This window comes from Phaenicophaeus curvirostris, chromosome Z, assembly GCF_032191515.1.
Source record: "Phaenicophaeus curvirostris isolate KB17595 chromosome Z, BPBGC_Pcur_1.0, whole genome shotgun sequence".
Classification (NCBI taxonomy): domain Eukaryota; kingdom Metazoa; phylum Chordata; class Aves; order Cuculiformes; family Cuculidae; genus Phaenicophaeus; species Phaenicophaeus curvirostris.
In genome coordinates this window covers 13,316,552-13,460,730 of record NC_091431.1, presented here as the reverse complement: position 1 = coordinate 13,460,730, position 144,179 = coordinate 13,316,552, and the positions used below count along the sequence as shown (strand labels likewise).

Genomic DNA, 144,179 nt, shown 5'->3' with positions numbered 1-144,179 from the left:
GGTTCCAAAGGCCCTGCCATGGGCAGGGGCTCTTCCCATTAGACCAAGCTGCTCAAGGCCCTGTCCAACCTGGCCTTGAACATTTCCAGGGAGGGGGCAACCATTGTCAGTTCTCACCACTCTCATCGTGAAAAATTTCTTCCTAATGTCTAGTCTAAATCTTCCCCATTCCAATTTATAGCCATTGCCTCTTCTACTATCTTTACACGCCCTGGTAAAAAGTCCCTGCCCAGCTTTCCTGTAGGCCCCCTTCAAGTACTGGAAGGCTGCTATAAGGTCACCCTGGAGCCTTTTCATCTCCAGCCTGAACAATACATGCTCTCTCAGCTTGTCCTCATAGCAAAGGTATTTCAGCTTCCTGATCATCTTTGTAGCCTTCCTCTGGACCCGTTACAACAGTTCCATATCCTTCTGTGTTGAGGATTTCAAAACAGGACACAATACTCCAGGTGAGGTCTCACAAGAGCAGAGCAGAGGGGCAGAATCACCTCCCTCATCCTGCTGGCCATGCCTCTTTTGATGCAGCCCAGAACACAGTTGGCCTTCTGAGCTATGAGCTCAGAAGCTCAGAGCTGTGAGTTCAGAAGCTGTGAATGCTGATTGAACATTCACAAGTCCTTCTCCACAGGACTGCTCTCAGTCATATCACTCCCCATCCTGTGTTGAAACTGCTGATTGCCCTGACCCAGGTGCAGGACCCTGCACTTGGCCTTATTGAGCTTCATGAGATTCACACAGGCCTACTTGTCCAGCCTGTCCAGGTCCTTCTGGATGACATCCTGTCCTTATATGTCCTGCTGTGTCTTTCTTGGGTGACAACTGCACCACTCAGCTTGGTGTCGTCTGTAGACTTGCTACAGATGTACTTGATCTTACTGAAAATATTAAACAGTACTGGTCCCAGTACAGACCCTTGAGGGTCACCACTTGCCACAGATCTCCACCTGGACATCAAGACATTGACTTTCTTTGAATGTGACCATACAACCAATTCCTTATTCACCAAACAGTCCACCCATCGAATCCATATCTCTCCGATTTAGAGAGAATGATGTTGTGGGGGACTATGTCAAAGTCTTTACAGAAATTCAGATGGATTACACGCATTGTTTTTCCTGCATGCACTTCCGTGGTTACCCCAGCAAAGAAAGCCATTAGGTCCGACAAGACTTGCCCTTGGTGAAGTCATGCTGTCTGTCTCCAATCACCACCTTATCCTCCATGTGCTTTAGCATAGCTTCTATGAGTATCTCTTCCTTGATCTTGCCAGGCACAGAGGTGAGGCTGACAAGTTGGTAGTTCAGAGGGTCAAGTTTTCTACCCTTTTTAAAAATGGGCGAAATGTTGCCCCTCTTCCAGTCACCAAGCACATCTCCTGATTGCCTCCCCTACAGTGGGAGGAGCTATGGTCCCCTGGTCCTCTTCTTGTTGTCCGTTGACCCAGGAGGGGTGAGCAGAGCAGTTATCAGTGAAGACTGAGGCAAAAATGTTATTGAGCAGTTATGCCTTCTCCTTGTGTGTTGATATGAGGTCATAATTTTCATTCACCAGTTAGGGTACACTTTCTTTAATTTTCTTTTTCTGACTGATGTACCTGTAGAAGCCTTTCTTGTTAGTTTTCACTTCCCTTGCCAAATTTAGCTCCAGCTGCACCTTGATCTTCCTGACCCCACCTCTACATGACTAGGCAGTGTCCCTATGCTCTTCCCAGGTTATCTAGCCCTGCTTGTACTACCTGTGTAGTTGTCTCTTGGCCTTCGGTTTGACCAGCAGGTCTCGACCCAGCCATGCAGGTTTTCTCCATTCCCTGCCCGATTTCCTACATCTGGGGATTGAACATTCTTGTGCCTCATGGAAATAATCCTTAAGTATTCACCAATATTGCTCTACTTCCTTGTCCCTGAGGACAATATCCCAGGGGGTCCTACTGACTGATTCATTGAAGAGCTGGAAGTTTGCTTTCTTGAAATTTACTGTCTTGGCTATACTCCTTGCCTGTCACATATCCCTCAGGACCTTGAACTCCACCAGTGCGTGATCACTGCAGCTCAGGCTGCCTCTGATCTTGATGCCATTGATGAGCTCAAAAATATACAAAAGGGCATGGATTTTTCTGCTTCCTGTGTTTCTCTTTGAGATGGTTCTTGATTTTGGCCAGCTTCATGAGACTTTCAGTTTTTGACATGCCAGATTTTTGCAATTAGCACAAGTACAATATAACCGTAGTCTTGTATACGTAAATGTGATTAAAAATGCTGTTCTTTTAAACATAAGTTTTTCCTACTTTTTTTTTCCTTTGTGAATTTATTTACCTCAGAAAGTTGCTAGGGAGACAAGCAATTTTACCACTTGTTTATTCCACATTTTACCATTTTCTTATGTGGTATTTTACCTCCTACACAGTCAGCAATTACACCATATCATGTTAAATCCTGCTAAACTGCTAACATTAACTGTAGGAAAAAAAACATGAACAGAGGCCTTTAGTGAAATCCTAGAAATTATAAAATATATGTGTGTGTATGCATGTATGAAAAAATAAATATATTGTGGAATATTTCTAATGAAATATTTCTATAAGGAATAATCATTTGTCTTACTGCACTTGAGTTCTGACAAAACACTAGGAAAGAAGCCTGTTCTTGCTAACAAGGAATTTTAAGTATTAATAGATTTTTCTGCTGCTACCTTCCCTGTGTTCTGAGCTCCTACACCATCAGTTTCTCTTTGGGTTGAAATGTAGTGCTGAAGGAACATAACAGAATTTTATATGTCTAGGCACAACCAGTGGATATGGACTTCAGTCTACTTTCTATTGAGAGTACTTTTTTTAGTAAGAGACATAAGATGCAATTATTTACAAGCAGTTGGAACAACTAAGAGATATTCATAATAGATATGCTCTGTTAACAAATTCCAAGACTGACAAATGATTCAATCTTTTTTTGACCAACTGCACAGGAAGGAATATCTTTCAAGTCATGTGAGCTAGAGAAGAGCATTCTTAGTTTTCAGTAGAGCCCTCACAATCCTTAGAAGGAAAAAGTGCCTCTCACAGATATATTTAACTTACTTTCCTCAGAGGAAGAGTATGGAGGAAATGATACCTAGTATTTGCAATAGCAATTTAGACTTATCAGTGCCGATTATGATCAGGAATTGCTGACACAGAGCAGGGACTATCACTCTACAAAGTTGCTTGAAGGTGTAAGTATTTTCCAGTTTGCAGCTAATCATAGCAAAACTGGATTTTAATTGCATATAGACTTGGGGATTTTTAATAAAGAAAAACATGATAGAAATGAAGTTGCTGTGTTTTAACAGCCTACTTTCCTTCTACTCCAGGAGTAGAAAAGAGATAATTTTGCATTACTGGGCATTCTTCTCAAGTTCAAGTATAGCTCTAGTAGTGCTGACCAGTATGGTTTTCAAGACTGTTGCCACAATTGCGTCAGCAAATCTGGATTGTTAAGAATCTTTACAAAATGCATCTCTTACATAGAGGTACATCTTAGAGGGGTTGTGCAGAAAATTCTGAAAGTTCAATTTTAGGGTAACATTTGAATTAATTACAATTATGCCCCTCTAAGCATAGAAGTAGCAGCTACTATTTCCCTAGGCAATAATTAATATTAAATTAATGTCTAATGAAAATTCATTTGTATTAATTGTAACACTTGGAAAACTGTGATTTGAAGTTTTTCACAGCCATAAACACGTTCCTCTGACCTTCATGAGTTTTAATCTTTGTAATATACATAATTTTAAAACTGACGCATGGGACTCTTACACATTCCTATGTTTTTCCAAAATACTCTACTTAAACCTTATCTGAACTCTGAGTATATTTCACAGTTACAAAATACCTATTTATATGACTGAGAAAAAATTTGCCCTGTTTAAATTCTCTATTAAACTTTAGTCTGACTTTACAAAAAGATTCTAGTGAAGCTGACAAAATGAAATATATTTGGCTTGTAAATAAACTTTTTATAGACTACAGCATGACATGACCAAGTTGTCTCCCCCTCACATATAACAGAATTTGAAGTATGCAATGTATATTGTCTGTTTTCAGCTGTAATGTCTCATAAGGGGCATGGTTTAGTGTTTGATAGGAATGGTTGGACTCAATGACCTGCTGAGTCTCTTCCAAACTGGTTATTCGATGATTCTATGATACTTCATCTCATTTACCTGATTTTCAAATGCAATTTTATATTCCTTTAGTACAGATGACTGCACTTCTTACAAAATAAAAACAACAACAACAACAAAAGACAAAGGAAAAATATATAAAGCACATAGAATTTCCAAATTTTTGTGGAGATGAGACATCTGGACTCTCCCTCCCACTTTCTTTCCAGCCCACGGCACAGGCACAGGAGCTAGAGCTGGAGGGCAGATGAAGAAGACCCACACACAGTGCCTGCAAAACAGCAGCTCTGACAGTGTATTCACATTTTCTAAACCATTCAGTGCTAACCTCAATGAGCTTCCACTGAAGTCAACAATAAAACTTCCACTGATTTCCGTGAGAGCAATCTGAGGCCAATCCTTAGTGCTTTCAAAAGTGTTTTTCTGAACGATGTTTCTTTTTCTGTTTTTTTTGAAGTTACCGCCCAGATATTTAACTATGTCCAGTAGAGACACTTTTTTCCTCCCCAGCTTAAAAGTCAGTACAGAAGAGTCATGTAGAAATTTGAGTTGTGTTCATAAAAAAAAAGTATTTTGTAGTGTTTCCTCAGTATGACAGCTAGGTTCTTCAGGCTTGGCCAATTGCTGTATTTTATACAAATAAAATAAGATGGGATATTTTTCCATATTTGTAATTAAACCTCACACTCAAGACAGCCACATAAGTAATCAGGAAAAAAAATGAAATACTTCAAGTGGTACTCATACAAGAATATTTTCCTTTCTTACAGGATTTCTCACAAAGACCCCCACAAACAAAACAACCCATACATAAAGTAGCTAAAAAAATACTCATTTATTTACCAGTCATGAGAATGTCTTGAAATACTGAGGCTGAGACATTGTGTGGATACCACTCCCTACTCCTGTATGGTTAGATAACTTCATCAGTAATTTACAAGTCCTGGAAAAACCTTAACAGATATGTTGAACCATCTGTACAATCCATTTAAAAACATTTGAATTCATGCAAGTATTTAAGCACTTTTGTTTAGTTTGATGTTTTTCACTTCTTCACTCTCTCAGACTATATACAAGTTCTGACCTACTTGATGTCAAACCATTTATTTTCACATCAGTACACATTTCTCTGCCCCTACCTCCTCTCTACCACATGGTTTACACTAGCAGTATCCCAATTATTCTTCTGATGCAGGTAGCTTTTTCTTATTGAGTCAGTATGTCTTTGCAATTTTGCTCCTCATAATTAAGAAGAAAATTTTATGACTTAAAGAAAAATGGAGTTTGTTGAATGTGCTATTTTCTTCCAGAGGCTGCTGAGCTGGAAACAGTCATTTCAAGATGCATTTGCACAACCAGTCACCTAGAAGATTCCAGCACCCAAAAGGCATTTTAAGGAGCAACTTTATTGAGGCATTTCGTTGCTGCATTTTAGTAGAAATACCTTGTCAGTATGTAATTTCCCTAAAGCTTTCTCCCATGCCAAAATTCTCAGCCATCCTCCTCAACTGTCAAAATCTCCAGCTTCTCATCTGAATATGTTCCAATTTAATTATTTAATTTTTTATCAATACAAACTTCTGTACCATTTTGCTCTAGTAATTGGAAGCACTACATAAAATGAACTGAGTTTAGTTAAAAAATGCATTTATAAAATGAGTTAATAGCAAAGAATATATACAAAACTAAATCACATTACAAGTGATCTAGTAACCATGCAGTAGTGAAAATAAGCAGTCCATCTTCTTACTGAAACTGACACTATGGAATCCAAATATCCCAATATCTTTAATGATCTAAGCCTCAATGTATACTTTGTGGTCTTAAGCATGAGTGTTGGAGCATTGTTAAGCTCAGGTAGCCTCAATTCCACCTCAGATTCAAAACATGAAATGGTGCCTTATAGTGACATCCATTGACACATATATCAATTTCAAGTTTTCCATGGTGTAGTTAACATATATTTGCTACATTTTCTGGTATTGTTCCAGCTCTTCCTCAACTTTTTCCTCTCTTGTTCTCTTTTTGTGCCCAAAAAGGAAAGCAAGGGTGGAGGGTAGGAGGTTGAACAGTTTCATTAAGTCATTGGCATGTCAGGGGAAAAGAAGTGGTGTCTTTTTGCTGTGAAAAATGAGAAGTTGTTCTTTGATTACTGACTGAAATCTCATAACTCCTGTGCTGTGAGGCATGAAACTCATCCTGTCAAAAGAATAGCACCTTCAGTGTGGAGTTACTAAATATTTATTTCAGTGGCAATGTTCTGTAAAGCTTTGTCTGCTTAGATTGAGTGCTGCTCCCAGACCTTTTCCTTTTTATTGATTACATTAACACTTTAAACACTCTGCCTCCATAAATAGTCACCAGAGAGTATTCATTCAACACTAAGTGAAACACTTTTGCATTGAGCAGCATTATATTTGCACATGCATAAATCAGATGAACTGTCTTTATCCAGCTGGGGTCAGAGAGCGTTCAGCTCACACAGTTGATACCAAACAGTCCCTTAAACGAACTCTGAAGGCAATACATGGTTTCTTTCTGCCTTTCCTAGAGCTATTTTAAATGCTTTCTATGATCTTTTGTTCCAGGTCTGTCAAAAAAAAAAAAAAAAAGCAAAATCAAGAATGTAGATTGAACCTCCTGGGAAAAAAAGGCTCTCAACACAGTTACTTTCCAGGAAATATGCCTACTTTAAAAGACAAGACAATTTTGCCAGAAGTAGATGAAATACTTTTAACATCATGAAATTTTATAGAGCTAAGTCATATTACAGTCTTATGAATAAGGATCACAAAGTTTAAGAAAGATGGGAAATCAGATCTCCTGAATCTGCCTTAGGACGTGAACTTCTTGTAGTCAGATTTAGCATGAGTTATGAGTAAAAACTCTGCATGAACTACATCGAGGCCTTGACCCTGGCTCTTCCATGTCTGTGACCTGTGTCCTGACCACTAGCATGTAAGAACTCAAAGTAATTTTGATCAAATACCACCAAAACTGTACCTGTCCATCAAAAACTGACTTTTGACACAAGTCAGACCTGATCTGTTTTTTTTAACAAAAGCATTGACAGGAGGTTGCCTTGACACTTGTAGAAGTAAAATAAATTCTGGAACTTTTGGAAAGCCAGTATGAGGGACTGTTGCCCTCCAGGCGGCTCAAGAATTTGATGACAGCAGTGCCACAGAAGGAAGTATGTGGTTATATAAAGAAGTATGGACACAGGTTTCAGTTGAGGGCTTTTGTTTAACTACTGCATCAGCAGTCAGTGAATGAGATATAGTTTAATGTCTTATATGAAAAATTGCTCAACATGTCGTCATGCATGATATATCAGTGTGGATGCCCTGTATTATCTTAGGGTCCACAGGACAGCACGATGCCGCAGTAGATTCAATCTTCCTGAAGAAACCAAGATGAATGTTGGAAAGTACAATATAATCTCAACACAGCATTACAACCTCTCCTTATGAGAACCATCCCCGCTTTTAGATACCAAGCAAGAGAATTGCACCTAGGGAACTCCAGGCCTGTCAGTCTGACCTCAGTGCTGGGGAAAGTCATGGAACAGGTGATCTTGAGTGCTATCATGAAGCACATGCAAGAGAACTGGGTGAGCAGTCCCAGTCAACATGGGTTCATGAAAGACAGGTCTTGCCAAATTAGTATGATCACTTTTTATGACAAAGTGACCTGCCTACTGCATGAGGGAAAGGCTGTGGATGTGGTTTTCTTGGACTTCAGTAAAGCCTTTGACACAGATTCTTACAGCATTCTGTTTGAGAAACTGTCAGCCTCTGGCCTGGAGAGGCGCACACTCTCCTGGGTGGAAAACTGGTTGGATGGCCGGGCCCAGAGAGTGGTGGGAAATGGTGTGAAATCCAGCTGGAGGCCAGTTACAAGTGGTGTCCCCAGGGCTCAGTGCTGGGTCCAGCCCTGTTCAATGCCTTTATCAATGACCTGGATGAAGGCATTTGCACCCTTAGTAAGATTGCGGACGACACTAAGCTGGGTAGAAGTGTCGATCTGCTGGAGGGTAGGGAGGATTTCCAATGGGATCAGAACATGCTGGACTACTAGGCTGAAATGAATGGTATGAGGTTTAACAAGGCCAAATGCCAAGTCCTGCACTTGGGGCACAACAACTCTATGCAGTGCTACAGACTAGGAGAAATCTGGCTGGAGAGATGCCTGGAGGAGAAAGACCTAGGGGTGTTGGTTAACAGCGACTGAACATGAGCCAGCAGTGTGCCCAGGTGGCCAAGAAGGCCAATGGCATCCTGGCTTGTATCAGAAATGGCATGGCCAGCAGGTCCAGGGAGGTTATTCTCCCTCTGTACTCGGCACTGGTGAGACCGCACCTCGAATCCTGTGTTCGGTTCTGGGCCCCTCACCACAAGAAGGATGTTGAGGCTCTGGAGTGAGTCCAGAGAAGAGCAACGAAGTTGGTGAAGGGGCTTGAGAAAAAGCCTTACATGAAGCAGCTGAGAGAGCTGGAATTGTTTAGCCTGGAGGAGACTGAGGGGAGACTTTATTGCTTTCTACAACTGCCTGAAAAGAGGTTGTGGAGAGGAGGGAGCTGGCCTCTTCTCCCTAGTAACAGGGGACAGGACAAGGGGGAATGGCCTCAAGCTCCGCTGGGGGAGGTTCAGTCTTGACATCAGGAAAAAATTTGTCATGGAAAGAGTCATTGGGCACTGGCAGAGGCTGCCCAGAGAGGTGGTTGGATCACCTTCCCTGGAAGTGTTTAAAGGACGGATGGATGAGGTGGTGAGGGGCATGGTTTAGTGATTGATAGGAATGGTTGGACCCGATGATCCTGTGGGTCTTTTCCAACCTAGTGATTCTGTGATTCTGTGATAATATTTTCCATTCTTTTTACAGATCATACATATGATTGACTGTAATATCCTTTCTTCACCTTATGAGATAGAAGATGTCATTGAATGTGATAGCCTAGTTTGTGATAGCCCATTGTCATTGGCTAACAGTGTTTACATCAAAACAAGAATTTAAGGTTGCAAGAAGAATATATATAAAAGATAAGAAGGTCAGGTGATAGTCTGAAACTCTGGAAAACAGTAAATGATATGACTTCTACAGCAGGCAGGATACATTCTGCACTCAAAAGGCTGGCCTATAAAGTGTACAGATTAGAGGCTTATAAAAACACTTATTCCTATAATGACCAACTCAACTAATTTATTTTTTTGTCTATAGGTAAAATTTTGAATGTATACTTCTTGTTCCAAAGCAGAGCAAATCAAATCTTTCTGGAGCCTTTTCAAATAAATCAGGCTTGATGATAAACATGAGTTCTGGACAATCCTTGAGAAGGTCCTCATGAATTAAATCTGTCCATATTCTCTCTGCACTTTTCTGGACACAAATATGCTGCTGCTTTCATGAAGACTAAATGTTTCTGGAAATGCTTAGGATGCTGCTGTTCAATACATATTTTCATGTCTGGTGCACATTAAGATTGCTTTTCTTGAAACTCATGGCCATTTTATAGACCATTCCTAAGGGTTTACTAGGAACATTAAATGTAAGTCAAGTCATTTCTAGTCTAACATAAGGTTATCTTCAGTTGGACCAGTACACAGGACTACCAGAGTGATGGCAGGAGGACTTGACTTTTCTTATGGGAATAACAAAGTACATCTGAAGTCCTGAAAATAAAAATGAAAAGGAATATGATTAAAAACTGAATGGTTTCAGAAAGTAGGCATAAACTGACCTGAATTTTCTAACCAGCAGAAAAGGTACCTTTTGGGTACAATTTTAAAGAGGGCATTTGGGAGCAAGTAACCTACACTGTAGTAAAATGGAGTTTGATAAATTAATGTGTGGAAGTGACAGGAGTAAAGACATTCTGCACCTTTCAATATACCCACAATATTGCTTGTAAGCTGTTTTCCATTAAATATTCATGTTTTTAAGCTTCTTCTAACTGCCTTTGGGATTATAGGACAATTCTCCCTTTTCACTGACAATTCTAGGCATTTTTCACTACCAAGATCATATTTAAACTTAGGATGCATCTTTTGGACAGCTGCTGTACTTCCTCATTTTGTAAAATTTTCCTTATTTTTGATTCCTGTTCCTTGTTTATGCAGTCAGAATCACACTGTTCAAGAATTTTGGGATCAGGAAGAAATTCTCAGTGTTCTCAATATCAGAATAAACAACTTTGAACATTTTTGTCTTGTTCTGCACTTTACTTCTTTTCTTTGTATGTCTGTTACTTTGAAATTTTTGAGGCTTTCAGACATTATATATTGCTGGTTTTATATAATACGGTGGTTTCAGGATATTAGTAGCAGAAAGGATGTTCTTTAGAAACACTGCAATTTTATTTTTTACTTTTACTAATGAATTGTTGCCTGTAGTAACGAGGAATGGTGATTTAATGCTTCACACACTACCTTCCTCTTGGGAAAAAGCCATAACTTAGTATAACATTATTGTAGCACCAACATACTGTTCACCAAATCACGTAATCACAGAATGACCTGAATTGGAAGGGACACACAAGGAACATTGAGTCCAACTCCTATCCGGGCATAGAACAACCCCAGTTCTTCTACCTGTATCAGTGGCCACTGATATCATTGGTAGGATATCACTTTCCACTGGACACAATCTAGCTGGTGGTTGTATCCGCAGGACACTCTGTTTATTACTGTTGATCAAGGTGTGTTAATTGGTTATGTTTATAAGTGGACAGTAATTCACAAGTCGTCTGTGTTTCCTTGGGTGCAATTTGTGTGGGCTAACAAGATCAATTTAGTCACAGAAATGCATTTAATTTCTTCCTTTAAATTCAATCAGATATTTCCCTCACCCAGTTTTATGTTGTTTCTGTTCTCCAACTGCTCCATCTTATTATTATTATTTGCTGATGGCAGGGAGAAGTCCTAGCCATGAACCAGGACAGTAGATTTCTCAGAACTAATCAAATGCTAAAGAAAAAGGCAATCTGCAAAGAAGAAATTCCTGTAATTTCCTGTCTAGTGTTTTATCACAAATGTCTGTTCATGTGTGAATAACAGCCAAAATTTGAGAACAAAGCTGGTATTCACTTGTTACCATTCAGCCACAAAATTTCACCACCATTAGGGGACCATTCTTCTTCACAGAATCTAAGACTTATCAAATTCACCTTCAAAAATCTCTGTGCTTTTCACTTTGTTATGCAGTGTTCTAAAAAAAAATCCTAGAACATGAAATTGCCACAGGCAGAAATGCAGAAATCCAGATCATGTCTAAGTGATAAATTCTTTGGTCATTTTCAAGTATCTCATAGATTTGGTTAAGACCTCTCTCTATGGAGAAGAAAGAGTTATCTTTGTCCCATTAACCATCCAAAGAACCCAAAGCTAGTGATGTCTAATAAGACTCTAATTAATTAATTTATTGACTGTTTATGAACCAGAAGGTTAAATAAGAATGTTGCAGGAAAAAAAAAAGCAAACTGCTGCAAAGCAATGAACAGCAATATTTCTTCATGTTCTTTTAAACTACTTCAAAGCTGTTTTCCACCTCCTTCAGTTACCCTTTCTTCCCCACCTCCAAAAGCTGTCCCTTTTTTCCATTTCTGATATTCTGTTAACCAAAAATTGTCAGCCCTTTTATTTAACAAAACCTCAGACCATGAACTACAGCGACATGTATCCCGTTTTTTGCTGATGAACTTGTAAGGTGGGTTCCTTTCATTTTCAAGATTCTTCAGTCTTCTGTTCCCACTTTGCTTCTGCTCAGCTTTTCTTTCTATTCAGCTTGTTGTCCTAAATCTTAATACCATCAGCATTTAATTATATTTTTAATGTTTTCTATGGGGAAATCCAAGAAATACATGTTTCTATTTACTCTTTATTTCCTGAGAACAATTGACATGTGCAGTGCCTTGACTTTGTCACAGTATATATCACAGTCTTGTTTTAGATTGCCTCAAAACTGTTCATTCACTACATTCCATCCACAATAATCAGAATTGAATTGAATCTATCCATCTTTGTGTTGCTAGTTAACTGGGAGAAGTAAGAAAAAAAGAGAAAGAATGCAGTACATGATCTGTTCATCTGGGTAAAATGGAGACTATATGTGCAAAATTACCCTAGTTAGGTAATTCCCAGAAATGGCTATTTCCTTAAAGTACACGCTTCTCTCAGACAGATAGATTATAGTTACAGGGAGAGGAAAATGGACTTCCCAAAGAGCTATCCACTCTCAGCAGCTGAAAAGTCGTCGGGAGGCTGGATCTGGAGCAGATTGTGGCATGTGCACAGACCCCATGAACCTTGCATAAAAGATGTAAAATCAGATATGTTTGCATTCATGGTGTACGTCTGTTTTCAGCTGGTGGCATTGCAATGGATTTTCCAGTCATCACAGACTTCCCACTGAATGCAATTTTGGTTTGAAAGAACTGCATTTTTTCATAGCCATTATTTCACAGCTCTGGGATTCCTGGTTAGCAACAAAAGCAATGAACATTTTTCTTCAAAATGTTTCAGTAAGTTTCCCTAGTTTCCTGGCTTTTCACAGATCAATCCCAGAGAAGGGCAATGATCCTACTGCCCTTTACACTAGCGTTCTCAGGTGTAACAACCTTGGCAGTTACAACTTTGTAAGAATAGAAATGTGTAAGTACAAGAAACAGCCTACAGGACGGGCAAATCTATTAATTTACTTCTATATCCATTCATATTCTAATTATTCCTAAAACCAGTGGTAATATAAACTCATAGAAATCTGAAGTCCATCTCAAGGGGCATGAGTCATTTATCCTTTTTGAGAAAACAGCCCAGTTTTTATGTGGGCACAAAATCTAGTCAAGATTATGTCACTAATTACAGAAATACTTTAGATAATTTACACATACGTTTTTTAATGGGCAAAAATAAAGAGAAATTCAATGGTATGTTAAAATCAAAAATTTGTCACCAGCATAAGTAAAATCCTGTATCCCCACTTCTTATGGTCTCTGTTGTCATAGGAGGATTGTATTCCTCTACACTACATCACCATTTTAGTCATAAATATTTCATTCTACACAAAATAATCATTTATTACAGCTATCTACATAAACGCTACCATTATATTACACGACAATGCGCAAAAGTAAAATAGATTTGGTATAGTCATCTGGTCTTTAGAAAAATCACTGCTGTGGCTAAAGCATGAAAACACAAAGCTCCAGGCAGTCCAAGAAAGGTCCAGATAAAATTAGCTGAAGAACTCTTGAAGTCTAACAAACTCACTGTAGTGACTGCAATATTAATAATAGTGCTGTTCTCAGTGGGTTACAGAGGTACAGGTAAGTGGTCAACAAATGTCCGAATGCCCTATTTCATTAGTTAATGCTAATTAGTGTGCAATTAGTAATGTGTTATTTTACACTACACAATGCTGCACGGGATGTCAGAGCTATCCTACAAAGAAGTGAGTCCCCAAAACACAGCTGTACATCCCAACAGCACCTAACAGAGGAAATACCATTGTGGACTCCATCACAGCAGCCAGTCTGTGCATAGACCACTTCAGTTATCAAGGCTACCAGTCTTCCACTGCTCTCAGGTAATATCTCAATTAATTTACAGAATGCATACGCCATTTTGAAGCTGGTGAATGTGTAGATAGGAACAGCTAATCTTGTGCATCTTACTATTTGGAAAGAAAAGATATATTAGCAGATCTAATTATTTATTTTTAAAAAGTGGTTACTGCATTCTACTTTAAAGACACACTTCTATATTTTGACTGGAAGCACAGGGCAAGTGGTAACACAGAGTTGCCACCAGAAATTAATGAATTAGAGACAGATATGCTGCAAGTGGGAGGCTTTTGTGCTCTGAAGTTCTCTAGGAAATTAAGATCCTTTCAGTAAAGCAGATGTTAGCTCTTGCTTCTTTATCAAAACCTTGCATACTATCAGGTACTTTTGCATTGAAGGCAAAAGAAAACTCCCACTTATTCCAAGTCTTAAAGATTAAACACCAAGTAATGAAAGACTCCCTATTGCCCTGGGCAAGATTAAACAAATGACCAAAAAGAAATTTGTACGGAATTTAAGCTCTAAAACTGAAACCTTGAAAACCTACCTTATCTCTAATTGCCTTGAAGAAACCTAATGTTGGACATCATTAAGATTCAGCAAACACTTACCCTTAATTAGATTGCAGACACTGAGCATCTTCTTCGGCTGCACCTGTCATTCAGGGCAATGAATCTTCCCAGGGCGTGAGATGGGAGAAAAACCTCCCAGGGAAGAGGACTTCCCTAGAGCAATTAAGACACATTTTGTTGTTAACTTCTCTTTCCAATATTTCATGGCCAATATTTGTATAAATTTCACCATTTGTTGATTTTCATTCTGAAATAATTGGGTATTTTTGTTAAAAGTTGAAAGAAACATTAGGTGAGTGAAAGGTTACATACAAAAAAGAAATTTCAATATGCCTTTTTCTATTGAATAAAGTATTTCAGCCTGACTTGATCTCGGGTTTTTTTTTACTTAGCTCACCGGATAGCTGAAAAAATCAGTTTTATTTTTCCAACGTGAAAATTTTCTCAAGGTTCTAATCCATTAGCAAAATTTGAAAAACTCATTGTCTCCTTTTAAAGTTTTTCTCAAATAACAAACAGTATGTGTTATATTCTCTGTTTTTCTTTTTCCCCTAGTTTTTCATCTATATTTTTATTATCTTTTAAATGTTTTGAATATAATTATTTCTAATATGCTAGCAAAGCTAGTTACTTACAGTCTTACAAGCTCAGATGATTCACCAATAAGTGTATAAAGAAGAGCACAATTTATATAGTATTAATGCATCATCTACTGATGAAGAGAGTAATAACACTATCCAGGCAGCCAGTGTGAAGTAATATTTTAAAAACTTGTCTGTGTATCAGCAGCTAATATACACCAGACAGATTTACATTAGCAGAAGGCTCATAAATTCAAAGAGTACTCAAATTAACTACCAAGATTGTGGAACACTGGCATTGCCCTTGGGATATGTTTGCGCTCTGTAGAAGCCTTTGTGAGTAAAGCAGTTCATTAAAGACAAATTCTGTCCTAAGTCAGAGGCTCTAACTCCGGAAAGATGATGCCAAATGGATGTGGCTTGTCAGATGAACCTGGTCCTAGTTTTAACAAGCTATGAATCCGTCTTATCTGTTCTTCAACAAACAAGCAGTGTAGAGGCAGGAAATTGAGCCGAGTACAGCTGGCTAACATTTGTGTAATTGTGTGTAATTGCTTGGTTTCTTCCAATTCACTTTCCAAATCTAGCAACTATACTGTTGACTTTGCCCTTTAGTAGCTTACAGTTTATTTTGCATCCCATCAACAACTTATTTATGTTCTGAATGACTTAATTAAAGGCCAAACACATACCTGTGGACGGTGTGTCTCTCACAGGTTCTGGTACCCTGTGTCAAGACCTCATTCTACTAAGCTACAAGGGCTTGATACAGGGTGATGACCATGAGTCTTAAATGGTAGAGAGGAAATTCCCTTTATTAAATGTTGGATTCTATGGCCTGCAGCAAGGAAGCAGTAAAGAAAGCTAAGTTTCCATATTCAAATATCAATTTGTGGCACTCATCCAGCCACCTTTTTATTCTAGAATACATTTGGTTATGGAGATACCACTCCTCTATTTAGCCCTGAAGGAATGGACTAACTTCCCAGACCAACAAAGATGAGCTGTGCTGAGCACTACCTGATGGTCTTGCTCTGAGTATTACCCACATCTGAGGAATGGCTACATTTCAGATCTGACCTGACCCCATGTAGCATTGATCAACTCCATCCAGTTTCTCTGCTCAGAAATCTGTCTGGTTTGCATTCTTTCTTAACATCTCCCCAGGAACGTCTTTGGTAACTCAGTAACTTGGGATTTCACTCTTGGGTAGAAGCAACCCAAACATTACAGCTAGCAACACTCATCACCACAGTACCGAAATCCTTTTTTTGACCAATTTTTTTTTTTAATTTAATGTGCAATAACTATGTTTCTCAGAAAAAGAGAGCGGGAGGTTGGTTGCTGCTGAGAAACAAATTTTCATGGTATTCTTGGAAAGTTAAGGGACACCAAATGTTATTGCCCTGCTAGACACTAGAAGAGTAGCAGAACATGCACACACATCCAATCTGGTTTGATCTTTTTCTCAACAATGATTTTTTTTTTGTTCCAGTTATGTATCGAACTACATAGGTGCAAAGCAAAACCTCCCCCTTTAAGTTTTACTCTGAATCTACAGCAATAGTATTTGTTCTTTGTACTTTTTCACTATATTTGCTAGCATTGAAGTAAATGCTTTCCTTCACTTCTCAGCCAGTAACTTCACTAAAATCCAGATATTGTTAACTGAGGGCAGCAGATTCCTGCTGGTTTGGAAATGGTTAGTATAACAAAGGGATGCACACTTTATGCAAAAAAAAAAACAAACCCTGATTTGGCTAACAACTGTGGAATAAAGCAAGTAGAATTAGTGCCATTTAAATTTTATATCCTTCTGGAACAACCATTTAGTGCAGAAGCTGCTTCAGACATAGGGACTATTGTTTAGTTAAAATAATAATGGGAAAACTGAGAGTAAAATTAATTCTTAGGAACAGAGTGCATATTATTGTGGCCACTGCACTGATAAATATTACTCTGATTAAAAATTTCTCAAGTAGACCTTGGCAAAATAAACTGCAATTGATTTAAAGAAAAATGTAGATATAAAAAAAACTAAAAATAAAAAAGGCTTTTCACAGACAAGTGCCCCATTTGAATGCAAAATGAATGTATTGGCACCAGGAACTCACATGAAAACACAGGGCAGCTGTGTCCTGATTTATTCAAGAGCTGTCATTCTCCATACATTTTTCTTACTTTCTTTATACATCTTTTTTTCCTGAAAGGAAGCTCTCACCCAACTTCAACCAAGCTATTTCAGAGTAACATTAAAGCTCTGACTTAGGCTGACAAACGACCTCCCTGTGGGTATCTCTTTCTCTGCACAAAACTGGCCATTGAAAAATATTGTAATCAGACACGGTGGTGATTTTATTGGAATAAGCTTATTCATTCCTGTGGGCTGTTAAGCAAGTTTCTGTATGAACCATTTATCAAAAAGTCAATGGGAGACTTTTGAATATAATTTTTCCTGAAAACATATAGAAATACCTAAGCTTCATAAAAGTATTGATGTGTATCCCTGTGTGTGTGGGTGAGTGAAATGAAACTGTGTCAAGACAATGAAAAATGATAAAGAGATGAGAAGTTCTCTCAGATGAGGTCCCACTGTGGCAAGGAAATCCCCAAAAGCTTTACATCAAGTAGTAACACTCTGTGGAGATTTCCCAAATCAATGGAATAAAATGACTTCTAGAAATGTGAAATGTCAGATATCTGGTGATAAAAAAAATGAATAATACTACAAAAGAGTTTCTAAAACTCAGATGGCATCCAGTGAAAAGAGGCATTCTAATCCTGTTCTTGCTGAATTCTCTGACTTTTGCATCTGATACAGACCACTGTCAAGAAAAGGGATGCAGACCTCTGTTCTGGTGTGTTACCCTTACTCCAATTCCAGAAATGAGTTAAAAAAAAAATATATATATATATTTACCGGGGCAGTGTCACCACATTTGTAATGTGCATAAAGCAGGAAGATCATTTTAAATAAACATGTATGGACAGCCACATGTGCTGAGAAAGAAAGGAGAACTCATCACATTCCCTTCTAATGGTACAGGGTGTATAGAGTAAGACTGCCTCATTATGAAGCTTGTGTTAACGTTTCAAAGACAGCAGTGGAGAAATACGTGTCCCAGTATTTTCACCTTGCATACTGAATTCTTTTCCATCCATAGATGATAAATGATCACAGACATTTCATTTCGTTTGACAGCTGAGAACTGTGAAACATGGTGTGTCGATAAGAGATGGAACATTTCTGAAATTAAATAGATTTAAATCTGCTTAAAACACCAGAGAACTTTAAAAGTACTCTGATGTCAGTAATATTTTTTTTAAGTTCTGGCTATAATATATGAATGAGGATGAGATAGACGATGGATGGAGAAAAGGACTATCGTGATAGCTAACTAAAATTATAAGACATAAAGATAGGTTAAAATAGCACAAAAAATAATGTTTAGAAATAAAGGTGGCAAAATCAAAAAGCATTATTTGTGGTCTAACTGTACTAAAGAACAGCAGAATAAAGCCATTTGTTTCAGAATGACACTGATAAAAACACAAGGAAACACACACGAACAATAAAAAGAAAAGAAAGTTAATGAGGCCTTCAGGAAGCATTTTTTATGCAATCTAAATGTTCCAGCCTCCATTCAAGAGCAAATTGCAAGACAAAATCTGTGTGATAATTCAAGAAAGAGATATGTAAAATGTCATGCTGACTACTAGCTAGATGTATGACATAACGTTTACAGATTACAGTATATAGAGTAGAGAGGTGGAATAAATATTCATTCTAAAACTTAATCACTTTCTAACATGGAAAAACTACAAAGTGAGTCTCCAGAGACCAAAAATGTAACCTGCAAAAGCTTTTTTTTTTTTTTTTGTGGAAGCTTAAGCGTAATAAGTGGAAATTGGAGCATTCAAATCCATCAGAGACCCCAAAAATATAGTTTTAGCTGAGTAAATTATTCTCATGTTCAAGCTGCCAGAAGCAATTTAGTCCGTTTATACAGAAACAAAATCACAAGATTAAATCAATACATTTTTTCCATGTTTGTGGAGCAAAGATAATTGATTAGAAAAGCAGCTCACATCTATACTAGTGTACCAATCAGTAGCTGGCATCATCTCTCTGTCTTTGAAATGAACACCAGCTTATAATACTCACTTACTTACCTTTTAATTACCTTGATTTTTAGCCAGAAAGTGGAAGGGTAGCTCATTAACCTTCTTTATCTTTCAAGAAGGTGTTTTTTCCTTAATGTTTATGCCTTTTTGGACTTGCAGTTATTCTCATAGACTGCAGAGGTATTTATTAACAAAGCTGGTCAGCTGCAAGTTCCCTTTCATTGCATAATGTACTCAGCAATCTGTTCTTCATGACTCAAATCCATACGCCAGTCTTATCAGTAAACAGAAATTTCATAGAATATTTTTCCTGTTTCTACATGTGAAGCATTTTTTTTTGCTTATGCTAAAACCATTCTGTAGATTGTTTTGTTGATGGCAAATGATTAAGAAAGGATCTTACGAGCAATGGTATAAAACACTGATTTAAAAGCAAGAAATTCCACTTGTAATAAGCATTTCTCTTACTTATAAGTAATGACTCGTATTTAGTACATTGTTAATGCCTTATTAAAGCAGATGCATCAACATGCCAGGCAAAAAAAAGAGAAATAGATTTCCTGAAACATGGTAGGATTTTTCAAAGTTAGCACTACAGAACTGGATAAAGACACAGAAACCTAAATTCAAGAGGAATCATCAGAAAGCAATAATTCTCTTGCTATTAAGATGTTTTGTTTACTTTTCTGTAAGAGAACTTAGAAAAAGAAGAGAACCTTAAAAACATTAAGACACCATTAAATCTTTCTTCAGCTTCAAGATAATGTTATAGGTGTGAAAAAAAATCAAGGAATTGGAATTAGAATTTACTTCATCCTTTGTCACCCCTTAAAAAGAAAAATGCATAGTCATTTACAGGGGGCTATAGAGGATTGTGACTGCATCCAGTTTTGTGATAAGCACAAGGGAACAACTCTGTGCTTCAAAGGAAGCTTTAATAGTGATAATAGATTAAAGCAGTCTTTGTCTAATCAGTTATTTAAACACAAGTAATCATCTATTTGCCCAATCCAACACCTATATTTGAGGGGCCTAATTCTTACAAAGTATGAAAGGTCACTTCCTTCTCAGATCAGTGATTTTTATGTGCTTGCAACTCATACAAATGGACTGCAAGTAAAGCTCACTAGTTTACCACTTCTACACCTTAAATAGTGTCCACACAAAGGAATATGTAAATTACATGTTCATAAAATTATAATATCATCTTTTAAGGTGGGGCAAATGCCCAGAATGCAGGAATTAAGGTATGTAGTAGAAATGTTAATTGTAAAGTTATTATGCACAAGGGCAGAATGATATTTCCTAATTCAACTGACATAAGGCCATGACAGCAGTTCTGCATCAGTCTCTCTGCCTGGCTCTTTGACATCTATCTGCACTTTTTACATTGTCCCTCTGCTGCACCTGCACATCTGCTTGCTCATCTGAGAAAGTCTGGAATTTGGGTAAGTGTTCTCTGTTGGTCTACTACCTGCAACATTCTTCCATTTTTGTCATACACTTTCCAAAGAAAATACAGAAAGGCTGGCATTTCCTACAACTGAGTCTTCAGTGGAATCTGCAAGAGTTTGAGGGGTAGTCCACCAGTGATTACGAAAACCTGAGTATAAATAGGCAACAAAAGCTGCCAGGGTAAGATTCAAAGACAAATTCCTAAATATCTGGAGGCCTTATTGCTCCTCAAATGTTATCATTAGTGATAATGTTATCATTACACAGGCATAAGCTGGTGAAACTGCAAAGACTGTCGGCAGGGTTAAGGTACGAGTCAATCTCAGAGCCTGAGCTCCTCAGAAGAATGTGCCTCATACCCTGAAGTTTAGGCTCAATATTCTATTACTGTTGAAGCTACTGTGATGAAATTTGCCATTTTGAATCATCACAGCACCATATGCAATCACATATCAATGATTAAAATACATTGCTCTTTGCAGCAGGAGAGAACCTATCACAATGCTAGCTTCCTCCCAAAATTGGGACACTAGAAATTATTATGGAAGAATCAGTAATAATGGCAACATATTCTATATCCTGGCTCAAAGCACATCAAAAGCACAGCAAATTGTCACACATGCTTTCTTGCTCCCCTGTCTTAGCTATTCCTGTCTACTAACTTCTCACAGGAAGACTGTAATATTGTTTTCACAAAGTGCTCAGCAGTCAACTCTCAAATAGTTGCTTGATGCTTTCAGGTAAAAAGTAAGCTAATACTGTATGAAACTGGACCAGGAAGTCATGCTGGCAGCACACATAGTTTAACAGCTTTCTTATGATGCTGAATTTACATGAAATGTAAATTGTAGTAAAAATGAACCATGACATAAGAAAAACCAAATGGCATATAATCTTTTGCTGATAAAAATAAGGTTTAGATTGTATAAGGTAACAGAAACGCCAAAAAAAAATCCAATGGGATATTATGTGGTAAAAGACAGCTCATTTGAGAGCTGACAAACATGAAACTCATTAACTTGCTGCACTTTGAGAACCAAGAAAGAAATTATATTCCACAATCAGCTAGAAAATGAAAGCTAATACCCAAATTAATGCTAAGGTGAACAGAGGCAAAAACTGTACAATGACATACTCCAGGAGGTAGTGAAGGAAAAGGTCTTAGAAACAACAGTAGGGGCCAATTCAGACTGGTTTTGTCATTGCATCATTAGCTGAGTATTAATACTCTTACTGTCAAAGTCTGTCTTTACTGTAGTTGTGAAGTACATGAAAACTGCAGAACCTGATGATGATGCTTTCTTTGCTTGACTGGTGAACTTTGATTTAATTAATCACATGTGATTTACACTAAATGACCTTTCTGCAGTAGTCTATAGTGAATTTCCACTCACTGCAATAACTTCTGTAACTTTATCCCTTGTCACAGAAGAAATTCACATTCTGTAGTGCCTATTTGAATCAAATAGGATTTTCAAGTTTTGCCTCCTACAAGAAGGCAGAAAAATTCAGGACAGAGTAACAATACTCCAGCACCACTTATTTATAAAGTATGTAACAGATTCTTTTGATTACTTCTAGAACCAAAGGCATTGTTCAAAGTCCTTGGCAAGAGGCTTCTTTTTCTTTGTGATTTCACAATGGTTTCCTGATTGTGTTTTAGCACTTTTTTACTGTTTTCCTGTATCCTCCTGGGAATCTCATCATTCCTTTCATAGGTGCAGAGGCACATGCCTTCATTCATGTTCTGGTTCTGCTTTCACTTCATCATTCACCAAGGAATAATCTAGTGTCTAGGTGACCTTTCTCTGAAAACTTCTCTGCTGAGTGGGAATATGAATGTGATTTCTTCTGCAGAGTGACTATGATGAGAAAATTTTCCCTCTTCCCTCTGTTGTTTTGGTTTTTTAGCTATTTCAAAAGCTATAGTGTTACAGTGATTAGACACCTATAACATGACTGGAGAGAGGAGTTCTAGAAGTTTTAACAGCTTCAAAAGCCATCTTTCTCTCCCACTAAACTGAGTAACTTTCTCTCCATGATTAAGTAATAGTAATTTCTTTTCTTTTGCTCAGAAATTCAACAATGATAATAGCTTTGACATTAAATAATTGTTATGTTGTAAGACCTTTAGAAGAGAGAAACAGAATTCAAAATTATACCAACAAAGAAATTCTCCAAAATCCAGGAAGAAATTCAGCCTAGAAGAGGACACTGAAATCACACATACCAAATAATGGTTAACTACCGTAAATCCAGTGGCAGAAGAAGTTCCAAGGGCTATAGGCAAACCACAGATTTTAAGTTATATTTTATGTCAGTACTGCACTGTTTTACAGAAGATACTAAAAGGAATTAGTCTGCTCTACATGTTTAGTAAACTCTCACCTATGATGCTCTGTTTTGTATCATGCGTTAAAGTAGAGGTGGACACATCTGAGAGTGGGAATCACTACAGTGTGGCATGGAAATTAAATAAGTTTACCTAATCTCTGTGTATTAGAATAGACTTCATGTCTTGAATTCCTTTTCAGCCTTTTTTAGACTTGAAATTACACACTGTAAATTTAGAGAAACTAAAGGCAGAGCAAAATGTTCTTGCAAACCAGTATTTTAGTCATGGCTCCATTGCTTCAGGACAGGCCCTGGCAGCTGATAAGTCTTATGGTGTTGAATTTTAACCTCTAAACCCATATGTGGTTTCAAAGGTACTAAGGCAAGAAACTGCATCCTTCTCTCTTGTGCTCCACAGCTGTAATTTGTATCAAAGGGGATGGTTCAAAACAAATGAAAAGGAGCTATGGACTGCCTCTTACTACAGTCCAGATAGCTCTAATGTCTTAATGCTTCAGGTAAGATGCCAGGTCCACCTATTTCGCCATTCACTGGGGTGGGGTAGGTACAAGTTTGGAGTGAATTGACTTTTCTTGCTTTCAGTGAGGACTATGTGACTTTTCTGACTGTTATGAAGAGGTCTTTTATAACTATGATGGCTGAAGCATGTATTTATTTGGTGCTGGGAGAATTTCTTTCGCTAGGTATATATAGCTGTAATACTAAGAAGCAGAGTTTATGACATAAAATCTTAATAAATACACAGTAAATGTAGGCTGGTATTCTGCACTAATTGAACTTTGCTGCGTATTCATTAAGGAGGCCTCTGTCATTGAAGCAGATTTGTTCAGCATTGGAGTACAGTATGAGAATGAATTCACTACTATTTAAGAGCTATACACACACTTAGTTTTTTATAATGAATATTGTACTAGTTTTTCAAAAAAGAGAAATTTCAAGCCATGGAGGGAAAAGAGATGTCACTTCAAAAATCCACAAAATAAAACTCAAGTTAAACCAGAAATGTAGATGTTGCTAATTTATTTCCTTATATCTTTCACTGCAATGAATGACTGACCATTTAAGTATCAAGAAGAACGAGTGTTATCCCAGGCCGTTATTTTCATGTTGATGCAGAAGACACCATCACTCAATCACAATGCTAAATGTCCATTAATTACTGCAAATTCACACAACACATTATTTGGTATGTGACCTCTTTGAAGTTTAAATGACTGTATTCTGATCAGCTGTAATCAACTGCCAAATCAATTCATGATATTTGGAATAGGATAACTAGGCTTCTGGAAATCAAGTTCACTGAATGATGTCATACAATCATTACTTTCTGAAGCATAATATGTCACTACATTGACATATGTCAATGACATGTCACTACCGTGACATATGGTAGAAAAGTAGCATGGCAAGTTTTAGGCAATCCAGAAGACTTGTAGAGTTCATCAAAGATAATTTCTTAGCCCAGGTAATAGACACCCCTACCCAAGGGAATGCAATACTGGACTTGATGGTCTGCAATGCAACTGAGCTTATCAGTGATGTCAAGATCAGAGGTAGCCTGAGCTGCAGTGAACACACGTTGTTGAAGTTCAAGATCCTAAGCGATATGTGACAGGCAAGGAGTATAGTCAGGACCCTAAATTTCAAGACAGCAAAGTTTTAGCTCTTCAAGGAATCAGTCAGTAGGATCCCCTGGGATATGGTCCTCAGGTACAAGGAAGTAGAATAGTGTTGGCAAATATTTAGGGAATCTTTCCATGAAGCACAAGAATGTTCAATTCCCAGATGTAGGAAATCAAGCACAGAATGGAAGAGACCAGCATGGCTGGGTCGAGACCTTCTGGTCAAACTGAAGGCCAAGAGGCAACTACACAGGCAGTACAAGCAGGGACGGGTAACCTGGGAAGTGCATAAGGTCCCTCACAGCATCATTCTCTCTAAATCAGAGAGATATGGATTCAACGGGTGGACTGTTTGGTGGATAAGGGATTGGTTGTATGGTTACATTCAAAGAAAGTCAATGTCTTAATGTCCAGGTGGAGATCTGTGCAAGTGGTGACCCTCAAGGGTCTGTACTGGGACCAGTACTGTTTAATATTTTCAGTGAGATCAAATGCATCCGCAGCAAGTTTGCAGATGACACCAAGCTGAGTGGTGCAGTTGTCACCCAAGAAGGACACAGCAGGTCATATAAGGACAGGATGTCACCCAGAAGGACCTGGACAGGCTGGACAAGTAGGCCTGTGTGAATCTCATGAAGCTCAATAAGGCTAAGTGCAGGGTCCTGCACCTGGGTCAGGGCAATCAGCAGTTTCAACACAGGATGGGGAGTGATATGACTGAGAGCAGTCCTGTGGAGAAGGACTTGTGAATGCTCATTGATGATAAGCTTGACATGAGCCAGCAGTGTGCACTCACAGCTCAGAAGGCCAACTGTGTTCTGGGCTGCATCAAAAGAGGCATGGCCAGCAGGCTGAGGGAGGTGATTCTGCCCCTCTACTCTGCTCTTGTGAGACCTCACCTGGAGTATTGTGTCCTGTTCTGGAGTCCTCAACATAGAAGGATACGGAACTGTTGTAACAGGTCCAGAGGAAGGCTACAAAGATGATCAGGAAGCTGAAAGACCTTTGCTATGAGGACAAGCTGAGAGAGCATGTATTGTTCAGGCTGGAGATGAAAAGGCTCCAGGGTGACCTTATAGCAGCCTTCCAGTACCTGAAGGGGGCCTACAGGAAAGCTGGGCAGGGACTTTTTACCAGGGCGTGTAAAGATAGTAGAAGAGGCAATGGCTATAAATTGGAATGGGGAAGATTTAGGCTAGACATTACGAAGAAATGCTTCGCGATTGTAAGGGTCAGTCAAAGGATCAATTTCTGCCTCAACATTTTCTCATCAGGCGCTAAGCCTCAGAACTTGACTGTAATCACAAACACATACAAGGAATGTTCTGTAAACAACCAAAATTGGTACAAACTAGCAAGGAATGTTTTGTACCCGTAACTACCTCCTTATCTCAAAAATGTTTTGAACCTGTCTCCAAGTCTCCCTGCTCCCTATCATTGTGAAAGATTCATGAATCAAGGAGAAAAGAAAGGAAAATGAATAACAGGACTTACCACGGACCCACACCCCAACAGCGCATGTGCTAAGAACAGTCCAACCAGAGTTCAATGTGATGATGACTACTGGCCTTCATTGGGAGACCCCAGGTCAACCACCACCACCAGAAGGCATGCATGTGCAAGGGGATGAGACCGGCAGACACTCCCCTCTTGGCATGTGTGGCCTGCTAGATGGAGATTGGCACATCTCCTCAGGCAAAGGCAGGTTGCAAGGCAGGTTGCAGGTGTATTGACTAGCATAAAACACAGCTCTGCAGCAGCCGAATTTTGACGAACTTACCCACCATGAGATCACAATGATTGAAGACAGAGCAGTGGAACGCCTTCTGGACCGGGACCCCCAGAGACACCAGACATCTGTGGACGCCTGGTGGTAGCTATAAACCCCTTTCCTTCCCTTTTCTCCTCATCTCTTTCCTTGTTTGCTCCCTCTTTCCATCACAAGCTGCTTTACAGGCACAATTAATAAAGTTCCAGTTTGGATTGAAATTTAACTCCCTTGATTTGTTGAATTATTGCTTTTTCCTTTGCACTCCAAGATCATAGCTGAAACAAACCATCACGTGTCCACTTATGAGTGGACCGTGACAACGATGAAGGTGGTGAGACACTGGGACAGGTCACACAAGGGAATTCTGGCTGCCCCCTCCCTGGAAGTGTTCAAGGCCAGGTTGGATGGGGCATTGTGCAGCCTGATAAGTGACACTTATCTCACCAAAGTACCACAAATACTGAAATCTCTTCTGTATTATCCAGCAATCTTTTCCATTGCTAATAAGAACTTTTGGTTTACTATATTTGCTTCTGTTTGCTTGCTAGATTGAGTGCCAGACAGTGAAGCTGAAAGAACAAGGGGTTTGACATGTTGCCTTGAACAAATGGCTGCAATGTTCTCTCCTCTGTCAGACTTGCCATCCCCATGACAGGGGCTGCAGAAGAGCGAGTGCACCTGCACCTCAGCTGCAGGAGAGCGAGTGCACCTGCACCTCAGCTGCTCCTCTCACCATAAATCCACCTCCATGGATGCGAGTCCTTTTAGCCAACTCTATGACGAGGTTAGTATTTTTGCAAGACTGGTAGGGCAGGACAGCTGAAAGCAATAACATCTATAACTTCTGGAGCAAGATTTTGCCTGGAAAATAAATGCTACAGGCTGCCCGTGTTCTGCCTTATGCTCCTTCCAGCCTGCAGGGTGGACCATGGGAAAAGCTTTGTGTTTAACATTCCAGAGCAGGTAAATACACCTGAGATAATCTGACAGCAGAGGCTAGTGCAGGATGGTGCAGCCTGCTACTATTCCTCACAAGCAGGATACTACTATGGCAAGGACAGTTGAGGTAAGGCATGAAGAACTACCATACATAAGAAGTGATATGTAACTTCTTCATGCAATTTAGTCTCCTGAACTATAAGTTGACTAAAATCTACCAGGTTAATTGTTTTGTATAATGATAAGCTCAGGTGGTGAGACTCTACAAATCATTCCAGAATCAATGTGTCTAAGGACGTCTCTGGGGTAGTGCTACCTTCTTTGATTGTCTAAATTTTAGTATTTTAAAAACTCATTAAATAGCTTGCTGATTTGTTCCAGGACACGAAACATGCGTACTGTTTTATTGGATCTAAGAGTGTCTGATGTCACACATTTTCTGGGCTTTGGGCATAATTTCTTTTTATTATTGTTTCTCATTCAATACAGCACAATATTTTAGCCCTAAACAAGCACATTGTCTCAACAAGCTGGCTTTCCTGAGGCTGCCTTTTAGTTTACTCAGTGGTTGAGCAGATCATTAAAAGCATGCAGGACTCTGACACTTTCTGAATTACAGGACAGGAAGTTTTAATCCTTGGCACAGCACTGCCAGCCAGCTTTAGCTTTCCCTGTAGACTAGAAATGACATTTTTGTCACATTTAGTCTTAAAATTTCAGTTCACACTCAGATTTGAACATAGGCAAAAGGATGGGAGTTTGCCGCCCTTTTCCTTATTCTGCCTCTGCTCAACATGTAATTACACTTTAACACATACAGCTTTAATACATTTCAAGATGAAATATTTTTCAACAACATGAAAAGCGTGAAAAGTCTGAAAAATGTCATGAGTTTCCAAACTTGTCAATAGACTGCACAGTACATCTGATATAAGACTTTGCCTTATGCATTTGTCATGATGCAAACGGCACTTTGTCCTCAGGGGACCTGCTTGGTATGTTCTAGCCCTTTTTGCCCAGAGATGAATTAGTGCATTTAAAGGAGAGCACAGAGGCTGCTTTCTGAGACTTAGGCTTTACTTTGTTCTTGGTTGCAACTCAACTTACAGAAAGCATCATTCACACACACAGACACTCACAGGCCTAGGTTTATGATTAATCCCACCGCAGTGTGCTCATACACGTATAACAAAAATGGTTCCTTTGTGGAACCCGATGAAGTAAAACAAGGGAACAGTATATTCAGTCAGTTTTTTGACTGCTAGGTAAAAAGTTCAAGAGCAGCCCAAACTGAAGGATGACTCAAATTTCTTATTTGGACTTTCTGAAAATTTTCTCTATAAACAGTATTCATGAGAGGGTACACATATACAGGAAAAAGTGATTACAGGAGAGGAGGAGGTAATGAAGGAGCACGTTCAAGAATTCATAATGCATTTGTACATCTTTTATTAAGAACACATTAAATGTCACTTGAATTCAGGATATAATTGTTCTTTGCCTCTCAAAAGCTTGTGGGAACATTCTTTTTAGCACCTTTATTTTGTTTTCTCTTAGCTTAAAAAATGTATTAGCACCAGTAATTGCAGAATCTGGTCCAGATATGAGGTACATTGCAGATTTATTATACTGTGACAACAAATTAGGAATAAAAGTTCAAGCAAAGAAATAAAACAAGTTTGAAATAATTAATTTCCAGGTGCCACACAGAATCCAGTGGAGTATCCGGAGCAATGCCGTTTAGCCCCTGCTAACGCTATCTACAGGAGTCTGCTTTTCTCATCCCTGGCTGGGAGCTGAGCACGGGGAATTTAAACTGCTGGTAAATGGCTTGGCCCCACCCCGTACTTCTCTCCTTTCCTTACCTCTGGATGGGAGTTGCTCTGCCTTTGATGCAAGGGGAGTGCTCCCTGGGCACCCTACACCTGCTTTCTGTCCACATGAAGTTTCAACGTATACATTGCATCTCGGTCCTTGGATGGTGTTGTAAGATGGGGGAAGGTTTGTTGCACCACTTACTTTTCGTACCGCAAACCCAGATAACCAGCTGCTCAGGGATATAAGAGTTTCAAAGACATTGCAGTGGAACTGATGATATTATTGGAGGAGGTAATAGCAAGACAACTGTGACAGCTTTACCCTGAGAAGCATGTTATTGATGAGTTCAGCATTCAAACACTGTTAAGAGTTTAGAAATGTAAGTATTTGTTCTTCACAACTGAAAATACCTACTGCCATGTGACTTCCATGTTTCACACTCCTCCTACAAATAACCGTGGGTTTATACACTGTGTTTTTAATTAGGATGCTGAAGGGATGTTGGTAACACAAGTATTTCAGTGAATATACGTAAGCCTGTTCATCTTCATCACTCATTTCTTATACTGTGAACTGTCTTTGATAAGATATTTATTTCTCTGATTAATAAGCTACTAGACTAATATCAGAGGTGTCTCTTCTTGCAAGAAAGAATAAAACAATGACAGTGACAATTCACACTTAACTTCTACCAAGATACAAAGTTATCTGAGAAAAGTCAGAAAAGAAACAGAGTAGTTGTAGAAATAAAGCAAAACAACTGCATTGGATGCTGTATGAAAAGCTCTAAGAAACATGAAACACTATTGTTCAACATTGCCAAGAAAAAATTAAATGCTTAAATAGTTCTTTTAGAGAGTCTTTAACTTCAGTGAAGATGCAGGAGATGCTAAATGAGTTTTCTGAAGTAGGAAACAAGGTGCTTTATTCACAGAAAAAGTTATTGCTATATATGACTAACAAGGAGTCTTCTGAGCCTTAATTTATGTGTTCACTAGAAATAGCAGGTTGAGTTTTATTTTGTTGCCCATGGAGCTCCTATAAATTCAGCAGAATGCCACAGAGTGACATCAGTTTATTATTACCTAAGCACAAAGTAATTCTGTCAGTTCAGTGTGTGGGTTTTGGCTCAGATTTGCTCAGATTTGCTTCTTAACAATCCTATTTAGTACCTAACTATGACAGCATCTGTTCAGGCAACAGATTGTGAGGATTGTGGCCATACCTTGCTGTTATTTTGCATAGAAAAATTCTGTTGACTTCAGAGGAAGATTTGTACATGGAAAGATTGTAGATCTCAATTGCCTTTGATCAATATCTCATAAGCAAGTGCAGCCAAACAAGTCTCTGTTATAATAAGTGTATCCTTGCTCTTGTCGTTGTTCAGTGTGTGGGTAGCCCAATGATTGTGTCAGGATGTCTATGTCTGAAAAGCTCCTATGAATGTGCCTAAAATATTCAGAACTGACTTTTCTTCTTATAATTTTTGTTCTGAGACCCTCTGAAAGGAAATCTGCATGTGGCAGATTCTGGGTTGGCAATTCTGCACCACTAGTGGTGGATCAGATCCCATGGGGCTCTGTGCCATTCCTTTCCAGGCTCAACTGAGTTGAAATGGAAAACTGGGATGTTTACCATATCTAGCTGACCTACAGTGCTGAACCAATGCTTGTATGCTATTCACAGCTACCAGGGAAAACAAAAGTGGCCTTGTGGCCATCATGGATATTCCGTTTTACGCCTACAACCAAAGCTGACACTTGGCTACTCCAGGATTAGACCGAAACAGGAAAGGGGAAAACAAAGCCATACAAGGATATTTTCACCATACCTGCTAAATGTTGGTTAACCATCTGCCTATAATAAAATCTTTATAGATATATTTAAATAATTTTTTTTTGAAAGCCTTCTGGATTTTCCAGTGGTGTTAGTAATTTCTGGAGGACCATTTTCAATAATTATTTGGATTCCTATAAACATTAATAAGGAGTACGTAAGGTTGTCTACAAAACCTACAGGCTGTTCACCTACCTTTAAAGGGTTTCCAGCAGGTACTAACATAAAATTTCAGAAGCCTGAAGGTGTTTGTAGGAGAGGTCACAGCCTTGAGGTAATGCTAAGGCTATATCTTCCAAGAAGCAGCAGGTGAATTTCAGAGGACATCAAAGGTTGTAACTAAAGTGATCAACCATCTTAAATTATCTACCCAGATTTTAACTGTTTTAACTTTAACTGTGTAAAGAGACTTTCATTTTTTTATCTGTCAGAGGTTTAGGTACTTAGACTTTTTCTCAATTAAAGATCAAATCTTGAAAGTATTATTGATCCAGCTGTTTTTTGATTTCAGCCTTTTTTTTTTCAACTAGCAGTCATTGAAAATATCATTCTACTATTATATAAATTTGACGGGGCTAATATTTATTTTTCTACCAATAAAAATGCATTAAGAAAACATAGAAGAAAAAATCACCATCTCTTCCTTTCTGTCTGCAGGAACTTGAAAGAAAACGATGAATGGTAAAATGTTAAAGTAAAGGCTCCCAAAATAAAGGATTTGGCATGACTAGGTTCTGTACTTTAAATTAGAAATAACTACTCTGAATACACAAGCAATCGGACATCTATTTAAATCCTAGTTAGAATGTGAAGCTTTGTTAACTGCAGTGGAATCACATGCAAAATGAAGACTTCCTCCAAAAACCCAGGTTTACTCAAAGAAATACTTAATGTTTTATGATAGCATTTTCCACTTGAGAGATCTGCTCATGGTGAAATCATTGTGGATAAACATATCTGTATTTAAACAGAGAAAGGATACAGTCTTCTAGTCTAAAATCTGAGCCATAGGAAAACCACAAGACTGGTTATTTATATGAATCATTAGTCAAACAGAGGTAAGAACACAAAAAGAAAAAGTTACTATTTCTATTTATAATGTTCAAGTTTGTGTGACATTTCTAAAGGCCTTTTTGTTATACACAGTTCCATGTTGTTAGACATAGAGATGAAATCTAGATCAAAGGATAGTCTATGTTGCTAATGCACATCTAATAAACACTTGGTCTCCCTTTTCCTTTCAGTCATATCCTTTTTCACCCTAGTTAGTCTGAGGTGATTCCTGTATCTTTACCATTTGAGTTATTACATGATTTCCACTGAATGATGCACCAAAATGAAGGCAAGCGGGGATGAATATTCAGCGAATCTGGATGAAATGCTGAATATCCCTCATTTCACATTAAGTCAGTAAGTCCAGCGCAACTTCCTGAAAGAAGTCTATCCAGGCTACTGAAGGACTCAAGGCACGAATACTCACGTATGTAATTGTGTACCGAGAACCTTATTTTCATGAGCCGCTAACAGTCATTTGCCTAAACAAGTGGAAAAAAAACCCTAAACCCTGAGGCACGTATTGTATAACATCATGAAAATACCCATACTTTATATGTCTATATTTTATAATAATTTTACAAGACTATTTCTTATTCAAAAAAACATTCATTTCTCAAGGCAGGTTATATAGTGTGATCATTGTAATACTTAAGCTATAGAAAAACTGGGTTAAAACTAACAGGCATGCTTCTAAACCATGTTAGCAATGAATGTGGGTTTTAAATTGAATCTTGAAGAATTATAGTATTTCTTTCTTATAATCCTGCCTGATATTTGCAGAGTATGATTTGCTCTCCGTTTACCCACTTGTGCCGTAGTTAGTTCTTTTCCTATTACAAATCCCACAGGGTTCATCCAGGAACTCCAGAAAATTTAGACAACAAATAAGCACTACAAGGAAAGTCAGAAACACTAGAAAAGTTGAGCTTACGATAACAACACTCATTAAGTGACAAGTCTGACTTCTACTACATCTTCATTCATTCCTCCACCACTGTTGGTGTCTTTCCAGATAAAAACTGCCTCATTAATGTTCTCAGCTGCAGCAAACATTTTCCTATTTAACAAAACTCCTTTGAGTTCATGCTCTGTATGTGCCTTTAGTAAAAGCAATCTTAAAATGAACCTTCTATGGCTATCCCCTTTCCTGTTTTACTGTTTTGCTACCCTCTACTGGCTTTCTTTTCTCTGTCACATTAAATGGAAGCTGTTGATTTTCACTTTGAAAGCTTTTCTTAAGGAAACTTCAGTAACAGCATTTAGGGCTAGGAAATGGCAAAGGCATGAAGTTAATCAGTTGGCACTGGCTTCTTCCATCTCCATTGGCAGGAACAGGGATTTTCATCCAGATCACCCATTTCAATGAAATTTCTTAAATTAAACAACTCCCAGGAATACACCCATTATGCGTGCTCAGCTCTCCTGTGCAGTTCATATTCATTGAGTCTGGTGCATAAAGATAGTAACTGTGCCCATATTTCTGACCTCTTGAGTAAAAATATGAAAACCCTCCATACATTTCCACATCATTTGGATGACAGCTCCATATGCCCTTGATCACCACATTCCTCTGAATAATTTTTCCCATTTATAATTTGTATGGAAGTCAGGAAAAAAATAATAACAGTGGACATGTCACGGCAAATTAAGTAATCTTGATAGCAATTGCCTTCCCATGCAAAACTGGGGAGGAGGCAGGAGCGGGGGAATACAGTTTGCAGCTGCAAGTACATCTCACTTGAAATCACAAGCAAAATCATTTCTCTACAATGTGTGACTGTTCTTAGAAAACTGTGTTTAACCCTGAGACTCTCATTATTGAGAAGAGTTGTAGATTGGAGAGAGGTCAGTGCAAAGCTGCTGATATGATTAAAGTAGACTAGAGGCATTGACTTACAGAGAAAGATGAAAAGATCTAAATAAACATGCCCTGGCTGTGGAATGCTTAAAAGGCATCAGGATAACCATTAACAAATAGCTGAAGGATATGAAAACTAAGAAGAGAAAAGAGATATCTTAACCAGCATAAAGAAAAATATCCAAAAGTAATGAGATGGAAATTAAGAAAGGAAAATCTAAATAAGTGTTTGAGCAAACTCCCAGTTGAATGCATCACACCATGGGGCACTCCCCTTGGTTTAACAGAAGTCCCATCAGCTGAGACAAATAAAGCTGGATAGATGAAACCAAAGTGGTTGTACAACAGATCTAACTGTGCGTTTACAGAGAGGTAGACCAAAATGTACAGATAGGGCTGTATCATCTTTAATATCTCTGAATCACTGCTAAGATAACCCAACTATTAATGCAATTTGCTATTAACCCAACTATTGACCCAACTATTAATGCAATTTGCAAAGAGATCTGAACAGGCTGGACCGCTGGGCAGAGTCCAATGGCATGAGGTTTAACAAGGCCAAATGCTGGGTCCTGCACTTGGGGCACAACAACCCTATGCAGTGCTACAGACTAGGAGAAGTTTGTCTAGAAAGCTGCCTGGAGGAGAGGGACCTGGGGGTGTTGGTTGACAGCCGACTGAACATGAGCCAGCAGTGTGCCCAGGTGGCCAAGAAGGCCAATGGCATCTTGGCTTGTATCAGAAACGGTGTGACCAGCAGCTCCAGAGAGGTTATTCTCCCTCTGTACTCAGCACTGGTGAGACCGCTCCTCGAATACTGTGTTCAGTTCTGGGCCCCTCACCACAAGAAGGATGTTGAGGCTCTGGAGAGAGTCCAGAGAAGAGCAACAAAGCTGGTGAAGGCGCTGGAGAGCAGGTCTTACGAGGAATGGCTGAGAGAGCTGGGGTTGTTTAGCCTGGAGAAGAGGAGGCTGAGAGGAGACCTCATTGCTCTCTACAACTACCTGAAAGGAGGTTGTAGAGAGGAGGGTGCTGACCTCTTCTCCCAAGTGACGGGGGACAGGACAAGAGGGAATGGCCTCAAGCTCCACCAGGGGAGGTTTAGGCTGGACATTAGGAAAAAAATTTTCACAGAAAGGGTCATTGGGCACTGGCAGAGGCTGCCCAGGGAGGTGGTTGAGTCACCTTCCCTGGAGGTGTTTAAGGCACGGGTGGAGGAGGTGCTAAGGGGCATGGTTTAGTGTTTGATAGGAATGGTTGGATTCGATGATCCGGTGGGTTTCTTCCAACCTAGTGATTCTATGATTCTATGATTCTAATTCCCCTGTGAATGAAAGTGCTCATGCCTTTCAGAAAAAGTCTGTGAATGGCATGTTTTCAGAAGATAAAAATCCTGCAAACAAAGCTCTTATACCCCTCCCCCAGAAATACTCATGTGTTGTACCTGTGAGTTGTTGTCTTTCAGATGTACCAGACCTACAGAGTGCAGTTGTATTCAATGACAACAAAACAGTGAAGAAAACATGACATTTGTTGAGTCTATTAGAGTTACTGCAGTGGTGATTGCCAGGAGTTTTGTGTTCATTGCAGGTGGTCATGCCACAAAGCAGGCACGCAGCTCTGATTTGTTTAGACATTTGGAAACCTCAAACATTATTAATCAGCACGCAATCTGATTGACTCATTAGGGTTACCAGGCATGGAAAAATTGATGAAGACCTTAAATCTTCCTGAGCAAAATTTTCAGGGGAAAAACTGGATGTGCCTAGAAAAATTACATGTAAGATAACTCTTCCTGTAACCATCAAGAAAATATGAGCCAGGATGACTGTGTTCCTTCTCCTTTAATTTACTCCGATTAGGAGGAGAAATGTAAGCAGCCTCTGTTTTCTGTTCATGAGGCTGTCATAATTCACACAGGATAAGCAGGAAAACAATCTTACTGCCTTTCAGTTTTTGTGGTTTCAACTGCAGTCACTAATATCTCTAGCTACAACAGTTTTTTATCCCTTCGGGAGACTTCACATGTTCAAATATGCAACCTGAAGTGATTGACAGGCTGATGGCGCAGGGATCCCGGTGTCTACTGGCAGGGTGGGCAGTCCACAGAGTACCAAAATAGACCAATGTCTGCTCATTTCAAATAGGCAAAGTCTCATCACTGCATCCACAGCAATGAGAATAAAACACTCAAACTGACATACAGGCATGAGAACCAAATGTAAACTGTCTGTACAGCAGTCTTACACGTGGAACAGCAACATAACTTTTATCCTATTCACGCTTGAATAAGTTGAACTTCCTGATGTACATATCTGATTTACCTCAATTGTGGTGTTTCTCTTGTGATTCTGAGTTGCATTCCCACTTACCCATTCTTAAATATTTGTCTGCTGGATCCTGCTGATACCATGATTCTTGCTGTGTGCTATGTGTACTGTCACAGATCTGAGTTTGTTGCTGTGATTACAGGTACAACTACACTGTGACCTTGCACTTGTTATCTGAAAAGTAATGAAAAAGCTACTTTTGCTTCAATTTTCTAAATAGTCATTCTTCCTTGTATAAGAGATCAACTGTCCTAGAGAACACACTCATCATTTCTGGTCAAACTGCAAGCATACCTGGACCACATTTTCCTAACTGGGTGACACTATCAGTTAAAAGTAAGACAGTATTACTCAGAATCTTTCCTTCTGCCTACATTTTAGTACTTAAAAATGAAGACCTTAATTTTATTTTTTAAAAAGTCCCACACTAAAAGCATAAGAAAAGAATAAGAAAGACTTTCAGGGAGAGATAAATTCTCTGATATGTAAAACTTCTTATTGACTTTCATAGTAGTAATCTTCCTCAGTTTTCATTTCTGTTGAGATTATTTATGTAGTTGTATTACATATGTATAACATCAGTTTAGGCAAATAAGCTATAAAAAACTCTCTAGTTTGTCTAGTGAAATTCTGTACATAAAATTTCAGATACATAAAATTCATAAAATTTCAGATTTTTTTTGTGCCAAGGTTTATTCTTTTCTACTCCATCTGCTTTAGTTGCAGCTAAACAAAACAAAATCCCTTCCTCCCAAATGTAGAACTGCTAGAGTAATGGTGGCAGAATTAGAAAGAAAGATGCGTAGAACCACGGAATCAAAGAATGATTTGAGTTGAAGGGACCTTTGGATTATCTAGGCTAACCCTAATTGTCATGGACAGGGACATCTCTTTCTATATCAGGTTGCTTAAAGCCCCGTCCAATCTGACCATGCTGCTTTTGATGCAGCCTTACATATGATTGGTCTTCTGGGCTGTGAGTGTATGTTAATAGCTCATGTCCTATTTTTCATCTTCAGGTATCCTCAGTCCTCTGCAGGGCTGCTCTCAAACCATTTGTAGCCCAGTCGGTATTGGTATTGAGGATTGCCCTGACTCAGGTGCAGGACCCAGCACTTGGGCTTTGCTGAACTTCACGAAGTTTGCACAGACCCAACTCATGCCTCTGAAAGTCCTTCTGCATGGCCTCCACTCCCTCAACTGTATTGAATGCACCACTTAACTTGCTGTCATCTGCAAACTTTCTGAGGAGGCACTCAGTCCCATTTTCGTTGTCATTGGTGAAGACTTTAAACAGCAATGGTCCCTGTATAGAACCTTGAGGGACACCTCTGATTACTGGTTTCCACTAGGACATTGAAACATTAACTATAAATCTTTGAATACGACCATCCAGCCAATTCCTTATCCATCTAACAGTCCATCCATCAAACCCATTTCTCCCAAATTTAGAGGTAATAATGTCAGGGGAGACCATATCAAACACCTTACAGAAATCCAGGTAGATGTACCTTGGCAGTACTAAGAAACACTAGTCCTCTCCTTACCTTTAAAACTCATCCCAATAATAAATAAGAAGAGGAATTCAGACAACTGCTAGTGACTTTACTGTTAAAGTAAATCTCATTACATTTTATCCTTACAACTTCCCAAACAGTTTTAAATGTGTCTACCTTCTCAACACTACTGAAGATATTCTATATTTTTCAGGTTTTAGAGACACAGGAAGACTAAGAGCTGATTTTTTAACAGAGGGCCTAGGAGCAATCTCTTCCCCCTCTACCCTTTCCTGTGTTCTCAGCTGCCTGTGTTCAAATTTGCTCCAATACAGCACAGCTGCGTAACTTGGGATCAGGCTACTACAGAAGGAGCTATGGTGACAGAAAGCCCTCTCGGACACCCATCTGGAGCCATCAACCTTGGCAGGAACTGCATTTAAGCTCAGATCTCTACATCTAGTGCTTTCTGGCAAGTGATGTAGAAATGCCAATGCCCAGCCTTCTGCCTCATATCCTCACCTTGCTTGTGGGCCTTGTCAACTTTATCTCAGAGTGGCCACATAGCAGTCTGTGGGATATGGTGGGCCCTTGGCAATTAATGCACAGCCTGGCCTTACTGTATTCACCTTGCTCATGATAATGTCTGCTACTAACTTAAAGGGAAGGGTTAAGGTCTTTCTCAAGATATTAATTCAATCTCTGCCCCACTGATCCCTTCAGTGGAAACAATGGGCAGATTGTAAAACTTTTCTGCTTGAAAAGCATTTGTAATTTTTGAGGCATTTGGACCCAAATCCTCAGAGATATGCTGACTCTTAAATCCTGGTATTTCCAGTTGGGTTACACCTTTAGAAAAGTCTGACCTATGTGAACTGTGCAAGCTCAGGTGTTTGGCCTATTTCAGAGTGAGAACCTGAAACTGAACCTCTCAAATTTTGATCCAAATATAGACAGCAGACCTCCCTGTCTTTGAAATGAAAGTTCTTGATTTAAGTCTTGACATGTTCAGTTTATTTTGCTTGTTAAGCATTCCAACCATCAAATTAAATTTCTGAAAAGAATTATGAGACATAAGGCGAAGCTCCCTAGTTACAGAAAACGACCCTTTGTGCTCTGCTTAGGTAGATCTCTACTTACTTTTTGATAGGCTATCTGTTTTGGAAGGAACATGCTTCAAATGCAGAATCACAGAGCCAAAGAGGAAAGGGGAAGATGGCAATCTGCCAATGAAAAAAAATATTTTAAAAATCCCTTATCTGTTATATACTGAAATCATTAACTATTTTATAGCTATAAAAAGTACACTAAATTGTCCCAGCATGCTTCTAGCAGGACTATGATTCGTTGGTGTCTGAGAGGCCAGCACAGTGTACTTTGACAGGTGTTTAAGTCAGGATTAAATACAACAACTGCACTCTCACTCAAAAGCTGATACCAGTTCTGGATGATTTGCTAAAAGAAGATCTATTTGCAGGGTTTCAGTTTGACAGATAAATAGCCCATCCAAGATTTTTCAGTGCTAGGGCATCCAAGAGATTGCCCTATTTATGGTACTGTGTGCAACCTACAGGCATTTAAATCAGCTTTGCTGGCGTTTTAACAAACTGAGTTTGTTTTTGGTATCTCAGATACTGAGATCTGTACACTTCTTCAAAGTAGAATCCAAGAAGAGGAAAAAAAAAAGGGAGGAAATGCACAGTTTTGCAGAATTCACACTGAGACAAAGTGCTGCAGAATGAAATGTTATCCCAAAGTAAATTAAAGGTAAAAAATATATAATAAGAGCTTGCCAGGACTGATGAATTGATTAAAATTTTATATCTTCAGTATAGTCTACGATTTAAACATTTGGCTCTGGTGCACCTATGTTCACAAAGGCTATTCCAATCAGAGTAGCTGATCAGCCCCCCCAGGTTATGCCCCTGACATCTGTCTCTTAAATGTGATACTGAATGAAAAGTAGAAAGCTTTGAGATGCATAAAGCATCATTCAGATGAGAAAGTACACATTCCAACATTTAGCTGAAACCCACAACTATGTAGTTGAAAGTGGACATAGAATATCTGTTGCTATAGTACAGCATTCCCATGAAATTAAGCTTTCTCTCTATTCTACCATGAACAGGCCTGATAATAAGAAAAAGATGACACTTCTAATGACAAAGGGTCATTTGCCATCATGTTGGGGTATTGATCTCTTGCTGAAAGACAAAATTATCAACTACAAAAGGTAGTCTTGCTTTGATTTTTTTTTTCTTAATTAAGAATTTCCAAGTAGAGATGAGGCTTAAGCATACTTTTCTAAGCTTTCTGTGAAGAACAACACACAGAGGGATTTTTTCATCTCTGCTTCTGCTTGGAATGATTGGTATGACCTGTAAATTAACTTAAATATCTACTTCAACAAAAAAATCAACTTCAAGTCCAGTGTATAAAATGTTAGTTATACTAGCGGAGTTAGAAAAAAGTAAGGCAGAAAAAAGACTTCTCAGTTGAGAGCTTGATTTTTTATTTTAAGGACTCATAGATTCTGTATTGTCTCATACTCCCTGTTTAGTGTCATCTGAAACTCTATGGGCAAGGATTCTGTGAGGTCCTCCAGGCCACTGATAAAGATATGTACTGATTTAGGCTTGGATATAGCTAATTTTCTTCATTGCACCTTGTATGGCTTAGTAGCTTATGTACAATCATAGAATCATGGAATGATTTAGGTTGCAAGGGACCTTAAAGATTGTTCAGTTCCAGTCCCCCTGCCATGGGCAGGGACACCTGTCTTGGATCAGACTGTTCAAGGCCCCATCCAAACTGGCCTTGAACACCTCCAGCGATGGGGCATCCACAGCTTCCCTGGGCAATCTGTTCCAGTGTCTCACCACACTCATCGGGACAAATTTCTTCCTAATGTGTAATCTAAATCTTCTCCCTTCCAATTTATAGTCATTTCCCCTCATTCTACATATGCACATACATATGTAGTTACATTTTGGATTTGTGATGAAAACAGTGATGATAACACAGGGACGTTTTCACTATTGAGTAAGCAGTGCTTACACAGCACTTTTCTCTTTCTCACATCGACCCACCAATGCCAGGGGTGTGCACAAGAAGGAGAGAGAGAGTACAGCTAGAAGGAAGAATGAGGAAGGAGGGAAGTTCAGAGTGATGGTGTTTGTCTTCCCAAGTAACCGTTACATGTGACAGAGCCCTACTTTCCTGGGGGTGGCTGAACACCTGCCTGCCAATAGGAAGCAGTGAATCAATTCTTTGTTTTGATTTGCTTGTACAAGTGGCTTTTGCTTTACCTATTAAAGTGCCTTTATCTCAGCTCACAAGTTTTCTCAATTTTACCCTCTGATTCTCTTGCTATCCCACTGTAAGAAGTGAGAGAACAGCTGGATTGGGCTGAGCTGCTTGTCAGGATTAAACCATGAGAAAGGTTAAACAAGGCAGATCCTAGAGAGACACTAGTGATACCTGACTTGTTACCAGACCAATATGACCTTATCAACCACAGTCCCCTGAGTCTCACCATCAAAACAGTGTTTTATCTATGTCATTGCCTACCTATCCAGATCATCATGGCCCAAATTGGATGTGAGAGCAGTGACAGCATCAAGAGCATTCCATCAGCCCAAGTACCAAACACCCACAGCTTTCCCTCCATCCAGGCACCAGTTGTTTCTTGCTAGAAGGTCATTGGGTAGATCAGTTGTGATTTACTCCCAGTAAAACCATGCCGACAGCTCTCAGTCACTTTCTCCTCCATATGCCCAAGTATGCATTCCACATTTTTCCCAGGAACTGAAGCAAGGCAGACCAGCACAATTTCCCAGATCATCCTTACTGCCTTTTATGGAAGACAGATGCAACATTTGTCTTTCTTCAGTCACTGGGGACCTCCCTGGATCTCCACGACTTCAGTGATCTTCCTGTATACTGATAGCAGGGTTGTTGCATACAAAGCTGACCAATTAGCCAATTCTGACAAAAATTTAAACCACACTTTTGCCGCACATCTGGAGCACACATCTCCAGCATGCTGGAATAGGAAACTTCCAGAGATCTGGAGAACTTCAGCCTTTCATTTCAGATCTTGACCGAATGATGGGCAGGTAAAATCAGAAGGTCTTGAAAAGAACTTATAAATTAGATTCCTTTGCTAATATAAAAACCAGCATTCATCAATTGTTATACAGATTTCATGAGCTCTTGTTTTTTCATGCAGAATTTCAGCATACTGACTATTTGCAATCTTTCACCTTTGTTTCTAGTTCAGGGATCCAGAGTAAGCTTTCGCTTTCATCTCCAGTGAGGCAATACTAGTACCATACCTTTTTTAGTTAATGATAATTTGGGACAGTTGATTTACTTACTATACAACTTCTATTCATTTAAGTTTAAAATACACTTTTTGCCTTTGAAATAGTACACAAGTAGTTTTTCCACTCAGATTTAGTTTCTTCCACTGTAACACTTAAACCTCCCTAATTTGCAATGTCCCTTTTGCAAACTAAAAACAATACCTTTTACTGGAAATTCAGCCTTTATATACATAAGAGCTTAGTGACTTCATTTTATATCACTTGACTGACTTTTTGAATACCAATTTTTCACTGTGGTAAACATTTTCAGACTTACAGGCGAGCAGTACTTCTAATGTCATTCTGGCATGACAAATTCAGAGTAATTGAATCTGTTGCAACTGACAGCATGATACCACATTTGCCATGATGTGTCAGCACTATCTTATCTGCCCGAGAGATCTTCCAATCTTCAGATTATAATGGTTGCTTCTTATTATTGATAGAATTATCTTCCATATGTAACCTACCATGTACAATCCAATAAACATTTATAAATACTAATTCCATCCTTCCTTTGTTAAGGTCACAAAACTGTTTATTTAAAATATATAAAGGCATAAAAAACTTGTCATGAGATGACCACTTAATGTCAATTTATTTAGTCATTTTGAAACATGAAAGAAATATTTGGCCTCTAGCATTTACCACTTATTCTGCAAACTGGCATGTTCTGGCCCCTTCCTGACCTCCTCCCTGCCTCCAAGCCTTATCTATTATCTTCAATAGGATCTCTCTGGTGTCTGACAGCACTGGCAAGAAAAGATATATTACCACTACTCTATAAGGTCTTCTAAAGAGTAAGAAGCACATTCTGATGACGCAAAGCAAAACTGAAGAGTCTTCAGTGAGCTACCTATCCTTCTTCACTTGGGAAACTGAGACCATAGAGGAATTTCAACTGCATATAGTCAGAAGTCTTCCAGAAAGAAAGTATATTAATACTATCTACATCATAAATCAACAGATTAGGAGAAACAGTAAAAAGTAACCAACCTTCCCCTTACACCCCACGAAGATAGATGCAATGAAATGAATTTGTATAAGATTAAGTGTTCCAGAAATCTAGGCAACATTTCTGGCTGTTGGTTCTTTCTGTAGCAAAGATGAAGCAAATTCAAAGTGAGGTGCTTTCAGTTCCATGAAGCACAGTTTCCACCTCTCAGGCTTGCCAATACCTACCGGGAATGCAGAGATACACAAATTTAAAGGAAAAGAACCCAAAGGTTTTCCTGGTAAAAGAAAAGTGCTTCTTCTCCACCATATGGAGGTGCTTCTGAATGACACAGAAGGGAAGAGTTTACACTTTATACTGAGAAATGAATGTTTTCCAAGGCATTAACTGTGTGTAGAAATATAAAAGCATAGTGCAGAAGGTTTGAACAATAAAATAGTCTTTGCTTAAATCACTCCCTTAATTACTCTGCCAATATGCCAGCCAATATGCTAACAACAAAACACATATTAAGATACAGATGTAAACCTAAACAAAGGAATAGCCACCAAAAAAACACTCAGTCATACATACTATAGAGGGCTTCACGCAACACATACCTAAATACTGCAATTTTCAGCCTTGTTATGGATAATCCTCACAAACATTCTAAAAGCAGCAGAAATATTTCTCATTGCACTTAAGTTTGACATCACTTTTTAACACTAGCAAGAGCCTTATTAAGCTGAATTTCCTGTAGTTTTTCTGATAAATTCACCATTAAAAACTGTGGGGAGTGGGGGATTATATTCCCTGAAAGTCTAAGCAGTGTGTATACAGTTAACAGGAAATGAGAGACAGCAAAGGGAGCTTTATCGGAGGGAGCTGACTCTCTTCCTTTCATGTGGACAGAAACATCATCAGTCAAATGTCAAGTCATTCCAACTTCCCTGCTCTGAGGAAAGCAAGACATTTACCAAGAAAAGGTCTTTCATTTTCAGCAAACATTAGGTATTTCTGTTTTCATTAATGTATTTTTCTGTTTATGTTATAAAAAAATGTTTCTTCTTAATAAAAAATGGTGGAAGATTGAGTCATGAGTGGATGCCAAATTAGAGTCCTTCAGAAACTCCATGCACTGAGATCTCCTGACCACACCAGATAACCACGAAGGAATAATTCCTGGGCAGGCAGCAGTGTAGCGATGTTGTCTTTAGACTTTCCGCAGGCTCTTTACAGTAATCTGGAGGACCACCTTTACTCCAACAGTGCCGCTTCACCGCTGCCTGCCAACACTGTGGCAGGTGAGTTTCAAAGGTCAAAATGTTGGGGAGGGAGGTGTAAAAGGGCTTCCTATATAATTCTGGTATTTGTTGTCTTTTCATTGCACTAAGCATCACTCAGTCCTCCTACAAGAGAAGGAAAGAGTCTGAGCTCCCTCCATTGCTCAATCTTTTGGTTTTTCATACTATGGCCACAACTCCTCTGTACATTCAATAGTGCAAACTTTTCCAACTGTTTCAAGCTTTCTTCATATGAAAAATCCTGTTATGTTGCAAGTAATTTGCTTTGTACTTGAATTTTTATTTAAGACAGGATGACCTTAATATATAGATTTTCTCTCACTTTTATTTATGATAGTGCTACGGGAGTTAATACACGTTCAAGCTTCAAGCACAGTTTTTATGTAATGAAAAGAGGGGTATAAATAAAAATAAAACTATCTGTCATGGCTCCTCTTAAAAACAAGCAAATGATAGTCAATACCAAGCTTGTATACCTCTATTTCCTGAAGTACTGGAATTCCTGAAGCATTAACACAGAAATAAAGATAAGGTGTCTATACATGTAACAGTAACACTGTAATCTCAGTATCATTCTATATATTTCCCCTAATACCACCTGCTATCTTCTTTGCTTTTCTGACCACCATGTCACATTGAGCAGATGTTCTAACTGAGCTTTTCCCTGTGAGGCACGGGTCTTTCTCTAGCATGACTGCAGCTAATTTATAACCCATCAAAGTACATGAAAAATTCAGATGGTTCCTCCCAGTGATAAGAAAGCTTTCAGAAGCAATGCCTTTGGAATTCATCTGAGATCAGAACTAGGACTATCTGCTATTTCAGTACCACGTTGCTAGCAGCTGTTTAGTATTTTCATATATGCCATTTGCCCTCACTAGAGAAGGAGCCTTATGCTTCACTTATCTAACCATATAGATTCATATTTTGCTTATTTAATTTCTCAAGGTCAGACATTCTCCCATAGGCCCTGTTCAATCTACTACTAAACCAATGTCACTTCAGCACCTATCCCCAGAGAGAAACTAAAACTGAGCCATTTAAAGTGCTGACAACCCTGTAACTAAATTTTAAGTCATTTTGAAGAAAGACACCAAATTATTTATTTTCTGGTAAAACACAGATAAAAGAAAGTCCGGCTATAAGGAAAAACAACTGGATATTATAGCATGAGCCATATGGTGCCACATAGGATTCTTCCATACTCATGAAAGGAAAAAGATGTATTTATGAAATGTACAATCATCTTCGTGAAACTAGACAGCAGTCTGGAAGCATTTCATTTTCAAAAAAGACTTAATTACTCTTATTTGTTTTGTATTAAAAATTTACTCTGTTCATTGAATGAATACATGGAAAAGGGACTTCCAGAAACACTTTCAGGAATGCTGATGAACATGTGCAACACCAAAGTTTGGAAGCTGGGAGATGGCAGGCACAGAAGGATGGGTAGACCCAGGAGACCTCAGCAGGCTCGTGTGGTTAATAGATTCAGTATATCTTGTGTAGTGGGGAAAAAGGTTGAGATTGGTGTTTAATGAAAGCTGAACTGGCATACAGTGTCCTGTTAGAAAATACGGCCTCCATTCACAGAGCTTTCACTTCTCACATTCACTCAGTAGTTCAGTAGCTGGTACTTTCTTCTAACCTGCAAGTTAAAACAATGCAGCTTCCTCACAAGTCTGTGAGAGATGAAGCACCACTTTGTAACTGGAGCTCTATCCTTCTTTCCATATCCATTCCACACTGTATTAATAATTAAACACCCACCAGGATAACCACTAGCACTCAGAGGTTTCACTCAAATGCTCTGTGAGTTAGACAAGCTTTCTCTCTTGCAATAATAGCCCATAGAATTGAAAAACGGAGGCAGATTCCCACCTGGCTGCATGCTGTGTGCAAGGGTGCAACTGGCTCTATCAATGTACTGTGAATGTTCTGATGCTGTAAAACTTCCTTTTCCCATGAAGTAATTCAACAGCTAGTGAGAATAGACAAGTGTGTCATGATGGTGGTGGTGACAACAATTACCTGTGAAGTGTCAAAGCTTAATTATTTATTCAGAGCAGTACAGTTTCAGTGGGAGACCTGAGAAGACTCTCCTCCCATTCTTCCCTCTCTCCTAAGCACCCTACAGACATTCACCAGAGAAATGCAGGTTCATATTCTTCAGAAAATCAGAGCATACCATTTAAGCAGTTCCTCTATCACACCAGCACTTGGGTAGAAATAGGCATCTCTGTTGACTTTAATCTGCATTCAGGTTAATTCCTTATTTTTGTAAGTAATGTTTGGACTGAGTAAAATTATTTTGGGAAAGTGGAGTTATTTTCCAGAGGAAAAACGGCACAAATTATTATTTCATTTATTGTTACTCATTTTTTGCTCAGATACCCGTCTCAGAAGACAAATTTAGCCCTGCTACTGCTCTTCCACCCTCCCCCATTAAATTAGCAAAACAGGGTTCAGATTTATTAGTTGAAAATAAAATCTGCTAACATATCTGCTATACAATTTACAATCAAAGTAATATTTTTTAACTGATACAGAGTAGCCAAATAAGATTATTTTCAAGCTTTATGTTATCTACATCAAGCAGATAACAACATGGGACAATCTGTGAATGTTGTTGCGTTCAGCTGATAAAACAATGGAGGAAAAGTAGAACCGATGTGAAAAGCATTGTGAGCAATTGCAAAGCAGAATTCCAGGAACCACAGAAAAGGTCATGGATAATGCCTGTGAAAAGCCCAAATGCATGCAAACATTAAATACCAATTTTAAACCACAATATAAAAAAAGCACTCCTTCTGTTCCATTTGGACACAAAATCTTAGTAAAGGGGCAGTGAATATGTGTGTGCTAATTCTAGTAATACTCAGCCTGAATAAATTTAATTTATTTATGGAAAACTTCAGTCCTGTATCAAACAGGACTTTATTACTTTGATGGCAAAGCAGCTCAGAGAGAAATGACTCAGGAAAGTAACCAAGAAAGATTAAGACTAGTGATCCAGAAACACCCATGTATATTTGAAGTGAGCACATGTTCTAAGGAGGATTAACTACTTAGTAAAGAGAAAAGAAAACGGTAGGAAAGTCATTATGATTGACAATGAGATTCATCAGATTGCTCACTAGTGTTTCTCAGCATGCACTTCAGGGTGAACCTAAGGTAATACGCAAGCTCGGAAAAGCCTTAAACATCATTGTCTAAAGAAGTTTGCTATTTAACACAAAGAAGGAGCTTAACTACAGTTTGGAATTTCTCACAGCCACAGTACTGGCAATGCACACTTTTTACAGGGAAATTATGCATTTTGTTCAAACTTACATCCTCCTAAACACTGCCCACCCACAGTACATACCCATCCTGTTGATAAAACATGCAATGCTGCACTATCTGCATTATCTCAGAATGCACTCTAAATACAGTTTTTCCTCCAAGTTATCATTGCCTCCACAACTTAGAGACTGTTTAGATAGCTTTTTGCAAGTTAACAGCCACTAGCCTAACTAAAGATGAATATTTAGAAGGACTAGCTCAACGAGCTTCCCAGCATACCGCAAAGTGGCTGCACCTTCAGATCTCAGCGCTCAGAAGTTCAGAAAACAGCTGTTAATTTCATTCACTGCAAATGCAGACATTCAGCATTCAGTGAGAGATATTAATTTGTTTTATGCTTCCTTTTGAATTTTTCACAATGCCTCTTTTCATAAGAATTAACTTCACTGACATCCATTAAAAGAAAGTCATGAAACTGCAACATGACAGGCATTTCTGCTTAATGCTAAGTATATCTCACCACTCACCAAAAAAAAAGACATCTTCAGGTAAAGTTTATCTGTTGAGAAAGTATCACTCCTACTAGGAAGTCTGTACTAGCTTTCAGCTGAAGCATCCAGCCTTCTTTTGTTTTTTTATTTTTAAAATCAAACAATTCCTAATTTCTTGCCTGTAGTCCATAAATTTCTCATAGCATATAGTCAAGACTGGATCATTTCAACAGGATAAATATTTTCTGATATGCACAGATACTAGACATCATACTCTTTTAACTAATGTGTGTGTGCGCTTTTTAAAAGTGCATGTAGCTATTAAGGCCAAATGTTGAAAACATTATTCAGATTGAGTTTTGTCTTATTCTATGAAGCCACTCAACTTATTTGCTTGTAAAAAGGTCTTTCAGCACTGATACAATTTTCAGAATGTGAACTTTTGTATCCATCAAGAAAGGCAGATCCCACCAAGAAATGTGAATTCCAGTTTAATCTTAGTCATCTTGTACCAATTACTCGTCTTGAAAGCCTGGCACCAAAAATGCAATATTTTTGTAAACTTAGGTTGCATAATATTTATCAGGTATTTAAATAGTGATGTTTAAAAATAACAGCAGATTCCCCATCACCTTAAAAAAGCCACCACATGAACCGGGGACACTTTATTAAAGATTTGATGGCAAAGGCAAGATCCAAATCAATACTGTAGCTCCAGAAATAAAATATAGGCTAAATGGGGGTAGCTAAATACAAAATCAGATGTCCTAGATGCCTAGTTCTGTTTTTTCATATGACCATGCTCAAGCCACTAAGCTCATTCTGACTTAATCATAGAATCATAGAATAATCATAGAATGGATTGGGTTGGAAGGGACCTTAAAGATCATCTAGTTCCAAACCCCCTGTCAAGCGCAGGGACACCTCCCACCAGATCAGGCTGCCCAAGGCCCCATCCAACATGGCCTTGAACACCTCCAGGAATGGGGCAGTCACAACTTCCCTTGGCAACCTGTTCCAGTGCGAACTCTCATAGCGAAGAAATTCCTCCTTATGTCTAGTCTTTCTGTTGCCTGATTTACATAGCCTGAAAGATCCCTGTTTGGATCATGCCATGTAACTTATCATTACCTCTATTTAGGGAATATTTCATTGGTTGTGTATTCTCAGGTTTCTACTTGGCAGCAGAAAAGGCTGACACTCACTTTACTATGAATCAGCATCAAACTATGAATAGAGATACCTTCTGGGATATTCTACACTATACCTTTCAAGAGTACACTACACAAGAATTTAAGTGGCCTCAGGAACTATTTTTAATGAACAAGTAGTTGCCTATAGACGCAGGAAACACAGAAATCTTAGATCATGCATGCTGATTTTTTTCACTGCTTGGCTTCTGATCTGCCTGTAAACTTCAATAATACTGCACCTCCCAATACCCCATAAACACCTCTTTGTTAAACAAAATAATCTTCTGGTTTCCTAAAACAGAAATAATAATAAGCAACTTCCTTGGCAACTTAAGATTTCTTGTTTTATATTAAGGTTCTTTCCTTGCAGTTCTTAATAACAAAAAGCTGTTACCAAGATCAGTAGGCATTTTGCCAAAGGATGACAGGAGAAATTCCTTTTATTTTATTGTTACGTTAAAGGAATATGATGAATCTAAAATATTCAGAAATCTACTTCTTTCAAATTGAGTTTCTGTGCAGTGGATTGCACAGATGCTTTAATCTGCAAGGCTGAAATGGCTGCTGATATGAAGAAAATAACATAATTTAAAAGACATTCACAAAATACTTAAAAATAAGATAATGTTGCCTTCATTGTTCATCCTTGTTCTAAGAGTTTACTGAGATCATGAAATGTTTCCGTTGCTGGAAAGGACAATTCTTTTCACAAATTATGTCAGTAAAACCATCCTGTTGCAAAGGCACCCACAGAAAATGTTCAGAGAACTGAAAACTGCATTTCATCTCTTTTGTTATTAACCAATGAAATCATGCGCAAAGAATTGGACTGAAAGATAATATTATCTTCATCTGAAAATCAGTATATGGCATAAGAAAGGACTAAACACGTTTCCCTTATTGACTATGGCATAGTTGAAAGAATTCTTCAGTGGTGAGGACTGAAATACTGTCAGGTTTAAAAAAAAAGACATGCACACATGTACAGGCTATAGATAGCTGTTGTTTTTAAAAGTACAAATGACATAAAAATAAAAAAAAAACCTTTTTGGGTATTTTAGGAGTGCAAAATATTTGTGAAGCTATGAAAACATCACTGTGATTATTCACTGTACCTTTCAACATAAAATAGTGTGAGACCAGCTTCTTTTTTTTTTTTTTTTAAATATAACCAGTTATTACAGTTTATCCTGGTCAGTTAAGCCAGTTATTTGCCTGCTGTTTGTGGTGGATGGTTAGTGGTTAAGCTTAAAGAGAGCAAAGGCTTTAAAGGTAGGAAACCCTTTTCAAATACCCTGAACCTCTTTATAGATCAGGGCAAGGGACTCCGTGACTGCAGTCCTGCAGGGTTATACCCTGAATTGCTACTTTCATTTAAATCTTCTACAAATGATAGACACTCTCTATTTGTTCTGTCTATTGGCCAGCAAAGCTTCATTAGATGCTTCCCCTTTACCGTTTTTCATGTCTTTATTTCTGCTCCTTTCTGCTTGCTCCTCTACTAGGAGTGATGCATCTTTTAAATCAAATATATTCTCATGTCACTAATAATGTATTTGTATTTGTTGTAAAAGTATGGGGAAAGCTGGGCTAAGCTGAAAGATTGTTACTATGTAGGGCTTGATTTTTAGTAATATGGCATAACTGACAACTATAAAACTTCAGCATTCCGAAAACATTTGGCTCGCTTTCTCATATGAATGTTTTCATAGATCATTACTCAGAATTTATGCAGGTGAAGTTAATTCCAACACTCATGAATGAGATTTTTCTCCCATTTAAATTATTTTTTTTAAATAACCATCCTAGCTTAAAAACAACAAAAATCTTTGAGTCTGGTTTCCTTAAAACTCTATTTCTAATTATGCTCAGAAGATGTATTTCCATATGAAAAGCTAAATTAAGGTTTTCTTACTATACTGATTTTCCACTTAGAGTAACTGAAGATTTTCAGTCCTCCCAAAAAAAAAGTATCAATGTCAACATATTTTTATAGCCTGATGAATATTTTCCATATTGAATCACTCAACAAATGAAAAATAAAGTCTATAACATTTTAAATTAGGTTGAGAATGCACTCCAATGTACAAATGCTGTGGTTCTAAATATTTAAAATTATTACACTTTCGGCAGCCTTGTCTTATGCGCTTATAGGTGTCACCTATTTACACCAACAGAGCTTCCACTTCAAAATGTTCCACCCAGATAGGAATCAATAGACAGTATCGTAAATGATTCACTAGATCTTGTCATGAGGTAGGCAAGGTATTTGTGGCAATTTCTCCAAGGATAAGTAAACAGGAAATGGGAATAACTACTTCAAGCTTTTCCTCTTGCATTAGTAGGTACAGCTACATGGATGAAGCCTTGCAGAGAATGCTAGTAAAAAACCCACATGTATTGAAATAATGACTAACACTAGCACTTTCGAAAAAAACTATTGAAAACCATACATACAGGTAAAAATACTGCTAACAAAAAAAAGAGAATATTCTATTAAAACAAAACAGCAGGACAGAAAACTTTCTGCAGAAAAATATTTAATAGACTCAAAAGACAAAGTGAGTACTTTCTTTGCAGAGAATCATATAATCCACAACTTTCCAACAGCACCACAAATAACTTCCACAGAGTTCTGTGCATGACTGTTGCTACTGAATTGCCTGAAAAGCTCCACAAGAACTGTTGCCTATACAAACTGCCCCAAGCAGCTCTTTAAAACAAAGAGGCAAAAGGCTGTTGGTGTTCTCTCTTTCACCAAACTGTTTCAAGAAAATGTTCCTTGATAGCTGGGACAGAAAAACACTAGTAGATTTCAAGACAATAATCAGAAAGAAAGCCTTTTAAACTACACAAATGGTAAAAACTCTCAAATAGCTTCATCTCTTACAAAAAATTTTAAGAATATTAACACCTCTTATTTCAGGCATGTCCCTTAAGAAACAATAAAGTATTACTTAAAGAAATAAGAAAGTGATGTTGGAGTTTTGCATGGTTATTGAAAGATAGTATAATTATTACTGAAAGCAGGGAGAAATAATCAAGATGATCTTTATTAAAATAAACTGATGAGATCTGGCAGAATATGAATTTAGGCCTAAGTGCCAACAATGTCATGCTGCCAGCAAATGAAATACAATAACTGAAAACTATCATGCAAAATGAGAAAAGAGGTCTCCCTGGACCTTCAGGAAATCTGTTCTTACATTTTGTTCACAATCCCTGGGAAGTGAAAACAATAAATTGCCTTGCTCAGAGACGTAAGAGGTGTACCAGTCACACACTGGCAGCATTACAGTTCATATTACCTCATCTACCTACACAAAATATTCAGCTAAATAGCAACAACAATTGGGACTAGATATTCACGCTAGAAATCCCACTTCAACAGAACTGCCGACCTGAGCACGTGTTAATAATTTCTCAGAATAAGTGGTATATCATGTCTGTCTCTTTTTTCACTCAGATGCAGAAAGTAGGGGTTTGTATGTTTTAAGTGTAACACAATAGTTCCTTATATAGCAGAGAAGCTGTAAAATGAAGTAGAGTCCTACATTCTTTAAAGAAGGACTCTTTGGGTCAGTTACTGTCAGCAACTTTTAAATGCAGACGTCTGAGCCTGTGCAGTTTTGGATGGCAAAAATATTCACCTATCCAAACCTCAGGCTGCATCTGCAAATCCAGGCAACAATAGGTGCAAATAAAAAGTGACCCAAAGCTGTGTGACACAGTTTCCGTCAGACATATTTCTAGGCCAGTTGGCCTCAGAGCGTGAGCAAACCAGCTTAAGAGCTCAGCTCTCTGTCTCTGGATAGCAGCTGGTCTCTTGCCTCGGTGTCTGCAGGCAAACACAGTGTGCAGTATTCACCACCTTTCTGACTGCCAGATGGCTATGGCCACCGGCTTCTGCATGGACTTTGTCATCTGAACACTTCTAATGCTTACATTTTTAAAGGCACCATGATTTGAAGTTAATTACAATTTCCCATGTTTCCAAATGCCTCAGAAAATACCATTTAGTGTAAGACAAACGCACTGCAACATAGGAACTCGTGCAGCACAATCCTTGCCCAGAGCTACAAAGATCAACACAAGTCAGGACTAGACTCCACTTATCCAGGCTTCCTAGCATGCTCTCTACCTGCAGAAACAGACCCCTGAAAATATGCCATTGGAAAGCTAAGCTGTCTCTTTATTCATTGGTACAACCAGCTGGTTAAAAGCTGTACTGAGATAGCTCAATGGATATTTTGGAGACTGGCCAAAATTTTCTCTTTGCCACTTTAATTCCAATAATTTGGGAAGGCATTCAAAACCAAGGAAAAAAACCCTGTTGCTAGTGGCTTGGACTGCCTAGTAGCTCTTTAATGTCTTTTTCCTGTCTGAATGACATCTTAAAAGATGACAGGACAATCAGGAATGGTGCTTCAGTTTAGCAATATTTTGTTGATACTGGTCCAACACTGCGTGAAAACTGCCTTAGTTTTCCATAGGAGAGGGCCACTTCTTGGACCTACTGCTTCTGCTTCTGAAAATACCACAGTTACCTGAAATCACAGTTACCTGAAATCACTTCTTTCATGACATCGAATACTTAAGATCAGTCATATTCATATGGATTGAAAAAATGTTATCTTGTTCCTGTGGAGGAATTCCTGTGGAATTTCTGGAATAACACATTCATCAAAAACACAGAAACCACTGACTTTCCAGCAGTCACAGTGGACTTTAATCGACTATTTCTGAGAGTCAATTGATGTTGCAGTCCCATGTACCACTTTTAACAAATGAGTGCGGTGTAAGCAAGTAATGTACAGGAACACATGACTTTTTTTCATCTTAATGGCTATCTGAAAAATCAGAATTTAAGCAAACTGAATCTTGTATCTTAAAAAGTATCTTACCCACTACTAAGCCCAGAGTTCAAAGATTAACTCTGAAATTTTCCTTGTCACTACTTAAGACATATTTGAAGGGTGGTTTTTCTTCTATGTAAGGAAAAAAACCTGCTTATTTCTAGGGTGTGCAGTGCATGAGAAGTCCCGAGACACTTGAGGTTTGCAGGAGGTATATTGTAAGCACAAAGTATTTTTCTTGCTAACTTGCATCCTTATAGGAAAAAGCTTCCTGCTTCTATTTATACACAACACTACAAAGTCTTTCTTCTTGTCTTCTTTCTTTTCCTTCTATCTGCTTTGCTTCTTGATCACACTTTATTTCCATCTCATCGATTCATCTTCAGGGCCTTCCTGGAGAAGCAAAATGTAGTTAAGAACAAAACATACAGAGCTTACAGAAGATGAGAAGAAAAAAACATTAACCGGTCTGGTGTGTTGAAGAGGCACAACTACTTGTAAGATACATTATTAACGTTAAAAGAGTTCTCAGAAAAGCCTGGAGCTGGCCCAGGTTTATAATAAGCCAAATCAAATCCTAAGGCAAAGATAACATAGATCAGAAGACAAAATCAATGCATATTCTGGAGGGAAATGTGTAAAGATGGTGTGATGAAGTGCAAAGTCAAAACTGTATTTATATGAAAATTATTCTCCCGATATTATCAGGCTAAACGAAGACCATGCAAATTCCTTTTAGAGAACCCATACATCTATCTCTAGAGAAATTGATGTTAAAGTGATATAATCTGAATTTCTTTCATTAACTTTTGTAGCTCTGTTTCCTATGCAGTAGAAATAAGAATATTGTAAAAAGGAAAAGATTACGTAGCCAAGACTATTAAACAGCTATGGCTGTCCAAACCTCACTCTCATTAGAACATGACAATTAGCCTGAAGAAAACAATCTCATATTGTAAAAAGCCTACCTCATGAAAAGTGTGACAACATCATAGTTTGAAGAACTATAAATAATCTCAAATGGAAAGCTGGCTGTTCAGATGGCATAAAATAATTTCATTTATTTTCAGTCAGCTTGGAAAAATAATGTTTTCATATATTGCCTTTTGATCATACTTCTAATTTTTATGGATGCTGTTTGAAGTTTCTTCATGCTTGCATTTCCTTTCAGTGCTTTTTCTTTCCAATAATAACTTCCATGAATATATAGGATTTGTTTTAAAATGAATATGTATCACTGTTTTTTCCCTGTAGATTTCTGTGGCCTTATACCAATGAGTCATAGCATCCACCCTGCTGAATTTTCCAAAGAGAGGAAGTACATATCCCACATTTTTCACCACATTATTAGCTTTTACCTTACGTCTTTTTCCTCAGTAGGATCAAGTGTGCTTCATTTTTCCTGTCAAGCAAACTCCTTAGCAGCTTACTCCTTTTCTGGCTTAAGAATAACATCTTGCTGTATATGAATATATTATCAAAACATTATCACTGTTAAGCTAAAACTGCACAGTTACAACACCTAGCTTTGAACTCCATGAAAACAGAGGACAACAGGTAACAAACAAAATTTTTTTTAATCATACAAAGACCACATAAAACACTCCAGTGAGAATTGTATTAGTTGCCAGAGCCCTGGAGCTTCAGCTAGCTTTTTATTATTATTGAAAGAAAGTGATTCACATTTATTAAGAGTGTCTAGCAAAAGCAGATCACTGTCACAAGAACCAGAAGGTGGATGAACAACTGTAAACAGAAGTCACTGTGAGTGGCAGTAAATAGAACTGAAGGAGAGTCTGGAAGTGGTAGTGCCTGTGGTGCCTTTGAGACTAGTACCATTTACCAGACTCATTACTGATCAGAAAGATCAGTAATGAAGGAACAATAGTGAAATTTGAAAAAAAAAAAAATAGATGCACAAAAGACTACAAATTTCCTGCAGGACAACAATCTTCCAGGAAGGTGTGCCTGTCACTGTTCGCTAACACCTGATTTTTATTGCAAATCCAGCTGTATTAGTTTATGAATGTAACCCTCTCTCCACTCTTCTCCCCCCTCCACCCCACCCTACCCCCCCCCCCAAAAAAAAAAGACAGGCACCAACTACTGTGATTTGAAAACTTCTAAGAAAAGTTTCAAGATGGCAAGACTTTTATATGCTCTAAAAGCAAGTAACTCAAGAAGTGATCAAGACAAAATCAAGCAAGCCTAAGAAGCAATAAACTTCTTAAAAGCAAACAAAACCAAAACAAAACCCTGAACCTCTCCCTCTCTTGTGCTTTTAGTTTATCAAGATGTCTATGTTTTAGCCACTGTTTTCCCAGTATGTTTCTCCTCAAATCCTGAAACATCATCAATTTTAAGTGGTACCAGTGGGAACTTCAAAATTCTTTTCAGAAGTGGTCCAATACAGCACAAATCATAATATTTGCTTTTTGCAGAAAATGTGATCTTTGCATCTATTTTGTAAAGGAAAACTCAAAATCTTTGGTACAGTGATACTGAACATTCATTTTTTGAGTTGAGGCCATAGTCTGAAGTGCTGGGAATAATAATCTGCAGGCCTATGAAGTTGCTCATCATGACAGTGCTCCTAGGTAAAAGTACACTTAATATCTTATTCATATAATCTCAGTTAGGTGTAAGTGAACAGCTTTCATTCTGCATGCCTTTATGGTCAGATACTAGGGAAAAGTATATAAATTATGCTTGGAAGAAAAGCATTGTAACATCCTTCATCACTGTTATAGGTGCAATCCTGCAGTTACTTACCCTTCCCAAAAATTATGAATGTGCACAGAGACTGATCTGCATTTGGAACTGCTCTTCAGCTGGAGTTAAATGAACATCTCTCTAAAACCCTCTGTGGTGTTTATAGAGAAACATCACTAACAAGATATGCAAATAAGGCCTCCAAACGTGGCAGAACAATAAGAAATAACCTTTTTTTAATGTTTGTCGAGTGCTAGTCAGGCGAGTACTATTGAGATAGTGCACTATAAACTCACACTGCATTCCTGCAATACCATGACTATCTCCTTAAGCAAAGCTTATCATGATGCTTATTTTGAACCTATGTCTTTGCTCAACAAGTTGAAAACAGCTTGCTAGAACTTAACACATAGAAACATTCATAGTGCTGCAAAACAGTGTTCACCTAGCCTGGCATCTTGTTGAGCAATACCTAGTAGTGGGGTCCTGAAGAATCATCACAGAACTATAGAATAGCTTGGGTTGGAAAAAACTTTAAAGATCACCTAGTGCCAACCCCCCTGCCATAAGCAAGGACACCTCCCAGTAGAACAGGCTGCTCAATGCCTCATCCATCCCGGCCTTGAACACTTCCAGGGAGGAGGCATCCACAACTTCCTAAGCCAACTTGTTCCAGTGTCTCAGCACCCTCACGGTACAGAATTTCTTCCTAATATGTAATCTAAATCTTCTCCCTTCCAATTTAAAGCCATTCCACCTCCTCTTGTCATTACATGCCCTTCTAAAAAGTCCCGCCCCAGCTTTCTCGTAGACCCCCTTCAGGTACTGGAAGGCTGCTGTAAGGTCACCCTGGAGCCTTCTCTTCACCAGGCTGAAAAACCCCAACTTTCTCAGACTATCCTCATAGGATAGGCTGTCTAGCCCCCCTGATCATCTTTGTAGCCCTCCTCTGGACCCGTGGGGAGGGGCAGAGCGGGGGGCTCCGAGGGGAGCAGAACCTGGAGACAGCGACAGGCAGAGGCTGCCAGCTGGGCAGCCCCGCTCCCCACATCCCGCTCCCCGCATCCAACCTCCCCCCACCCTGGCCCTCCTACATGTGGGCTCTCACCCCACACCCCGCATCCCACCCCCTCCGTTGCATCCTGCATCCCGCCCATCCCGTATCTCGCCCCTCACTCTGCAACCCAGCCTCGCGCATCCCGCATCCGCCTCCACATATCCCACAACTCTCCTACCCGCATCCTGTCCATCCTGCCCCCCCCACCCCCTTCATACTCTGCCATCCTCACCCTGCATTACGCCCTCCCGTATGTGGGCTCTCACCCCACACCCCGCATCCTCCCCCGCATTCCACACCCCCACACCCCACTCATCCCGCATCTCACCCCTCACTCCGCAACGCAGCCCCACGCATCCCTCATCTCGCCCCTCTACCATGCATTCATTAACTCACTCCTCATCTCTGCAACCACATCTCACCCCTTATCCCACGCCCCTGCATGCCACCCACCCGCAACCCACACCTCTGCCTCCCGCATCACGTCCTCCTACCCCGACCCCCCCATCCCATCCTCCGCACGTGGGTTCTCACCCCCCATCCCGCACCCACCATCCCTCCCACCCCTCATCCTGCATCCCCCTGAATCCCACCCTGCATCCCCCCCCTGAATCCCACCCCCTGCACTCCGCCCTCCTCATATAGCCCCCTCGGCATCCTTCATCCCGCCCCTCACCCCGCATCCCGCCCCCTCCCCCCCAGCATCTCTCCCCTCACCCCGCATCCCGCACCCCCGCATCCCGCACCCCCTCACCCCGCATCCCGCATCCCGCATCCCGCACCCCCGCATCCCGCACCCCCGCATCCCGCACCCCCGCACCCCGCTCTGCACCCGCCGCCTACGCGGGGACGCGAATCCCCTCGCGTTAAGGCGGAGCGGGGCCCCTCCGAGCGCTCCCATCAAAGCCCCCTCTGTCACTGAAACGCGAGGCCGCCTCCCCCCCGTCCGGGGGCGGGGACCGGCGGGGCGGAGCCGCACCCGCCGCCGGGAGAAACGCGTCTTTGTTCGGGAGGGAGGGCCGGTCCCTTCCCGGAGCCCCAGCACGAGGGGAGCCTGGTGCCCTGGTCCTGACTGGGACCAGACACCGCGAGGGAGCAGCCTCCGGCGTTATCCACAATGCCACACTTTACCTAGTTATTTTACACTGAAAAAATGCATTGCCACTTTTTTGTTTTATTATTTTATTTTATTTTATTTTATTTTATTTTATTTTATTTTATTTTATTTTATTTTATTTTATTTTATTTTATTTTATTTTATTTTATTTTATTTTATTTTATTCTTTTTTCCCCACCTTTCTATATTTCTAAGCAAAGTTCTGTGTATTTATTAGGGGTTTGGTTTTTGGTTTGGGTTGGTTTTTTTCACTTTTTATATCCTCAAGCCCATGTCCTGACATTTCCAAGCAAAGTTCTGTTTATCTGTAAGGGTTTGTTGTTTTTTGTTTCTTCCGCTGGGATTTGCTGTGAAGCAGATGATGAGAGATAGCAGTGGCTGCCCCCTGCTTGGTAACTGGTGAAACCAGTGTCTCCAGATGTGCTTTTGCACCAGGATGTGTTAGGCTCTGGCATTTCCTAATCAAGTAGGATTGATGAGCTGCAGCCTCTTTTGGTAGAGCAGGCTGAGAGTCTGACACCAACAGTGATAAAACTGTAGCAGGGTCCGGGCTGAAAAATTATTTGGAGAGTTGCCGTGATGCGATGTGGCTACATTCTTCTGCTTAGTATTGGAGAAAGGGGAGGGGGAAAGACGCAAAATAAGTCCACATTATCAAGTTGCCGCATTTTCTAATCTAGGAAAAGTTTGGGGATTCAGACATACGTTTCCTCCTGCTGTTGGGAGATCAGGCACCAAGAACTTAATTTTTTTTCAACTAGGAGAAGTGCAACTACACCTGCTTTTCATTCAAATAATATTATTTGTCCCCCAATTTGCCAAATTGTAGTATGTCACCAAGGCTTGGCCTTTTTCTTATTCCTTTCTTCCGTTGTTTGATTTCAGGTTTTGTTTTAGTTTTGTTTGTTTGTTTGTTTTTAATAACAGACATTTAGAGATATAACAGTGGCATCATCTTTTGTTTGCAGTTGTAGAGGCAAGGTTTAATGTGTATGCTTTTCATGCCATGGCATTTAGGGGGTTAAAGCCACATATTGCATGGATTTTAGCAGAGACCTATTGAGTTGTGTATCTCCTGATGTGAAATGCACTATAATCCAGAGATTTTTGATGCTGGAGGACCACTTTAGCCCGAGGTGGTGTTTAGAAGTCACATAAAGACTTGAGGCCAACAGTTGCCTGACTTTAGACTTCAGTGATGACAATGCCATGAGCAAGGCACATACTCTATTTGAGGTGTAATAAGAGAAGCTGGGCTTGCTTCCTGGATTAATAATTCAATTGGAAGTTGGGAATAAAACAAAAACACAACAGAATCCTGTTAGATCCAGCTGTTTCCACATTGCTACCCCTCCCCCAGCCCTCTTCGTCCATCACTTTCTCTGTGTTTGAAACCACGTTCCCACTCTGAGAGTTAATGGTAGGGTGGGTGGTAAATAAGGAGTGAGAGGCTGGGAGCAGGCAGAGGCAAGTGGCCAGGAGTATCATGTTTCTCAGGGTGTCACACACCCTGAATCCCTGAATTCAATGATCCCTACACAAGGAACACTACCAACTTATTTTTTTATTTATATATATATATATATTTAGCCCCGTGTAGTTTTTAGCTCAGAACTTGTGTGCATTGCGAGTGGCTTTTTTAGGTGTGGATCTGGGAGGGCTGAGAGATGAGGACGGGGACCTGGAGGGATAGGGCAGTGTGCTGGGACAGGGTGGGTGGGGGTGGGTGTGTTTGAGGGCGAAACCGTGTGTGTGGGTTTATTTTTTCGTCTCGTTCCTGGGGTCTGAACAGAAAGTACGTTGAGCTGTAATTAAGACATCTTGGAGGCGTACTTAACTCATGACGTGTTGCTTTTCTTTTCCTCTCGGTGAGAAAGTGGGTCTCTCTGCCCTGAATCGGGTCCTCTGCCACCCAGAGCCACAAAGAGACACACAGGCATACACCGCACACACTGACTTAAGGTGAGCACCAAAAACTTCTTCCACACTTCTCTGTCCTCTCTTTCAAACTGCTGGAGAGTTCTGAGAGCATCTCAACTCAGGAGCTCTGCGCAAGGTAAAGAAAATAATCAAACTTTTGGGAAAGGTTTTTACTCCTTTATTTTTCAAAATTAGATGGGGATCCAGTAAGCAGTGCCTGTGGCATCAACTCCAAGGCTGCATTGAAGGGATTTTCAAAAGACCTAATTTGTCAGCTGAGGTGGGGGGCGAGAGTGAAAGACGAATTGAAACTGGCTAGCTTCAATGTGTTTGACTTTAAGTGCTCTGTGTTACTAAAGGAGAGATCATGTTGCAACTGCAGATTCTGTCTGAAAGACAAAAGTTATATACTACTGTTTTGTGGCTTCCTCCTAAGGGATTATACATTTCACAGAGATTTGTCTTTCTTGAGGGATTTCGCCATCCAGCCAGATGCTTTTAGAAATTTTTAGGACATAGCAAAAGGACGACTGTAGACTGAGCAAGAATTTCAGGAGCTGGGGACAGATTTGTGTGAAGTACTTACTGACCAGTATGAAGGAAAAAGATTTTGATAAGATGTGATAAATTACATACTTATGTCATATTTGGATACTTATTTCAGAGAAAGCCTGAATAACATTTGGCACAGGTTTCTATATTTTTTCCAGCCACTAAGAGAGTTAGGATGCCCCAGTGCTTTGAATGTGTAGCTGCATGTTAGCTCATCCATGGCTATGGTAACTGTATCATCTTACTGTCTGTTTATTTGGTTTGGGGGGTCAAATACACATGGAAGATATATAATTCAAAATGGTTTTTTATAGCAAAACTACTTGTGTGGTAGATTTAGATATAAAGGGTTGGAAAGTATCTGCATGTTTGAATTAAGGAGGTTTATTGTTATTTAAATATCATTAAAAGGGGTATTAATTACTGCTAGGATCTTTTGGAGCAGAAAATGTTGCCATATGTGTTGCTGTGTGATGTCAGGTAACCGATATAACACCTTCAGGAGACAGGGAACTTAGCATTGTGTACAAGAGAATCATGTAGATTGTTAACAGAAGTGAGTTTGTATTAATGACTAGCAAGACTGTTCTAGTGCCTAAATGCCTAAATGTGGAAAGAAGCAATCTGGAGAGATTCCTACCGTCTTGTTAGGGAAAAAAAATGTTAGGAATATGTATAAGCTGGTAGTTGAAAACTACCAAAAAAAATGTAGGTGCAGCAAGGCTGTGTAACTATGGATACATACCCTCTTAATACTAGAGACAGGGTATTTTCAGCATGTGAAGAAATGTACCATAGACAGGAAAATCATTATCCAGTCCTATGGAGAAGGAACTGGGAGCCAGTAGTCTCACGGTAAGGTGTGTCACACAGATTGCCAAATCCTTGTACTGCAGAGACAGCTCATGCTTCCTTGGTTTTTCATATCTAACAAGGCAGATCTTCAACTCCTATAGAGCATAGCTAGGTGAAATTGCTTTGAGTGCATTACCTGAGACTATAACCCACAAATACTTACCTGTATTGCATGTAGTGACAAGGGGAGAGGGAAAAAGGAAGAATACAGGACAGAACAGAAAGAAAGAGAAAAAATATTAACTTGTGATAGTTTTGAACATAACAGTTCAAAAAGAAAAATGGGAAAATAATTTTGTAGAGAGCAGTATTTTTAAGCTAAACAACAAAACTAACAGTGTGATAATCAAGACACTGCTGGTCTGCACTGAAATTGTGCCAAAAGTCTTGTCTTCCTAATAAGATTCCTGAATGTCTAAGCAGATTCCAATGAGGAGGAGAAAAAACCCCTGTGTCATTATGAAGAAAAGTTCTATCTACAACAATGTCCTCTTCAGGGACATAACTGACAGCGTAATTCACAGCAAAGCATCCTTGCATTATAAACCTACCAGGTTCAGTTTCTTCTCATTTTCAGTTATCATGGTTAAAACAACTAGCAGCTGCCAAAAAAAAAACAAAAAAAAAAACCCAAAAAAGAACCCCTAAAATAGTACCAAGGCTTGGGAGGGAGAAGTTTCAGAAAAGGGGGGGGGGGGGGGGGGTGTGTGTCTGTGGCACACTGCAGAGCACCTTTGTTTTTACAGTTTGTAAATGGAAAGGAGAGCACTTTCTACTGTAGATCCCTAGCCCCTCTGATTTAATGCTCATATATGACTAAAGTAAAAGTTTTTTTCCACTATTGCTCACAGTCTGGAGCCATAAGTACTGTTACTAAAAACTTAGTAAATCACGTCACTTAGCCTCCTAGCCCCTCAGTAAAACTCTGAAAATAATATTGACCAAACTTTAAAATGTGTTTTGACATCTTCAAGTAAAGAGTGACTTTGCAATTGCTTATATTTAAATACATTCAAAGTTTTCCAATTCATTGCAAGGATTAAAGTGTGAGAACCGAAATGAACATTTTCTGCATTTCATTTGCCTTTTCATTAACCTGCACTTAGAAGCTGAAATACTTTGCATTTCTGTTTTGTTTTAAACTTGTATTTCATTACTTGAAATCGCTGAAAAATGAGAAATTTGGGGGAAAAAAATCATACTCATATGACAAGCTGTTTCTGTTGCTTGGGAGGAAGTATTAGACATTCTGTCTCCACTGTTAGTAACTGTAGCATACAGTACTGCACTTGAAAAGGTAGCTTGTAACTTGCAGGTTACAAAATGTTCTTTGGGGTAAAAAAAATCTGAATATACTTAGGATTTCAATCAATGGTGTTTAAGGAGGATTAGAGGAAACAGCTGGCTAAACAAATATTAGGTGTAGAGTGGATGCAGTGGTATAAATTAATAATGCAGTTCTTTATCTGCTCTATGAATGGGAGTTTTTGTGGCGATAAGAGGACTTAAACGTGGTCACTGTATGCCACCTAGTGGATATCGCAGAGTCTGTCAAAAGATTTTTCTTCTATCTAGAACATCTGTAACTAATCCAGGTGCAACTTAACAGTAAATGATTAGTATTATTCGGGTTTTCCATTAAAATTTATCAGCTAGATTTCTTTTCTCCACTGAATTTTAGAGGAGGTTCTTTCTGCTTTGTAAGTGCCTTGTGAAAGTCAAGACAGCTATTATTTAACATAATTTGCCACTAATCTATGTCCAAAGACTTGTAACATACAAGTAACAAATATCCACAATTAACACTTAGTCTGAATACTGAGCAGTTACTGTAAAACTGAAGAGATTTCTGTACAAATATTGTAGTAGGAGAAGCTATGTAGAGCAATAAGGATTTCATAGCTCCTTTCAAAACTTCATCACATAGGATATTCTTTTGTTAAACCCCGTTCTGTTTTGTCCCTAGATATTTTGTCAGTGATAGAAATAGCCAAAAATATGTTGACTTTATTTGTGATGGATAATGAAAGATCATAAACACTTTCCATCTTTTTTTTTTTATGCATGGCATTTATCTCTGCCTTCCTCAGACCTCACACAGACTTACCACTTAAACTACCCTTTCCCTTTATTATTGAAAGGAAAATTACCTTTTGGCCCAGTGGGTTGTTTATTCACTAGAGGAAGCCCAGGTCCTGAAAGTTCTCCTAGCTCTAAAAAATCCATGAAATGACAAGGTTTTAAGCAGGTACAGATCAACCTGGATATACTTTGTGACTGTTTTCATGCTGTGTGACTATCTTGCATGCTTCTGCTTCCTAAGCTTTTTTAAAATTTTGCCATCATCACAGCTCCTGCTGCAGTCATCTCCTAAACACTTAAACCAGGTGATGAATCTATGGTTCTTATCCTGTATTTTCCAAGTGAGTGCCACAGTGGCTACTGGAGCAAAGAGGTATTAGAGTACTTGGCAAAATCAGGCTCCCTGTGCTTTGCTTCTTCCTGGCTTTTATTACTGTCTGAATGGTAAATCAAATGGTCTAATCACACTTAGCAGAACTAATGATTTCTGTGTCTTTTTTATTCACTTGGCTTTGAAAACACATTTTTTTATTTGCTTTTCCTTACTAAAACAGAACGGAAATCCTGAACATGATTGAAGTCTCTGAAAACAAGCATTTAAAACATGCATTAAGAAGTCACAGAGCAGTAATCTGCACTTACTGGTTTGAAAACCTTTGTCAAGACTTATGTGAAATGGAGGTTTTTAACATAGTACATGGGTTAATAGCTAAAATAAGAAGGAAATCTGCCTTTCCATTAGTCAGGCAAAGTTTACAAATTAAAGACTTGGAGGGTAAAATAACACAGCAGCAAATGGGCTAATTGATTTGATGATCTGCATCATAGGTGGCTACCTCTCTTTTTCACTCTGCCTGGGCTGGTAGTGTGAGTCGCTAGAGCTGCTAAAGGAATCAGACTCAAACTCTGTTAATGAGAGTCTTTGCAAGACTGCAGAGTCTCTCCTGGGACAAAGCTTTCCACTAGAATCACTGGCATGCAAAGTCATTACCATTTTCTGCAACAGAGCACATCAGATATTATGGCAGAATGCACGTCACTATTTATTTGGTATAAGGGACCAACCAGACAAATGTCTCTAGATACATGCTTCTTGCTCCAAAAAAAATGTCATTTTGGCCTTTGCTTAGTAGCAGAAGACCATTATCTTGAGACAGCTTTCTATTAATAATATCTCCTAATTGCTTTAAATGCTTGCAGCCTACAAGGAACATATGGTAAATGGAAACAGGTTAGATTATGTTTCAAACAACTCCAGAGGAAAAAGAGGAAAAAGGTACTTAGAGGTAATTCAGCCTTTGCTTTGATCACTTTTGGTCTGCACTTTTGCAAGTGAATGTATTTGGTTTGGGTTTATTTGAGTTTTTTGCATGTCATATTATACTTATGTCATAGTACTTGATAACTCATCATCTAAAGTGTACCAGTAAGTATTAGTGAACTATACAATGAGGTATACTGACATGTGTTATGATTAACTTTTCTTTAAATTCAGAATTCCTTTCCTACAATGATGCCTATCCTAGAAAAGAAGCAGTCTGTGTGCAACTATGCATATCCATATGTATGTGTGTATATAAATAGATATATACATACACCCACATGCTCTATTAGAATGTGTGATTTATTTTTTGGAGCTTGGTAACTGAAAATTGATTGTGCAAAATAGCGTGCTGATGTTGATTTGTAGTTTTTGGCCTACATGCTATTACCCTCTTGTTTTAAAACTGGTGGTTTATTGTTCTAGTTAGTTGCTGGTTGGCACTTGTGTTTTGGTAGATCATACACACTAAAGGGGTGGTACAATACCATCATGCTATGCAATTCTGATCCAGCAAAACAAAACATAAGCAGCTTTACTAGCATTAGTAACTCAGTGAAATTAATAGAAACTCAGATAGGGCTCAGTGAATAAAATTATTCTCTATTTGCAGAATGGCATCCCTAATACCACATATGGCTGATCAAAAATCATTACCTAACACTGCTAACCTACAAATCTTTAGCTTTATAGCTATAAATACCTCAGTGTTGTTAATAAAGTACGAAGTAAAATTGTGAACATTTACAAAGGGTGGAAGAATCAAGCCCTGCATTTGTAGAATCTCTGTGAAGGGGTAGTACATGCTTAATGTGAGAATAAAACTTCCATTGCTAAAATAACTTCCAAAGCTCTCTAACTGGAACTGGGTAACTACTCATATATTTCTTAATATTTGAGAAAACACATGCTACACCCCAACATTTCTATGTGGTGGTTGCTTTTTTCCATAAACATATTTTGAAGCCAAAGAAAAACCCAGCCTGAGTCATATGCAAAAATGCTGCCTAAAAATAAGAAAGACACATTGCAAGCTTTCCTGTTTTGTAATAGCTGTGAAAACATCATAGTGTTGGGCTCAACCAAGAGTTTTATAAGAACCATATCAGAGAAAAATAATATTACAGTAGATGTGGCAGTTCTTTTACCAAAATTGCAGCAATACATGAATGTTGCAATTAAAACAGACCTTAACAGTGCTGCCACCTTCTGACTAGATGCTGCCTATTGCCCAAGGTAATTTGCTGCCATTTTCTAACACCCGAGATGATATACATGCAGTTGAGCAGCTCTGCATTTTTAATTTTGTAAATAACCTGGAGGATTAATAAGCACGTTGTTATTTTCAGACAAATTATGTTTCCAGAATTCCAAATGTCTGAAGCAAAATGTTGAGTTTTGCTGAGTCTTTGTAACTTGCTTCTTCAATCTCTTTGATTATCTGCATTTAAAATTGGTATAGAAAATATGTTTCAGCTTTTGTTAGCAAGCCAAGCAGGCAGACAGATTTTTTTTCCTTTGATTTGTGTTTTTGCTCAGATATTGCTGTATGTATACTTTGACTAGTCTCATTAGAACATGTTTTCACTAGTATATGAAATAAACTATGATTGCACTCAATGATCTTAAAAGATTAGTTTTCCAACATAAATTATTCTAAAAACTGTATTAATAACTGCATATTTGTCTGGTTGTGCATGTGGTTCTGTGTCTGGTCACATACATCACGCCACGCTGTTTTGATGCACTTTGGAAGCTGAGTGGTCATATCTGTAAGCAAAGAACTAATGAGAGGTAGTAAAGATGTCAGTCTCTCAAACATTTTCCAGATTTTGCCCAGTTGAAACCATGAACAGAGAAGATTGTAATTCAACTGTTACTATTGGTAGAGATAACAGCAGCCTACTATCTTTTTACTCTTTTTATTTACTATCTATCTATCTATCTATCTATCTATCTATCTATCTATCTATCTATCTATCTATCTATCTATCTATCTATCTATCTATCTATCTATCTATCTAATCTATCTATCCATCCATCCATCCATCCATCCATCCATCCATCTACCTACCTATCTATCCATCTATGTTTTTATTGACTATCTATCTTTTTATTCACTAAAAATCTTGGTAATCCAAATTACAATCTGTCCACATCATACTGGGGATGTATTCTCTCAAACGTTGTTGTCAATGGGAAGTCCATAGTCTAGCTTTAGCTTTTGCTAAAGCAGTAAGTAATAAAAATGTTCGAGTGTCATGGTAAGAGGCACCATGTTCAGACTCGTGTACCCAGTGGTTGGTGCCTGGTATGGCACACTGACGTGGCTGCTCCTTGTTCTGGTTTGAAGTGACCTGTTCCCTAACACTCCACGCACGAGGAAGCACGTAGAGGAAATAGATAGAAACATTTGGCTGCTCGTAGGTTTTTCAACACAGCTTCTTTCAGCCTGTAAACCATTTGCCAGAGAAAAAGTAGTTGCACTCCAGATGTGTGACATACTAGTCTCATTCAGACACCTTAAAACATTAAAATAATAAAAGAACAGGTAAAAGTAGAATGTCTGTACAGGAACCAAAAGTGCTGTGAAATTAAATAAATGATCATATGTCCTGGGAAATTCAGCAGGAAAAAAATGTAGTTTTTAACCAAGAATGTCTCAGATTAGATCAAAATAATAATAAAACATTTGTTGATGTGTCTGAATGGTTCTCTTCAATACTGACAGCTGATGTGTTAGCCAAAGAATGGGTTGAAGCATCCATTTTCCAGGCATTTGATTCTGAGCAGGCTAACAGAAGCATGCAACTGTTACACTTTTCCAAGGAAACCTCCATATCTGATTGGATCTGCATTTTAATGTATGTTCCACTCTGATCACATCAGAAAATGAGAAAAATTTTCAAATCCAGTAGAGCATTCTCCAGTAGGATGGGAGGTAATGGCATGTATAACATCTTCATAAACAAGCTAGGAAGATGTTGTCTTGAAAAAACTAGTGTGATATATTTTCAAAACCGGTTAGGAAATCAATAGCTCATTGTGAAGATGGAAGCACATATCCAATGGGATTTTGCCAGGGCTACTCACCTTTGGTACTCCTCAATATTTTCATTAGTAGTGCAATAGAAAATATGCTTAAGTTTTAGAAAATGCAAATTATCGAGGGGCTGAATTATGGAGGAAAAATGGGAAAAAATATTTTCTGCAAATAGAATGTGGTAAACTGAGGCAGAAAGAAAACAATCTACAATGACGAGTAAGGTTCAGGGTCTCATTTGAGGTTATTCTGCTGCCAGCTACTGTTGTTTGAGAGCTGTATAGACCAACTAAAGAAAGTCATAAGGAAAATAATAAAAATTTTATTTTATGAAGCATGAGTTGGAAGAACCGGCTGAAAAAACTAACCTAACTTAGCCTCGCCTTAAGACTGAAGGACAAACATAATAATAGTCTTTAAGTCATAAAAGGATGCAACAAAGGTGGAATAAATCATCTGTCTCACATGTCTGTAACATAGAAAAGGATCACTATTGAGTGCATATTGCAGGAAGAAATACTGGAGAAAGATTTCTAAAAGAAAAAGAGTTCAGGTATAGGTTGCCTGGAAAGCTTGTGAAGTTCTATTGTTTCGGTTTTCAATATCACATTAGACAAAATGGATAGAAGAATGAAGGTGGTTACTCCTTTTTGTTCTCTGTTGGACAACTTTTCTACAATCCTACTGAATTAGATATTATGGGAAATATACTTCAGCATTCAAACAAGCAAAAGAGTAACAAAATCTAAAGAGGTTAATGAATTTTCACAGTTTGCTGTTCATGAAGATAATATATTTTTCTTCAATGGAGTAGCAAGTACATGATCTTTGCAGACACAGCTGAGTCCAGTGTGGCTTCAAATATCATCTGGGTAAATGAGCTTTAAAATTGCTTATTTTCAATTATGTTCTCCAAATCTGAGGCAAAAGAAGCATACACACCTATGCATATCTCTGCACTGAGTGATTCATTTTAGGTATCAAGTTGATAGAAACTTTAGATTTACTGCTTTTCAAGAAGTGTCAAGCAGAAAAACATATGCCGGAAATTATGAGATAATGTCATTTGAATAGAACATTGCCAAGGAATAATGGTCATTTATCAGAAAAGTACCATGTTTATGGAAAACACTGAAAGTGTCAAGGGAAAGCACAAACATTCATCTCCAGACTGGAAGATATAGGTTATGTCAACTCATATTGTGAGGATGACTTTTTTTGGGTGCATCTGATGATTGATGCAGATTCTATTATTTTATCAGAGGAATGTTGGTTCAGGGTTGCACGATTACTGAATTACTGCAATTTGTTTGGATTTCAGCCTTCTCCTGACATTATAGTGGGAAAATGTGACTTTTTATTTGTAGCTAATTATGAGTTTCAGCAAATTTATATTTATTGCTGTGATTTGCAGTGTGCAAAATAGTCATCTCTAAAAAACAACCCTCTTTCTGCAGACAATGATATTCATTGATTTTATTATTATTATTGCTCCAGAAGCTGCCATGGAACTAAGATTTACTGGTTTTATGCATATATATTAGTACCAGCTGTCCAGTTTCTAACTTATATTGAGTTTCTCACACAGAAGTTAAATAAAATCTTACAGATGTAGTGTAATAATGGAGACCACATGTTGGAGGGCAAGAGCTCACCATTGCAAATATTTCTAAAGAGAATGGGATGGGTGTGTCCAATGAAGAAGCACACTGTCTTTGGCATCGTTTGATACCAAATAGCCCATTTATCATATTTCTTATATGAGGCCTGATTACACCCTAAACTATGACTCAAAGTCATTAGAAATCTTGGTTCAATAACTTTTGGCTTTTTGTCTTCTAAGTTCACAGAAATGCCACCTGTGAGCAATGGTTCTTTTGGCAATAAAGTCACAGTCCCATTATGTCTACTTCAGGGAAATTGATGTATAGTCTTTGTAGTCTGGAGGAGAACCAGAAGCAAGAATGCACCTCTTCTTTTTCAATTAAAGTTCTGCAATTTCATTTATTGTGCAATGTGGAAGTAAATACAAACAAGAAGACAAATCAAGAAGACTCTGCTGATGAACAGCTGTAATTTTTTATTCCCATGCTTTTAGGATTCATAGTGTCATTTTAGGAAATCATGCAGATCTGAAAAAAAAAAAAGTAAAAAGACAATTCTGATCTTCTATAGGTACCTAAGTTCTTCTCAGACTTCAGTAAGGACAGTACAACACAATAGAAATACATGTAGGCTTCCCTCAATGAGAATTTGGTTCTAATTTCTCTATTATGGAAGCTTAAATATGGCAGATAGCCTAGAAAACATAGCAATCTTCTCTTGCTATTCTCATAACATTTTGTGGGTTTGTTTTATTAGGTCATAAGTTTTAAAGTCATAACATTAGATAAGAGTCTTGACTGCCACTAAGAAAAGTCTTTTTGGCCTTTTTGGCCTTTTTGGCCTTTTTGGCCTTTTTGGCCTTTTTTGGCCTTTTTTGGCCTTTCCATTTGTGCTTACAATGGAAAGTTTGAATATGTAAACTGCAGAAATAAATTAGAGGGTCCTAACCACGAGGTTTGGTGTAGAAATTCTCTGCATCACTGGATTCAGTGAGGCTGAAAGGAGGATTCTCATCTTAGTGGTGCCAGGAACAGGAGGCAAGGGCCCCACACAGAACTAATAGAAATTCTTTTTAAACATTAGAGAAAACTGTGAGGGTGATAGAACACTGGAACAAGTTGCCCTGAGATAGTGGACGTGTTTCCATTCTTGGAGACAGTCCAATCCAACAGGATGTAGACCTGAGCAGCCTGCTCTACCTGACCATTCTGTGAGCAGATTGGTTGGACTAGGTGGTCTCCAGAGGCCTCTTCCAACCTCAGCTAATTGCATATTCTTTGTCTCCTACAGTGAAATTCATATTGGCTTATGTATCATCTGGACTCACAGTACTGAAAAGTAGTAATTGATTTTAGCTAAAAGGGCTATGGGTTCTTTCTTGGCTGCTTGGATATACAAAAGCACAAGAACAAAGAAGGACACGATACTGCAAAATGATGACAAACCTCCACACTAGCATCATTTTCCAGTACCATTCAAGAAAAGAAGAAAATGAGCAAAAGTAGTGGGAAAGAAAGAGAAGGAAAAACCAAAACTGCAATACTGGTTTTCCTCAAACAAGAATAGAGAGGTGTGCTGAGGAATCTCGCCCCTCTGTGCTTCATAACTACTGCTGTCAAATGTCAGACAGTCCCCTTAAAACTGTTGAGCTGAGTCTGGAGAAGGGCACAAAGCATACAGAAAACATTAGGCTCATTTACACCACGTTTCCCAACTGACTCTTCAATTCCCTGTCATTCAGCCCTTGATTACTCTAGGCTTTGACCTTTAATGCAATTCTTCAGTACTAAACTGATCAGCATCTGTAGATTGACTCTGGAAGCTGTGGGTAATTCATGTTTGATTCAGTGCTATAGAAGAGCTTTTTGAATTGTTATTTCGTCTCAAAATGACTTCAAATATATGCCATATAATGTATTCTTGGGCAGCGAGGAATGAGCCAACAGATTTGTGTACAATGCTGACCTTTGGTTTCTTCCTTCTGAAATAAAAATCACGCTAGAGTATACCCAAAGGCCCATAGATACAAAATAGACCATTAGGGATAAGTCAGTGCTTGCTGTGTCTTTCTAATACAGTTTATCATTTCACAGCTGCAGGAATTCTAGCGTGATTGCAAGTTGGGCAACTTTATTGAAAAGCTGAAGATCAGCAACTTACTGCTTCCACCTCCCTGAAACTGAGGCTGAGAATTGCTGAGTGCATAATGGAGTGCCTGTAAAGGATTTATGGCAAGTCATTATTGCCATTTTAACTCCGTGCTCTTTGAAGGGGAGAACAGTGGTGGTTGTACTAGCAGAGACAACATAACACAGTATCAATCTGAGATTCAGGAATCTGAAAACTGATATTGTTAACTTTTAATTCTGTATTACTTGCAATATGAAAATAAAAACTGTTACAGAGTAGTTAAGATGTTTTACTGTAAAGATATTTTAATGAGAAGCATAATTTCAATTCTCAGCTCAAAATTAAGGCCTTGCATGATCTTGAATAAGTTGGGGGCTCTTAGTCCTTCATGCTTCCATCTATGAAAATGGGATGACAAAACATCCCCTTTTCACAGGGGCACCATGAAGATACGGGTATTCATGTAGACACCCTCATCAGTTTATCTGGCAGTGGTATAGAGCCACCTATAAAATGTGGCTGTGCAACTGGTTCAGTCAAGCAACGCATATTATTACCTCCATCTCAGAAAGTATATATCTGCCTTCATGCAAGCTAATCTAATCTTGACTATCTCCAATGGATTTGGGAGGGATTACAGTGAAGGAAATCAGAGAAAATGCATGGAGAGTACATCTTTATCATCAATCATTTCTCAGTTGATACCAAATCATTGTTTTTATGATAAACTCATGGTTCCAAAAGAGGTTATGAACTTCCGTGCAATACCGAATCACAGTGAGCTAGTCACTGAGCCCAAACAATTCCTTTAGAAGCTGGAATAGCTCTCAACACTCATATTGCTTGGGGCTGTCATCTTCTATAGTACTTCAAGCACTCATTATTCCAAGTGAAGAAGAAATGCCTGTGTGTTAAAGACTAAAAAAAGTAAGAAAATGAAAATGGGATTGTAGGTAAAGAAAATAATTTAGATAGGCTGGGAGTACTGGAAACTGTATACATTTGGTTTTTTAAAAAAGTGATCTTCTGTCACAGAAACATTTCAATTTGCTTCTAGGAAAAAACACAACGAACTGCACATAGATGACATGGGAACAACCACGACAACAAAAAACCTACAAAAATTTCATACACATCTATACCTATTTTTTGTGGTCAAAGTTAAAACAAACAAAAATTACATATAGCAGTAGAAATTATATAAGGAAGTTAGTGTACCTTACATTTTTCAATGTAGGGGAACCCCCATTATTCACCTTGTTTAGATATATTGTATGTGAATGCTATGCTATTTACTTCACGAAGACATAACTCTCTATGTAACTAGAAGACAAGTAATAATCAGGTCAAAGTGCTTTGAGCAATAAGGTTATTGTTCCATATGAAAAAGACAAAAAAGTCAATTCTGTCTCATGCTTTGTTGAAAATAGTAATATAACTTTCCATTGCTTACTTTTCCAAAGATAGTTTAGCAGCCTGAAAAATGTTAAATAATTACAGTAGAGATTGCATATGCTAATGTCTTCTGGTTCATTGACTCAGAGGCCAATAATATTGCTTTTGATTTTCTGACTTCACCTTCTGAAATTATTAATTTATAAATTCATAGGCTCAATGGGAATACTTCAGGTATTTCTTACTGCATATTAAAAGCAGGTAAAATAATTTCATATGTTGGCCAACATCATCTGTCATGTCAACATGTCTTGTATTCTTTTCTGGCTCCTAGAGTTAAGTGGATTGCTACTATAGCAAAAATGTATTTCTTCCATGTGCTGAAGGAAGGATTCAGTTATCAGAGTATGTGATCTTCTCTGTGTCAAAGCATCGGGAGGTGACTGATTCAAGTTTGAGAAAGCTAAACTTGGAAAGCCAAGTAAATCCTCATCTAGCTATGCCACAACTTAGGCAATGGCAGACTGCAAACTCCACTCTGATATGTAGCCCTGGGTAGAAATGTGACATCAACTTTCTCTCTAGCAGTGCTCCCTTTACAAAACCTCTTTAGCCAACAGCATCATTGGTCTGACCAACTAAGATGTGTCCAGGACCTTGGGTTGACTCGCAGCCAGCATGTCAACCCTTGCTCTGCTGATTTCCTGATTTCTGGGGCAATGTGCTTCATATATATGCCACAAAGTAAAGTTCACATTTTGGTTCCCGGTATCTTAGTCATGAAGCTTTACCACCACAAAGAAGGCACTGTATTTTGTACTTCAAGGAGGAGGGCTCAGACCTTTTCTTGGTCAAGCAACTTTTGCCAATGGGAAAGGATAGGAGACAGAGCTGGAATAGAATGCAGAGGGAGAGAGGTATGGAGATCCCTTCTTCTTCCACTGTATGGAAAGCAGCACTAGGGAGAGAAACTGCTGTGCTCTTTAACCAGTGTGTTAGAAATGCATCTCACATCACCCATGTTAAATTTTCCTCTATTTTCCTCCTATTCAGCCCAGTCAGTGCAACACATCTTATGTGTATTTATTTCATAAGGAGCATTTGGCTACAGCACCATATTGCACAATGTTATGTGCATTCCCAAGATATCAGTTTCTATAGACTACACTCACATTTTCAGCTGAGTATTTATTACATGAGAAGATATCAGGAATTTAGGGGGTTCAAGATTTTAGCATGAGGCAGAGGACGTTTATGACCTTGGAGTTTCAGGAAAGCTAGCATGATCTTGGGCAAACAGTAGTTAAGGAGTGCTTTAAGAACGATAATATCTAATCTTATCCAATTTGTGGGTAGATAAAATTTACAAAATAGCAATATGGAACAAATGGGTTATGAAATCTGTATCTACCCTGTACCTATCAGCAGTTTGTATGTGCCCATGTTTGTAGAAGTTGACTTAGAAGAACTAGCTGAGTATTCCTGCTAAAGCTACTATCCACCAAAGCAGGGATTGTGTTGCATTTAAGTAGCAATTGCTGCAGTTTGGATGTTACCCTTTCAATTCTTTCAAACAAATAAGAGTTGTGATCCCCCTGAAAGATACTGTTCAAGGCAGAATACTGAAGGTTCAGCTAGAAACCATGGACCTGCTTGCCATGAGCTCATATTTGGAAGATTTTCTTCAGAACCATGAAAATAATACTTAGTTCTTACAAATCACTTTTCATCCCTATATCTTAAATTGCATTACAAAGGTGGTAACTACTGTCAAGTCACTTGGTAAAAGTGGAGGTGAAGTTAGGTTAGTTGTTTTTTTTAATAGAAAAGTTTTCTGGAATACATTTAGTAGTTTCGAAGGAAAGAGGTCTCAAATACCTTCAAACATTTTAGAAAGGTTTGCCTTAGGGTTTGGGATTTTTTTATTTGGTTAGTTCATTTTCCATAGGCATTTTTCTTTTCTTTTCATTGTTCTAGGTGTTTTAGAATGCCTACAGGATCTATTTCTAGATGTCCTGAGGAACACTAGGTAGTTAGGTTTTATTCTTCTGTTTTCCTACCATGCAAACACAAGAAAGGAGAGTTATTAAGCTGGAGGTGAACACGCTGGTTTCCACAAGAGCAAACTTTTCATGAAGGGAAAGAAGGCTTCTGATGAAAGGTAAAAAAAAAAAATAAAAAAAAATTACTGACAAAGTGGAGGTGCTTAACAGCCACATAAGCTTGAAGTAAGCATAGAGAGGCTGGTTATTAAATTGAAAGATATTAGGTAATGGGTGTTCTTTCTTTCTGAGATTTATTGCTTGTTATGCCATGGCACGGCAGGGAACTGCACTGTATTGTGCACTAAGCAGCAAGCGCAAGGGCTTTCACTGCCAACATATCTTTTATTTGCTATCTGAATAATATTATGGAAAAAGTTTCTTACAAAATTTTATTAAGAGGTAAACAAAGAGTAAAAAATATGGTAGAAATGATGAAGAATTATAAAGAAAGAAACCAGCTAGAGTCCAAATATTGTTTCTGAATTCAGAGCACACAGTCAAAATCTATGTTGTAGTCAAGGTACTATTTATAGCTTCTACATTCAGAGTTTACACTAGAAATGAGTTTATAATGGAAAGTATGTCAGGTTATGAGTGTGCCAGTATATTTTTTCCAGTAAAATCTAATTTGAGACATTTAAACAGAGGTGTTTGCAGTAGAGAGCAAGTATTGAAGGCTTTTGTTTTTTCTTTTTTTATGACCAATTTGAAATCTTTCACAAAATATATGTGCCAGTTCTTTTACTGTAAAAATAAAGGGAATTTCTCCGTTCTTAAATAGCAGCTGGCATTACAGCTTTTCTTGTCCCAGTTGTAAAACAGAGATCACCCACTAGCTCACATAGTAATTGTAAGGAACAGTGTAAGAGTCACTGCACTTTCTGAATCCTTTCTCTGACTCCATCTCAACTTCTCTGATTTATTTCAGCAGGGAACCTGCAGTCTTTCCTGCAGTGATGCTTTTGCTCTTACTGCCAAAATCTAGACTACACTCTGATTTACTTAGTGAAGCATTTCTGCATTTAAAGCTGCATTACAGCTGAGAAAGATCTGTCTTTCCCTGGGCGTCCTATGTAAAACTTACCTAGAACTGAGGCCCCAGTCAGATGTTCAGCCAAAAATTGTTCCTCTCCTCTTCTGTTCACAGCTCCTTCCCCACATTCTTGAAGAAAATACTTGTTTTGTTGCTGCAGTTGCTCTCCCCTTCCCACAGAAGAGGAAGTACCACATTTCTTTATTTTTCCCTGTAGCAAATCTGAGACACTCTGACTCTCTGAGAATAAAATTTCTCTGATATCTAGTGGCAGGAGTTGTTCCATCTTGACACCTACAAAGATCAAAGCTAAATTCTGCAAGTTAGTTTAGAACCAAATTGCAGAAGTCCAATGAACATGGTCCTTTCTCTATATAAAATAGATTCATTGCTATACCTCAAAAGATGTATCATGCAAATTTCAGATGAAAATAGCGGGGTTCAAAGGCAATAATTCTATGTAGTGTAGTTTTTAGTGACATGTTGGAGGCACAAAATTGTAGTTCATTAAGTGCAGGCTTTATACACATGCTTGTATATCTCTGTCACATTTAATTAGAGCAATGACCTGATTTTTTAGAAATAGATTTCTACTATCTACAGCATTTCCAGTGAGACTAGATTATTAAAATGCTCATTTATAATACATATGATTTCAGGTTATTTCATTCTGAGGTTCATGATAGTACTTTTTAAGTAGTATCCATTCCTTAAATTGACCAAAAGAAAATGGTATTTTGTAAGATTATTATCATGTGTCAGCCAATTAAACCATGTTTTTTAATCTTCTGCTAATTGCAGTAACGTTTTCTTTACTTTTTTTTTGCTGTAATATCTCTATAGCCCCTAAAATGACAATCTCTCTTCCCCTCCGATATGCAGCCCCAGTGAGATTCTTAAAACAGCTGTGGTACAAGAATAACCCATTTTAGAAACAGGGTATTTACCCAAATATACAAGTTTGAAGGAGGGGTGAGTGTGGAGGTTGATATGGGACTTTTCCAGTTTCCAGTTCCAGAAAAAATGAAGTTAATCGTTTGTAAATAAGTATCACTTTCTGCATGAGATCCATAATAACTGCAGAAGTAGTCATACTTTTTTTTCAGAGCAGGTAATGATGAGTCTTGATTCTTCAAGAGGAAAAAAGAGAGGCAAATTATTTCATTGCAGATTTTGTGTTCGATAATTTCTCTCCTTGTCCCAAGCAAAAGTGGATGGCAAAATTCCTGCATGCTTGTTTATCTTACCAGGTTTTACTGGTTCAATGATGTTAGCCAAAAACATATCTTGCTTTATCAGAGTGTATTCTATAACCAAAATTTGAATGATAATCCATACATATGTAGACATACAAATACCTGTACATGTATCTGTACATATATGGACATATACAAATATGAGTGTGTATATATATATGCAGCATTGTATTTGAACAATAGGGGTCTTAAGATGGGTTTCACTTTTTTTTCCTGCTGGGGCTCAGGCAGAGAATCTACAGAATCATAGAATCACCAGGTTGGAAGAGACCCACCGGATCATCGAGTCCAACCGTCCCTATCAAACACTAAACCATGCCCCTTAGCACCTCATCCACCCGTGCCTTAAACACCTCCAGGGAAGGTGACTCAACCACCTCCCTGGGCAGCCTCTGCCAGTGCCCAATGACCCTTTCTGTGAAAATTCTTTTCCTAATGTCCAGCCTAAACCTCCCCCGGTGGAGCTTGAGGCCATTCCCTCTTGTCCTGTCCCCCGTCACTTGGGAGAAGAGGCCAGCTCCCTCCTCTCCACAACCTCCTTTCAGGTAGTTATAGAGAGCAATGAGGTCTCCCCTTAGCCTCCTCTTCTCCAGGCTAAACAACCCCAGCTCTCTCAGCCATTCCCCATAAGGCCTGTTCTCCAGCCCCTTCACTAGCTTTGTTGCTCTTCTTTGGACTCACTCCAGAGCCTCAACATCTGGCCCGCTGTGGTGAGGGGCCCAGAACTGAACACAGGATTCGAGGTGCAGTCTCACCGGTGCCAAGTACAGAGGGAGAATAACCTCCCTGGAGCTGCTGGTCACGCCGTTTCTGATCCAAGCCAAGATGCCATTGGCCTTCTTGGCCACCTGGGCCACTGCTGGCTCACGTTCAGTCGCTGTCAACCAACACCCCCAGGTCCCTCTCCTCCAGGCAGCTTTCCAGCCAGACATCTCCTAGTCTGTAGCACTGCATAGCGTTGTTGTGCCCCAAGTGCAGAACCTGGCATTTGGCCTTGTTAAACCTCATGCCATTGGACTCTGCCCAGCGGTCCAGCCTGTTCAGTTCCCTTTGCAGAGCCTCCCTACCCTCCCGAAGATCGACACTTCCACCCAGCTTAGTGTCATCTGCAAACTTACTTCGGTTGCACTCAATGCCTTCATCCAGGTCATTGATAAAGACATTGAACAGGGCTGGACACAACACTGAGCCCTGGGGAGCCCCACTTATAACTGGCCTCCAGCTGGAGTTAACTCCGTTTACCCTCCAGTTCACAGCAGTAGCTGCTACTGCAGCAGCAGATACCCCATGATGGCCCAAATAGGGGCAACATGCTGAGCTGGTTTGAGCATGCAAACCACAAATTTTCTACGATGCAGCCATGGGCACAGGAGGGCAGGACTTGGAGTCTGCCATTGCTCCGCAGGTCACTTGTCAACTGTGGCATATACCATTGATGCAGTTATAAGAAACCTATGCATCCTATAGAGTAGAGTTTACTTTGCTCACTGCTATGAGTTGTGTTCTTGGAGGTTTTTTCCCCTACATTAGGACTGACCTGTCAACGTTGCTCTACCTACCTAGTTAAATCAACAGCCTTTTATCATGTAGACCAAACTTAGTAAAGGATTAACACAGCACCCAATGTCTTACTTGGAAGCCCTCAGGCTAGGAGGTGGAGTTCTTCCAGGGTCAGTTTATGGAGATCTGGGTGCTTAGGGCTTTCTTTAATCTATGTTATTTGACTCTTAAAAAAACCCTACTATGCCAAACCAGCCTAAAGAATGGCATTTGTACTGTGAACCCTGACATTAGATGTAAGTGAATCTGTGCATTTGTCCTCTGAGAAAGAAATGAAATTGAGCTGACCCTACACAATTGAAATTACTTATATGTGAAACATTCCAGAACAGTGTCCCATGCCCTGTGTGCTCTGCAGTTTATGTAGCTTGGGATATTTGTACAAGACACTGAGCAGAAATCTGGTTTGAGTAGGAGACAGTATCTCAATTACTTTACTTGATAGTTTTTTGTCTTTCTCAAAAATCACAATTTCTAAAAGCAGTAAGGAAATGCTAAGCTTTGCTGATGCTTCACACAGATGGTTTGACATAGTTTGACAAATACTTCAGGTAGGTGATGTTACATGTGGTGTGGAGGAAAATTAGAATTATTCCATAGTACAGGCTGTGGAACATCTGAGACGAAATGAGCAGCAATACCAGGGCAATCCTTAGTAGATCATCCCTGGGGAGCAATGGAGGCTAGCGGCAAAACCCCCTGCTATTAGCACACCAAGGGGAAAACCAATCCTTTTCCCACTAGGAGCACTCTGGGGCAGGGAGTCTTCACTCACAGAATTTTGAAGAGGAGCTCTGTCAACTTGTAATGCATTGTTTTCATTGCTTTTTAGTTCTTTATCCCAGGCTGTGATTTTAACACCCCTGTTTGCTGTGAGGGTAGCTTACTATGGAAATTCTCCTGTTCTCCTCAAAAGCAGTTTACCTCGCTGGTTTCTGAGGCAAGTACTTGGTGTGAAAGTGTCGGAGAAAGTTTGGTAACTGAAAGAAAAGAGCATGAGAAGGGCTGTACTGTGTGAAGACAAAACCTCACCTTGTGCCTACCATCTGCAGTCATTGCTTAGGAAAGGAATATATATTCCTCAAAACTGGCAGGAATGGTGCAGGTTTTCTCAGGCTTACATTTCCAACATCTTAAGTTTATGGGTCTTCATTAGAGATGCATATCTGTAGCATATATCTGTTTGTAGATTTCTAACCATCCTTCACAGTATGTTAGTTGCGAGGATGTGGATTAGGTAACGCTGACTGGAGGGTGTTCAAAGCCTTGTGAAGTACTGGAGAACTGGGAATTATGTCTGTGAAGTTGAAACAGCCTGCATAATCCTGAAGATGTTAAAGCACCAACAAAAGCCTTCTGGATCACTGTAGAAATGCTGAACCTTTTAATTAACTTGGTTGAGTGGCACTTGCAAAAAGGATGTGAATCGTATCTGTTTGCCATTTACTTAAACTAGATATTCTTCTCATGTGTTCTGGAAACTCCACTCATTTTCAGCCTACCAGTGTTGCAGGTATTCTTATTATTGACTAAGCAAGGATAAAGTCTTGTCAGGCATAATCCAAATCAATGCAATTTCCTTGTTAACTGAGTATTCCCATTCAGATGTTGTCAAGAAAACTTCTTGTTTGGTATATGAGGGTATTTTTTTTTCCCTGAAATCTACATAATTTTACTTTACCTGAAGTCCTTACCAAAATCTAGCAGATATTGCTGGCAGCCAGAATAACTGTCAAAAGTGTTCTATTAACAATGATCTTGATTTTTTTAAAAATGTCTTCTGTTTCATAGAATCATAGAATTGTAGAATAGTTTGGATTGGAAGCAAGCTTAAAGATCATATAGTTCCAAACCCCCTACCATGGGACATCTCACTAGATCAGGCTGCCCAGGGCCCCATCCAACCTGGCCTTAAACACCTCCAGGGATGGGGCAGCCACAACTTTCCTCGGCAACCTGTGCCAGTGCCTCACCACTCTCACAGTGAAGAAATTCTTCTGATATGACTGTTTCAATTTATATCAACAAATTAAAATACATCCTTATGCTTTTTTTCTCACAATCTTAACCTTGTACATACTAAACTCTTTTCTGTGATGTCCGTGGCCCTCCACACATTCTTTTTCTTACTATATGCTTATATGTTATTTAGTTATGTAATGTAGAATGCAGGTATTTCCTGGATACAAATTCTTCAGTCACATCTTCTTACAACTGAATATCTAAAGTATGATGTATTGCTGTTCTTGTACTAGGTGCACTAGATTGCATACTCTGCAAATTGTTTTACTTACACAGCTTAAGAAAGTTTTATTTACCATTATGTGTTCTACATAATGATTTTGTGAAACAATTGCAAATTATTCAGTTCGTCTATATCTTACATTTCCTGAAATTAACTCAAACCATTGTACTATTTCATTGTAAGTCTATTAACCCCGGATGGTGTGTTGAGAGGTGTTCAGGTGTGTTTTGCCAGACTAACCAAGACAAGATATTTTAGCCTCCTTTGATAAAACAGCTTTTCCTTTCCTCTGATTGCCCCAATAAACCCTTGCCTATGTGTATCCCATTTTAAGTTACTGCCTCCTAATCCCATAGTACCAGGGGTGCAGATGGTATATCTGAAGGTATTGCCAGTGGTATGGAGTGGGAAAAGAGTTTGCCAAGGTTATGGTGATACCAAGTCATCTGTCCAGCTTTGTAATGTCCACTGGGAGATCCATTGCCAAAACTTCCAATTTCTGTTGCAGCTTTAATGGTGACCATCCACTTAATCTGGTACCGCTTGCTGACTCCACTATTTTTTCATCCATAGATTAAACTGGAATTTGTCTATTTTTTTAATAAATAATTAAGTAATTCACTTTTTTTACTCAAAATAAAAAGTAGCTTTCAAACCATGATTTGGATTTATGGCATTTGTCCTACTGTTGATTGCTTCTTACCCCAAACCAAAAAAAGTGTAAGCATAATACTGAGGTGACAGTGTTTAGCAATAAAGTTTGAAAGTGTTGCTTTTATTTTGATAAATAGTCTTACAAACATCCACAATCTTAAAAAATGTTTGTTACTTGTTTTCAATAGAGTTCAACTAACAAGAAGTAAACTAAACAATCCTATGACTCATGTTTTTCCAGTGGTCTCAGGCTTAAGATATTGCAATTAAAAGATATTGAAGAAAAGCAGGGGGAAGCTTGGTACAAGCAGACATCTGCATCTTTGTCTGCTTGACACGTATGGTGAACCATTACCCAGAGTTTCAGCACGTGAAAGTGTGCAGTGTTTGTAAATTATCCCCGTATGCAGTCTCCTTCTGTCCTAGATACTGATACATCTCATTGCATCAATGAAACCTCCTTCTGTAGTTATAACTGTAGTTATATTCACTTCCACAAATACCTCTGAGCAACAGGAAAGCTGTTGTGCTGTGTCATAGACAGTGAGCCAGGGTAACGAACACTAATCCTCCCCACCAATCCCATACCCCTCAAGATCCCACTTCAAAGGTAAAGAGGGCAGAGTTGAACTCATGTCCCCCAAAGTCTGAACTCATGCTCTAACCTTTAGACCTTCTTCTTCTTTACAATAACTGATCTCAATACAAAGTATGTGTTAGCATTGGTTGCTGATTAATTCAATTTTAAAAATGTTGAAAGCATTGTGCTTTTGCAAGTGATCCCCATATGGCTTTGATCTGGCTGTATCCACGGCTAATTCTCCATTACCAAATATCCAAAGAAAACTTATGTATCATTGCAGTAAGAAGCAGATGTTTGATGAAAACAATGCTGTTGTAAAATTAAAGTGTTTACCTTCTTAGAAGCAGTGATTAAATGGGGACTTGGACTGGCAATGTATAACAGCAATTTAAAAAATATGCAGAACCTTATATCACTGCTATTATTTCTTCAGGAAACCAAATGCCTTGTTACAGTCATCTCAATGACATTGAGAGTGCAGACAGTGCATTTCTCAGACCATAAGAAAGACAGAAGACAGGGCTAAGCATTCATTATTGGCTGAACAAAGAGTCCTGTTTTAGGCTTTGCACTAGGATCCATTCCCAAATAGGTATACTGCTAGTAATTCCTTACAGCAGGCTGGCACTGATCTTCCACTCAGTCTGGCAATGCATCTGTTCTCTCTTATACTGGGATCCTTCAAGTATGTGAAAGCACTGTTAGGGTTCTTAATTTTTATGTTGCTAGTACAGTCAGCTTATCTGGGGGAAAGGAACTGAATTAGATGTGGGACTGTCAGAACAGAGAGATTTCACCTCCCTTGGATAAAACAAAGAGGATTTGGCTCATTTGCATATCACAACGTTTGCAATATTCCTAAGCAAAAAGTATAAGACTAAGTTTTAAGTTGTGATTAGATCATTTGGCTTGGAAAAGTTTGGCTCAAAAAGTCTGAATAAGTTTACAAAGTTGCTGTTTACAATGACACAGAATTTCTACATAAAGTATCAGCATGTGACTTTTCTAACTCATCTTGAATTCATTCCTTTTTGCTATATTTTCAGAACGTAAACTTCCTTCTTTCTTCTTATAAGGGAGTTGCGTTTGGGACTTGTTTTTAATATGTATTAACAGTTTTTCCACAAAGTTTACCCTTGAACTTGGTAGAAACTGGAGAAGTCTTGGGTTGTCTAAATATATCTTCTAGGTCTACTTCAAAACACTGGCAGTTTTTAGGTGGCTGAAGACACAGGAGGACTCTTGGGGAGACATGGCATGGCTTGTAAAATGTATGAGCAACAATTCATCACAGACAACTGAAATGAGGCTAGTAGTTAGAAACTTGTTTCTCGTCATCACAGTCTAAAGCTAATTAATTATATGTCAAAATGTCCACTAACTTTGGTCTAAATGGTCTTTGAGTAAAATTGTTTGCCTTTTCACTGTACACAAAAACCACCAAAATTCTGTCCAGATGCTTAGATATGGTCCATGGCTTGAACCGAAATCCATGAAATCTAATACTGTAAGTTTAGACACAGAAAGGCTGCTCAAATTCCCACAGACCACAATTATAATAATACATTAGCTATAATAATAATTAATAATACCATGTTAATATTTAATATTATAAACAGGTCAAAAGAACCATTTGTAAGAATCTACCTAATTATATATCATATATGAGATTTTTTTTAATGATTCGAAGAATGTAGGCCTCTATCTTTCATCGATCTTTGTATGGAAACAGAGCACTAGACACTTAAGTTATTTATGCCCCCTTAAAAATCCAAGCATCCAAAAAAGACCTGGCAGAACTGGAAGTATCACTAGGGTGAAGGTTAGAGAAGCTGAAAAAACTCTGGCAGAACTTGCTAAAGTTCTTGCAGAAGCCTTGCAGAAGCTGTACAGGTAACTGGGTAGTGTAGCTGAAACAAAGAAAGCACCTTGAAGAAGAGGTGTAAGTATCAGGAGAGGACCAGGGAAACAGTGAGTGCCTGATGAAAAACTGCCTTTATAGATGTGACCAAGAGGCAAGAAAAATGAGGGAGAGAGACCAAATTTTCTTGCTGACCTCTAGTAACCTCCAGGCTTGCATGCTCAAGGTTACTAGAGCCTTTTTGATGGAGAAGTTGTCAGAACTTTTTTCAGCTTCTCTAATCCTCACCCTAGTGAAGGCTACCTTTCTATGATATTGCACTGTTATCAAAAACCATCTCGTTGCTGCACTTCAAGTTAAAACATCTGGATTCCTGAACTAAAGGCCCACTATAAAGAACAAGAAAGAAAACTATTCAAAGTAACAAGTATTCTATCAATGACAAATCATAACTGCAGCACCTTTTCCTTATTCTTTTTTGGATTAAACCTAGAGTACCAAATTTTCTATCTTCTAGTCATAAAATCACACCACATGACCTTAGTTATCCTCTATGAATAATGTCCAGAATATTTTTATTATTGTTACCCTATGTATCTGGAATAATTTTCATATCTAACACAAAGCAAATACTTAACAAATAGTAAAGATATTTTCTTTTTCCCTGCAAGCAATCTATCAGCATTCTTCACAGGGAATTAATAGACTTTGGAGGTTTCCAGATGTCTTTGAATGGTCATGCTGGTTTTCCACTGAACTGTTCTGCCTGTGGTTGGGGAACTACTATGACAACCTGTTCTGCAGACATTGACCATCTGGCACTTTAGACAGCCCCAAGATTCACAGTCTCACAAATTTCCAAATTGCTTTAACTAATGAAGTAGCATGGGAGGAGGTCTTGGAAAGCTTGCTCTAAGTTATTCTAATAGAGCATGTAAACATTATCATTCTTATGCCATCAGTTGTTAGTTTTCACCACAGTAGCAGTAAAATTTCATTCATGGGAACAGTTTAACTCGGGGACAAGTTTGATGAATTTGCCTTGTCTTAATTCCCTCAGCCTGGGGGGTGCTTTTTCACTGAGAAGAACCAGTCTTCTTAGCAAAATAAGTGAAAAGTAGAATCAAGACCATAGATGGTATAAGGGCATATCAGGGCAAGAAGTGGATTTTCATGTGATTTTACTGACTGAAGTTTTAAGTTTATAGCTTGAACTCAGGATTTTGCCTTCAGAGAATGGAAGATCTTTGAAGGAGACTGTAAATACTTACAAGAATCTAGGTGCCTTTCAAAAGTAAGGCTGACTTTGCTGTCACCTCCATTAGATGCCCACTTTTGGCATGCAGACATCTAGAAAGTGTGTGTCGGTGCTACCTAGATGAGTCAGAACACTCATCCTCCTTCTGCAGTCAATGGAGAGGTGATTATTTTTTTTCCTAAAGTGTTGCTTACCATGCTGAGTGGGAAGCTATCTTCAGTTAACCAAAAGAAACATTAATTACACGAGACACAAAGCTGGTGAAGGGGCTGGAGAACAGGCCTTATAAGGAATGGCTGTGAGAGCTGGGGTTGTTTAGCCTGGAGAAGAGGAGGCTGAGGGGAGACCTCATTGCTCTCTACAACTACCTGAAAGGAGGTTTTGGAGAGGAGGGTGCTGGCCTCTTCTCCCATGTGACAGGAGACAGGACAAGAGAGAATGGCCTCAAGCTCTGCCGGCGGAGGTTTAGGCTGGACATTAGGAAAAAAATTTCACAGAAAGGGTCATTGGGCACTGGCAGCAGCTGCCCAGGGAGGTGGTTGAGTCACCTTCCCTGGAGGTGTTTAAGGCACGGGTGGACGAGGTGCTGAGGGGCATGGTTTAGTGTTTGATAGGAATGGTTGGACTTGATGATCCAGTGGGTCTCTTCTAACCTGGTTATTCTACGATTCTATGATTCTATGAGTCTGAATCCCTGCTTATCAGAAGCCCCTGCATCAGAGCTGCACTTCAGGCACCTCTGTCCACTGCTCTCCCTTTAATTCTGAATGATGAATCCTTAACTAAACAAATTTGCATCTGTATCTTGTTTGCAAAACAGTCTCATGTTAGGCCGCTCCATATCAGTATGTAAGATTTAAGGCTACATTTCCCTTCAGAGAGGTCACACTGTAGATAGCAGATGTTACTCAAAGACAAAAGTGAATAGACAAAAGGCATCTTAGATCAACTAAATACACATCTGCCTTCCTCTGACCACATTGATTAGGTTTAAACTGACTGTAACAATATCTTGGATTTGTAAGTGAAATGTAAACACTTTACAAAGACACTAACTTAGGTGTCCACAATCTGCAGCTAAATTCTATCCTTACGGCTTCACTCAGTTGCCTAAGCCTAGGTGCCTGCATAGAATTATAGAATCATAGAATAACCAGGTTAGAAGAGATCCACTGGATCATTGAGTCCAACCATTCCTATCAAACACTAAACCATGCCTCTTAGCACCTCGTCCACACACACACACACACACATATATATATATGTATAAAAGGTATGATCTTTAGGAGATTTGACCCAGTCATTTGATACCAGAAATCTGTCTAATCAGCTAGACTGAAGTATTCTACTCCAATTTCCCAGTTTTAGGAAAAGCTATTTTTGAGAGCGTTAGAGTATTGCCTAGACTGATCTTCATCCGATTGTATTACATATCAGTAATGACTACGGATGAGAATCTCAGTTAGAATCTCAGTTACTGCAGCTAACACGCTCTCCTTGAAAATACAAAAGTTTTATTTCATTAATAGGTACTTCTCTGTACCAGTTCACAGAGCTCCACATAGAGGTGGTCTGTAAAGGCTTATAGTTTACAGTGGGTTTGCACATAGGTGTGAATAGTCCATAGTATCGGGGGGTATTTCAACCCTAAATTATTGAGATTGATTTTGCTGGTTCTCTTACCTATTTAAAATATCTTTGATTATTCCCTTTACTTTCTGGGTCTTGCTATATTAAATATAGGAAACTCCATAGAAAGGTGGAAGAAATCCCCTGCGTGTGCCCAAGGAATTTATATTTTCCCCTGTCCCTGTTCCCTGGTACCACGTCTCATTCCACAGATATCTGCTTTTGGCCTTCTCTTCTTGTAAATCTTCTTTGCATCATGAATTTGCACATGTTAGAAGACGACAATATATGTTGTTGCAGAACCCTTGAGGGTCTTGTGGACAGCAGAGTAGTTGTGAGAGAATCACAGTCCTAGAAGATCCAGAATAGCAGGAATGCTTTCTCAAAAGCAGACAGATTTTTGCATGACTTGTTAGGTAAAATCTAGTTCAAGCACACGTCTTAATAGGATGATAGTGTCAACAGCTGGATCATAGGAGCTGGTGATTATATTACCATATGCTCTTGAGGCACTCTGGACTCAGGCTTCTGTAGGTCTTTCTTCTCAGAGAAACAAACATTTGATATAGGAGACCATCGTGTCTTAATATAAGACAAAAATCAACTCCTCAAGGCATTCCTCAAGCTTTTAACTGCTGTCAGGGAGAGAATATTGAGCTAAATGGACCTTTGTCATCGAACAATTATGTTCTCATGTCCTGTAACTATAAACTAGTTGCAGTAGTAAAGTAGAAATATGTTATTTTATTTAGAACAGAGAATGATAAGTAACATTTTTCAGTATTCTGTTCTTCAGAGAAATGCTTGTTACTTTTGCAGTTGAATTACTTGAAGGCATTCTGTTAATTTTCAGAATATTATATTAAAATAGAAACATTGTGCTTTATAGCCTTTTAGATTTGCCAGTAGTTGTTATATTATGGCTGGGTAAGTATGACAAAATCAACAAAGTCATGATTAATTTAAAAATGTCAAATTGTATCGAAGAATGAACAGTCCTTGAGAATTTAAAAATTGAATATACAGTCACCTTGACCATTTCCTTGAGCCTTAAGGTTTCCCTTTATAAACTACTTTTTCAGCTTATTTGTAGTCCCTGTCCAGCAAGACAGCAGGATATAAACTGCATTAATTGAAACTAGTATGAATTTCTTGAGTATGACTAATCATTACCATTTCTTACTGAAAATTCACTTGCTCCCAGCCAAGATTTTATTAATTTTAATATGAAAACATTCACACCTATCATTTCTCCCTTGAGGTCTTCCTAGGCTGCTGCGTAAATGGAATCTGACTTCTATTGCTTTGGCTAGAGCTGAGGATGTGGATTCCTCGGACTAATTGCTTTTTGGATAAATTACAAAACACCCAAGGGTCATATTCTTGACCTGGTAACATTTCTTTGCACTGCTCTGGCTCAATGCCACAGATTCCCATCATGGGGAATCCCGGGAGGAGAGTGGTACAAGGTTGGGATATTCCTAACTTCAGATATCCACAATTTCTCAGTTGCTGCTCTACACGGCAATAAAAAGGAGCAGCTTTAAAACTGCTCATACTTAAATGAAGTTTGAAGGGGACCCTCACAGAATGCTTCTGCCAAGCTAAAACTTCACTTTCAGTTAATTCACCTAAAGTATGGAAGCATCTGGTGACTTAAGCAAAAGATATGCGATAGATAGATTTTCTAAAACATTGACCAGTCATTTGCTCCCCTGGGAAACAGTTTTTAAACTCTTGCGAGTTTTGTGCAGCCTGACAGTGTGTTGTTGCATTACTCTTGACAGTCCTGTGGATAACTGACAACACACCTTAGAAATGCAGGTGACCATTATTGGAGTGAAAGAGAGCGCAGACACGTACTCACATGCTATTTGCATGTATGCTCCTGCACATACAATGAATTCTTTAGGCCGCCCTTTCTGTCTGTAGCAATTAAGGAAAACAAGAAATCCAGGTCTGCCCCTGTAAACTTTGGCTATTAGCAAACATAAAGGACCTCCATCTGGGGTATACTACTCAAAAAAACCCATTGTAACTGTAAGGTTGATTTTGTACCATGTCTGTAGCATGTGATACATGAAATTGTTCAGTGCCATTCAGGAAGCTGAGGAAAAGGAAAGGCAGATCTCCAAATTGTCGTTAACCTGCCTCTCATCCTGCTTGTGTGATACTATCGCATCAACTTTATAGGGTAACATACTTGCCTGAAGGTACAGGCAAACATCTCTAAAACGTGTACCCTGCCCCTTCAGAGCACCAGGCACCTGAGACGAGTTGCTCTGACAGTCATCACCTGATGATGCTACATGGAGGACTTTCATCCAGCATATTAGAAAGACCTTGACAAGGAAGGGGGGCATGTGTGGAGTTGTCCATCCATGTAACCAGAAGGTAAATCTTTCTTATTCCAGAAAAGAGTCCCAGTGCCTATGCCCATAAAGTTTCATAGAGATGGAAATGCTGGTCCCTAAAAAGCTAGTACTACCTATCACCTGGTTAGGTGGCTGTTTCTTTTCACTAGTGCCACAGAAAAAAAAGCATGCTTGTGGCATTCAACGTGTCCAGGAGGTTTTGCATCCAGCAAAGGCTCCAAGATGCAAACTGAAGTGGGAATACTCCCATAAATTTTGCCTTTACTAACCAGACTATTTGTAAATCAATACTACTCTCCACCACCAATAAAAAAACGCCAGTTTTTAGTCAGCAACCAAGAAAATCAAACCCCAAACCTGAAGCATTTTTCACTCTTAGAGGGAATATACCAGGTGCCTGGTCCAGGAGTTGTGAGGGAAAGAGCAGTGTGGTTTTGTCCAAGTATGTCCTGCTCTCAAGCAGCCAGGTCAGCGATCTCATCATGCCAGAAGAACCCCTGGCTGCACTTGCATGACCCCCTTCATCAGCCAAGGATGAGGCTGATGTGCTCTAGGGGGAGCCACATCTGTCCTTGCTCTGTGGAATGGAAGTCATCAGCCTGCCAAGCTTTCCAGGAAAGAGGGAGTGGCTGGAGAGTTTTGAGTGTGGACCACCTGGAAAACAGTGTACAGCCCATCCTACCTTTAGACACTCCACATTAAGGAGTAAGGGATGCAGAATTGGCTTTGAACTCCCACACAAACTGGCTTTGAAGAAATGGAAAGGCAGGCAAGTAACATGCATGTTCTGTTACGAAAAAATGGCAGTAGGACTTCTGCATTTTAGATTGTAATAGAGGTTGGCTGGAATTACGATATTTGGATTTAGACTTGAAACACATAGATATTTGAATATATTTAGGGACAGAGACTGTTTGCAAACCTTAACCTTGGGATCTTGACCTAGGTTCTAGCGAAGAGTACCCTGCAAATTTTATGTGTTTCTAGCTCTGATAAATAAAAAGGGGGATGGGAAAATCTCTTTTCATTAAAGATAAAGCATATTAACAATACTACCACAATTTGAAAATAGGGGGAAAAATCCTAGTCTCTTGAAATGCAAAGCTGAAAAATATCTCTTTTATTTCAAGAAATCGGGTACATAATAATTAGAGCTATAAAACATGCAACAATCCGAATCATCTACATAAAACCTCTAGTATTTTATGACTCTTTTTCTATTTCAAGTCTTCATTTGCCTAATTACTACTCAGAGGCTGGCAGAGATTTTCCCTGCAGCGCTCAGCTCTGCTGACTGCAGAGACCCTACCTGGCACACTAAGTTTGTGCGTCAGCATTCTAGGTAGAAATGAATGAAAAATCAATCAGGGCAACTGCAGTGGTAGCATATACAACTCTAACCTACTTTAAGCATGGTTTTGAACATTTCATTGTGTATTTAGGCATCTTTTAAAATGGTAAGTGAATCTGAAATAAAATAGATCTTTCTTGTCAGCCTAAGAAATGTTTTGTCATCTTTACAGCTTAACTCAAGCAAACTTACCACCCTGGCTGCTACGTTAACTTGCAGTAATGATTGAACTGCCAAAACCTATGAGAAGATTGTTTTAATCTTTAAGAAGATTGTTTAAAATCTATCACAAGCAGATTGCATCATGCAGTGGATATAGAGATAGCTTGGGCAGATCTAGAATAGGAAAAGCAAAAGTACACCAGGACCTTTTCTGAAACACGGATGTTGCTTAAATATTGTCTTGGGAGTAGTTTTGTTTGTGGATGTTTATGTGTGTGCTTTTATTTTTCTGTGTTGTATTTCTGCATAGGCAGAGTCAAATATGGATTGCCAGCTTTGCTTAATGAAAGCTCATGATAAAAAGGTCCAGTCTTCATGCCTAAAAAATTACTAGATGTTGTAACCTTTTCAGCTGTTATATGTTATAGAAACCTCGTAAGATCCTTGCTGTAACAGTTGTGCAGTGCAACACTGTAAAGGTTTCCAAAGATATACAAGCCTCTTTGTATGTGATGCCTTTACAGTGAAAAAGATTCTTTGGAGTGTGAAGATGAAGAGTCTACTTTTTCTGGTGCTGACTTCTGTCTGCTGGGCTGAACCTCACCCTGACAATTCAAGTTTGGAGCATGAAAGGATTATTCACATACAAGGTAAGGAAATTTGTGAGAAAATACCAGTATCTTCAGATTGCTTGATGTGCTTAATGATCCATAATTTTTTTATCCTGCAGTAGTGGGTTTTTTTAAATACTACTATTACTGGTGACAAAATCTTCTCTTTTCTGGTTCTATTAGATCATTATTACTCCAATGGAAAGTAAAGAATAAAAAGTTGCACTGTTTAATAGCAAAGATTAGTGAGTAAAGTACAGCATGATTTAAGATAAAGAAAAAAGCATGCATCCTAAAGTACTAAGCAATTGAAACGGGTTGAAATGCATTCAGTTTATTGTGGAAAATATTTCATTTTAAGAAGACAGTCATACACAGTTCTTTGTACTGCAGAAATTTATTGCTGTTTATTATTTAAAAAGGCTTAGCACACCTGAGTTCATAATTGGGCAATTTAAATCAGGAAAAAAAAAAATGTACCTTACCCCAAAAGAAATGTGTCTTTTCTCATACCTTTAACTCACACTAAGTATCATGCTAGCCTTCTGCATAATCCTGTTTGGTTCGTGTTTGAATCCTAGGGCTTTTAGCTGTAGCAGGATTTAAAACTGCAGTACAATGCAGCTGTTTTTTCAGCCCCAGCTTCAGGCATTGAGGGTCATCCTGTATGGGAAAACCCAGGGATTTTATGCAGTAAAGATAGGCAGAACAGACAGGGATTTTACTGCGTTCATTAATACACTTCTTGAGGCTGAGTAAAATCTTGCAAAATTAAGAAACACAGCATTTTTGTTCTCTCTCTCCTTACAGTTTGATTCCTTTCTCTCAATAACTGTCAAATAATTTTATTTGTGTGTTTGTGTAAATAGGGATTACCAAGTTAGGGAAGGTTACTAAGAAAGCCTGAACATTTAGAAGTTCACAGCAGAGCCACAGAAGTTAAAGGTATCTTGCACCTATTTAAAGAGACACTCAGATTGTCAAGGTCAAATAAGGAATAACAAATAGCTGGTTTCACTCTAAGGGAACCCACAGGATGAAGGTCAAATGAATGTGTTATATCAAAATGAAGACATATTGCTGTTGTGAAATGAACATTCATTCCTCGTTATGTCTAGTAAACATGTAGTTTGCCTTTCCTTTTATAATGTAATTTCTTATCTCTGAATGTTGTTTATCTTTATGGAAGATTAAATAATTGGAAATAATTAAACCAAATCAAAATTATTCTCTTTTTTCTGTATGCGCTAAACTTGTTTTATAAGCAGTTCAGTGTAATTGTAATTTGCAAGTCATACATTTTACTTATTGCCTGTCCTTCAGTATGTGTACAATGCAGTCTGCAAGTGTTAAACAGTTCAAAACTGGTAAAAGTTTCAAGATGGACCATTTTCCTTACCCAGGAAAATTCATCTGATCTTCAAGAGTTTATTCTTTTCAGGAAAGCTGAGTAAAGCTTGAAAATTGTGGTCTACTCTGATCTTTGTACATCAGCTAATACAGACTCTGAAATATACAGACCACAAATCAAAAAGAATAAAACCACTTGGAACTTGGTATTTTTACTATTAATTTTTTTTTACATTCCTCTCTGAATTGTGGATTTCCATCAGGTTTGGGATTCCACTCTGCCCAAAGCTGCACAAACGCATACAATGATCTACCAGGAAACAAGCTGGAAACCAGGGAAGCCTGTGGAACACGTAGTTTCATACAAAACATATTTTGTATTACATTAAAGAGTGAGCAAACCCCTCTCCAGCTGAAATACAAGTGCTGTGTAGTTAAACTCCTCCAGGATTTCATGCTTTGGAATGTCTTGGAACTACAAAAGGTACAAATAGATCTTGCCTAGTCAAGTACATGGAGCTAAAAGGGATCTCCTGAGACAATGAACTAAAGTGTCTTCTATTCCCCTTTTTTACATCATGTAAACTTTTCTAGGTATAGTTTAGTCTTTTAAAAAGAAAAGATGAGTTTCAAATCTCACTACTGCAAGTTAGTTTTGGACCTTATATTTTTGATACAAGAAACACACTCTTAACTTTCAGTGTTTATTCACAGACATTGGATGCCCTTACATTCCTCCTAAGATTTTTCCGTATCTTCAAACAACAATTTTTCTTCTTTGATATTCACTTTTAAAACATTAATAAGGGAACACCCCATCTTCACAACTGTCATTTGAGCAAAATTTTTCAAATTATTCTCCAAGATGTTACCTGCTAATGTTAGTAGTTCATCTCTACACTGGTTCTTGTTTGAATTCACATTTCTTGAGTGCACTTAACCGGGATTTTATTCCAAATAAGACATTAGGCTGGCATTAGTATTGCTGTTTCCCAGCTAACAATGCTTTGGTTTTCAGACCTTGGATCAAATTTGTACTCTTCCCAGCCATGCTGCAATGCTGATTGATAGTCTATTATGGTAGACAATATTTAGCAGCCATTGCCCCTCATTATCACTCGCAGTTAGCAAGTTTGAGGTTTTTATCCGTAACTCTTCATACCGGGCCTTAAAAATACAGATTATGCATTCAGTATTGAATGTTATCATAACTTTTCCACCCTTTTTCTTCAAACATTCTAAGTATCCATTCTTCTCCTTTCAGTGATGCTTAATATGCTGTGTGAAATTTTTTTTTAATTCAATAGTCACTTTTACTTTATGAGGAAATACTAGAAATAATAAAGTCTAAAAATTTATATTGGAGGCAGTTGACTGGCCTTTTTCTAGACTGATCATTTGTGTTTCAGCCCAACCAATTTCAGTTTCCTCTACATCTAGCTCTTCGCAAAGTTTCTACCAAAGGAACTATTTTCTCCATCCTTTCTAATTTCCTGTATTTCCCATACTGCCCAATTCCCTTGAGCTCCAGGCAGTTGATATATCACATTTCTCTGGCCTTATGTATAATTGTAAATATATCACTTGGATCATTTCTCTGTCCTCTACCACCTTTATCTGTGTAGTGACTCCATACTATGAAATGAACCTACGCCTGTTTAAAAGAATTTTTTGACTTTTTTCATTCCTACAGTAAGATCTTTTACATTCCTTCCTGACATGCATTTTATCCATGCCACATTTTGTCCTCAAGATAATTTCTTATTTCTTTACAACCTGCTAAAACACTAATGTACAGTTTACCTTTCACTTGGCCTTACAAAAAGCACTCACCTATCAATACTTAACTGTAGTCTGATGGCTATTTCAGCCTGCTTCTGACTCCTTTGATAGCTCTATGTCAGCAATCACAAGATCTAGTTACTCCAATTTGTTTCCTCTCCACTGGCATAAAAACTCCTACCATCTCTCTCAGACTCAGCATTTGTCAGCCAGAGCAAATAGTATTCCATAAATTGGATTGTTCTTTGGCTATACCATCAGGTCATTGCTTTTATAAACACAGGACTCTGTCTTTCAAATGTGCAGTCTCTTGAAATGGGCTTTTCTTTAGCTTTACTAAACACTTGCCAACCTCTTTAATGTTGCAATAGGCATTGAAATGTTCTCTTTTAAATCTTTCAGTTTTTCTTAGAAAAGAATCACTAGCTCCACGAATATCTCTGTTCCTGCTACCAGTTTTCACTTTAGTTCCTGGTTCTCCCCTTGCTGTTTAGCACAGTCAGACTGGACCTCAGTAAAATTTATCATCTGCAAGACAACTTTACCTGCCTACTTTGACCACTATTCCTTTCTACATAATCATCTGGCTCAATTCTGTTGTTTGTGTCTTTTCTTCTTTGGTTTTATTTGGTATTTATTTGGTTATTTATTATTTATGAGCTAAATGTATAAAATATCTAAAGCTGTATTTTATCTCTTCTGTAACTTTATTTCCTTTCCTGTAGCCTGTGGTGTATTTCATGCTTTTGGTCAGGCTGCTCTATTATCCCAGACATCTTGGCCGTATCTCCTCTCTCTGGTAGTCCATCTGCATACAAACGTCATTCCAGTTTAACTTTTGTGGATAAAAGCAACAGAGAGAACTATATTTTTATGTTGTCCCTCCTGCTCCTGCACTCAAGTCTATGTGTCTTAGAGCATACCAGTTTTGCTCTTTCAAAAAATTGTATTCCTAAATGAAATTGTTTGATGAATGAGCAAATGGAATGGAAATACACCCTAGCCACATAAGAGTCCACAATGAGAAAACAATTCTATTCTAAGCTTATGAATGTAATTAAAGACTCCAATTTTTCTCCGAAGTCAAGATCTTCAAAGGACTTTGTGACCCATGAGAGAGGAAGATTTATTTTTTTCAGTGCTTAGCTTTATATATTTCTCTAATCTATTCATAGTGCTAGTTGCTGACCAATTATTCAGAGAGTACCCTTCAGAGATAAGAGTGTTCTCTGTAGCTGTTCTGCAAAATAAACAAAGTTGACCAAACTATTACAGTAATTACTAAGTTAATTACTTCAGGGTTGTGGAAGCCTTTAACATATTCCTCCAGATTGTTCAGGTTTTAGAAATACTACAGTAAAAGGCAACAAAGAAACACACCTTTAATTTTTTATCTTTTTCTTGAATATTAGTGAATTTATACTATGCAGCATTTCTTTACTTTTCTGATACAAGAATACACTCGTTTGCCTGTCATGATCCCTGTACAGGTTTATTTATACGTAACAAAAAAATATGTCAATATGGAATGAATAGAGAACTTCCTAATATTGCCCTATTAAAAAAAAAAAACAAAAGAAGTTAAATCCATCAATAAGAAAAGCAGAGTAGATCCCAGCCCAACTTGTTCTACATGAGTTTTTTCCACAGTCCACTTCTTTTTCTTCAAAACAAACCAGAAACCAACCTAGAGAAAAAAGTTGCATAGACTTGCAGACTAGCAAAAACTTAACAGATTAGATTCAATACTGATTTGACCTCTTAGAGTAATTCTTTTCTTCCCTTCCTGAGTTTCGTGCTTTTCTGCTTTCTTTTTGACTTTTTATTCTTCTGACCCACCTTTTTGTGTTTTCCATTTTCAGTGATGTCATCTGTTATTTCTTTCAATGTTCTTGCATTTACCTATCTTAAAATTTCTTGCTAGTTTTGTTGCCGTTTAGGATACTTTAGATTATTACATGATCCATTTTGCAGTCACTTCTCATAAGTGAGCTGCTTCTCTTATATCAACACAACTTGCTTTCCTTTTCAGAGGAGGACATGTTGCAACAACATCTGATCGAAATATCAGCAAAGAGCAAACTCACCTCCTCTTGGCATGTTGGTTACAATAAAAGCATTCAGGACTGCATATTCTGGAACAGGCAGATGTAAGATGATAAGTACCAGTACAGTTAGATCATAAAAAATTATTGCAGAAGCAAAAGGATTCACATTGAACATAAGTTTATATTACTAATCTGACTTTATTTTCTACATTAGCCTAATTCTGTATATATAGCATTTAAAGGTAATTAAAGAACTGGAAAATACCCTCACCAGTTTTCTGTGATATTTTGGTTTGTCTAACCGTCTCAATGCCACCCATGACAACTTTTTTCTATGCGGAAGAGGTGCAGAGACATTGTAATGATTTCTCTTCTGCCCTATAAGAACTGATCTTCACACAATTTCTTTATCTATGCTGCAGTAATTACATACTTCAAGTTTACTCAAGGCAAAAGGTGGGAATATTTTAAAGGTCCTGAAGTCTGTTATTTCCTTTATTTACATGCTATTTGGTCTCCTAGAAAGCTAAACTTTAGTTAGTGTGGCCCCTCTAAATATTCTCCTCATTGTGTTACTCAGGTTGAGTAGATGGGATCAATTGAAAAATGTTTTACCTCAATCTTGTCATATCTATGTGGGAAAGACAAATTTCTTCTGTGCTGTTTGTAAAAATGAGTATTTGTAGCTGCACTATTACATACCTTAAAATTTTATCTAAGATTTACCTAGCAGGTCTTTTACCAGTTGCATGTCAAAACTTAAAATTAACATCTAGAGAGTACTCCTATCAACTCAGTTTAGAGGTAGGAAAATAAGTGTTCAATCCTTGTATTTTCTTTCTTGTGACATAAAAGAAATTACATTAGTCCTAGGGCCAAATAAGAACAGCTTTTCCCCAGTCTTACAGCTGATATGTAAGAGTTTTTAGATTTTTTTTTTTCCAAAAGCAAAAGTAAAAAGGCAGTTAGTGTAAAAAACAGTTAGAAAAAACCACAGTAGCAAAAGTATGTTGGAAAAAGTGCACGTGTTGCTCTTCCTCATGTTTTCCCTTTCAGTTTCTCTGAGTAGTATACATATTTGTAAATCAGTAATTCACTTCTGCACATACTATAGCAAGTGGGAATTATTGTTATTACAGAAATGCTCTTTGAATTTTAAAGATGATTGGTAAGATAACAAAACATGGCACTGTTACAGGAAGAAAAAAAATTATGCTCAAATCCCTGGTAACTCTACAGGAAAGCATGTAACAACTCTGTTTATTTAAAGTAACCTAATGGCTCGCTAACATGTAGAACATGCTGGCAATACATGAGTTTAACTGGTAAAAAACATATATGATACGGTACTTGACTTATGATAGTTTCCTCTACAAATGCACATTTTTCCCCCACAGTCGCTGTGTGAGTTAGTCTGTTAAAATATGGGAATAATCAAGTTTTGTAGCCAGATCAGGATAAGTTTCCGGATAGTTTTGATGGATAAAGTGGATAAAGGTATTTGCTTGGGGCTGTGGTGTGACTTAACCTCTCAGCCCCACACTAAGTTCCTGGCATTTTCAAACCTGGCTTGCCATTACTCTTGAGTGAAGAAGCCACTTAAGAGAGTAAAAAATAACAACTAAAAAGACAAACAAATCTGAATATTTGTCCAGCAGTAAAATTTGACCAATAAGCCAGCAAGTGAGATTGAATTGAGAGCTCTAGTAGCATGAGAGCAAGTCCAAATACTGTCCTTGAAATGGGAATCACACTGAAGTAAAAGTTATACTTGTATGTAAGAATGACAATCAGAGCAGCAGTGCTAATTGCGTAGCATTCAAACAAGAGAAAAAGAAAGGTGGAGAATAAACCAGAGGCAGATAGCATGCTGCTACCTGTGCCTAGTTACTTAGTGTAGCAAGGCGCCCTTTTAGCTGCAATATGTACCTGCTTGATTTGGCACTGCTGATACAGTAAAGCTGATCCAAATAGCAAGTTTACAAGTGATTTTTTTACTTGTGGCAGTCAGACTTTGCCTACAGCTTGGAAAGGCAGGTCCCAGAGTTATGTGTTGTCACTCACAGCTGCACAGCTTCTGCAACTTGGATGAACTCTTTTTTAGCTTTCTTAGCTGTTTTTGCATTATGTTGCCTTTATCATCCATTTAATTGCATCAAGAGGATTAACAAAAGGCCACAGCTGTCAGAATCAATAGTGGGGAAGTAGGAGTGGAAAAATATGGCAAATAAGTCACTGGTGGTGCCTGGTTCTGTACTAACAGCTAAGCAGCTGAGCCTCTGCCTGTCTTACAATGCAAAATATGCCTAGAAGAAGAAAAGCCCACCTAGTCAACCCTTCTCATCCCATTTCTGACCTTGGAGCCAAGATGAGAACAAATAACCAGGCTGTTATCATCTCTGTTCCCAACAGAAGGAGTAGCTTGAGGCTGTCCAGCACGTTTCTCCCTGTTAGTCCACAGCATGAGGCTATTGAGTAGCCATGCATGCGATCTGTTTTGTCTCCAGGAAAGACCCAGACTGTCCTGTTGCACATAAGTGTTTAGCAAGAGATTATCTGGGGTTTGCAGAGTCTGTAGTAGTTTGGCCACTCAGATTACAAATCCACTGGTGGTATTTCTGAAGAAAGCAATTCTGGGGAAAAAGAAGTAATATCTTCTTCAGGTAACGTGCAGGACTCTATCATAACACTTCTATATCCCATCTTTTTCCTTCTTGCACTCATCTTTTAGTATTCCATCCAACAGATAATTTTATTCAGAAGAAGCAGCCTTGTCAGAAACCCCATGAGTAAAACCTTTAGAACTGTGTTCACCCCATCTTCTTTGATCAGATCACCATTTCAAAACAGATCATTGCTCAATGTATTAAGGTAACACAGGAAGCAGAGGTAGTTCCTCATTGAAGCAGACTTTCACATCATTAAGCTAGAATGTTGCATCCAGAGGGCTAAGGATAATGTAAATGAAGGATTTTCTCTGCGTTTGGGCATTTTCTGTTTGTTGTGTTTTGGTTTGTTTGGTTTTTTGTTGGGTTTTTTTTCCTTTTAACTTCTCCTCTATCAACTCCAGAAGACCATTCTCCCCAAAACAAGCAGTGAGGTGAACTTGGCACAGGTTCTCACTGGCTGCCAGATAAAAAAGACCTCCCGGCTTCTTGAGAAACCCCAGTCATCTCATTATTAATCCAGAATCCCTGCTGCCTGCATGTCTTCTGCATATCTTTTAGCCCAAAAACAAACTATGCAGCATCCTTTAATCTGACATCTGCTTTTTCTTGAAAACCAAAAATTCTTCATTCCTCCTAGCCTAGGTCTGGAAGCCGCAGCAATGTTATTTTCTGCTTCATTTTCTTGCCAGAAAGAAGGGCATATAATCTCTTTTTCTGTAAAAAAATAATTGCTTTTAGAAAACCTGAGGGTGGAGGCGTGTTTCAAGTGTTGCATCTCCCTTTGAACCTTCACGGTTGTCAAAGATGTTCCAAGATGAGAAAAGCCATGCTTTTATTTCCTTTCCCAGGTAACAATCTCCTCTGTTTTTTAGACTTACTGTGATATATATTAATGTAACGGCTGCTGCAGAGGTCTAGGGGAGGTGAGAAGCAGCCAGCAGCAAGGTACATTGCCGCATTAGGATGCTGATGCTGGAGTCACAGGTGACAGTGCTGTGGGCGAGTGTCCAGAGACTGCTAGCATAGAGTAGCTGTTGTTAGAAAGAGCGAGCATTAGCAGCCTAAGTCAGACACTCCCTCCCACCCCAATCCTTTCTGCTAATATTTATTAACTTGTCTATTTCAGTATTAAAGACTTAACATAGTTGAGCTCTGATTCATATTTCTTGGTATTTACCATCCCAAAGCATAACATTCCTCCTCCCAAAGTGGACAGAAGTCTGTGGAACATCTTTGTCCCTGAAAGAAACAGGGAAATTTGCAGACAAATCATCCTGGCTGCCTTCATTTATTTCCTTCTCTTCGTCCTGTGAAAACAGTGTTAGCAACACTTTCCATGGTGCCTCACCTCACATCACCTCTCTCCTTAAATGCTCTGCTCTGAAAAGGAGAAGATGGGTTACCAGAGCAGTGCCAAGGCTCTGATCACATCTGAGAAGAAAGGCAGTGAAAAAGAAAACCAGTTACATGGGGCTGCAGGTGATCTGCTCTGCAGCAATGATTTTTAACGAGGTAGGACATTCTTTCAGCCTGGTAAAATAACTTGCAATACTCAAGCTTCTTTATTCTAGAGGAAGCTAGTCTCTCCTGTGCAGATAATAGCAATGCTTTTGACACAGCAACTCCTGTCAAAAACCTACAGATTTCTGATATCTGTTTTTCTTAAGTGGGTGTATGTTTGCACTCATGAGAGCTTGTCTTTGCAAGTACCACCCCTGAACATGTCTGCAGAATCACAAAATGCTGCATAACCTGGGGTTTCTCCTACAACTTAGTGTAGCCAGACTGGACAGATAGTGAAGTCAAACTGAAACCACTGTATAAGGGAATGTTAAGTTTTAGCCATCTGTCCTGTCAACAAGTCTCAGAAGCCTAGGACTGTCTGAAGACACTTACGAGCTACAGATCTTAACGTCTCCCTGCACCACCTTTGGCTATAGCCACACCACGCGTTTTTGCAGTGCTGTAAACAGACAGCTATCTAGGTGGGATACGTCTAGGTGGGCTAATGATTGAAACCTCATCTGTCAGCCCATCTCCATCCCAGTCCTTCTCTCCATCAGTCACCCACACCTCTCTCTATCTGGTAACTACTTTGCATGTATTTCTGTGGTTTTGCCCTAGCAATCCAGATTTGCCTCTATGGATGCTGGCATTTTTTGCTGCTAGCCTTCATATAGTCAACCTCTTAGCAGCCTTCACATTTGCGAATTTAGCCTTGGTATTTGCTAAAGTTAGAGAGAGACAGAATGATCCTTAGAGCCCAGAATCCCATTTCTAGGTGGTTACATTGACTAGCTGAACACATTCAGGGTATTACCAACTCTTTCTTCACAATCTGATATGTTGAGTGAGGCTGGTAATTCTTTCCCAGCAAGCAGAGCACTGGTGATTCATTGCTAGTTTCCATCAGTGTCTCAATGATAGAGGACAGCTTGCTAAAGCGATTTTGCAAGCTGTACATGAGAGGAGAGGGAAGCAGTACTGAAAGAAGGAAATATTCTCACTTTTAGTATATCTGCTGGCTGCCACCATGAAATCTGTATTTTCCAGGGCTTTCCCAAGGTGGCACAGCCTGTCAAAGAAGCCCCAGAGACTCAAGGTTGGAAGCAAGCACCTGCTCAAGCTGACTATCCTAAACATAGTGATTTCATAGAATTACATCAGCTGTAGTGACCTACTAGAAAGAAAAGAGAGCAGGGAGTCTGGAATAAGAGTGAGGAGAAGAGGAGCTAGCCAGTGAAATATGGGTTTGTGTGTAAAGTAAGAACAAAATATCAAAGATAAACTGGTGATAAATTCAATGAGATGAGGAAAGCCCAGATTAAGATGATGAGGCAAGTGGGAAGCAAAGGACTGAATTTTACATTTGAAGATAAATGGGACGTCCTCACTTTGGTGGAAGCATGTCAGAAGAGGAACTCGAACTCCAAAATTCAAATAAAAGACAGAAAATGAGGCAATTTTTAATTATGCTGACTTTTCTTTTCCTCAGTATAAATAGTGCTACGTGATACAGCAATAGTTTTTCTGTTTTGTGAGAATGATTCACTCTATCCCAGATCATGAGGGGCTTTGTATGCTGCTGTCTAAATGAGTCCATACATCAAAACTGAATTTTGAAAAAAAAAATGCTGCATTGATTGACAGCTCTTGAACAACCTGCAGAGAAATATGGGATGTCTACATGAAGCCTTCTGTGAATGGTGACCTTCAGCCACCAGCTATACAACACTGTAAATATATATATACAACTCTGTCTTCATGACTACGGAGTATATAGGGTGACCCCTGCCTAGGAGGGGAGGGGGGCAATGCTGCAAAACAGTTTGCCTCTATGCCTGTCTATACATAGATACAAAATAATTGTGGGAAAATGATCCTGCAGATCTAATGTGTAATATAGAATCACAGAACTATAGAATGGTTTGTGTTGGACATGACCTTAAAGATCATCTAATTCCACCTCCCCTGCCATGGGCAGGGATACCTCCCACTAGACCAGGCAGCTCAGACCCCCTTATAGCTGATGGTTGTTGGGGCTTTGATCTCATCCATTCTATAAAAGGTAGAGTACAGACTAATTCTTGTTTTCTTGTTTTTGTTTTTCTCCTTGAATCCTAGCAGAAAATGGACCCCGTCTACTTGTGGTAGCAGAGCAAGCTAAAATCTTCTCACACCGGGGTGGCAATGTCACACTGCCGTGTAAATTTTACCACGAACACACATCAACAGCTGGCTCAGGAACCCACAAAATCCGGGTCAAGTGGACCAAACTCACCTCAGATTACCTCAAAGAAGTAGATGTATTTGTTGCAATGGGACACCACAGAAAGAGCTATGGAAACTACCAAGGCAGAGTGTTTCTGAGGGAAAGCAGTGAAAATGATGCCTCTCTTATAATCACAAATTTAATACTGGAGGATTATGGAAGATATAAATGTGAGATAATTGAAGGATTAGAGGATGATACAGCAGTGGTAGCTCTGAATTTGGAAGGTAGGTAACACCTGAATTATATTTAAATTCAGATTTGTGTGGTGTAAAGGAATACCTATTTTTTTTTTCTCCTAATACTACTGATATTGTATCATCAGAGATAACATCAAGATGAGATGTGGGATTTATTGTGCTCTGGGGATCTTTGCCTGACAGCCCATGACAATGATCACAAATTAGAAGAACATATGCTAGTCTATGGCATATTCAGTTCCCAGTGAGACTGGTGTGAGGGGAGCAAAAAAGAATAACCAAACATAGTATCAAGGATTCCGTATGTTTTTGATTCTCTCCTAGCACTTTGCAGAAGTCATTGCATGTTTTTTACAGTAGAATTAGGCAAAAATATAATAAATATCCCCCTAATAACCAATTTACAGAACTTTGGAATATTTTAGATTATCAAGCAAATACAAATCTTCTTACAAAGAGGAAAAATGTTAAAGTTGTTTGCCAGAGACAATTGTTCTGTTTTTTCCAGCCTTATAATTACTTAAAATAGTTCTCTATATTGCCTGCCAAGACAACTCCTACATGTAACCTGTAGTCATTTCTCTCGGAAATATTCTTGAAAATAGTAGAGTATCAGAAAAATCAGAACATCAGAAAAATCAGTGAAACAGGTTTAAAGAGGAACAAAAAATCAGTTTTCCTTTGTTCTCATGAATTTCAGATAGATTTTGGGTGAGATTCTACCTATGTAACCAGCATTTGCATTTTTCCTCAAAGCACGGCACAGAACTCAGCAGTAAACTAGAAGTTGCATGAAGATGTCTCCCTCGCCTTTATGTTTATCAGCAAGTGTGTGCCAGAGAGAACTTTATAGAAGTCATATTGCCTATGAAAAGTAGTTAGCAAGAAAAAAAGAAAAGAAGAAAATGAAACCCCTGGCTCTCATACCTGTAAATAGACCAAGTCTATGACTCTTTCATTGAGGTTTGTTGTACATTGAAATGCTATACAATTACCTTGCACAATAAGACTGGCTGAGTGGTTCTTGGAACCAAATAGATGTCATGGGCTTAGATTACTTCTTTACGTCTGTTTTTTCCATTCTTGGTGGGAGGCTGCTGAAACTTTCCTTTTCTGAAGGTCCTGCACAGTTTTTGTGCCAGCAGGATAGACCTTTTAGGTTGTGTCACTTTACATAATCCATCTTTAATAAGAATACACATTGTTATCAAATTTGGGAGATGGAGAAGACTGGACATGTACACAGGTTAAGTTGTCTAGAACGGTTTTAAGCGAAGACACAAATTAGTAGGGTGAGAAAGCATTTTATTTTCTTCTCTGCTAGCTGAATTCTCTCATGTTCAATCTCCTCTTCAGGTGGGCAGACAGTGCAGTGGTTGTCTGTTGCAGCTGCTGTTGCTGAGACATTGAGAACCATTTTTGCTCGGCATACTTATCTTTAGCAAAGCAAAAGCAAGACTCTGATCAGCTGCCCAAGCTGTAGGTATCAACTCTGTGCTGGGGAGCTGCATGACGATGTGGGCAGCCCCAGGGGACGTGAGTGATCCACCTTAGAGGGTGGTTTCTAGACAATAAAGATGTAAATAATAATGCAGTAAGTGCAGCTACTTACTACACGTGAGGAATGCAAGTACCGCATAGCCCAGTCAAAAATATGTTTACCTGTGTTTGACCCTAGCATATTTCTCCTTTTGCACTGTTAGGCACATGGTTCTATAGCCCACCTCTGCTTTGCGAAGTTGCTCAATAATTCAATACAAGCCTTCAAAATACTCTAGATAGATAAGTGTATCTCCTGTTCCCTATCAGATATTGGTATTTCCTTGTATTTTACAGCATTATCTTATTTTTGCCAAAGTAACAGGGTCAGAGCCAATATAAAATCTCTGAAGTGTTCATCACACCACACTTCTAGACTAGATACTTGTCTGGTGATGCTTGGCATTGTACCTCTGAAGCAAAAGTCCACTAGCTTTCTGCTTTTAAAAGGGAGAAGGTTTCAGCACAAATGCTTCCCACTGTGCCAGGAGATCTTGAGGAACAGGAGATGCTAATGTGCGTAGCAGCAGATCAGAAAGTTTTAGCTGAAGCTTGGTACAAATACTTGTGCACATGCAGAGTTCTGTATTTGAAAAGCAATATTGGATTGATATTAGAGTAAGCAAACAATGAGAAAACTTCTTCACCTTATGTAGTACCACTGAAAAAAAGAAAATTTCTACTTTTTTTACTGTGACTACTTCATCTTTATCACCAGTCCTTTAGATACACAGTCTGGGTCCCACCTCCTGTGCCCTCTAGTTTACTGCTTTTAATCTAAGCAGAGTCTCACTCAAAAGTATGCCAGCTTCAGCCCATCCTGTACAACAGCCCACTTCTTCCTGTTTTCCCCTACCTCCAAAATAAAGGAATCCATAAAGATAAAAGAAATCATATTTCTTCTATTTTAATTAGGTTCTGGCTAATGTAAGGAACAATGTCTTTTTAATGATTTTTGTTAGACAAGGGACAGGTGTAAGGCTATTCATTTCTGATGTGATAGAGTGAGTCCTAAACTGACAGAAATATTTCACTTGGGAAACCTCATAGTATAACATAACTTTCAAGTCAGAAAAGACTAATGAGTGTGTCAGTGTCAGTCCTGCTTGTGGCAACTAAATCCAATGATTCCGGGTCTAAGTTTCACTGAAGCTTCCTTCTAAAATGATAACGATTAAATTGCACTTGTATTTACAGTGGGCATACATATATAGTTGATTCCTTGTTTGCATGCCCCTCTACTTGTTTTCTCATCTCCTCTGCAGATTTATGCAGTGCTGGCTTTAATTGCTGTTTCATGTATTTGGGCAAAGCAGAACAAATCAAGGGAAAAAATATCAGTCTTTGGACAAAAATAAATATGTGTCATCCCACCCTAACATTCTACATCTGTTATAAATAATAAGGCTAATCTCACAGTGGGAAGGATTTGCACGAATAGCCTGATGTCCCGAGATGGTGGCCCTAAGGTGTTAACTGGCAGCAAGAGATAACCATTTATATCCAGGAATGCCAGCTAGCAGTGCAAAATGGCTGATTGTGCCAATGTGAGTTCACTGTACAAACAGCATAGCTTTGGTTAAGAAAAGCATGTTAATATACCAGTATGAAAAATAGCCGTCCTCTACATCAATGGACCTTTTCTCATTTGGAGAATTAAAAAAACTTCCTGGGATCATCATTAAATAAACTCTCAAAAAAAAAATTGGGTACTTTTTCTTTGAAAAAAACAGTGGAATTAGATTCAGTCTATATTTGTTTCATATCTTATATAGTTTTGGTATCTTTTCCTCACTATTACTTCACACAGAACCACAACATTTTCCCCCTAAAGTAGTGAGACAGTGCTGTTTAGCAGTTAAAGCTCAGGATCCATTTCAGTATTTCACAACCACCATATTTAAGAACTATTCAATCATGTCATGATTATCATCCTGTTTGTAGCATTAAGTACAAGGACTGGTCAAGGGGCAGGAGGGCTGGACTGGGCATGGAGGCTGCAAGAAATGCCAATTACTGCAGAGAGAGAAACAAGGTTTATGTTGCCTTGTCATCAAATCAAATGTCATCAGTTTTTCTCACTGAACTGGTCTTGCACTCTCCTCCTGCACATAAAATATGGTTCATGAGTTTTACAATCATTGTCAAATGTCCTGAGACACAAAAGCTTAACAAAAGGTCTGCTATGGTAGGTAGATATTGACGCCTAAGTCATAAGCAAAGAGAATTTTCAGCTTGCATTAAATTTTCTTCTAGTCTGTCTTTTATTATTCTACACTATATTTTCTTTATGTTAGTGCTTTATTATTTTCCTTTCTTATGAACACTTGACACTATTCTCACTACATCAGCTTTGGCTTCCCGGCCATGCAGACTCCAGCATTGGTCCTCATTTATTTAGATTATCTGCACTAGGAGTAGTGCAGGTTTATAGGCCAGGTGATAAAGAAAGTGGAACAAGACTAAACTGCCAAAGCCAGATTTTTACTCTACTAGCAGTTTTTTGTAATGGTTTCTGTCTTCAGGAAGTGATGATAACTGAACATATTATATTTCTGAACATATTATATTTCTGATACAGGCCGTAAAATAATTACTTTTTATTTTCAACAGAACTGGAAAAATGTTTATCTAGATAAAGCCATTTAAAATCTCTGTAGAAACCTGCTTCTAGATAAAAGCTAACTCTCTGAGTGGCACCACAAGAACCAAGACCCATCAGGTTTTATGATCTTTCTTGGAGGCATCTCTTTAAAGTTTATAGTTCAAAATTGATCAAACAAATCCGTAAGTCCCATATAAACAAATTCTTCCAAATTGGCACAGCAATCATTTTCTAATCCAGTAATTTGCTCCTAACTTGGATGTAAGTACTGGCGAGTTCATAGCTGACACAAAAATAGAGGACAAAATTTACCAGCTCTGTGCTCCCAAGAGCAGGAGAAGTCAGATTTAGCCTAATAGCGCATGGCATATTTGTTTCTTCTGTATATTGCCATTTCATTCATAAGCAAAAAAAGCTATTTTAAATATACTTTGCATGACAGTCTGTTGTTCTCTCTACCATAAAACTGACACACTATTTGTTAGTGCCTAGAAGACAAAAAATGTCTTGTAAAAGACAACAATAGTTTGTCAAGAGTAAGTCATGACAGACCAATGTAACTCCTTCTGTAACAGGGTAACAGGTCTTTGCAGACACAATTGTGTTTTCAAGTCCTGTGAGAAATGCTACTTGGAAGATACAGGTGAAGTAAAAAGTTCAAAATAAAGCAGCAAAAAATGGAAATGGCAACCTGAATGGAAAATGAGTCAAGACTTAGGACTAATTAACCTAAGGAGAGCAAAGAAAGACAACAGTCCCCCAGATCATGAGGTTCAACAAGGAGAAGTGCTAGGTCCTACACCTGGGTCAGGGCAATTGCCATTTCAATACAGGGTGGGGAACAATGTGATAGAGAACAGTCCTGCAGAGAAGGACTTGAGGTGCTGGTTGATGAGAAGCTCAATGTGAGCTGGCAATGTGCACTTGCAGCCCAGAAGGCCAATCGTATCCTAGGCTGCGTCAAAAGAAGTGTTGCCAGCAGGTCAAGGGAAGGGATTCTCCCTCAGTTTTCCACTCTAGTGAGAACCCACGCGGAGTTCAGTTCTGGAATCCCCAACATAAGAAAGATATGGAACTGTTGGAATGGGTCCGGAGGAAGACCATGAAGATGATCAGGGGTCTGGAGGACCTCTGCTGTGAGGACAGGCTGAGAAAGTTAGAGTTGTTCAGCCTGGATAAGAGAAGGCTCCAGGAAGATTTTACAACTGCCTTCCACTAGCTGAAGGGGGCCTACAAGAAAGCTGGAGAGGGACATTTTACAAAGGCATGTAGTGGTAGCATGAGGGGGAATGGCTTTAAATTGGAAGGGGGAAGATTTGGATTAAACATTTGAAGAAATTCTTCACAATGAGAACACTGTGAGGCACTGGAACAGGTTGCTGAAGGAAGCTGTGGATGCCCCTCCCTGGAAGTGTTCAGGGCCAGGTTGGATAGGGCATTAAGCAGCCTGATCTAGAAGGAGGTGTTCCTGCCCATGCCAACAGGGTTGGAACTCGATAATCTTTAAGGTCTCCTCCAAACCATTCTATGATTCTACAAAATTTTGTTAAAGACTATAGAAAAATAAGGTAATAACCAGTCATCAAGCCAGGCAAGTCTGGTTCATGTACCTGTGTTTGTCAGAAATAAGCTACCCCAATGATAGATTGGTAATGGAATGAGGTGGGCTGGAGGGACACCACCTCAAGCTTCAGTTCCTTTTTTTAGGAGATTGATAGGTGCTAACAGCTAGTGGTGCACCCACGGAGTCTGTGCTTAATGATCAGATCTCTAACAGTCTTGATGGGCAGACAAATGGAAATGGAGGCTTAAGGAAAATGTGGGACTTTATACTGAATTTTAGAAATCCAGCATAGAAAATTTTGCCGAACCTGCCAGCATAAAACTGTACCCTGCAGTATAGTATACAGCAAACTTAACTGTTGCCCAGTGTTTACACTGGCTACAAGAAAACTCACTTTACTGTTTAGGCTAGAACTCAAGGAAGTCAATTTCTTTACTCTGGCTGCAAAAAGACTTTTTTTTCCATGTAGGTCAGAAATTAGTGTTATTTTGTTCTATGTGTAAATAATCTTAAAACTGCTAATTGTGTATGGTGCTGGCTGAATCAACACCCGTAAACTGTTACAGGAGTTGAGTTTTCTAAGTTTATTTCCTCACCTTGTTGTCATGGGTAACCATTATAGCTTCTTGCATTGACAATGTGTCTGTAGCAACCGATCTGGGGATTATCTGCATATAAGACTCTGAAACACAAATACAAACACAAATTTATCTTTTGCATTCTCTAAAAACCACAGTAACAGAAGAAGGCTTGTACATTTCTGGAACTGAATGAAAGGCATTCATGGAAATACAAGTGTGTATTTTGGGGAGAATATGTTACATGTCTGGTTCTTATGTTCCAATAAGGTAGAAATCCTAATTTCCATTACAATAGTCATTTTCTGGACTCATTGCATTGTCAATGGTGGATACAGCAAGCTGAATCTAGCCCTCCTCTTTTTTAACAAGCTCATTTTCCACTAACTTGATGTGTCTCAGGTTCTTCCTCTCCTCCTTGGAGGAAAGGATGCCCTTCCCTGAGGCTAGGACCTGTTCCAGAGAACCACGTGTTTGGGAGAGGAGCCATGCTGTGAACTCTATATTATACATTAATATTCCCCATGAAGCCTCAACAAGTGTCTCAACTGCAACCTCAGGATAAGGAGCAGAATCACTAAGGTCAAGTTAAAGCTCCTCAACTCAGTCTTCACACAAAATAACTAGTTTTTAACCTCTATTTCCTAAGCTGAATTTGTTAACATTTGGAAGGGAGTGTTTTGTCTAATGCTAAAACACAGGGCTGGAATCAGGCGTTGAGATCCAGTTTGTAGTTTGGGAACAGTAACAAGCCTCAGGACAGCATTCAGGAACAGATAGGATGGATTACCTTCTGACAGACTATGAGATCCAAGATTGAAGAAGATACTTTACAATTAACTGAAATTCAGCACTGCTAAATTGTAAAAAAGTGGAGATAAATAGTAAGATCTAGCTCTTAACGTAACTGTTAGGTTTGATAGGGAAATGAAGAAGAAAAAAACTATATTAAAAAGAGGCAAGATAATGCAAAGCTACACAAACCACATATCCAGTCAATTTTGCTATACAAAATCACTAATGCCCACCCCCATTGCAGGGTGAAATTAATGGTAATTAGTAGCAGGCTTGTACTGCAGATGAACTCAAATGAAAAATCTGCTTCTATGCAGTCTACCCTAATCTAGTTTAAGGCTAATACTACAGTTTTGTGCATTTTTATGTTATTAAAATACTATGCCCAAAGCTGCCAAACTCAAGTAGATTTGTAACAAATTTACAGAACCACAGAATCACAGAATCACAGAATAACCAGGTTGGAAGAGACTCACCGGATCACCGAGTCCAACCGTTCCTACCAAACACTAAACCATATCCCTCAGCACCTCATCCACCCGTGCCTTAAACACCTCCAGGGAAGGTGACTCAACCACCTCCCTGGGCAGCCTGTTCCAGTGCCCAATGACCCTTTCTGTAAAGAATTTTTTCCTAACGTGTAGCCTAAACCTCCCCTGGCAGAGCTTGAGGCCATTCCCTCTTGTCCTGTCCCCTGTCACTTGGGAGAAGAGGCCAGCACCCTCCTCTCTACAACCTCCTTTCAGGTAGTTGTAGAGAGCAATGAGGTCACCCCTCAGCCTCCTCTTCTCCAGGCTAAACAACCCCAGCTCTCTCAGCCGCTCCTCATAAGGCCTGTTCTCCAGCCCTTTCACCAGCTTTGTTGCTCTTCTCTGGACTCTCTCCAGAGCCTCAACATCCTTCTTGTGGTGAGGGGCCCAGAACTGAACACAGGATTCGAGGAGCGGTCTCACCAGTGCCGAGTACAGAGGGAGGATAACCTCCCTGGACCTGCTGGTCACGCCGTTTCTGATACAAGCCAAGATGCCATGTTTAAAGCCTTTTAAATAGGGATTTGTGGAAACCCTAAGGAATCAAATCTGTTTTAATATTTTCCAATTAATTGTTGTTCAAGTTTTAGAAGTATATAATTTTAGATCTTGGTTTAAAAATACCCAAGTCTGATGATTATAGGGTTTGGTTTTTTTTAACATATATATGCAAATCAGACATATGTAGTTGACAATAATTCACTTTTCTGGGGAATTGTAGTTCCAGAAAAATAATAAGTGTTGAATTTCTAATGAAGTAATAAAACTTGGGTTACTCTAACATTTGCTTCATTTTATAGCCAGTGATATTTCTACCCATTAGCACTGTAGGGAACAAATAACTTTTTTAAAAAGAGGTGAGGAGGAGGAAGGGAAAAACAGAGATCCAAAAAATCATGAAACATCTACAGCTTCTTGTTTATGAAGTTAGTTAACAGTACATGTTGTTTATCATTCATGCTGTATGGATCAGAACAACTAATAAAGTAAAAGCCCTTTCACAAAGAAGTTACAAAATTAAAGAACCTCAGCAGACTCTCTACTTAATTTCTGAAGGAGAGCAAAAAATTGTTTATTATTACCATGCCAAGTTTACATTTGCATGATTTATTTTCTTGGACGTAGTCACTGAGGTTTAGTAATAATAAAGATTTTTCTTTAACAAAAATAACACTTCTTGGATGATAGATGGGTGAAGGAAGGAGACAGTCAGATCCTAGCGGAACAGACACCAAAGTGAGTTTGAATATTCAGAAAGAAGAATGGCTTCATTGCATGATGACAGTCTTGCATGACCATAATGTAATTTCTGTGTCCTATGCTACATTGCCCTGGATACAAGGAATTTCTTGTAGGTGGGAGAATTCATAAGCAGGGAGAAAGTAAAAAGAAAGATGAATGTTTATACCAGTATAAAGTTTTTGGCTCATCTTATGTGTTATCCTGTCTTCAGTTCCTTTGCATCCTACAGCACTTAGTTTGAGAATAAACATTCTGAGCTGAATCATGTCTGATCCCATTTTAGTTCAGCTTATTACGTGTCTAGACTAAAGCCAGCCATAAAATTTAGATCTGGGTTAAGTTAACAAAGCCCTTTTGTTTCAAATCTCTCTTTTAAGAGGACCACATGTGGAGGTGGTTCTTCAGCATTTTCCAAAACACTTTTCATGCTTCACCAACAGATCTTTTCCAGAAAACAAGCAGATCATATACTGTGAAAAAAAATCTGTCAGATAATGTCAATGACTTTGATTAAGGGTTACCATTGAAATAATTCTGGAGGTGCCCCAGGTTTCCCATCTCTGCTTGAACGTCCTCAGTTATGAGGAAGTCTCTCTGCCATACCTGTCTGCAATGGCTCACTGACAAGCAACAGAAAGGGCTTTGGGCTGGCCAGCAGCTAGTCCTCAGGGGTGGAAGGAAGCATTTGGCAGGTCCGTGCTCCCTGCACAGTGGCTCACTGGTCACTGCTGGTTCTCCAGTAAATGTCCTTTGGTTAAACCAGCAGTGCCTTTGGCAGCCATAGGAGTAACAAGGGAAAGCGGTGTCTCACATGATTTCCTACCTGGGCTGTCTTGCACTGCTACATGCTGTGTGCTACAAGCTGTGTGCTACATGGCTCACCATCTGTAACTGGGGAAACCTATCTTCTGCTCAAGGAACTGTGTTCTCTGATGCCCTCTGTGAGGAGCTCTCCCTCCTCAGGAGGTGACAAACTGCCAAAATCCAACCGAAACATAGCAGAAAAGTCTCCTTAAAACCACACATGACCTCATTGATTTTATTTCCCTATGGATTTCCTACTTTAAGACTTCAGGAGACTGAAGTTATGCCTCCCACCAGTCTAGCCTAAAAATCTTGTTACTAAGCTGGGCATGAAAAAACTTCCTGTTTCTAGGATAGTGTAAAATAAAATAAAAACAAACAGACAACCAATCATCTCGAACATATTGTGAAATCCTGATGAGGGTCCATGCAAAGAATGTAGCACTTCCATGTCAATTGAAACATTTAATTTTAATGTCTGTGTGTGAAAAGAAGCAGCTCATATGCTTCCTTACCTCAATTTCTTCTTTCGAAATCACTGCTAGGAAATCCCTGGATCTCTTGACATAAAAACTAGCACTAAGCTGTTTTTTAATTTCTTTAAATGATAAATAGTTCCTATGGCTGATAAATGTGAATTTTCTGATGAAATTCTGTGTAGTTTCACTTATCTTTAAGCACTCTCAGAGTCAATTACGGTGAGATCACAGTGGGGACAGTGAAGTTGCAGATGGAAGCAACGTGTAGAACTGGCATCGTTCCCATCAGGAAAGGGATGAGGTTACAGGGAGAGGAGCCAACTAGACAGGGTGGTAGCCCTAACCCCTTCCCAAACCTGATGGCTGATGTGCTGACAGTGCCTTTCTCCCCAGAAATGAAACATAAGTCTGATGCACACTGTGGAGTTAACTATTATTTCTCCTTCTGGTGACTGTAAATGATCTTTCACTCTCTTCTGCTCATTCCATGTCCAGTAACTCACCCTTTTTCTACCACTTCAGGTGTTGTATTCCCTTACTCTCCACGGCTGGGTCGTTACAACTTAAATTTCCATGAGGCTCAGCAAGCGTGTCTGGACCAAGACTCTGTCATTGCCTCCTTTGACCAGCTCTATGATGCCTGGAGATCAGGGCTGGACTGGTGTAATGCTGGCTGGCTCAGTGACGGCTCCGTGCAGTACCCCATCACCAAGCCCAGGGAGCCCTGCGGAGGGAAGAACACAGTGCCTGGAGTCAGAAATTATGGGTTCTGGGATAAAGACAGAAGCCGATATGATGTTTTCTGTTTCACTTCAAACTTTAATGGTAAGAGTCTTTTTCAGTCCTGCCATGTAAAGAAGTATTTCTGTGCATAAGAAAGAAACTCCGATGGGAGGAAGTGATATTTATTTTGCCAAATTTATGTTAGATTTGGATAATTTTATTGCAGAATTTACAAGTACAAATGGGGAGTAAATTTTTCTTTGCCACATATTCACATAGATAATTTTTACAACTCAGAACTTGTATTGGCAGTATTTATATGTACTGTGTTAATGCTGGCATTTGCTGGTTTATTTCAGTTACAGTAATGAAGAAACCTGCAACTCATTAATAGAGCTTTTCTGTTGAATTAAAGCATAATTATGATGTTTTATAATTTCAGTGTAGCACTAAAACAAAGTTATGATCACCACTTCATCTATGTTGTTGTGTAAAGCAGCTCCTGCTTATGTATCAGGTCTAATATGACTAATCCTTCCTTATCAGCAAAGTTATTTCTAGCATTATGCCTAATAATTTAGATTCCTGATCTTAGAGAACTGCCAAAACCCTATTCATTTTTGTTCTGAGCTCGATCTGCTATAAACTTTATTTTAGCAACTGCAGGCTTTTGTGCAAATAGTTGATGTTACCTTAGGTATGAAATTACTTTTTCTCAGCTTGTTAACATTTCAGGTTTAATCTGGTGTCTGAAAAGGATTTAGAAAATATTAGTGTGAATGAGAGGAATGCTGCAAATGGACATGTGCAAAAGGAGTCTACAATTCTCTACAACATCATACTTGTGGATAATTGCTATGCAACTTTGCACATATTTGGCCTGAAGACCACTCATACCAAAAAAACCCATGGCCTTTTTTATTTATGCACAGATTGCTTATCCAAAATGAAGCATTTTTATTCTACAGCACACCAAAAAATATACATGAGCCTTGCCCTCAAAAGATACTTTCTAATGTTAAGTCTGCTCCATACTATTAAAAAAACCCTGAATCCTCTAACTAACAGTATCAGAAAGTAGACTGAATCACAAATTCACAGAATCACTAGGTTGGAAAAGACCCCCAGGATCATTGAGTCCAACCATTCCTGTCTACCACTAAACCACGTCCCTCAGCACCTCATCCACCCGTGCCTTAAACACCTCCAGGGAAGGTGACTCAACCACCTCCCTGGGCAGCCTCTGCCACTGCCCAATGACCCTTTCCATGAAAAATTTTCTTCTCATGACAAGCCTGAACCTCCCCTGGTGGAGCTTGAGGCCGTTCCCACTTGTCCTGTCCCCTGTCACTTGAGAGAAGAGGCCAGCACCCTCCTCTCCACAACTTCCTTTCAGGTAGTTGTAGAGAGCAATGAGGTCTCCCCTCAGCTTCCTCTTCTCCAGGCTAAACAACCCCAGCTCTCTCAGCTGTTCCTCATAAGGCCTGTTCTCCAGCCCCTTCACCAGCTTTGTTGCTCTTCTCTGGACCCGTTCCAGAGCCTCAACATCCTTCTTGTGGTGAGGGGCCCAGAACTGAACACAGGATTCGAGGTGCGGTCTCACCAGTGCTGACTGGATGCAGTCTGAAACAAAATTTAGCTGATTTATCATGCTATATCATTTCAGGAAATGCTGGCTCCTTTTTTTCTTGCTTCATTAATCAAAGCTGAAATTGTGTATGAGCTCATGTCTTATATGCAGATTTAATCCTGCACTACAGGTATAACACTGAGAAATAAAATAAACAAGGAAAAAGACTTAAAATGTAATAGCTTGACTATATAAAGTGCTTGCAGGGTAAATGTAACTACTGGTCACTAATCACCATCCTTTTCTACACTAGCAGCTGCACAATATCTCTTAAGGAGAGAGAAAAAATAATTCTGCAAAAAAAGTATTGACAGGTAAATGTGCACTGTTACAGCAAGGGACAGAAGGGGGGAGAAGGAATAATGAGGTAAGGTGAGGATAAGGTATGCAGGTAGTAAAGTAATCAAAGAATAGACACTAAAATTAATCTCACATTTGCTGAGTTTGTTAAACCAACCTGCTAAACAGAACACTACCCAGCAATAGGATAGTACATAGAACTGAACACCCTCTTCTTCTTCACTACAAATCAGCGCCACATAAGTGTCCTGAGGTGTCAGCAGAAAATCTGAGCTCTGCTTCTCTCAGCATCCATTTCCTTAACCACCAACTCACAAGTTTACATTACCCTCACATGTTCCTGCTGTGTTCTCCACTATTCATGTCCCAAGCTTACCTTAATATCCACAATAAACCCAGTCACTCTTGCAAAATGTCAGCTTCCTATTTTCAGCTCAATACTTTGGATACCTTATGTGTGCTAGACTGCATACTATAGCTTCCCCGCTGTAAAGAGGAAAGCTTTGCCATCAAGTTGCAATTGCCAAAGACAGTGGCTACAGACAAAGGGCTATTTCTGCAACATCCAATATTGACTCTCAACTCAGGATCAGCCAAGAAAAATTAGAAGTGGTTAGAATACCATGCATTTCCAGCGGTGGTAGATCGTGCCTGACAGTATGAAACAGAGAAGCCTTCAGCTTCATGTGAGAGAGCTGGAAAAACACCAAAGGTCCCAGGATTGGGGGAGTATGAAAAGAGCTTAAAAAAAAAAAATCTCAAAGACTGTCCCCAAAATGAGCTGCTATGAAGAAAGTGAGCCAGTGAGGTTTAGATTTCTGTTAACTAGGTTATTTTTGGGGAAAGAAATAGCCCAAATACATTGTGACCTGAGAGATTATAAAAAAAGGGGGGGGCAGGAGCTCAATTTTAAATAGTTCAGCAGTCAAAGCTAAATAATCTATGTCTAAAATATATGCAAAACTTTATTTTTTATCTGAAGAATAAAGGTACAAAACAACAAAGTTACAGACAGCATTTGAGGTGAAAAATGAAAACATGGTCATCGATACAGTAAGTCCAAATACAAGTTCAATGTCTTCACTCTCATACTGTTGAATTCCAACTGTGATGAAATGAATACACCAAAAATACTAGTTAAAAAAAAAAGGTGGGGTCTTATACCAATAGAGAAGAATTCTGCATGATTTCCTTTTACCTGTACAGGGAAATTGTTTTAGCAGATTTTGTCTGTAATACAATATAAAATACTCTCAGCACTTTGTTAAATTACCTTCCATAGTGTTTTTTCTTAATGTAATATAACTATAGTACTCAAATATTTTATTCTGCCCATATAACTGCTTTAAATGCATTTTTTTCTGTTGGTTCATAGAACTGTTTATGTTTTGTGCCAGGCAAAGCCAAAAACCTGAAAATGGTTCATCTACTTTGTAAACAGTACTGGCGATTTAGAAACTTATAAGAATACATAATGATGCATTTCATAAAACAACACAAAGAGTAACATTATCATAATGCTATCCCTTAAATCCATCAAAATATTGTGAAACAACATAATTTTTCTGTCTGTATAGATGTAACCATTGAATGGGAACATGTTTTTCTGCTGCCTTTTAAAAACCTTCTCTTGATAAAGACTATTGAGAATGAATATACACAATTGGGATGTATCTCTCACATTTGCAAATTCCATGTTGGAATTTTGTGATGTCTGAAGGCTCAGTTCTGCTTGTTCACAGCTGATTCCTCCTTCACTTTTCATCCTCAGTAGGGGACACTTTAGTCCATGTTCTCTTTAGAAAAGCTAAGGGTTCCTGCCCAGTGTGGTGGGACAACTTACCATAATCCAGAGGTTTGCAAGGGCTGCAGGTCACCTGAATTTCTCTCCCCGCTTTGCCCCAGGGAACAGGGATGCTCCTTTTCCATACACTCCCTCCAGAAGGTCAGTCTTGGCTTCTATGCACTGACTTGGAGATATAAGTGCAGATGAATCCTTTTGTTGTAATCATCTACACAAAGGCCAAAAGGCATAGTACAAAGAAGATCTGATGGTACAACTGAATGATTATTCCTTGCTCGATTTCAAAGAGTTTGTAAGGGAGAAAAATGAGTTTCAGAAAAAGATTATGATGATCTTCTGTGATGGGAACTGTTAAGTGAGCTAAATATAAGCATATCTAGCAGCTCCTCTATAATTAAGCAATTTCAAAGAAAAAAATATATAAGTGGAACTTGTATCACGATTTCTGCTTATTGACATGTACTTAGTTACATATTTTGCACACAGAACCACAGTGCATAACTGATTCGTTATCAGCTCTAGCAGAATAAAGTAAAAATCTCATGACAACAAAGTTAAAAATAAGTTTTAGGAACTGTATTAAAAGTGCAGCTCTGAATAGTAATATATATGATAAACTAACCATCTCCACCATTTATGGAGAAGGGTATGGAAATTGACTCTGAACTGCGCAGGCTGACTGCTCATTTGACTGTTTCAGAATATTTTTTTGCTGAGAATGTGTAGACACTGTTCCAAAAAGAGAAATAAACACACCCTAAATAAAATTACATACCCTTTCTTCGAAATGGTTGCTTCACAGACACCAGAGTCACTGCTGATATTGGGAGAAATGGAAGAGGATTTTTAAAAATTATTCCCAAATATTTAATGTAGCAATTCAAAATCAGTTACCTGAGATCATCACTACACTTATCAGGACCTCATGATTAAAAGAATGGGAAATACATCACTTCTCACAATTTTTTAACATATTATTCAACTTTGAGGAGCAATGGCCTCACTCAAGTGTTTAATATTGCTGTAAGATATACTGAACCAAGCCTGCTAAGCAGATGACAGAGCCTACGTGTTGTGCAAGCTACAGATGTAACCTGCTGGCTTTTGAGAATTCCTTTTATGGAATATGAAAACACAAATTAGAGAAGTTTGTTTTTCATATGGTAAAACAACTTAAACATTTTCTGTGGCAATAAGCTTTTTGGCATTCATGTTGATTGTTGGCTGCAAAGGCTAGTCCTGCACTCAGCATTCCTCCTACACATGCTGCCACCCAGCCAGGATAGTTTGCTGCTCAGCTGCCCCTGAACAGCATCCAAGGCACGAGGCTGAGCAAGAGGCTGCCACAGCAAACCACTAAGCTGTGCCAGGAGTAGTCTTAGGGCTGAGCCTAAATGTTTACATTCTCAATGGCTGGCTGCAAGTGAAGGCATCCTTTCTGAGCACTCCACCAAGAGCTCTCTTTTGAAAGCATTGCACAAGTGTATTTCTGCAGAAAGCAGCAAATGAGATGTTACTACCTTTCTGTGTCTCTGAAGATCATGACTCACTGTCTATTACACATAGCTGCAATACAAAAACTTACTGTTAAATCTCTAAATTCAGAGATATGCTTGGAAAATCTCCAAGGGTGGTACCTCCCTCAAACTCCCAGAGTCACAGTGGTGTAGGGCATTTAGGTCAAGTGTTCCAGTTTTCCTTTTTAAGCTATTTTGTAATGTGCAAAAGCTTAAAATAGCTATTATAATTGGGGGTTGATTAGGTTTGCATAAACCTTTTGCCCCATGATTTGGATGTAAGAAATCAAATCATCCATTCTCATCATCTGGAGGAATGTTGCAACTATGAGATATTAGTGAGTGAGAGACAGTTAATGCCTCCTTCTACTTCCACATCAATTAATAAACATTAAGTTTGAGCAGTTAGGTTCCCTTCTGACCAATTGTCAGGGGAAGCCATGCAAATCTATACTGAGTTTATTAATAGAATTTTATTTAATCAGGCACTCTAGATACACATTGCACCCCTGCGGGTTTTACTATTAAAGTTCTCCTATTCAAGGAATGGGAAGATTATATGAGATTTTATTATTGATGTCATATGTCAAAAGCCTGACCCCAATGCAAAACCCTGGGAAATTACACTTCATTGACATATGGTTTGGAAAGCAATTACTAAGCTAGATGAAGATTACATACCATCAGTCCAATACCTGTTCCCCTAAAACAGAAGTCCTGCTTGCTTTAGGGAAACCTCTCAATACCATAGTAGGAACAGGTTTCCACTTAATAACCACTCTTTTTGGCAACATCTTGTTAATGCTCTCAAGTTGCTGAAATGGAGTGAGGCAAGAACTTTACAAAAGGGTAGATTATCTGCTTTCAATAGTTTTCTGTGGCAATACTGCAGGTATTGTCTCTGACAGCAATGAAATATTTTAGTAGTTTTTTCTCTACCACAGCTGCCTTTTGTATATATAAATGTCTTTTTTTTTTAGAATGTTTTTATCATGACATACAATTTCCAACCTTTAAACAAAGTTTTTATTATCTTTATTTTGTCATCTGACCTGAAATTTCTTCATTCGGAAAAAAGCTATGTGTTTTTTCTTCACCAAGAACGTAATCTGAAACCATGCAGAATTCCATTTGTGTGTTTGCCTGACTTTTTGTAAGGAAGAAAAAGGATATTATTGCAGAGTACACTCTTAGTTAAGAAGCAAAAAGTGTGCTCTGGAATTGGAAGATCCCCACATGAACAAATCTCTTTGGTTTCATCTAACTGGAGTCTTACTGAACAGTCAGATTGAAAATGTGAATTTATTTGGAAATTATTATTCCCTCAAACACTATTCCTCTGCAGTCCACTCCTACCTTGCACTTGGTTACTTGTCAAATCAGTGATGACAAATAACCTCAACCATAATGAACAAAGGGTTTACAAAGATTTTATATTGCCTTGGTAAATGAAATTAATGTTAGTATTATGGCTGCTTATGGATTAGTATATGGGAAACTTCCTTTCAAGCTTTACTTACTGCCTTATGTTTTCATTACCTTGAAAGGGAGACATACTTTTCTTAGTAACACTATCAGTTCAATGCCATCTTATGGTGAGGATAAACTCTTTGTTGCCTAAAGAGAAACAGAGCTGCAGAACTGCTGCATGTCACTTTGACACTGCTAATAAAGGCTCAGGACAGGCATGGTTTGATTTACCACAGGGTCAAACTTTTATTCTGAGAAGCTGTGCAGTATCTCAGCTTTCTTACAGAAAAAAAAAGAAAAATTAATAAATTGTGCTTGTACTTCATCATAAACAAGGTCACTGCCTTTTCAGAGAGTAAAACTGCATGTGCTGCACCCAGGCACCCTCATCCAAATGCTATCAAAGGCAGATCCTGCTAATGCCATGCTTCTGAAAGGAAAATTCATGAGGGTTTTAAGCTAATGTTGGGAGCATAAAGTAAAAGTGTGCTGCTTCAGACATTTAACTGATTTCTCTTCTCTGACAGTAAGAAATATCTGCATGAGATTTCTTTCATCTGAAATCTACAGATATTTCACTAGATTGTCATTGGCACCTTGTTGGTAAACACATCTGACACTGTGAAGTTAAATGCGGAACAAGCAACCTCCTCAGAATCCCAGGGTGTCTCCCATCATCCCTCTCACCCAGTCTTTTGCTTCCAGGTTTTCTAACTCTGAGGACAAATACAAATTGCAACAATTCGTTTAGCAGTGAATGCAAGTGACAGTAGGGGTGCTGTGGCACGCTAAATTAGCAGAATTAAATATAGTGCTAATTTTTTTGTTCAAATACTCTGACTTCATTACATGCCTGGTTTTTCTGTCCTATAAACTCACTCTACAAAAAAATTAAGATGTTTTTAACAATGCCACAACCAAATTGCACAGACACAAACCACTCTTTCTTCTCAAAAGACACTACCACATTATCACAATACCTTAAGCATGTTGTTAATGACCATTTTTCCTTTTTTCTCTTACTAGGTCATTTTTACTACCTAATTCACCCAACCAAGCTGACCTACGATGAGGCTGTTCAGGCATGCTTGAAGGATGGAGCTCAGATTGCTAAAGTCGGCCAGATATTTGCTGCCTGGAAGCTCCTGGGGTATGACCGCTGCGATGCTGGCTGGCTGGCTGACGGCAGTGTCCGCTACCCGATCTCTAGGCCAAGGAAACGCTGCAGTCCTAATGAAGCAGCCGTTCGCTTTGTAGGCTTCCCTGATAAAAAGCACAAGCTGTATGGTGTCTACTGTTTCAGAGCATACAACTGAAAATACCTAGAGCACAGAAGTTTTAAATTCATTTAGAATGTGTGAAAGATTTCTTTTCGATATGAACTCATGCAAGTTACCAAAACTGTGACAAACCTTTTTTACTTACTGTAAAGAGTCATTTTCATAAACCCAAACCATTCATTTGTTGGGATACTTTTTTGTTTTAATATTTTTGTAGAAGTATCATTCCATAGATATTTTAAATTAATATAATTTAATTGAAGCTCTAGGTGAGGAAGTTTTAGAGCCAAACTCTTTAAGCTACATCATCTGAAGAAAATATAGTTTTCATGAATGGGGCATGCAATAGAGCTTGACAATTGCTAAGGCACAGTTATGGAATGTAAGGCTACTCAAAGCAGAAGCTTTTAAAAGCACAAATTTTACATATTTGTACCAGTTTTGAGAAACATGCAAATTTATTATGTTAGGAATTTTGAAATAAGATAATCTTTTTGTTAAAGGGGATCAGTGAGGTTTTGCAAAAAAAACCCTCACAACAATGTAGACTAGAAAATAAGTGTTTTCTCTGGCTTCACATGGGAACAACATAGAGTTTAATAAAAGCAGATAAAACAGTCCACAAAACCAGGACTACTTTTATGATTTAAAATCTTGCCTTTCTGCAAAATAAGCTCATGGTCCCATGCGTAAAACCAAGCACAATTAGTTCTCTTGAACATTTCAATTGTGGTTTTGTTGTGTATAAACCGTTGATGAGGGAATGAATAATTAACTAACGAGAAAACCCTATTTTCTTTTTAACTTAAATTAAAGATGCCTGAGAACGGTTGTATTACCTTTGAGTAGCTTTACTGAGTTGTTTTTAAACTCTTAAAGGCCATTTGCTAAGCAGCATATAGCATCTACTCAGGGCAGTTGTATAAACAAACTGCTAGACGGAGAAATTGTAAACTTTAGCAGCCTGATTTTACATTAGCCTTTGAAATGTTATTGTCTTAATGAAAGAACACTACAATATTTAATACTTCTTACCTATTTACACATCACTAGAAATAAAAATTAGAAAAAAAAGTCCATTGAAGTCTTAGAGCAAGAGTACTAAATAATATCTGAAACCAGCTCTTAAGGTTTAGAAGAGAAAAAAACACTTTTTTTTTCCTTACATCTCATTTGTACCTAAAACTTCTATCTGTTTTTTTAATCAATGAAAAACATTATCACTAACTCTGAATGATTTAGTTAATCCTCTTTAGAATTAAAAGAAAAAGACCTATTGAAATATTTCTTTTCACTAAACAGGTGGAAGATGTTTACCTATATCTGTCAGTGTCAGAGATAAATATGCACTGTGTGTGGTGCCTAGGATTTCAGAGCTGCCTAAAGCACTAGGTCCTCCTTAAATACCAGTTTGAGGGAATCTGGATTTCTGATGCAAAGTTATTTTGGATGCAGCAGTTCTTGGTGCTCATCTTCAGATACCTTAATGCAACTAGTTTTTCAGAGAGTGGGTGCTCAAGGCTTTCTGAAAATTTACTCCACTTATGGTGTCTCTAGCTGGTTATCCAAAAAACAAAGAGGCCACTGATTAAAAATATCTTGGTCTTGAATAATTTCTTAGGCAGTTTTGACATTCTCTTCCAGTATTGGTTCTACTATTTAAAAATGGAGAACTCTTTTTCCTACTCTATGCTTGCTGATTACGAAGATTTCAGAGGACCAATATTTGTATGATGCAAAGTTTTATAGCTTCCCATTGTTTCCATATCTAAATGAGATACAGTGGTATTTATTCAAGTAGGACACAACTAGTATGCTTTCATGAACACTTTGGTGTAGTTATTTTCCCATGGACATGAGTAAATAAATATATTTCCCAGAGTGGTTGTGGTCCTGTTTTAAGACTTTGTGAACAAACTATGAACAATACATAGTAGGACTGTGGTGGAAGGTTACCACAGCATAAGAGGTATTTTATTGAAGTCCATTCCCTTCAAGCTCAGAGGCAAATTTCCATCTTCCTGAGGATACTTGCATCCACTGTGGGTATTTGCTCATACTATTAAGATGAAGCAATCTCAGTGATAAACCCTCCTCCCCTGCCCTGACCCTACACTCTTTTTTTATGATCCTCTATGAACTGGATTTTCTTGAAAATTTATCACTTATGTATAAACAGATACTTATTACAGGCCAAGCCCCTAAACACATGCAATCTTTTCTGAACAGCTATTTTTAAAATCAGTATCCATTTCACATTTTCTCAGCCTGTTCAGAAAGTTTTCTCAACTTTTTGGATAAAAAGTAGAAATGGAAAGAGAAATGGAAAATATCCTTACAGGATAAAGAATGGGGGGTGCAAAATGTGTCCATGACCAAGAGGAATACAGATTGTTCCCCCATACAACCTTTAAAAACATGGAAAATGGCAGGTTATGTGGTAGTCTTTTCTGAAGCTTGGACAGGGGGGGTGTGGGATGGGAAAAGCAGTAGGGAATATCCTAGTTTTTTCCCAGCTAGATCCAGAGTTGCTGTAAAAAGAGAAGCCTTTTATGCAGCTGGCTCTATCCTCCTCAAATATCTTCTGGATCTGGAGGAGGCTGCATGGTTCTCCTATTGCACAGAGGTGAAGAAACCCTCATATTTTTTTTATTTTATTTTTTTTTTACCTCTCCAGGGAAGCCTCTCACAGGGTTTCACCCAGATACATCTTTTTTGCAGGACTGGGGATGATATTTTGCCTGCATAAAAAATGTACACATCCAACCCACTCGTGGGGCTGGCTAAAGTGCCCTCACTGCTAGACCAAAGGCACTGCGGGAAAGGTGAATTCAGCCTTTCACCAACTTTGCAACGCTCTGGAGTTGGCTGGTCAGGTCCTAAATCACAGCAATCTCAGGCTTGTGTTAGCTTACGCCTTCTGCACCCATATCTCTGGGCTGCCGCTGTGACAGCCTGGGTGTAGCGTCCCCCCAGCCCACCCTTGCTTTGTGCATCACCCATACCCCAGGCCGGTGGCTGAGCAGGCTCTGCACCACCCAGGTGATCCCTCAGCTCTGGGGAAAGCCCCTGAGCTCCCAGCTTGGCAACACAAAGAGACCACAACAAGGAGTTCGGTCTCCAGAGAGACACTGAGCTGGCATGTGATCACAGATGGCCAAATTTATCTTTCAGTTATGCCTGTAAGTTCGCTTTGAAGATATTGCTTGCTAGGAATCACATGTTCATGTAATGGAGCTCAGTATGTGAATTTACATTTGTCGTGTAACTTATGAAGAGCCCAATAGTCCAATTCGGGATCACACTAGATTTAGATCTGTGTATTGATGTACAACATTATGTATTATTATAACAGATACAGTTAATTGGATAGTTTGATTAAATAAATTTTGTATGAAAAAATATTAGTTCTAATGTAAGCAGATGTAACAACCGTAAAAACTGTATGATTACCTGAGGAGTGGGCACAAAGAGACAAAAAGACACGAGTTATATTTATTTTTACAGCTACTGACTCCATTTCCTTTTATAATGTCAAATGTCAAGATGTTTTCTTATTCTTGACTAAGCTAGCTAGGTGCTCAGACAAAAACTTCAAAAAGCAGCTTAAGAACTGGATAAAAGTCTGTGCTATTTTCTGTTCATGAGAGAATATTCTATCATTAGAATCAATTCATGTTCTCTGTCACTATCTTGTATTTCACAATGTAACTGAATTTTAATGCCCATGAATTGACAAAAATTAAATCATGTTATTCTATTCAATATGATGATTTTTTCTTATTGACTGACCATTCTTTTACTTCTGTCCCAGAAAACACAGAAAGAAAAAGAATCCTTACTTTGCCATAGTAAACAAAGTGAATACAAGAGTAAGGGGGGAGCAGGGAAGACTAGTCTGTGAATACGATTTACAGTAATAATAAAGAAAACTGTATTCCAAAGCCTTTGTTTTATGCTGCTTTGAAGCATTTTGAAAGTAGAAATGCAAGTACTAATTTCTTCTTTGTGTTCTCTGCCATCTTCTAAAATAAAATAAAGCATAAATAAGGAAGGCTTTTTTTTTTTAAATGTGGTTCGTCTTACACTGCATACGCATCACTATAAATTGAATGTAGAATAGTGTTCTGTGGACGGGAAAATTTATGACATTATCTATATAATCCTATGGCCCTAGAAATTAAAAACAAACCAAAATCACTCTTTATAATGTACAACAAGAAAGAACTCCAGTGTGAAGCAAGGAATTAAAGACTCATAGCATTGGATCAGTTTTGCAACCTCAGTAACTCCACTATTTCTGCATTCTTTTATTGGTCTGTGCCAGAGAGTTAACCCTGGAAGTTACCTACAGTACACTACTTCATTGAGAAATACTAATTTTCCAGAAGTTTTCAGTGTATCGCCCACGCTTTAAAACAGATGAAAAGTTGAAGGAAATCTTGTCACACAGAGTAAGGGAAATCCGTATTATTATTAACATATGATTGAGATGAACATACTTCATTTTTTAACAATTTAGTTAAAAGAATTTTAAAACTTTACAACATTAAGCATAAAATTAAAGCTGCCTTTGGTGGAAACAATCCCTCAATAGTTAGTATTTTCATTAATAGCAGCAGCAGCTTCCATTGAATGACATCTTACTATTCAAAACAGAGATACTGTCTTCATGGTTTGAAATGACTGGATTTAAGACTCAATGGAACTACCACCAAAATAGGAATGTCTAGATTTTCACCCCACAACTTAATAAATGAAGTAGTGGTCTGCCATTCTATTTAGCTACTCTCTCATTATAGAACCAGAGTCACAGAATGGCCAGAGTTGGAAGGGGCCTCTGGTGCTCATCCAGTCTAACCCCCTGCCAAAGCAGGTTCACATACAACAGGTTGCACAAGAATATCACCAGATGGGTTTTTAATATCTCCACAGAAGACTTGGGCTCCTTGGGCTGCCTGTTCCAGAGTTCTGTCACCCTCAGAGTACGGAATTTTTCCCCCATGTTGAGGTGGAACTTCTGTGTTTCAGTTTGTATTCATTGTCCCTTTTCCTGTCACTGGGTACCACAAAAAAGAGACTGGCCACATTTATTCTCAAAGGATACCAGCAGATTTCTGTTCAATAACAAGACTTGGTTGTTCTTCTTGAAGGTTATTAGAAGCTGAGCCTTAAACATTCATTAGTCATTTTGTCCCTTTCTCAGAAGCAGTTAAAAAAGCTGAACAAATAAGCTAAAGAGCAGTAAAATTCCCATGTCAGGTAATTTACTATGTAAAAAGAGACAAGATTTCTTTGGGTTTCAAATAAAAACTAACAAATAGAAAGGCAAGGTGAATGGATGAGAACTAATAACTACTGAAAAATAATTACTAATTATTAGTGAAAAAATAATTACCCATCTTTCCATGTCATGAACAGGGATGGTCCCTTTAAAACAGGAGTGACCTGAAAGGTTCTTTAAGAATAAAGAAAGACAACAGAAAACAATACTTCAGCTCCTTATCTCAAACACTAAGTTTTCCTTTGTTATATTTTGTTCAATAATTATAAATTCACAAGTTTAAATATATAATAAAAATAAACAAACAGAATCATCACAACAACAGAAAAATAATAGGACAAGAATTTGGAAGGGTTTTCTTCTTTTTCTTCATCAAACCTTGAGCTGGAAGTAGGAAATTCTCATTACAAGTCCTTTGAATCTAATATTATTGTCTGAGACTATCTCAATTTGTAAAGCCATAACAGGGCTAAATGTAAAGTACTTCTATTTCTTCAACTTTGTGCCACAGGCAAGCAATTGTTTGAGTTATAACAGCAGCCTTAATATGGGACCCAGCTAATGAAATATGCACTAGCATATTTTCCAGAGTGTCCAGTGGGTATTTAATGGATTCATTTTCCCTAAAGGCCAGCAAACAAAACCAAAATGGTATGCCTTGATACTATTTGAATAAGAACAGCTTTGGTTTTATACTTTACTGAAAGGATATATTGTAAGGCATTTCAGCTCTTTACTTCCTACGCTGCTATTCACTATACTTATATGCATGATGACTTTTGCTTTCTGCTTTATTTCAACTTGATTTCTTTAATATCTAAAAACCCCTAAGTTTCTGGTTTCCTTTTCTGTAGAAAAAGATTTCAAAATTTTGAAGTTCCAGCTGAGACACAAGATAAATTAAGAAGTCTTCATTTCAGCATAACTGGCTTTTGAATCAGTTTCTGCTTCTTACAATGGTAAACTTCAAAATCCCAGCATAAAATGAATTTATATTCTGTGTTACCAAACATAAGCCATCAGTGAGTATTTTTTTTCTTGACTTTCAAGGATGGATTTTTCAGAGGTCTTAGTTCTTTATTAACAGTCTTGATTTGGAGGCTTTTTATTTTAATGAGGAATTGAAATAAAATTAACAAGAAAACCACCCCTGCAAAAAAAAAAAAAAAAAAAAAGAAAAATACACACACCAAAAACCAGAGGAAAAGGATGACAGGAAGAAGCCAATGAACTAAGAGCACAGCAAACTAAGAGCAGTGGATGACAGTAATATCTTAATAAAGGTACTCAAGTACAAAAAAATAAAGCAATAGTAATAAGAGTTAATTTCACAGTTCCTGATCTCATAGAGTGATGTTGCTTCCTTCTGTTGAAGGTTTGCCAGCAGCCTCAGGTCCTCACAGCTCCAGCATAGCCCCATGCCAATCACTTTCACGCTACATTTCTATCCATCCCGCACCTTGCTCCAGCCCCAGGAAGGAAAGCAGGAATGGGAATGCACAACAGATAACACAACAAGGTGCTGTGAAATTGCAACTGGCACAGCTGGCAGGAGCTCTCAATTCACTGTGATTGCTTGTAGATTAGGAGGATTTACTATTTGCACCTGTGTAATGCCCAAATGAATCCATTTACTCAGGTGTACATGAATTAAGTTCCCTTGGGAGGAAACTAAATTGGAAGGTCAAGCTGAGGTGCACATCAAACACATCCTAGCTGAAATGAGGATATAAGGATCTGAACCAATCCTCCACCCTTCAGACATCCTCAAACCATATCTATAGCATGGATTTTTGTTTCAGGGTGCAAACTAAAACATAGCTTGATGAATAAAGCCTTATTAGGACAGTATGCATGTGTAGGAATCTTAGAACTAACTGCTTCAACCTACTGAACCTCTCCTGTTCCATTTAGTTACTTCCACATGGAGACATAGTGCAAATGTACAACTTGCAGTGCTGTTTACCGGCATGTGGCCACAGGGATAACCATCCAACAACATTTCATACCAGTTTCAGTTCTCAGCCACCGGGTATATTTGATATGGTTTGCTTGTATCTGTAACACGGATCTCCTCCATGTTCTGGCGCAGTCAATAAGGCTGCCATCATATATGGTGAAGCCTATGGAGGGCTTTGACTTTACATATGTCTTTATACCCACAAATGCTCTGTGTACAGAAATTAATAATATTTTACCTTCTAAATTTCATAAAAAGAACAAACTTAGCATATATTGTTGTGTTTGAGCGGTGTGCATGGCTGGAGACAATTGCTGCATCTTACCTTCTGCTCTGTATCTTTCACACTCTGTAAAAGTGGTGGAGTGGAACAAGAAGCCAACAGTTGTCAGTGCTTAAGTATCAGACAGAAAAACAGGTGAACAGGTTACCTCAGTGTAGGCAGTTTGGCACGTAGTCACAAGTCTCTCCTCCGAAGCCCACTCTCCCTTTGACAAGTTCCCCTGTGGGGATGTATCAGGGTTGAAATATAGTGGCAATATTCAAGTCAGTCTTGGACACTGAGTATTCCTCAAAGTACACATACGTGAGTGAAGGATGAAGCCTGCTTTGCTTAACCTCTCCCAACCTGCACATCAAACCAAACAGCTCCCAAACACATTCTCAGAGCAAGGCAATTCAAAATTATATTTTAAAACGTCATAGACTGTCAAAATGACAGTACAAAAATAAGGGGTAAAGGTAGCTTTCGGGCTTATCAGGCTGTGTCCCAAACTGACAATGCTAAATTGCAATCATGCTGCTTTTATGAAGTCATTATATCTAAATCAGCTCCAAAAGATCCACGTGATCCGATTTCTATCCATCCATTACAGAAAAATAACAACAAATTATCAATGCAGTACAATATTATTAGTCAAGTGTTGCTTGTGTGGAAAGCCAGCTAAAATGAGATTTTGTGCTGATACTCACTGCAATCAAGTACATCTGAGCTTTACTGCATCATCTTGTCATGAAGGAGTTTCTTAGGATATTTCATTCTGAATAATGCAATACTCAACATAAAACTAACTTTTCATTTCTCTGCTTCTTTGCTCTATAATACATGTTCACCTTTGTAACATCAAAGGATTACATCCTAATGTGCAAAAATGGCCAAAGCTAGAAAACACAGAGCTATGGAAAGGTTTTCTGTTCCCACAGCTTTTCCAAACATTAAATTATCTCAAAGATAATTGATGAGTGCATCAAGGATGTCACCAAGAAATCCTGTCTTTCTGATTTTTAAAATAGGACTTTCAAGGCTGAGTACTTCCAGAAGAATTGTATCTACCTCTAAAAATTTCTAAAGATATTTTGTAAACCATTATCTGCTCTGGCAAAAAGAAAATAATTTGTACATATACACTAAAAAAATAGACATCCTACAGAAGAGACATACAGTGTTTCTTTAGGATATTTCTCAGTCAAAAGTAATATTACTTAAATAGATGTTAATATTTCCAGAGCATTTTTCAACACTGAACTTTCCCCACAGATCCACAATAAAAACAATTTACCAAAAAAATTCAGCCAATTCTAGAAGATATTCTTTAAAAAGACTTTTATTCAAGTACATGTAAGCTGCAGTAGCAATGCAGCAATCAGCTGTGCAAGGTCAACCATACACAGAATTCAATCAAACTTTTTAGAGGGATTCTTTTCTTATAGACTAGAACATTTTTAAGTAATATGCATAACAGAACTAATTACGGAAACACAGGACATCAATATAATTAATAATTTGCATTTGGTTTGTCTTCACTTCTAAAAAATTGTTATGCCTTTAAAAAAAAATCCTTTACAATGTTAAACTAACAGCTGAGAAACTAGGCATGGAGAGTCACATGGGGTTCAGGGCACTTTCACTTGAGTTCTGCTGCCCCAGGTGAGTAAACGCCCAGTGTAGGAACAGGTACACTAAAATACCCTCTAACTGGGTAATGCAGTCCCTCCAACCTGCCTTACAGTAATTGCATCAACAGATGAGGAAACTTGTCAGCTACCAAATAGTGAAGAGAAGAGCTCTTAGACAGCTTCATCAACAAAGAAATAAAACAAAATATCGAGTTTAAACCTCTGCATTTGCATTGGATATAGATAGCTGAATCACTGCTTCATATGTAAAAAAGGCAAGAGGAGTTGTAGTGATAAGGATGCAGTATTCCTCCACCCTAAACATTTTCAAAGCCGGATGACCACTGGAAACTAAATTATAAAAAAAGCCTTGTCTGAGAGACAGCCATCAAACCAATCAGCCCAGACAACTTAATGGTATTTCCAGATGGGCATAGCAGTAGATATGGAAGACCTATGTGGGTTTTACTCCAAACTGCTACACTACAGCTGCTTAAATTTAATCCTTCATGAACACTGGCCTGTCTCTCAGTATCTTTTGATCTAAATACATTGCCATAACTTGATTCTTTAACAGAATCACAGAATCACTAGGTTGAAAAAGACCCATTGGATCATCGAGTCCAACCATTCCTATCAAGAATATCCTTTGCAGCATATCCTTTGCAACCACTCCTTTGCAGCATATCCTAGTGGGTCAATACTTTACATCAGTGCATTATGTAAATTCAGATTAAATGTCTCACTAACACAGATCATTATGACAGGATTCACATTGCCTGTGCTGATCTGCTCACCTGTTGCTCAGCCAGCAATTCATGCAAGACCCAATGCTTGTAGTGCAAAATGTATAGCAGTATGCAGACTGAGCATGCACTTCCCTGACACCTCTTTATACCATTTTATGTAATGCTGGTTTGACACTGGGCTCTGCCTCTGTGAGAGCACACTGGGGTTAAATTTGTATTTAAACCGGACATTGCAGTGCTGTGCTTTTGTGTGTACCTTGGAGACATGCTGTCCCCTGCTGAGGTCCTTGGCACCTAGCTGTGCTGTCTCTCATGCCACCTGGAAGAGAAATTGCTCAACAACAAGGGATAGTGTCTTGACCAGGCAGCTGCTTAACTTGGGAGCTACTGAGAGGGAGAAGTGAGACCTAATCCAGACTGCAGAAACCAAGCAAGCCACATTTGCAATTCTCAAAAATAAGTAAATAAGTATGTAAAAGAAATAATCCCAGATACTCAGCCAACCAGCCCTGTAATACAAGATACCTGGTTACAAGTTCCTCTAACACCTGATTTGATGCTAAGATGTAATTATTTTTATTATTTTTTCATAAAAATGCCTAATAAATAAAGAGAGCAAGGAAAGCAAGCAAAAATGGAAGGATGGAGGTGGATGGATGGATGCAAGTGTGCATGCATATATTGACAGTGCTAGGGTTGTCACCCCGGTGGTTGTACCTGGTCAAAAGGCCTTGGTTTAAACATCTCAAGGCCTTGGCTTGAGTCAGGGCTTAGAGTCACTTGAAGGCATCAGAAAAATTACATTTTACATGCACTCAGCAGTAAAAATGTGTTGACAGCTGAGCGCACAGGACAGTCAAAGAGCCTCGCTGACCAGACCAATGGCCCTACAGAAGGGCAGCAGAAGTCCCCTCCTTGACCAAAGGCAAGGAACTCTTAGAGCTAGAGAGGGGCTGCCAATAGGAGAGCAGAACAAAAGAACAGCCCCTTTGCAACAGCACTGCACAGCACATCACCTTGGTTTGTAACAAAGACCAGCTATCACATTACATACCTAGAAATAGGGGTATGTAAGCATTTTGTATACCTCAGTTGTTGATAAAAATTCACAGGTCTAGCAATGACACCGATGTGTTATAGTGAAATCACAGAAAATCACTGCATGTCCAGGATAGTAGTGGTCTTCCCCAGCAGCATGTTGTTTATTTTAGATAGGAATTGCCTTCTTCCCTCATCCCTTGCTTTTGGTATTAGAAGATACTAGCAGTTACAAGGTTGACTTCGAGCTGCCTCAAGAGTTTTTTCTGGAGATGAGGACAATCTCCGTCTTGGATTCCTTGCTGGAAGCAAATAGCAATGTAAACCTGAGAAACCCCACACTTTCCTGAAAAAACTTTCTCGGTTGCAGAAGGTTGCGGACAAGGCCTTGGGAAGAACACCAATACTAAAAGAGAGCTTTGAGTAAATATCCAAACAATCACATAAAAAGATGCTGAAAATATTCTCAGAGACATTGTCAATTTCTAATTACTTCCCCCAAAATTCACTTACATTTATATTTGCCTGCCAAGCAAGTTAGAAGTCTGGCTCAGCTCTCCAGATTTACTATTTCCTAAGCAGACCTGGTATTGCAGCACTGAAGCTGTGGCAGATGAGGATCAGAAAAAATAAATAGTATTTATGTAAACTGAATAAAACATTATAGACCATTCCAGCTAGAAAATGCATGGAAGGAAAGCAAGAGAGCCAAGCAAAAATATAGAAGTGACTGCAGGCTCACACAGCTAACCTTGTCAAGCTTTACCCATTAAACGCAGGATTTCCTCACTAGCAACTGCTGATAGGACAGCCCCTGTCTTATGTGTGAGGCCACTCACACCTCACCCTCCCATCTGTATAGAAGCTGAAAAGGCCTCTGTCAGAGATGTATTTCAGAAGAAATTGTGAAAACTTATAACTCACAGAATAGTGATTTCCATGCATATGATAACATTCCCCTTTGTGACTATACTGGGGACAAAATTTATGCATGTCAGTGGAAAAACAAGGCCATGACCAATTAGCAATTCATACCTGCTTTTGCATAGCGTTTTCCATTACAAATTAGGCAATCATTTCAGCTCAACTTTGAAGCAGAAGTCCATCTAAGTCATATCAAAAAATATGAAAACTTTTATAGAAGCCTTTGCCTAAACTGTATTTAGCACGACTTAAAATTATATCTAGGAAATGTGACTTAGATTTATGAATGAGAATTCTGAGATCAGGCATCTGAGCAGCACTGTTGAACATTTCCATTACAGCAGGGATTAAAAGCCTGCATTAATAAATCCACCACATTTCCCAAAAGCAAAATAATGGTTTATTTATTGGAAGTCTTTAATAAGAATTTGTTACAATGATTTGTTATGAAGCCATAACATTTGTTCTTCTGTTTGAAGATTCCCTGCCCATTTGGTACATGGCTATTTATAATAACCAAAAATGCAAAGCAGTATGTAGATTTAATTGTTCCTCTCTCTGAAGCTGACCTAACATTGAATGAAAAAACCCCAAACACAGCATTTCAGGAACACAAGGACAAGGACTCTGAGGTATCTTTGCCCCACCCAGTTGCATTCTTGTACAAACTACTCAGACTTCTAGCCCTGATGCATAGGAGCAAGCGACCACCAAGCTAGGGGAAATCAGCAGATGAACATGCAACACACTGCTATTTTTTTAGGCATAGCATTGTGGAAGTGAGGTAGCAGCTAACTGCACAGGGAGGTAGACACAGCCCCTCTCTGCAAACACCAGTGGGGGTGTTCAGTCAGTGGTCATCATCTCTTCCTGACAAGGCTGTAAGCAGACAACATGCACTTGTGGACACCCATAGCTCACGTAGGGGCTGGCTCCTCCAGCTAAGCCATGTGAGTCTAGGTTGCCACATGATGTCCAGGCTTGAAGGGATATTGTTGCACTGCCCAGTTGTTCAGGAACAGCCTCAGAGTTATGCTTTTCTCCTCAATCCCTCCACTGCAGGCTCCTCCAGATCCTGGATGAATTATATATTTCTGAGCCAGAAAATGATGCATTCAAGGCTTAAGTCCTCTAAATCTAATATTAGTGAGATATATTGAACTAAATAGAACATCTTTGCAACCCTTCCAGTATAACAGTTCATTTCAATCTTTTTCCAGGAACCATAATGGGGAACTTTGGCATGTTTCTTGGGATAACTGCAATGCAGCTTCCCAGGCTGCACACAACAGCTGAGCAGAGCTCTTCAAATGAAATTAAAGGTGTTGCCTCCTTTTGGGATAACGTTATGAGCAACCAAGTATTTAAGTAGCTTACAGAGAGCGCTGACAGGGAGAGATGCTTTACGGCTTGCCAATAACAGCTAATTGTGTAATTACACAAAGCAATTTAATCCTAACTAGTGGCAGATATACTAAACTGTGGTTTTCCTAATTAGAAGAGTAAACAAGATAACTGCAAAGTAGTAATTGCCTACAGATTAGTACAAACAGAGACTTTGGAGAGAGACTGGTGTCCAGTCCTCCCCACTCATCCAGAACACCTTGCATGTAATAAAGCTCTGTTTTTTCTTATACCTTTTCCTACAGTTTTTCTTTAATATAAGGCATTAAATGAGGGCCAACACAGACAAACTAAGACTAACCCTTTAGCTTCGGAACCAAAAGCAGGAGGGGAGAAACACAAAGGTAGTTATAGAACTTACTGCAGCACTTGGGAAAAAGTCACTCAAGACTTAGAAGGCATAACCTAACCAGCAAGGGAAAAAGCAGGGACAGATCAAATTCAGTACTCAGCTCAGTACTGGTCCAAAAGTAGAAAAATTAGACCTGTTCCTGATTTTTCCCTTTTCTGGGTTAGGAGGGGAGAGCACTGGCAGAACTAGTTCAGCTGGAACAAACCAAGCAAATCCAAACCCTCAGCTCTCTTACAAAAGATCTCTTTATTTTTGAAAAATAAAAAATAAAACCAAAAAAAAGGCACTTGTCCTGTGATCCTTTATATATTTCCTTTGTGTCTGTGATGTTTTTTTCTCTTAGATAAGCTATCCTTTCACTATTCTTCTGCTTTTCAGTGAGGAGGTGGGGAAGGACAGCAGGCTTATATAATGTGCTCTCCTGAGGTAGTAAAGCATTTCCTCCTTTCCTTTTCCAGTGGTTCATGAGTAACAGAGACAGATTGTGAAGATGTAGTCTAAAAATTCAGGGTTTTCTGTAGGACCATTTGTTTGACTAAAAACCCGCGATGTATGCCAAGCCCACGACATCATATTCAGAGCCAGAAGTTTAATGGAAATTGTTTTAAGTTTTTATTTCCTACCACAGACTTTCTGAAGCAGTCCCAGAATTTTCCTTTCAGGTTAAGCTGAAGCTGTTCTTTATAAATATTTATGTAAGGGTGTGAAAAGGGAATCACCTTCCGTGCTCCACCCAACAAAAATGTTGGAAAAAGTGATGCATTTTTGGTAGTCGTTTTTAAACATGTGGACAAGGGTAGTCTTTGACTGTATTTTACTTTCTTAGTGGCTGGTATCCACTGCAATATTTGACAAAATAAAAAAATACAGAAAGTATATTTTTTAGAAGTTAATGGAGAAAATATTTTCCCTGACCCTTTTTTCCTTTTTTTTTTTTTTTTTAATTTAAATGTACCACTCTCTGTAAAAGTATGACTTCTGCTCAGGGAGTCATATCGAGACATGAGTAAGACACTGACCTCTTCAGTTACAAGAAAAAAAAAAGCTTTTTAATGGTATTTCTACACTGGACAAATAAAATAGGCTGGTTCTGTAACATGCTACAGTAGGCAGGGATTCCTTATTTTCTGTTCCTGTCTGATATCTCAGTAAAGCAAGGGAGGGACAGCTCATTGCTAGGGGCCACAGAGCTGAATGGGTGTCATTGCTGGAAGGGAAGGAGAATCATAGAATCATAGAATGGTTTGAGTCGGAAGGGACCTTAAAGATCATATTTCTTCAACAACCCTGCCATGGGCAGGGGCACCTCCCACTAGATCAGACTGTCCAAGGCCCCATCCAACCTGGCCTTAAAACACCTTCAGGGAGGGGGCAGCCACAACTTCCCTGGGCAACCTGTGCCAGTGCCTCACAATCCTAATTGTGAAGACTATCCTCCTTATGTTTAGTCCAAATCTTCCCCCTTCTAATTTATAGTCATTCCCCCCAGTCCTATCACTACACGCCTTTGTAAAAAATCCCTCCCTAGCTTTTTTGTATGCCCTCTTGTGGTACTGGAAGGTCTCTATAAGATCTCCTCAGAGCCTTCTCTTCTCCACACACAACAACCCCAACTCTCTCAGCCTGTCCTCATATGGGAGGTCCTCCAGCCCTCTGATAATCTTTGTGGACCTCCTCTGGGCCCATCCCAATAGCTCTATCTCCTTCCTATGTTGAGGATTCGAGAACTGGGAACAACAATCCAATTGAGGTCTTGCAAGAGAGGAACAGAGGTGTAGAATCCCCTCCCTCTATCTGCGGGCCACGGTTCTTTTGATGCAGCCTAGAACAATGTTGGCCTTCTGGGCTGCGGGCATGCATTGCCAGCTCATGTCAAGCTTCTCACCAATCAGCATCCCCAAGTTCTCTGCAGGGCAGCTCTCAATCACATCATGCCACATCCTGTATTGAAATCGGACATTGCCCTGACCCAGTTGTAGGACCTTGCATCTGGCCTTCTAGAACCTCATGAGGTTCTCAGAGGCCCACTTCTCCAGCCTGTCCATGTCCCTCTACATGATGTCCTGTCCTTCTGGTGTGGCAACTGCACCACTCAACTTCATGTCATCTACAAACTTGCTGAGGGTGCACTCAATCTCGCCGTCTATATCATTGACAAAGATATTAAACAGCACTGGTCCCAGTACAGACCCTTAAGGGACACTGCTTGTCATGAATCTCCATTTGGACATCAATCTGTTGACCACTATTCTCTGAATACGATCATCCAACCAATTTCTTATCCACTGAACAGTCCACCCATCAAATCCATGTCTCTCAAAGAGGATGCTGTGGGGGATCATTTCAAAAGCTTTACCAAAGTCCAGATAGATTACATCCGTTGTTTTTTCTGTGTCCATTGATGTGTTTACCCCATCATAGAAAGCCACTAGGTTGGCCAGACAGGACTTGGTGAAGCCATGCTGGCTGCCACTAATCACCTCCTCGTCCTCCATGTGCTTTAAAGTAGCTTCTCAGAGAATCTGTTCCATGACATTCCCAGCACAGAAGTGAGGCTGACATGTCGGTAGTTCCCAGAGTAATCTTTACTAGAATGTGACCATTCTTCCAGCTGCCACGGACTTCTCCTGATTGCCATGACTTTTCAAATATCACGGAGACTGGCTTGGCAACCACATCAGCTAGTTCCCTCAGGACTCTGGGATGCATTTTTTCAGGCCCCATGGACTGATATATGTTCTTGTTCCTCAGATGGTCACAAACCTGACCCACTGTAGGGTCCCACTGTAAAGACCCTACAGTGGGAAGGTCTTTACCCCTCAGTACCCATCTTGTTGTCCATTGACCCAGGAGGGATGAGGGGAGTGGTTGTCAGTGAAGTCTGAGGCAAAAAAGAAACTACAGGCCAGATGTGCACATTTTTTTAGCTGAGGTCTGGGGAGTTCAGAATCCTGACATTTCTGACTCCATCCTTAAATCCTAACATGTTTTTCTATTTATTTTCTATAAGTTTACACTATTACATTGGATTGACTTCAGCTGGGGTTTACTCTGGTACCCAACCAGATGAGCAGCAAAAAGTCTCAGGTCCCAGGAGATCTCACTAGATAAATAAAAGTCCTTCAAAACAAGGTCACCATGGAGGTCAGCACCATGACACTCTCCAAAGTGGGCTTAAAATTGCTTATATTTTTCTTCTGTTGTTTGTGGAGGGGAAATTTGGGAAGGAAATCCCAATATTTGCAATTACTATATGGCAGCATAGAGGTAAATTACTGATGGCACTTCCCAGGGTCACTTTGAAGCCCTGTGAATGCTGTTAGCATTTTTACCCTGATCATTGCATTGCACAGGATGGCTTTTGAATTACTGATGTTTGGAATCTGTCCCTGAAACATAATTTTGCTGAGACACATTGTCTTGTCGGACTTCCACCATCTGTTGGACAGAGCTGAGATATAATCCTGTGACCTTCCTGGAGGACAGCAGAGTCCCAGTCATAGGTCTGATCTCTTGTGTGCAGCCAGACCTGTTGTATATCCTACACTTACTCAGAGGGAGAGACTGAGGCTAAAGAATAAAATAATGAATGAAAACTGAGTAAGGATGTGCCATTTAATTCTCACATTACATTAACTGGCTTAATTTATTTTTGAACTCACACAGCTATGACTCTATGTCAGTTGCTGCTCACAATGAGTTTAGATCAGTATTTAAGAACTTGACTTTGAAAGTATTTGAAAATCCCAGTACACTAAGTTTATATTTAGTGACCCACTTCTAATATAAAAAGTAATTACAATGAAAACTTGGCAGTCAAAACCATAGTTTCAAGGCAAAATTTCAAAACAATCTGTTAATTCTTCCCTAACTCCCCAAAAGAATAAATATTATCCCATGCAAATTCAAAAGCACTGTTTTAATCAGATTGAGATCAGTTATTTTGATGGAATTAGTCATTTGTGAACCTTCTCCATCGCTTAAAATACATTTCCTAGCCTTTAAATAAAGACCAGATGATTTTTTAACAAATAGCACTTAGCAAATAATTGGGATAGAAACAGAAGTGACTAGATTAATTTTATAAGTTTCTGGAGTCCAAATTCTACATGAAAGATAATGGAAATTGTCCCTTTTGAACTGAATAAAAGTCCTATAGTCCTAATGGCATTTGCTTATAAACATTTGTTTATGAAGGCAGTAGGCATTTCTTAGCTGATGTCTTTCTGAGAAGCACTGGTGTCTTTCCAATCAAGTTGGAAATTCTCAAGGACCAAGGGAAAAATACAGTGTAAATTTGTCAGTATTGGGCAAGAAGAAAGTGCCTTCATGAAAATCTGCGATGGAATACACATAGGGAAAACAGATGTGAGTGGAACAGACAATGTAATTCCTTTACTGTTGTAAATATGCCAAGAGAAAAGCCTAATTCACCCACACTGCTACACCTAGTGGAGGAAATTTGGAAACTGGTAATTCTTTGCAGTGGCTTTCTCACCTGCAGCATGTGTGTACCACGGTAGAGGGAAAACTGAGCTAGCACAGTCTGAAAGGTAAAAAAGAGACTAGTCTGGGATGTGGATGAAAGTTTATGTGTCAGTATGCTTCCTTTTGAAAAACAAAAAAAAAAACCTCAAAAACAGTTCCTGGTTTGGGGAAATAATAGAGCTTTTCAAATTCAAAATTTCCTGTTCTCCCCTTTCCCATTTTTGGAGTCTGTCTTAAGGAGGGAAAAGGATTTCCATAACTTCTCCAGTTCATTAAGAAAGCATATGTTCACTATAAAGTCATCTGTTTGATGGCATCTTTAGATTTGTTATCCTGATTCTTGCATGGTCTTGAAATGACTGAGAAGTGCATGTACACAATTTCATCCATCCTGTCTGCAGGCAATTTTTCTCATTAATGTCCTGGAGATTGCGTGTGCAGAGGTTTGTGCTCCAGACTGCATGGAGGTTGAGCAATCTTCAGGCCTGTGCCAAAGAAAGGAGGGAAGAAGAAAGGGGATAGCAGAGTACATTTCACTGCAAGGTGAGCACAGTTGATGTACCCTAGCAGATTCTTTTATAACATCCATTTTTCACTGACTTGTCCTTAAGACTGATTCAATCACTTTTACCTGGAAATAGCAGCAACCTCAGAGACAAATAGTTTTCTGAGGATATCCAAGGGCATATTGCCCTGCAAAATGGACATATCTTTGTGAAGAGATGTCTTTGTGAAGCAACACAACTTCTAGCCTAGGAAGGCTGGTCCTGTAGAAACACAAGGCTCATAAGCTGTGATGGAAAACTCTACTAATAAAGGAAATCCCACCATCTCTGCATACTGATCCATATCCTAATAAAGTGCTGTGCCTTTCCCTCTAAGGATCCAACACCCAGTGCTCACTCAGATATCTTGCACAACATGTTGCTGTACGGACAGCCTGGCTTTGGCATCACTTTTGACATGCATCTGGCTGGCTGGCTGCTCCTAACTCCAGGCAGAGAGCAGAAAACAAAAACAAAACCTAAACTAAACAATCCAATTCTCAGCAGTTTGCATAATGACTTAATACTTAAAGGCAAGTTCAACATGGTAAAGCAGAGTTTTCTTGCTTAGATGCACACAGCTTTTTTTTTTTTTTTATTCCTTTAGAAGTGGATACTGATGGTTCCGGGTTCCTGGTCTTGGTCAGTATTTGGTTCTCTGACATAGTTTGGAGTCAAATCTCCTGCCTCCTACTCTTCTTTCTGAGTGCCGGGATCCTCAAGCTCAGTTGCCTTAAAAATTCCAGGTCCAGCACATGCACTGCTGGCTGATTCATTGCCTTTCTTGTTCCCCAAAGTCTTGCAGGCATTACATTCTTGCATTTTATCCCAATTATATTTCCATTGTAGGCTTTTGAAGGCTCCAAAGTGCATTCAGAAGACCTGGGTTAAGAAAACAGCATCAAAACCTGAGTTAGTTTGGATTTACCTTATACAGAACAGTGTGAGCCCTCTAAATATTATTGTTCTGACACAGAGTGTAAGTACCCTTGAACACAAACCTTAGCAACATATGTCATTGTGCTGGCCAATTGTATATGTCAGCTGTAAGCACTAAAGACCAAGGTCTCAGCTAAACCTCAAATGATATATTGCATTGTGTTTGTGACTCAGTTTTTGTTGGCACTTACATTTGGCTGGAAAATGTTTTGGCTCAGTAGATTATTTAATGAAAAAGGACATTACAAGTCATCTCAGAGGCTGATCATAAGAAAATAAGGGGGTAAGCAGAGGAATGCACCATTTATCACGTTTTGATTAAAAACCACAGAGCTCGTAATTCTGAAGTGCCAGCTGCTCAGATAGGCCACCCTCAAAAATGCAGCGGTGTTTAAGAACTGGACCCCTATCAAAGAAAGAGAGAAAAGACCACCCATTTGTGAAAGAAAGCTTACAGTTTTCAAAATTAAGAAAAATCCTATTACTCATACTTTCAAAACAAGTGCCTAGAAGTAGCTTATTTTGTATTGAGTGCACTACACAACAATATAAGGTAAAGAAATAATTGCTCTCCTTTTGATCAGCACAGCATCAAGAGTTTAGATAATAAAGTGACCACAGTCATGGAAAGGGTGGGATCACTTTTAAAAATGCCATTGTTTCATGCTGTGTGAGCAGTACTACTGACAAGGCCTACAAAGACACTGTATAAATTTGCTTAAGAAAACTATATTCAAGACTTTTGAAGCAGAATGCTGTATTTGTTTTAACAAATCAAATTTCAGGTACACTTTCAGGCTTCCCATAAACACAAGCACCAAAATGGATGTATCCAATTAGTTCAGCCAGTATTACCAGTGTGCAATGCAGACAACAAGGGACACCAACTATCAAGTTCCTGTCATGACTCCAAAGTTTGTCTTGATGCTCGACAATAAGCTGTTCTTGGGACAAGTCTTTTAAAAGTTTTAGGAGTCAAAAGTCATTACAGAGCCAGAGTCTCTGGTAAGGTTCCCACATTCCTTACAAATATCCTCTAAATTTGATATCATGTGGCCAAAGACTTTTTAAAACCTACGCTGTCCAAAGGTCCTTTGGTGTTTTGGTGGTCATGGATTTGGAGCAACTCTAGGTTGTGATCTAGCCAGCCAGCTAACCTCCCTCAAGAGAAAGAAGCAAGTGAGAAAGAAGCCTTCTTACAAAGTTCCCCAGCATCACATAGCTTGTATTGAAAGGGTATTTTCTTTGTCCTGCCTAACAATGAGGCCCAAAACACTGCATTCAAAACTCAGGTTTTGAATGACCTCATTGGTAAGTTGAGGGATGTCTCAAATACATCACATGCTCTAGTACTGTCACTGTGCCTACTTCCCTCCCGACAAAAATGATCAAGTAGCACTGCTCAACTGTGTCAGAGCAAAGATTTCCATATTAGGTCACAGCGATGTATTTCAACCTACAGCAATACAGTAGAAGAAATAATAAGGATCAATCTATAAGAAAACAGACCAAAAAGTCCCCAAACAAAATGCACATAACTAATAAT

The 144,179-nt window shown here is 38.8% G+C and overlaps 1 protein-coding gene across 3 annotated transcripts; it reads left to right on the top strand.

Moving 5' to 3' along the window:
- The first annotated feature begins 60,677 nt into the window (after nt 1-60,677).
- HAPLN1 (hyaluronan and proteoglycan link protein 1) lies at nt 60,678-125,173 on the top strand. Of its 3 annotated transcripts, none has more exons than XM_069879904.1 (5): nt 60,678-60,903; nt 92,287-92,412; nt 103,850-104,221; nt 114,853-115,155; nt 122,801-125,173. In XM_069879904.1, the coding sequence occupies exons 2-5, from the start codon at nt 92,313-92,315 to the stop codon at nt 123,088-123,090; spliced, it is 1,065 nt and encodes a 354-aa protein (XP_069736005.1). In that variant the 5' UTR covers nt 60,678-60,903; nt 92,287-92,312; the 3' UTR covers nt 123,091-125,173. The 3 variants fall into 3 exon arrangements, with proteins under 3 accessions (XP_069736005.1, XP_069736004.1, XP_069736006.1); XM_069879903.1 differs by having other exon boundaries at nt 60,704-60,809; XM_069879905.1 differs by lacking the exon at nt 60,678-60,903 and adding an exon at nt 91,604-91,706.
- Nucleotides 125,174-144,179: the final 19,006 nt, after the last annotated feature.

Bases quoted from the DNA above. Each gene is read 5' to 3' on its own strand.
- HAPLN1 (XM_069879904.1), top strand. From the start codon at position 92,313: ATGAAGAGTCTACTTTTTCTGGTGCTGACTTCTGTCTGCTGGGCTGAA. The intron at 104,222-114,852 runs GTAGGTAACACC...CTACCACTTCAG, and splicing joins GGTAGCTCTGAATTTGGAAG to GTGTTGTATTCCCTTACTCT. The intron at 115,156-122,800 runs GTAAGAGTCTTT...TTCTCTTACTAG, and splicing joins TTTCACTTCAAACTTTAATG to GTCATTTTTACTACCTAATT.